Source organism: Zosterops lateralis (genome assembly GCF_965231275.1).
Source record: "Zosterops lateralis genome assembly, chromosome: 19".
Taxonomy (NCBI): Eukaryota; Metazoa; Chordata; class Aves; order Passeriformes; family Zosteropidae; genus Zosterops; species Zosterops lateralis.
In genome coordinates, this window is record NC_139779.1 from 1,884,900 (window position 1) to 2,015,532 (window position 130,633).

Genomic DNA, 130,633 nt, shown 5'->3' on the forward strand with positions numbered 1-130,633 from the left:
GCCCACAGCTCACCGCAGCACCCTGAGCCACCCAGCAAAGCTGTCCCCAGGGCTGGGGACACCCAGGCACTGTCACCCTGTCCCTGTTGGGTGCCACAGCAGCTCAGGGGCAGCAAATCCTGGGGAATGGTTGATCCTGGTGCCATGGGGGACACAGACAAGTCCTGCCTGGTGGAAATGTCCCTAAAATGTCCCTAAAATGTCCCCAGGGCAGGGATGTTCCTCCCCTCCCTGCTCAGGACATCAGTGCAGGCTGGTGGTCAGTGGGAAAAGAGATGAGAGAATTCTTGTCCCAGTTGATCCTGCACCTCCACACCTGCCTGTGAATCCCAGGGTTTAGTTTTCCTCCCCTAAACAGAGTGATCCATGGAGTTCTGGGAAAACAAAGCCCAATCCCTGCCTGGGATGGACACAGGGACACTCCTTGTGGCCAGCAGGGAGAGAAAAAACTGCTTTTACATCTTTATTCCACCTATTTCCTAAGGAGACTTTCCAGCTGGAGAGTCATGGCAGCATTTTTTAGCCCAAATTTTGTGACCAGGCTCAGTGTGTGAGGAAAGAGGATTTAAAGCACCCACGGGAGGATTCACATTGACACACAGAGCTTTGGGTGTCTCATGCACATCTCTATGTACACACATTTATTTATTTATTGCAGTTCTCACTGGTGAGTTTCCAGCCATCTCTCCTCACCCTCCGAAGTTGTTTGGGATTTTTTTGGGTTTGGTTTTTTTTTTTTTTTTTTTTTCCCCTTTAACCTTGAAAATTAACCTAAAACACAGGGTGCTGCACACATGACTTGCTGAAATAAATTGCATCCTTAATTATGAGCACCCTGGGCTGGGCTGTGCTCGGGGCCACGCTGGCCCTGCAGACACCCCCCCTCCTGATGAGTGTTTATTGAACACGGGGAACAACAATCAACACTAATTAAATACTCAGCTGTGGAGAGGAGACAATGTTTATCCAAAAAAAAAAAAAAAAAAAAAAAATACAAGAGGAGTGGGGGGAGAGCATCTTCTGTTTTCTATAATTAGTTAGTGATGTTCCCCAGGCGGTCCAGGGGGATCGAACTTGGGGCTGGTCACATCTGTGTCCTCGTGTGTCCCCCCCAGGGTGACACCCCACACTCCTCATCTCATCCCTTCAGCCCCAGGGATTGGGATATTCCAGGGGAAATGCAGGGAGCCCACGCTGGGATGTGGGACCACGTTTGGTGCCTGTCCCCAAAGCCTCAGGACAAGAGCCTGGCCAGGGCTGCACCCAAGGTGGACCCAAAATGGGCACAAAATGGGCACAAAATGGACCCAAAATGGTCTCAAAATGGACAAACAGTCACAAAGTCTCACATTTTTATAAGTTTTGGTCCATTTGCATATTGGAGTTTAATTGTCCAATTACAGATTCAGATTATGAGGTCCCATCCTTCTTGTTTTCTCCCTCCAGCCACCCTTGTTTGTGCTTTTGGGGCTGAAAACATTTGGGAAAGGATTTGTTTTGTGTCCCTGCTGTGTGCAGAGCTGACTGTGAGCTCAGAGCTGCACCCCTGGGCACCACAGTCTGAAAATACACGAAAATTAAAACTTAAAGGATCAGAGAAGGACTGGAACCCTTCCTCCTGCACTGAGGAGGGGGTGACACCAAGACAGGGCCAGAGCAGGAGCTGCTGCTGTTGTTGTTGATGCACCTCCCAACTCTGGGCTCGTGGCCTCAGCGCTCCAGGTGAAATAACCAGGCTCAGGAATCAGAACATTGCCCTCACCCTCAATACCTACAACATTTCTGGTAGTAAACAATTCTCCAAGACTCATTTCTTGGAACAGCAGCAGATGGTCAAGAGCATTCCCTGAGATTGGATATTGTAATGAATTTTAGGATCGAGAAAATTTACATAATAATCTGGTTTAGATTCGAAACCTACATAGAAACTGCTTCGTTTCAGCTATTTGGAATTAAAGTATAAACCACCAGGTATTTTAATTATAAACAAACTTTTTGCTCTTCTGGATTCGTGGGAGAAATTGAAAAATTAACTGCCCAGGGAGGCTGAAGGCCACACAGCAGGCTCAGCCCAGGTTTGCCTCTGGTGACCCTGCAGGGGCTGCAGGGGATGCTCAGGACATTTCTGTGCCAGAGGTGGCTCAGTTGGGCTGATCCTGTTGATCCCTCACCCACCTGCACCATCCCAGCCTGGGAACCTCTGGAGCTGCTCAGGGAGCCAAGAGCTCCTGGGCTGGGGGGGTGTTTGTTCCAGGCTTTGAGGGGTTTGCTGGAGGAGTTCTGGGTGTGCAGCCACAGCCAGGGGTGGGGTGGGTGCAGAGAGAGGGATGGGATAATGGGATAGTGGGAGAATGAGATATTGGGATGATGGGATATTGGAATAATGGGATGGGATATTGGGATGGGATGATGGGATAGGATGGGATAATGGGGTGGGATATTAGGATGAGACAATGGGATGAGATGAAGGGTGATGGGATGGGATGATGGGATGGGATATTGGGATAACGGGATATTGGGATGATGGGATGGGATATTGGAATATTGGGATGATGGGATAATGGGATATTGGGATGGGATATTGGGATGATGGGATACTGGGATGATGGGATAGGATGGGATAATGGGATATTGGGATGATGGGATATTGGGATAATGGGATGGGATATTGGGGTAATGGGATAATGGGATAGGAGAATGGGATATTGGGATATTGGGGTGGGATATTGGGATAATGGGATGATGGAATGGGATATTGAGATGATGGGATAGGATGGGATAATGGAATAATGGGATATTGGGATGGGATATTGGGATAATGGGATGGGATACTGGGGTGGGATATTGGGATGGGATGATGGGGTGTTGGGATGGGATATTGGGATGAGATATTGGGATGGCAGACTGGGATATTGGGATAATGGGATGGGATATTGGGATATTGGAATAATAGGACAGGATATTGGGATGGGGTATTGGGTGGGATATTGGGATATTGGAATGGGAGACTGGGATATTGGGATGGGATATTGGGACATTGGGATGGGACATTGCCTCCCAGGGAATCAGCCATGCCCAGACCCCAGTGAAGGATCCAGGACCCTCAGGCCATGCTGTGTGCACACATCCCACTGTGCCTCCCCTGTCCCCCCTGCTCAGGGCACTGTCAGCGGCACAAGGCACAGGGTGGGGCTGGGAAATCCCTTCTGGGGTCTCTCCTCATCCTCATCCTGGCACAGCCCTGTGCCAACCCCATTCCCAGGACCCAGCACTCCTCCTCATCCTCCCTCTGCCCACAGGAGAATTCCCTTCCCACCCTCGTGCCAGGAGAGGCTGAGGGGCCCTTTCCTCTCAGAAAAGCAAATATTTAGTCTAGATAAAAAACCCCCCTGAGCGTTTTCCCCAGGTAATACTGGTAACTAAAATAATCACATTCACTTTGCTGGTTTAATTTTATATTTCCATTCCTACCTTATCTTTTTTCTGCAAGCATCATTAAACCGCACCATAACAAAAATACATGAACTGTTATTCTTTCCAGAGAAGCCATAAACCACCTCAAAGCTTTTCAAGTTTATTCTTATCTCGTACATCTTCCTCTGGTTCGGGGTTGGTTTTTTTTTGGTTTTTTTTTTTTCCCCTTCATGCATTTCAGAAAGGTAGTTTTCCCTAATGTTAAGAATAGTTGCATTGAAAATGAGATGCTGCCTCTGAAAAGCCCCTCTGGAGGATTAAATAAGTAAAATATAGCCAGAAAATAAACTGGAACCTCATTAAAATAATTTTGCAAGGAGAAATCCCACTCTACAATAGGTTTTCAATATCACTTAGAAAATTCTCCGAGTCATATATATATATGTTCTTAATTCAGGACCTTCCATTAAAAAAAGACATTACAGAGGGAAGTGAAAGGCCATTTAGTAGCCTTGTTTATATAAAAATGCATATGAGGCAGGGATGCAATCTCCAGCAGGCTTTGGGATGCGCTTGGAATGAGCTGTGCTCGGCTGGGAGGTGCTAATGAGGGCTGGCAAAGCTGTGAGGCAGCACCGACACCTCCTCATCCTGCCAGGGAACTCAGCCACCCCTGTCCTTTAACTCTTCCTGAGCTCCCTGGGCACTCAGCTGCTCACCCCAAGGAGGTTTTGTGGCTCCATCCCAGGCAGGGATGTCTCGGGTTGGTTTTCTCACCCGAGATTCGAGTTGTTTAAAGTCTTGTCCCTCTAAAAGCCCCGAGTCGTGTTGGTACAAAGAAGCGGAGTCTCCAAGGCCTTGTTTTCCTGTTTCTTGAGTTGTTTATTATTTGGTATCACAGAGTTTTCTCCGCTCCCAGCCGAGGTCTGGACAGCGACTGCCCACCGATGGGACACCACCTCACATTTATACAGATAATCATGTGTAGGTTATTAACTATTTTATACCAATGCCCAGGGCTCACACTAAAAGGGTCACTTCTGCATTGACCCAATCCACTCTAACTATCTTATTTCATCACCACCCCAGGGGATGGAGGGTGAGGGAGAAGGAGAGGGACACGAGGCACCACCCAAATCCCACCATCCTGTCCCCCATTTACCTCTATTCTAAAAACCCTAAAACTACTGAATTTTGTATGTTCTACTGTGCTAAACTACTGTTTTCACTTCCTGGTGATTTGCAATTCCTCTCCTTGTGCTGGAAGTTTCTCCCATGGGCTGAGATCAAACTCAGTGTTTTCCTGGGCTGTGCCAAGGTCTCCCCTGGACCGGCTCCACACCCCCTGCCCAGGGCTCAAATTCCCTTTCCTGGGTCCCAGCTCATCCAAAGGGATGTCCTGGACTCCAACAGGATGAGGCTGTGCCAGAGTTTGGAAAAACTGCCCCATCCACCCCAAAGTGCTGCCCTGGGATGGAGCTGCTGTGCCAGGAATGATCCCTGTGGAAAAGGGGGGACTGTCCCTGCTGGGATTCCCTGTCAGGCACAGGGAACATGGGACACCATCCCAAACTTTGCCATAAATGTGGCCCTGGCTGGACCTGAGGGATGTGCAGGATTCGCAGGAACTCATCACTGCCCAGCTCCTGAACCAGGGCACCTAAAAACCTCCAGAATTAGCAGGTTTAACTTTGCATCAGTTCCCAGGTTTAACTTTTCATTAATTTCCAGGTTTAACTTTGAATCAATTCCCAGGTTTAACTTTGCATCAGTTCCCTGTCACAGCCACAGTTTTAAAGTGTCAAACTCCTGATCATGGGCCAGTGCCCAGCAGCCATCACTGACCTGGGAGGGGAAAAAATTCCTGAGGAGGCTCCTCTGAGTGAGAACTGGAGCTCTCCACACCAGAGCTGTGGTTAAATCATGGAAAATGCCAAGCTGGGAATAGTTTTGGATGAGAAGGTAAAATACAGGTGACCCACAGGGGTATCCCCAGTGTAGTGAGAAATATTTAATCTCCAAAGGCTCCAAAAAAACATCATTAGTATAATTACTGCTCATGGAAAACGTGAGAACTTCAAGCCTCCATCGTGTTGAGTTGGGCTTTGAAACAGCTGGAACGAGGAGAGGGTTATTAGATTATTATTATTATTAATAATATATATATTAGATTATTAATAGCTGTTTTTTAGATGGGATATGAGGAATAAATCCTGTTCTGGGAGGGTGGTGAGCCTGGCACAGGGTACCCAGAGCAGCTGGGGCTGCTCCATCCCTGGAATAACCTCCATCCCTCCATCCCAAGGCCAGGCTGGAGCAGCCTGGGATAATGGGAGCTGCCATTCCACAAGGTGGAATGAGAATAATTTATTTTTGGGGTCCCTTCCCAACCCAAACCATCCCTGTGGATAACCCTGAGGATGCTGAAGATCCTCCTTCCTCTGCCCTGACCAGCACATCCCACAGAGTGTTTGGGGCAGGCAGTTCTGCATGGAATAAATGTCACACTTGGATTTCATGGTAACTTAGGGGGGTTTACTGGAAAATACCATGGCTTTTACATGGTTCTGCCAATTACTGAGCAATTACACGTCACCTAGATCTGGAGGACACACAGCAGCCTTGTAATGTATTCCTCTCTCCTGGAAAAAAAAAAAAAAAAGAAGGCAGCAGTTAATAGAAAACACTCTTTCTCTCTCTCTCTCTTTTTTTTTTTTTTTTAATTTATTTTTATTTTATTATTATTTTAAATGACAAACCCCTCCACAACATTCCTGTGTGACATTATTAAAACCCCACGTCGACATCAAACCCAAAGCAAATCCCATTAACGCATCACTTGTGGGATGATCGATAAAAATTTACTTTAAACTGCACCATATGTTTGCTCCCCACAAAGTTTTATTATTCAGATTCATCAGTTTGTACCTCAAACCCCCCCCAAATGCAATTAAATCCCATTTAGCAGCACTGACCTCTTGATTTGAACTCCTCATTCCTGCAGCTGGTTTGGAGGTTTTAAATAAGGAAAAAAATTCAAAATGTGTGTGAATTAATGGTGGGGTGGGGGGAATATTTTGTGGGGTGATCCCTCCTGTGCTGGAGGAGGGAGAGAAGGAAAACAAAGGGAATAAAAAAGGCAAAGCCGAGGAGTGTGGGCACGTCTGAGGGTGTTGTAGCGTGTTTGTAAACATCGTTAATCACGGATTAGCAGATGGGGATGTTAATTGCACCTGTGGAAGTAACAAGACCTCAAGGTTGATTACATTTACAAACCGGGAGCGGGGCTGCGCCTGCTGGAGCTGCCCCTGGGCAACGTTCCCAATTCCAGCGGCATTCCCAGCCCCAGAAAAAAATCCCAATTCCAGCAGCATTCCCAATTCCAGGAGCATTTCCAGTTCCAGCATTCCCAGCTCTAGAAGCATTCCTGGCTCCAGAAAAATTCCCAATCCCAGCAGCATTCCCAACGTCAGCATTCCCAGCTCCAGAAAAAATCCCAGCTCCAGCAGCATTCCCAGCTCCCAGCAACATTCCCAATTCCAGCAACATTCCCAGTTCCAGCAGCACTCCCAGCTCCAGCAAAATTCCCAATTCCAGCAACATTCCCAGTTCCAGTATTCCCAGCTCCAGCAACATTCCTAATTCCAGCAGCATTCCCAGCTCCAGCATTCCCAGCCCCAGCAGCATTCCCAACTCCAGCAGTATTCCCAACTCCAGCATTCCCAGTTCCAGCATTCCGAGTTCTGGCAGCATTCCCAGCTCCAGCAACATTCCCAGCTCCAGAATTCCCAACTCCAGCAACATTCCCAGCTCCAACATTCCCCGTCCCAGCAGCATTCCCAATTCCAGCAACATTCTCAGTTGCAGCAGCATTCCCAACCCCAGCATTCCCAGCCCCAGCAGCATTCCCAGGCTGCTCCTCTCCCCTGCCACCAGCCTGGGCTTTGGAGAGGGAGAGGTGTCTCCTGTCCCAGAATCATTCCAGCCTCCAAAACATCACTGGGAACCAGCAAGGAAATGGGTGGAATGGGATTCTTCCACTCATTGGATTGGGATTTTTTTTCCACTCATTGGATGGGGTGCAATGGGATTTTTTCCCATTTTTTCCAGGTGTCCCAACAGGGAAATGTGGGGCAGGAGCTGAGCTGCTCTCCCAGCTGGAGCTCCCCAGGGTGGATTTTGGGAGGTGGGAAGGTTCGTGTTCCCCCCTGGCTGAAGATAAAGGCAGTGCCAGCACTGAACTCATCTTCTGAATCAAGGAGGACAAATATTTTGCCACTGTGCTTAGAGACACTTTGATTATTGAGAAATCATTCTGGAAGGGCAATTAGTAAATTTTAAAATCAATTTGGTAAATAAGCCTCTGAAAGGAATCCTGACAAGCAGCAGGGAGGGAAGAATTGACTTTCAAATTACACACACACACACTTTATTCATATCTAAATATCAAAGAGACTCTATGTACAAACAGAAGTAATCGGGAAACGCGTTTTGATCTTGCTGATATACACAAAAAATGACAATTAATGTCCCCCTTTATGATATAAAGCTGGGAGTTTTTTTACAGTTAACATTACAGGGACGATTACAGTCGAGCTTAAGGCTAAAAAAAATAATGAAAGACTATAAAAACTACATTTTAACATTTAAAAATATCCAGGAAATTAACTGGAGGAGCGGGCAATGATCCAATTAATGGATTGCATTTATTAGATCAGGGGCAAATGGCACAGCACAGAGGCTCCAGCTCCAAAGGTGGGAGAGTGCAGAGTCCTCAGAGTCTCAGGATGGGGCTGGGGCAGGAGGACAAAAAGCCTCATCTCCATCCACAAGTCACTGCAGGTGGATCCCAGGGGAATAAAATGTGGTTAAAACTTAGGACTGAGGGAAAAGGGGAACAGCAGAGCCACCCAGAGTGGGACCCAGTGCCCTCACAGGCAGCAAAGTCTGAGCTGCAGCATGAATTATGAACTCAAATCCTAAAATTCAAGCTCAGGCAACTCCCCAAAAGCCTTATCTGATACCCCAGTGCCAAATCATGGATACAGGAGTGGGGAATTCACAGGGCAGTGAGTGGTGATGGCCAAGCAGGAATTTCTCCTCCCACTCCCACGGAGCTTCCAAAGCTTTTTTTTTGGGAGCCTTCCAGAAGTCAAGGAGCTGCTGCAGGGCTCCTCCTGCTCACAGGGGCTGAGCAGATGGGCCAGCCCAGGCACACAAAGCCAGGACGTGCCTCCCCACTGCTGGGACCAAAAATAAAAAAAAAAATAATAATAATAATAATAATAATCAGAAATAAAAAAGGAGAAGCAGCAGTTCCTACGAGATGAGAAATAAACACACTTACCTGGAGGTCAAGAATGAAGAAATGGCTTTACCCCGATCCCCGCTGCTCCAGAGGGAGGATTCAGTCAGCCAAGTGCTGAATCCTGGAATCTTTTTCCTCTGGAAAATGAGCAAAGCTGAGCCACGGGCACCCTCTGCTGGGGCACCCAGGGGGCTGCTGGAGGCCTCTGAGCCTGCAGCTTTGAACCAGGAAAAAAAAAAGGGCAAATTCAGCCCCCAAAATGCACCAGCTCAGGGTTTGTTCAGCTGCCCGTGGGTCTGGGTGACACAGCCCTGGTTGTACTGTGCTTTCAGAGGGATTTGGGATTTATCCTGCCCCCTCAGGGGATCCTCTTCTCCATCACAGCCACAAAAGGGAGCCCTGGACACTTTTCAGAGCTCCATGTCCTGTCCCTCATCACACAGACACCTGCAGTGTCCCCAGTGTCACCAGGGAGACCCTCCCGGGGACACACAGGGGACACAGCCACAGCCCAAGCTTTACAGACTTCATTTAGCTCAAAGGAAAAGTCCTAATTAGTCACTCAGAGTGATTTACTTATTCATTTGTAAGAGGGGAGGGGGTGGAAGACTGAGCGGAATTGTTTGAAATTATCCCTAAAGGGCACTGTAAATTAAGTGTTAATGAGGAATCCTATGCAAAGGGCCACGGTAGCTAAATAAAATAATTAAGGTGCTAAGTGATAACATTCTTTTGGCTCTCAGTAATTTAGCCAGCCTGGTTTGCCAAGCAGGAATGTTGCAGATGAACCACCCCAGTGCCATCAGCAGGACAGGGGTGTGGGGCACCTCAGCCTCCTGTAGGATCAGCCCAGCAGAGAAAATAAATTTCCCCAGAAGGAACTGAGCTCTAGATCCCTCTTCCCACCTGAGAGACTAACAACACTCTGGATTTTTATGACACAAAACGGATTGATTTGAGTCTACAACCGATCTTTACAAAATCTTTATTTCCACAGGCTGCATTTTTCCCCAACTCCAGCTGGTTGCCAGCCCTGGGCAGAGGCTGCACACCTGGATTATAACCAAACACAGAAAAAACAAACAGCTCCAGTGGTTCCCTGGCAGGGAACAGGGCACTTCCAGTGGCACTTTCACCCACAGCCCAAATTGTCCCCACAGTTCAAGTGCTGGCAGCCACCCCTGGGTGTTTTCCTGGAGCCAAAACTGCTCCCAGACCTCTCTGCCTTCCCTCAGCTGCTCCTCCCAGGTGTCACTCAGGGATCTGGTGGCTTCTGCAGCAGCCAAAATGCAGCTCAGGGTTCTCCCTGGAGCTCACAGTGATGCTGGAGACCCTGGGAGGGCATTTCCACACCCACAGTGAGCAGTTTCCTCAACTCAAATAAAGAGGATTTCAATCCTCATTCAGTCCGTCTCTGGCTGCAGATGGAGTGCAGGAGGATACCTGTGGGAAAGCAAAGATAAATAAATATTAAGGGTTTTTTTTCCCCTCAAAACACAAGAAAATGACCGTGTTGGGGGCAGAGGTGGGGTTTGGTGCCCAGAACTGTCTCACCTGCAGCCACAGAGACGTTGAGGGAGTCGATGCCGGGGTGCAGAGCCCTGCCAGGGGGGATGGCCAACATCCTGTGGCACTGCAGCTGAGTCTCCAGGGACAGCCCTTCCCCTTCACTGCCTGCAGGACACACAGACACTGCTCAGCTCAGCCCCAGCACGGCCACGGCCTCTCCCCCTCCCCAGGGCAGTGCTTGTTTGTGCTCTGTCTTTCTGATGCTCCCTCCCTGAGCTCAGCCACCTCACACAGCAACTGAGCCACCAGAGGGGAGCCAGACACTTTCCTTTCTTTTCCTTTTCCCTTTCCTTTCCTTTCCTTTCCTTTCCTTTCCTTTCCTTTCCTTTCCTTTCCTTTCCTTTCCTTTCCTTTCCTTTCCTTTCCTTTCCTTTCCTTTCCTTTCCTTTCCTTCCCTTCCCTTCCCTTCCCTTCCCTTCCCTTCCCTTCCCTTCCCTTCCCTTCCCTTCCCTTCCCTTCCCTTCCCTTCCCTTCCCTTCCCTTCCCTTCCCCTCCCTTCCCCTTCCCTTCCCTTCCCTTCCCTTCCCTTCCCTTCCCTTCCCTTCCCTTCCCTTCCCTTCCCTTCCCTTCCCTTCCCTTCCCTTCCCTTCCCTTCCCTTCCCCTTCCCCTTCCCTTCCCCTTCCCTTCCCTTCCCATCTCCCTTTTCCCTTTTCCCTTTTCCTTATTTTCCCTTGCTGTGTTCTCCAGCACCTCAACTGGTATTTGAGGACTCTCTGTACAAACACACCTGCACAGAGCTCCCCGTGGGCTCAGGCTGCTGGCACTGGGACAAGGCAGGCAAGGGGCCACGGGCCAGCCCTGGGCCAGCAAATCCCAAATCCCAGTGCCAGGGCCAGCTCCCAGTGCCAGGGCCAGCTCCAGCCTTTCCCAGAACACACACACACAGCCCCACCAGGGCCTGGGTGCAGCTTGTGCATGCAGACAGTTTAACCAGAGGCTTCAATTGATTAGTTGTTAAACCAGCCAGCAGCCCTGATATGTTTGGGCTGATACACTGGTGAAACAGAGTTGAAATCTATCCCAGGTCATTAGTAGTTGTTTGACTCACGCTGTCACAAAGGGAAATGGAAAGGGAGAGGCTTTAAGCAATGCTGTGTGCAGACAGGTGAAAATGCAGAGGGCCAGGGACCTCCCAGCCCGCCTGGCTCCACGAAGAATTCTTCCACATTGTTCTTTGGAGCAGCACAGGCGGATCCAGGGCTGGCCAGCTCATCCCAAACACCTCTGGCAAACAGGGCCAGCCTGTGGCAGCCAAAGCTCCCCTCCAACAGCCGTGCCCTGAGCCCCACAGGGTCTGGGGTGGCACTGCCAGGGCACCCTGACCCCTCTGACCACGCAGGGATGGCACATATCATCATTCCCAGCTGGTTTTTTTATTCCTCACGTTTCACTGGGCTGATTTAAGATGCATTTTGGGTAAGGAAGAAGGTGCTTTGGGTAATGCAGCCTGCATCACCTTCCCAGATGGAATCAGCCACGGCAAAAGCTCTGTGGTTGGGGTCAGTGAGGCTCCAGAAGCCCCTCACCCCATCCTGGGGGGTCTTTCCCTGCTGCTGACAGCCAGCAGAGCACACAGGGCCTGGGGGAGTTAGCCAAGGTCACAGGGTGACCCCAGGAATCAAAGCCAGCCCTGCCTGTCCCCTCACCACTGCTCCAGGGATGCTCAAAAAGCCCAGAAATAAAATCCTGGGAAAGCTGTATCACCTCACACCTCCTGAGCCTCTCCAAGCAGCTCCCACAGGACTCTCCAACTGGGACAGCAGCAATGGCTCCTGGAGAAATCCTCTCCTGGCCCTGACAAGGCTCTTACAATTCCCAATAAAGGCACCGATTTTGCCTCCAGCTTTTACAAAGCTTTTTATGGCCCTGGCTGCTTAAAATAATTAGGAGCAATAAATTCAGGGCAGGACGACTTGCACAGTGTGACACAAGGGAGGGAGTATTGACTGGATCAGATTAAATCCTGGTTTAGACTGGTGAACAAAACACTCCCCACTTCAGATCTTTAACTTCCACCTCTCAGCTTTGTCCCTCACTGACAGAGCTCAAAGCCCAGAGCTCGGCTGAAATGATGAAACACATTTCCTGCCCCATTTACAATTAACACCACTCACAATTGCAGCTTCCAGAGCAGGAAATTCACATCCAGCAGCAGAAAAATATGCAAAAAAAAAAAAACCAAAAAAAAAAAAAAAAATAGCATCTCCATAAAACCACCAGCTCTACGAAAGAGCCTTAAAACCAGAGCTAAAGACTGAAGGTCTAAGAAGAACAAATTACCCAGAAACTCTTCTTACTCAGCCATCTAAGTGCTCCCAATCTGTTCCTGTGTGCACCAGGCTCACAGTCTGAGCTGTCTGTCGCCTCCAGCAATGACTCCAGTGCAGACAACATTAAGCTGGACTGTCCAAAATCACTCTCTGCCAAAGCCAGCCAGGATGATGCCAGGAGGGGGGAAAAAAAAACTGGAGGCTGCAAATGTTTAACTCACAAGACAATCTGTGTGGTGCCAGGGAGTTCAATCCCAGGCTGAATTATCTCTGCTGCTCCCTGCAGCTGCAGCAATGCTCTCCATATTCAGATCCAGGACGTTTCTCTCCCAACAAGCCCCAGCATCAGATGACCGTAATGTTCAATTTTCTTTTCAGCCAAGAGTTAGTGCTCAGCAGAGAGTTGAAATCATTACTGCTGCAAGGTCCGGGGAGCTCTCCTCATGCATCTACCAATCAGCCTCCAATCTCCCCTGACAAAAGGATATTTGGGGGTTTTTTTTTGGGTTTTTTTTCCTGGAGAAATCTCTCATAACTCAAGGTAATGACGCCGCTGCCGCTCGCAGCCCCTGCCTGTCTGCGGGCGCTGTCACCGTTTGTGGGATGCATTTTCTTTGTGGAAAATCAGCAGAGCTCCTGCCAGCCTTCCCTCCTGCTCCCCCTGGAATAGCAGCTCCACACACATCTCACAGAGAAGATGCCAGATTTTTTTTTTTTCGCCGCGTTGTCTTGTCAAAGTGGTTTTTTTGTTTCTTTTTTTTTTTTTTTTTTTTCGGGAGTTCAATAAACGTTTTAATTAAAGGGAATGTTTCTCCCAGCCAAGGCAGGATTTCAGCCCCTCTCCCTGGCTCCTGGCCAGCAGGATTCCATTTCCAAGTGGGAAAAAAAGCTCCAGGCAGCTCCTGTGCCAGGTGACAGGGAGTGGGGGATGTGGCACAGCCACACACAGGTGCCTGGAGATGCATTTCTGGGGGAATTTCTCTCTCCAGCTGCCACAAAGCTGCTACTCCCCTTCCCTTCACCTTCTGGGAGGGCTGCACGAGCCCAAACTGTGCCTACAGAAGGTGAGAGAGTGGGCAGAATTCCCTGCAGGAATTGTTGAGGTGCTCAGGGAAGTGCTGAGGGTCTCTTCAGGGCCACTGCTCCAACAGGGAGGAGATTCCTCTGCTCCTGCTCCTGCCCTCTGCCAGGTGTGCCCTGACTGCTCTCAGGGGTGGTTACACAGCTCCTCGTGGTTCTTCCCAGAGCAGACATTCCTGGTTTTCAGGGGGAAATGTGGCACAGCTCCCCCTGAGCAGCTCTGTGCAGGAAAGGGCAAACACCTCCAGGGCTCTCCCTCAGCTTGGGGCTCCCCATCAGGGAAAATCCAAACCTGGGGCTGCAGGGCAGGATCCAAACACAGAACACAATGCAAACATCTCATTGTGGCTGCCCTGGCAGCCAAAATTGTCACCAGACCCTCCACAGCTGCTCAACTCTCTGTGCATCCCCAGACTGGGAGCCCTCTCAGCTCCCCCTGCTTCATTCACAGCCAGAATTATTCCATGATTCCCTCTCAGCTTTGCTTTTCCAGACCTGGAACAAGCCCTGGAGTGAAGCCTGCCCCTCACAGCTGCACCCCCAGCTCTGGAAATGGAAATACAAATACCTATCACCACAATGAGGGGTTTGTCCCACTGGAATTCCGAGCAGCTGATGACAGGAACATCCTCCACATCCTCAGGCCTGCAGACTGTTCCCACCACGTCCCAGCCTTCTGCACGTTTAGCCTGGAGAAGGGAAAGAAATCAAGAACTGCCAAATATCCAAGCTTAAAAAGAAAAGAAGTCAGATATACAAACACTCTTTTATTTACATTTTCAGTTAAGCTGACTGGGATTTATTTTTTTTTTTTTTTTGCATCCCTTAAATTTTTACCTGCAAAAATAAAAAATTACCCCTTAAATTTTACCTCTCTCACCTCACTGCATAGGGAAAATGTAAAAAGATTCCCAGCAGCTCCCTCCCAGCCCTGGTTCCTCCTCTATTCCCTGCTCCAAAGGCTGCCCAATGCTGCCACCGTGTGCCTGGGCCCCGGGATGCTGCTCTGCCAAACTTCCCGAGGAGAAAAGAGATAAACCCCGGCAACACTGAGAGCTGCAGGATCCTCCTGGTGCCACCAGCTTCCAGAAAAAACAGCCACCTTCTCTCCCTACCCGATGGAATGGGGCAGTGCCCAGCACAGACACTGCAAATAACCCAGTCCCTCCCCTCTGTGTGGTGGTTGAGTTTTCTTGAAAGAAAGGAATAAAAATAAATATATGAAGTGGTTCATTGTACCTTCAAAAAGCCCTGCAGATCATCTGTGCTGTACACATCAAACACCTCCATGGTTCCAGCGCTGGCTTTGCTCACTACAGGAGTCAAGGGGCAGCTGAAAAGGGGGAAAAGAGTGGAAAAGTGTCACACAAATCCAGGTGAATTTTTGTTTTCCTGCCTCTGGAACCCTCTTCCAGATCCCACTCACTATTAGGGATGTGTTTTCCTATGGAGAATAGGAAGGCTCAGGAATTAACCCGGGAAATGGGTCACAGGTGTGACAATCGAGACACAGAATGGGTTAAAACAATAAGAGTCCAGAGATCCTACATCCCACAGCTTTGCCTGCAGAGCAGCAGCATCCCAAACCCTGCCCTACAGACCCTGAGCCCCCAGAAATCCCTTTAAATAACAGCTGAGCAATGCAGCCTGGAAACCTTCCTGGGAGGAAAAGAGGGGCTGGAGGAGCCTCTACCTGTTCCTGTGGCTTGTACCTTTCCCCCTGGCTCCTACCTTTCTCCGTGGCTTGTACCTGTTTCCTGTGGCTCACACCTTTCCTTGTGGCTCATACCTTTCCCTGTAGCTCATACCTTTCCCCCTGGCTCCTACCTTTCCCATGGCTCGTACCTGTTCCCATGGCTCATACCCATTTTCTGTGGCTCGTACCTTTCCCTATGGCTCATACCTTTTTCCATGGCTCATATTTTTCCCCATGGCTCATACCTGTCCCCGTGGCTCATACCTTTCCCTGTGGCTCATACCTTTCCCCATGGCTTGTACCTGTTCCCATGGCTCGTACCTGTTCCTGCAGCTTGTACATTTTCCCCATGGCTTGTACCTTCTCTCCATGGCTCGTACCTATTTCCATGGTTCATACCTTTCCCTGTGGCTCATACCTTTCCCCGTGGCTCTTTTCCCATGGCTCATACCTTTCCCTGTGGCTCACACCTTTCCCCATGGCTCATATTTCTCCCTGTGGCTCATACCTGTTCCCATAGCTAGTACTTTTTCCTGTAGCTCACACCTTTTCCCGGTGTCTCACACCTTTCCCTGTGGTTCATACCCTTCCCTGTAGCTCACACCTTTCCCCCATGTCTCCTACCTGTTCCTGCAGGTGGCCACCACTCTGTCCACGCCGAGGAAATAGGCAGCTCTCAGCAGAGCCCCCATGTTCATGGGATCCTGGATGTGCTCCAGCACCAGCCACAGCCTCTGCCGCCTCTCCGCCTCCCCCGGCTCCTCCTGGGCGTCCCGCAGGCTCCTGAAGGGCAGCGGGGCGGCCTCCAGACACACTCCCTGGTGGGGCCGTCCCCAGCAGAGCTGGTCCAGGGCCCGGCCCGGGAGGTGCAGCACGGGCAGGCCCCGGGCCGCGGCCTGCAGGGCCAGCTCTGCCCTCAGGGGCCTCCCGGGGCCTCCGCGCTGCTTCTCCTCCTTCAGGAACAGCCTGTACAGGGCCCGCCGTGCCCCGGCCAGCGCCAGCCCGCACGGGGCCAGCCCGAACAGCACCTCCGAGCCTTTAGTCCTCTCCAGAGTCAGCGCTTTTCGTCCTTTCCCCTTCCCTCTGCCGGCCCGAGGTGAGTCCTGCTGTGCCCGCCACAGCTCCCGGCCCGTCCGCGATCCCTGCCCGGCCTCGGGGCGCTGCTGCGGGGGGACTGAGGGGGGAACGCGGCTTTGGGGAGCCCTTTCCTCGGCCCCGAGCGTGGAATGGAACCGGAGACCGGCCCGGCACAGCCGCAGGGCCCGGGACAGCAGCGACCGCTCCATGGAGGGGATGCCTGACCGGGGCGGGATGGGCACGGCCTGAGGGGAACAAACACCGGGCACGGCCTGAGGGGAAATAACCGGGCACGGCCTGAGGGGAAACAAACACCGGGCACGGCCTGAGGGGAAACAAACACCGGGCACGGCCTGAGGGGAAACACCGGGCACGGCCTGAGGGGAAACACCGGGCACGGCCTGAGGGGAAACAAACACCGGGCACGGCCTGAGGGGAACAAACACCGGGCACGGCCTGAGGGGAAACACCGGGCACGGCCTGAGGGGAAACAAACACCGGGCACGGCCTGAGGGGAACAAACACCGGGCCTGCAACCAGGACACGGAGCGGGGACTGCGGAGAGCCCGGGCCGGGGTGAGAGGAGATCCCGGCGGGACACGGAGCGGGGTGAGAGGAGATCCTGGGCCCGGGGTAGAGGAGATCTCGGGGGGACACGGGCCGGGGTGAGCGGAGATCCGGGCCCGGGGTTATAGGAGATCCCGAGACGGGGTTAGCGGAGATCCCGGGCCGGGGATAACGGTGAGATCCCGGCGGGACACGGACCGGGGGTAGAGGAGATTCCGGGCCGGGGTGAGCGGAGATCCCGGCAGGACAGGGACCGGGGTTAGCGGTGAGATCCCAGACCGGGACTGGCGGAGATCCCGGCGAGGCACGGACCGGGAATAGCGAAGAGATCCTGGCGGGGCACGGACCTGGGTGTGCGGAGATCCCAGGCCGGGGTAGCGCTGAGATCCCGGGCCGGGGTTATCGGAGATCCCGGCGGGGCTCGGGCCAGGACCGGACACACGTGGGGGGATCGCGGGAACGCGCACGGAAGCCCCGGACACGCTCACGGGCACGCGCGGGCCCCGCCCCGGAAGAGGCGGGGCGGGAATGGCGGGAACGGAGAGCGCGGGAACGACCCCGGACAGAGCCCGGGAACCCCGCGAAAAACGAGCTCCACTTTCCCGGAAATTTTAATAAACAGATTTAATAAAAAATTAAGACAATTAGGAGATAAAAAGCAAAGTACGGCCGGCCGGATGACTTGGCATTTAGCTATATTAGAGACACTCATTAAATACATTTTTTATTGCATCAGTTTGATGAATATTCATATCCTTCCATAAACTAGTTTTTATATTTTAGGAACTGTTTTTGCATGGGGGTTTCTTTGGGTGTGTTTTTTTAGAGTATGCGTGTTTTGTGGTTGTGTTTTCATTATCACTTTTAGTTTGGGCTTTGGTCTATATTTTCTTTAGATGGTAGATGCTGATAATTGGTGTATGAATAGCAAAGTTTTCTTTACATGTTCACTGGATGTTATTTCGACCAAACAATTTCAGCACACTTATATCAACTACTACCACTATGCCTAATTTTTTTTTTTTTACTAACAGCAGAAATAAAAAAAACATATCTTTACTACAACGTTATTAATCATACAGCACACATTTGGAAAAAAAAAAAAATTATAATATACATTTATAACAGCCTGGACAGACAAGGGGAATGGGAAACCCCAGAGCCCCCAGACAGATCTCCACAGGTTATTCCCAAGAGAACTGGATGTTGTCCAGCTCTAGAAATAAATTCTGTTTTTCCTCATAAAGACCCAAAACTGGAAGGATTCTTTCTATTTGGATTGTCAAAAGGCTGTTCAGTTTTAACAACAAAAATAACAAAACACACCACAGACGAACCACAGTGTGCCTCTCTTTTTATTCTTTATTTTACAGTCCACAATTAGAAAGCTGCTGATAAATTACAGAGTTGACTGATCCTCACCCTCGAGGGGTTCCAGACTCGGAGTCGTGTCCCATCCCACCCCAGGGAGGTGACAGGAGGTGCCACCGAGGCCACCCGAGGTCACAGAACCCACCCAGGAGCCCTCCTTTGTGGGGGAGTTCAACAGGCAGCAGGGATAATTACCTAAAAAATCACATTTCAAATGGAAAAAATACACTGCACATCATCTCCAGGTTATTTTAGAGACTTACAAATGTTCTTGGGGAAAAAAAAACAACCCTAAAATTTCCACGGCTGCAGGGACAGCCAGGTTGTGTTTGCAGGGAGCAACTACCTGGATAAACCTTTTGTCAAGGCTCTGCACCTGAAGCAATTTTCTCCAAATCCTCCTTTTACAACACAGGGAGATGTAAAACTCCTCAGCCACACATTTCAACATCTGCTGAACTGTTGTTGCCATAATTCAATGTTTCACCACTGCTGCCCACATCCCTGCTTGGTTTTTTTTCTGCTCAGAAGTTCCTAATTTCTCAATTTTACTTGTTGTTTTCTTTTTTTTGTAATTCAATTTTTTAGTAATTCAACCACCTTCTGCTAAAAATGGCACACAGTGCCCAGGGAAATCCACACAAAGGCACCACACCTTGGCATCCTGCAGCAGGAGCAGTGCAAAACTTTCCCCAAAGGGCTGGGATTTCACTCCCAAGAAATTAAAAAAAGCCAAATCCAGGTGGCACTTGTCAGTAGAAACTGGTGACAGGTGAGGAATAGACAGAACACATTAATAAAGAGGAAAAAAAAAAGGGGCAAAATTGCCTTTTGGTTTTTTGCCATCATGAAAAGAAAGGAACATTTTTTTGCCAGTTTTCTCCTTGTATCCTCCTACAGCTTGCTCACCTTTGGCACAAGGAATTCTAGGTTTATCACGAGGTTTAAATTCACAATAACACTTCAAAAATCAACACTCAGCACTTACACAGCGCCCGTCGTGGTCAAAGTGCTTTACAAAAGCTTGTGAGTCCTCACAACACCCCTGTGAGGTAGGTGAGTGTCATTATCCCCATTCTCCGTGGGGAAACTGAGGCAGAGAGGTAAAAAAAGTGATTTGCCCAAGGCTGTACAGGGAGCTGAGCTTGTGTTTTGGTGGCCCCAGGGAAGCCAAACAATCCAACCCCAATTTCCCAGGCTCTCTGTCCTCTGTCCCTGATTTTTTGGGGCCCAGCAGGAGCTGCTCAGGGTCTGCAATCTTAAGGCAACGTGTCCCCAAAGCTCCAGGGAGAGCTGGACACACACAGACCTCCCTGCAGAGACAACTCCAGCTCTGCTTTGGGGCCAATTCTCTCCTCCCTCAGCTCAGAGCCAAAACACTGGGGCTGCACCAACACCAGATCTTTCACCTGCTGCTTTTTTTTTATTTTATTTTGTAGCTAAAATATCCCTAAAAATCTCTCCTCGTTCTGGACACCTTCAGCACGGCTCGTTCCACTCTCTCTTCTCTCTCTCTCTCTCTCTCTCTCTCAGAGTTTGTGTCTCTACATAAAAAATAAACTTCCACCACTTCCAGCTCCTCATTTCAACAGCACCAGAGCAATCCACGTTTTCCAGAAAAAAAGAAAAAAAGTGTCAATGCATGCAAATATCACATAGAGAACATCGAGAGTGCTGGGAGATGGTACCAAGGATAGAGGTGATCACAAGACAGCACACGTTTAGTTTTTATTAAAAATACCAAACAACTCACTCTTACTGTAACTATGCCACTTAGATTATCATCCTAACCTGCACAGGGACAGGTGTTTTTTTTCCTCCCAACTATTCACCTACCTAGGTAAAAAAAAAAAAAAAAAAAGAGAGAAATATCAAGCACACACATTTATACTTCCTCAAACTTGGCAGGCATGATTTGATGTGGAAGGGGAAGGGAAGGTTGTACACTGGGGTTAAGGGCAGTGGAATACAAAAGAAATAGAAAATATCTCATGCATCATCACCATCAGTAATCAACCTGATGGAAATGAACTCAAAATGTTAGATGGATCCATGTGTGACACCCACTGAAAAATCTCAAACCCTGAGCACACTGAAGCTGGCCAACACCTCGTGCCACTTCACCCAGGCCCACACACAACATCAGCAACTAAGATCAAACAAACCTCTCAAAGAGAAAGCAAAAGGAAGAATAAACCAGCCTGGAGAGAAACCATCTTCCACAAACCACTTCCCTGCATTATTTTCAAATACATTTTTTTTTTTACTCTTAAGCAGTGGGGGAGAAGGAGACCCACTATGAGTTTGTGGTTCATTTTTTTTTCTTCTTCTTCTTTCAAACTGGCTCAGCACCAGCTCCAGCTCAGAGAGAGGGAGAGAAAAATAATTCTTCAGACATGATCCTTGGTACTTGATTAAAACGTTGCCAGCCAGCTGAGGGAACCCTGGGGGCTGCCAGAGGGTCCCAAGGGTGCTGCTCATGGTCCTCCTCATCCTCCTCCTCCCCTGCTAGGAGATCTGCTCCGTGGGCCTCATCTGTATATCCCCGATCTGCAAGAGACCAACATGCAATTCTGCACTGGAATTTCTCTGCTGCACCAGAAATGAGTCTGATTAGCAGAGCTGTGAGGAAAGCAGAGGTAAAAGGACCTGCTCTGCCTTTAACAGGCTGAAAAAGTTCAAATATGCACAGAAAAGGTGCAGGATGAACCTCAGGGCTCCAGGCTGCAGAGCTGGCTCACAGAGCTGCCACAGGCAGGATTTTTTATCTTTTTAAGCCAAGAAAAAGCCAGTTATCCCCAGGGATGCAGAGCCAGGGGACACGTCTTGCTCCAGAGAGCAGAGTCCACCCTGAGGAACCTCTGGGGATCAAAGTCTGCTCTCCCAACAGCAGCTCTGCTCCTGCTCCTCCTGCCCAAAGATGGCCAAGGATTTGTTGTTCCCAGGAGGAGAGTGCCCCTGGCAGCTCAGGAATCTCACACTGGGGGGAGCAGGTCTAATGTCATTTGGCAAATCCCAAATGGCAGCACCCAAAAGGGCAGAGTGTGCCCCTACCCCTCACAGTCCCCCTGCCCTGCACAGCCCTGTTCTGGGATTATGGAATCACAGAGAATCCCATGTTGGGAAAGGACCCACAGTGACCATCCAGTCCAGCTCCTGGCACTGCACAGACACCCCAAAACCCCACCCTGGGGGCATTGTCCAAACCCTCCTGGAGCTCTGGCAGCCTTGGGAATGTGCCCATTCCTTGGGGAGCCTGGGCAGTGCCCCAGCACCCTTTGGGGGAAGAATCTGAGCCAGCTCAGCGTTTGCTGGATCCACAGGGATGTGAAGAGCCCCAGAGTGCCATCCCAGAGCAATCCCACACCCTGAACAACCCCAGAGCTCCAGCAATGCCATCCTAGAGCAATCCCACACCCTAAGCAACCTCACAGCCCCAGCAGTGCCATCCCAGAGCAATCCCAGAGCTCCAGCAATGCCATCCCAGAGCAATCCCACACCCTAAACAACCCCAGTGCCCCAGCAATGCCATCCCTAGAGCAATCCCACACCCAGAGCAATCCCAAAGCAATCCCAGAGCAATTCCAGAGCCCCAGCAGTGCCATCCCACACCCAGAGCAATCCCAGAACAATCCCAGAGCAATCCCACACCCTGAGCAACCCCAGAGCCCCACCAGAGCACTGTAAACAAACATGATCCCTGCTAATCCCCCTGAGCTCCAGCTGACCCAGTGGTGGATGAGCCAGGCCAGGGCAGCCCTCAGCCCCCCCAGGCTCAGCCCCAGCCTACCTGTACATGAGGAGGGGCACTGAGGACATAGATGACAGCATTGGCCATGTCTTCAGCCTTGAGACACTGCAACGACAGCACAGGGGCTCTGGGTCAAGGGGCAGCACACAAAACTCCCCAGGAGATCCCTCCTCTGCTGCCCAGCCCATAATGGGGTCACACAGTGTCACTGGGGCACGGACAGAAGGTTTAAGCCAGCAGGAAATGCCCAAGCCATTAAAAATTTAACCAAGGATGTGCCTGGTGCTGATAATTCTTTGATTGCTGTGAGTGACCTCAGCTGCTGGCACAGTAATTCTGCCAGGTCAGGCAATGCCATCCTTAGCAGGAATTCCCACAGGAAATCAATTTGCCACATGCAGGACAACACTTCTCCTTGTGGGAAATGGATTTGTAGAGAATTCTCTACAAATTCTCTATGTTTTCTCTATAAATCCATTTCCCACATTTTCTCTACAAATCCATTTCCCACACTCCCTGTGCTTGGCCCATCTCCTGTGACATAAAGAAATCCCAACCTGTAAAATAATGGCAAAGCTGACTGACACTTACATACAGAAATATCAAAATAAAAGGGAAAAAATAGCAGGAGCTGAAAACTGAACTATAGTTTGTGAATACCAGTGGAAAATTTGAGCTTTGAGGGCTGAGATTGGAGAGCACTGGGCTCTCTCTGGAACCATCAGCCAGGAGAACTGTTCAGGTATAATCAGAGCCACTTCCCTCTGTTTCCACCCCTCCAAGCCCTACCCGGATGCTCTCGTAGGTTGCAGCAGCTCTCTCGGGATCGTTATCGTGAAGTTTAAAAGCAAATCCTGTTTCCACCAGTCCTGGAGATATACACTGGAAAAAAGCAGAGCACATCCTAATAGGATTTGTAATTGTCCTTCAGTACAAGAATTTAAAAAAAAAAAAAAAAAAAAAAAAAAACCAGAAAAAAATTTTTTTCTGTTATTTTTTCTTTCCCACCCATTTTTTAAGGGACCAGATGAAGTGAGCAGACCTTGCTTTAATGATTGTTGTGGCAGGTACTTCCCTCCTCACACCCCAGAGGGACAGAGAGGCAAAAAAAACCTGGAATTTTTGGAAAGCTCTGACTGAGCAAAGCCCAACTAAGTGCCTCCCTCTGTTGATGTGACCCCCCCCAAACAAGCAACTGCCCCAAAAAAATCCTTTTCTGTGCTCGAACCTGCCTGAGCAAGAGAGCCACAGCTTCCCACAGGATTTCCTCACCATCCCCAGTGTGCTGAGCACTATTTCTGCAGGGAAAGGAAGGGGAAAAGGGAAGGGGGAAAAGGGAAGGGGGAAAAGGGAAGGGGAAAAGGGAAGGGGGAAAAGAGAAGGGGGAAAAGAGAAGGGGGAAAGGGAAGGGGGAAAAGAGAAGGGGGAAAAGGGAAGGGGAAAAGGGAAGGGAGAAAAGGGAAGGGGAAAAAGGGAAGGGGGAAAAGGGAAGGGGAAAAGGGAAGGGGAAAAGGGAAGGGGAAAAAGGGAAGGGGGAAAAGGGAAGGGGGAAAAGGGAAGGGGAAAAAGGGAAGGGGAAAAAGGGAAGGGGGAAAAGGGAAGGGGGAAAAGGGAAGGGGAAAAAGGGAAGGGGGAAAAGGGAAGGGGGAAAAGGGAAGGGGGAAAAGGGAAGGGGGAAAAGGGAAGGGGAAAAAGGGAAGGGGGAAAAGGGAAGGGGGAAAAGGGAAGGGGGAAAAGGGAAGGGGGAAAAGGGAAGGGGAAAAGGGAAGGGGAAAAAGGGAAGGGGGAAAAGGGAAGGGGGAAAAGGGAAGGGGGAAAAGGGAAGGGGAAAAGGGAAGGGGAAAAAGGGAAGGGGGAAAAGGGAAGGGGGAAAAGGGAAGGGGGAAAAGGGAAGGGAAGGCTCCCCAGCAGTGCAGGGGGCAGCAGGGCACTCACTGTGGCTCGGATGTGTGTCCTGGCCTCCCGCAGCTCCTGCCTCAGCCCCTCGGTCAGCGCTGTCACCGCGTACTTGGTGGCACTATAAAAATGCACCACGGACTGGGGCACCACGCTGTGCCCGTTCATGCTGGGGAGAGAGCACAGGGGACACTGCTGCCACCTGGGAGGGACCTGCAGGGCACTCAGTGTCACCACTGAGGGGCTGGCACCACCACAGGCTCCCCTGGACACAGCCAAAACTCCCTGAGCAGCTCCAGAAATCAATCTGCACCCAGCAGGAGTGGCTGGTATCAGCCTTTTCCCCTTGGTTTGGAGCTTCCTTTTCCCCCCAGTTTAGATCATCTGTTTCCCCATGGTTTAGATTTTCCTTTTCTCCCTGGTTTGGCCCATCCTTTTCCCCCTGGTTTGGACCATCCTTTTCTAACTGGTTTGGACTTTCTTTTTCCTCCTGGTTTGGATCATCCTTTTCTTCCTGATTTGGGATTTTCCTTTTCTCCCTGATCTGGATCTTCCTTTTCCCCTTGATTTGGATCATCCTTTTCTAACTGGTTTATTTCATCCTTTTCTCCCTGATTTGGATTTTCATTCTCTCCCTGGTCTGGATCTTCCTTTTCCCCCTAGTTTGGATTTTCATTCTCTCCCTAATTTGGATTTTCCTTTTCCCCCTGGTCTGGATCATCCTTTCCCCCCTGATTTAGATTCTCCTTTTCTCCCTGGTTTGGATTTTCCTTTTCCCCCTGATTTGGATCATCCTTGCTTTATTTAAACCAGCAAATATTAAATTTGAAGTCTCAAAACCCCATCAGCACCACGCCAAGTTTAAAACTCCAGTGCTTAAACCCTTCCTGCAAGGCAGGAAGGAGGAAAAAGAGGAGAAAACCCCCCTGGCTGCTCCCACCCAGTGTTTAAATCCTCTCTGTGCCCCAGGGAAGAGCAGGGGGACCCCGAGGCTGATCCCACACCCAACTCTGTTCACCTGTTAATGTTAATTATGTGCCCATCGTCGATATTTCTCTCCTTCATGGACTGATAGGCCTCCCTGGTGCAGATGCTCACAGCCATCACATTGACCTGAGAGGAGAGAAAAGAAGTAGAAATTAAAGCCAGCAAGCCCTGCCTGGCGCCTCTTGATTCGCCCAAAATTTGGATTATCAGTTCCCAGGGAATTCCCAGGAAAACCCAAAGAGGGAATTGCTCATCCTCACCTGAACTGGGGGCTGCAGCCACAGGGGCAGGGGCTGCACAGACCCCCAGGGAGAGCAGGAATAAATGGATTTGGTTGTTTTAGGGGCAGGGGCTGCACAGACCCCCAGGGAGAGCAGGAATAACTGGATTTGGTTGTTTTAGGGGCAAATGTAAAGGCCAAATGAAGGGAGAGCAAATCCAGCACCCTGGGCTGGTGTTTCTGTCCAGCACTGAGCACTCCAGGCTTTGGGCAGCCTGCAGGGCACTCCCAGCAGGTTAATTAGATCAGCTCCTTAATGAGGAAATCCCCAGATTGTGCCTGTCAGAGCTCCAGCAGCTCAGAGGAGGCTCCAAAAGAGCTCCCAGGGCACAGAAACCAAAGATCAGCCTGTGCCACAGGGAACACCAGAGTGGGCAATCCACCCTGGGGCTGTGGTGGCATTTTCCTCAGCCCTGACCAGCAATTTCCTCACTCCTGAGCATCCAGAGCATTCCAGGCTCTTGCTCTTTGGACCAGCACTGCCCTGTGTTGGTCAAACTCAGTTAAACTCAGCCCTATCACCTCCACAAGAATTAATGCAGGGCTGTCCCCAGCCTTCCCTGATCATAAAACACAGAGCCAAAGCTGCCTGGGAAGATAAAAGATAAAGGGAATTCTCCCAGCTGGAATACAAAGGGCCCAGAGGTGGCTGATGAACAATCTCAGCAGCACTGCTAATTTCTCAAGTGGCTGAGATTTGTTTTTACCCTCCAGAAAGGGTGTGAGCATCCCCTGGCAGGTCCTGTCTAACCCCAAGTCACTCTGCCCAGTTAAATGAGCAGCACAAAGGGTCTGGACACACTGAAATCTCCAGGACTGAACTGATTTTCTGATCAATCAGAAAGGCAGGTCCCACTGGAACTGGGTGGAGCAGCAGCAAGGAGGGATGGAGGATCCTCAGAGGGAAAATAAAGAACAAGAATAAGGCAGAATAAGTGGCACAAAAGGCCAGGCAGGGGAGGGACACTGGTCTGGAAAGGGATGGAGCTCAGAGATGCCATTACTGAGCAGCAGGGTCAGCTCAAGGATCTGCTTTTGTCTGGTCCCATTCACTGCCAGAGGCCACCCCTGAGGGGTTTTTTATCTTGGCCAGAGATAAACAGGGCGTTTTTCTGCTCCTGGGAGCACCCAGGCAACAGCAGCTGAGCCACCAGCCCCATCCAAGTGCACTTTGCTCACTGCTGGGGACCTGAGCCCTCACACCTGCAACCTGCAGGGATAAATCTTTAACCTGGCAACTCACCTGGGCTGTGCCAGCAGGAAAAGCAGCAGGGAAAGGCTCCTGAGCACTGGAGTGAAGCTCAGAGCAGGCAGGATTTGGGATTTCACAGAGTTACCCATTGCAGGAGTCACCCACTGCAGCCTCACCCTGTCCTTTGGGATTTGGGAAGTGCTGGTGTAAAATCCTTCAGGATAAACAACATTTCTGCCCCAGCCCAGCAGGCAGCAGCTAGATTTTTGGAGCTCTCACTCCCAATTCCCTCTGCAGAGGCCACTAGAGGGTAACCTCATCCCAAAACCTGCCCATGGAGCAGCCAGACCTGGGCAAAGTGACAACATTTTGACAGTTCCTGGCAAGGCAAGGGCCCCATCAGCAGCCACAGGGGGAAATGCAGAGCCCTGTGATAAAACACAACAAAACAAGTGGCTGGAAGGCAGCTGAGCTGGGCTGGCCTTTTCCCACCAGCACAGACTGGATTTTTTTGGGGTGAAATCCCATTTCAAAACGTGGAGAAGGTGCTGAGGAACCTAAAAAAACACTCCTGGAAAATTAGGAAATCTGTATCACCCCCAGGCTGTTGTTACAAACACCCACATCAGACTCTTTTGTGGTTCCTATTTTAAGGAGAAAAAATGTCCCAGCACACCTGGGCCCTGCTCTGTGACACAAACCACATTTCCCAGGGATTAACCACCTCCAACTGCCAGATCACAGAACACAAAAAAATAAAAATCCAGTTCCTAGAAGTGCTCAGCACTTCACTTTCCCAGAATCAGCTTTTTCCAAGGCCCCAGAGCACAGATGGAAAAGCAGCTCACAGCAAACAGATCCCTGCACAGATGGTTCAGGGAAAAAAGGAGAACAGAGCCTGGTTTGTCAGTGAATTAATGCCAAGAATCAAACCCACTCCCTGTCTGGAGCAGCAGGAGGATGTGTGCTGTGTCCCTCTGTGCCCTGAGCAGGGAAAAGGGGAAGTTCAGCTGGAATTCCTGGCTGGAAAGGTCAGTGGGTAAAATGTGAAGGAGCTGCTGCAGCCCCAGAGGCACAGCCCCAGCTCCTCCTGCACAGCAGGGATCTGCTCCAGCCTCACAAATCAGGGAGAAAATGGGGAAAAAAAGCTGTGAGCAAAGGGAGGATGGGCTCAGAACCTGCCTGAGGTGACACCTTCCCTCCTGCACCCACTGCAGGGCTGCTGGAAAGGAACAGAGCCACTATTCCAGACATCCACAATTCCAGACATCCATAACTCCAAACATCCATAATTCCAGACATCCATAACTCCAGATATCCCTAATTCCAAACACCCATAACTCCAAATATCCATAATTCCAAACACCCATAACTCCAAATATCCCTAATTCCAGACACCCATAACTCCAAATATCCATTAATTCCAAACATCCATTAATTCCAAACATCCATAATTCCAAATATCCATAACTCCAAACACCATAATTCCAAATATCCATAATTCCAAACATCCATAATTCCAAATATCCCTAATTCCAGACACCCATAACTTCAAATATCCATAATTCCAAATATCTCTAATTCCAAACACCTGTAACTCCAAATATCCACAATTCCAAACATCCATAATTCCAAACATCCATAATTCCAAACACCCATAATTCCAAATATCCATAATTCCAACCATCCTGCAGCCTGGGGAGAAGCAGCTCCCACCTTGGGAATAAACCCCAGACAATAAAGAACCAGAACATTAGAAAAGGAGAGGGGAATAAGTAAATTATGACATGGTTTAGATATAACAGATAGAAGGAGGATGCTGAGAGGGGAATCTGGAAGGACACAGAGCCTCGAAGCTCATAAAAAATGCATGGAAGCAAAAAATCAATTTACCAAAAAGAAAAAAAAAAAAAAAAAGAAAAGCCTTTAATTTAAGGCCCTGCTGCCTCCTGCATCGATGGATCAATAATTGTTTGGAAACTTTTCCCATCCTGCAGCCCAGAAATGCCCTGGAACACACCTGAGACTGAACTCATCCCTGGAATGGAAAATCTATTTTGGATTTCCTACACTCACTATCTTGGATGTCTATCCTACCTGACATTAATTTTTAGGCCTTGGCTATGACAGGGATTTACATTTCAAACAATATGAAGTCTTAAGAGCAAAAAAAAAAAAAAAAAAAGTACTTTTAAGAGCTGTGTTTCCATCTCACTTCTTTACAACAGACGAGGAATGGAATGAAAAGCTCCTGCAGTGGTTTACACGGTAAAAATGGGAACCTTTTCACTTGGAAATTTGCTTTCTTAAAAAAAAAAAATAAATAAAAGAGAAACAACTTAGCAGCATCTCCCAGCACGCTGCTCCTCTCCAAGGCAGCTTTGGGAAGGAGCTGAAAGGGGCTGGCAGCTCTTCCTGGGAGGGAAAAGAGCCTGGCCAGGGCTGTCCTGGGGCTGGGGGTGCTCTGGCAGAGCCCCCCCAGCCCTGCCACGGCGCCTGGGGACAGAGCCAGGGCCAGGGGACACTGCCAGGGGACACGGCCAGGGGACACTGCCAGGGGACACGGCCAGGGGACAGCTCCATGCAGACACAGAACAAAAGGGAAAACTCCACTGAGCTGTTCCCACCCCTGGGCAGCAGCACAAAAAGCAAAGCTCAGGTTGGTGGGGATGCCCAGGCTGGGCTGGGTGAAACCTGGAGCTCTGGAGGAGCATCCCAGTGCTTTAGAGCAGCATCTCAAGGCTCTGGAGCATCCCAGGGCTCTACAGCATCATCCCAGGGCTTTAGAGCAGCATCCCAGGGCTCTGGAGCATCATCCCAGGGCTCTGGAGCATCATCCCAGGGCTCTGGAGCGTCATCCCAGGGCTCTGGAGCATCATCCCAGGGCTCTGGGCAGCCAGAGAAGGGAATATGGAAGGTGAAATAAAGGGAGCAGCAGTTCCAGCTGAGCAGCCAGGGAAGGGAATATGGAATATGGAATATGGAATACGGAATATGGAAGGTGAAATAAAGGGAGCAGCAATTCCAGCTGGGCAGCCAGGGAAGGGAGTATGGATTGGGGAAGATGGGAAAAGCTACAAGTGCCCCCAGCTGATAAAAACAAAGGAGCACCAGGGACATGAGGGACCCACACAAGACCCATCTCAGGGACCAGGACAAGCACTTCCCAAAGCCCAGGTGACCCCCAGGGCTCAGCTTGTCCTGCTGAACAGCAGCTCAGCCTCAGCTCCACTTCATTTTCTTTAAAGCCTCCATGGCAACAGGGGCCGGGGAGATGAGGCTGTGCAGTGACCCAGCCTGGGCAGCCCCACAAAGCTGAGCTCAGCTTGCTCTGGCTGCAGTCACAGCAGCCAGCAGTTGGGCCAAAAAATCCTAACAAGAACTTAATTAGCCAGGATGTGGCAGCTCTTGGCCTGGCAGCAGGAGGCTGGAGGCTCAATGTGATTTTCTGTCTTGTTTTACACAACCCCCAAGAGCTCTGGGGGGACAGGCAGGGGAGGTGACACGTCCCAAATGTTGGACACTGTGGCCTTGAGACTGCAGCTCCAAACAGCTTTTTAGAGATGTCCTTTATTTCAGCAGGACAAGCTCTCAGAGGTGCCACAAGGATTGGTCACAGCCATGAATTCCATCCCTGTTCTTGTGAGGAAAATGTTTCCATGCAGAAGAGAAGGTGGAATCACTCCATGGAAAGCTCCTGGTTCAGCCTCTCACTGCAAGGACACCCAAACCATCCCAAGGTCCCACAGCTGTGGCTGTGCTCAGAAAAGGGTCCCCCACAGAATGACAAAAGTCACAGGAAGATGCTCCAGCAGCACTTCAGGACAGGGAGAAGCTGTAAATGGGATGAGCCATGTGCACAACTCCCATTTCAGCACGAGAAATGCTCCCATTCACATCCAGCCCGAACCAGATTATGGGCAGAAAATTAAGCTATAAAGACAAAAAAAAAAAACCAAAAACATAACAGCTTTTTTAAACCAAAAAAGAATCTGCCCATTCCTACAAACCCACTGCCACAACTAACAGGATTAGTTAGATAGTTAGATAAATAGACTAGTTAGATAACTAACTAACTGCAAAACCCAGTTTTGCCTGCCATTCCATTTCCTGCTTTATTGAAGGAAAAAAAAATAAAAAGCAGTGAGGCTCTTCACTCTTCAGGAAAAGCCAGGGAGATAAAGGAAAAATAAGGAAAAATGCTACTGTGGGAAGGGAAGGGAAGGGAAGGGAAGGGAAGGGAAGGGAAGGGAAGGGAAGGGAAGGGAAGGGAAGGGAAGGGAAGGGAAGGGAAGGGAAGGGAAGGGAAGGGAAGGGAAGGGAAGGGAAGGGAAGGGAAGGGAAGGGAAGGGAAGGGAAGGGAAGGGAAGGGAAGGGAAGGGAAGGGAAGGGAAGGGAAGGGAAGGGAAGGGAAGGGAAGGGAAGGGAAGGGAAGGGAAGGAAAGGAAAGGAAAGGAAAGGAAAGGAAAGGAAAGGAAAGGAAAGGAAAGGAAAGGAAAGGAAAGGAAAGGAAAGGAAAGGAAAGGAAAGGAAAGGAAAGGGTCAATTAGGGCTTCATTTTGCAAATCCAAGGTGAGGATGAAAAGTAGAGACCCAGCAAAAACTAAGCTTTGTCAGAACAGGATGAGGAACACCTGAAATGAGCAGATGGTGCCCAGAAGAGACAGAGCAGTGTCTCCTGCTGCCTTTGGGGGAATACTCACATCTATCATGGTCCTCCAGCCCTCTGTCCTCCCCGAGAGCAGCGGCTCGGGCCGGGCCAGCCCTGCGTTGTTGATGCACACATCCACACCCTGGTGCAGGGTCCTGATGGCAGAGAACATGGACAGGATCTCCTCCTCGTTGGACAGGTCACACTTGTAGGGGATCAGCGTGCCCGGGAATCCTGCGCTCTGGCACTCGGCCGCCAGCTTCTGGGGAGACACGGGGAATGGTCAGCACGGAGGGGAAACTGGATAAGGGATGGGGGAAAATAGGGGAAAAGATGGGGGGAAATAGGGGAAAGGGTGGGGGGAAGCAGGGGAAAGGATGGGGGAAAACGGGGGAAAGGGTGGGGGGAAATAGGGGAAAAGGATGGGGAAAAAACAGCCCAAAGGATGGGGGAAAATGGGGGGAAGGGTGGGGGAAAATAGGGGAAAGGGTGGGGGGAAAGAGGGGAAAGGGTGGGGGGAAAGAGGGGAAAAGGATGAGGAAAAAACAGCCTAAAGGATGGGGGAAAATGGGGGGAAGGGTGGGGGAAAGCAGGGAAAAGGGTGGGCAAAAAACAGCCTAAAGGGTAGGGGCAAAGAGCTGTGAGAAAGGGGAGAAATGGCCAAAAGGATGGGAAAAATAGCCAAAAGGATGGGGAAACAGCCTAGAAAATGGGGGGAAAACAGGGAAAAGGATGGGGGGAAACAGGCAAAAGGAAGGGGAATAAACAGCCATGAGGAAGGGGAAAAACTGACCAAAAGGATGAGGGGGAAACGGCCAAAAGGAAGGGGGAAACAGGCAAAAGGATGGGGGAAAACAGGTATGAGAAAGGGAAAAAACAGCCAAAAGGAAGATGGAAAAAACAGCCATGAGGAAGGGGAAAAAGCTATCAGGAAGGGGGAAACATAGCTATAAGGAAGGGAAAAAATGGCCTTCAAGAAGGTTGGAAACAGTTATGAGGAACGATGGAAACAGCCATCAGGAAGGGATGGAAAAAACAGCCATTAGGAAGGGATGGAAAAAACAGCCATTAGGAAGGGATGGAAAAAACAGCCATTAGGAAGGGATGGAAAAAACAGCCATTAGGAAGGGAAAAAACAGCCAAAAGGAAGGGAAAACACAGCCACGAGAAAGGGGAAAAACCAGTCATAAGGAAGGGGAAAAGCAGCCATCAGGAAGGATGGAAACAGCCGTAAGGAAGGGAGAAAACAGCCAGAAGGAAGGGAAAAAAACCAGCTATAAGGAAGGATGGGAACAGCATCAGCCCCTCTCTCTGTGGAGCAGCTCACGCAGCCCCTCTGCAAACACACCCATGGGTGCCCACCCCAGGGTGTTTAAAGCAGGCACTGGGGAAGATTCACTGTGATGCTTATCAAGACAAAGGAGATATCAATATCCAGGAGGAGCTGAGAGCTCCAGCCTTTAAATTGTTGAACTTGAGAGCAGGATCAGTGCCTGTCCATCACCTGGGCAATCCTGCTCGAGGTGAGCAGCACTGGCAAAACACAAATCAATCCTGCCCTGGCACAAAGCTGCAAGTCTACCATGCTGGGAAAGGATGTGCCTGACAACTCCTGGTTAGAATTACTCCAAACATCCCCATCTTTGTGGTGATAAAAAAGCTAAAGAGAGTCCAGGAGCTGCTGCTGCTGCCTGAATCCTCCTGAGGATGCCCTTTACCCCTGACACTAATGAGGAGCAGCATCTCCTCCCTGGATGTGTCACAGCAGTGACAGTGACAGTGACAACTCACAGCGCCAGGCAGGAGCCACATGATGTCTGGTTCCTGGGGGGAGATGGATTTTTGCCTACAAACCTCCATCAGATCACTCCAGTGCCATGCCCTAGGGCAGAGTCACCGCCTGTGACATTGCAGTGGGTGCAATAAAGGCTGTTCCTGCCTCTCCCAGCCTCTCCTCCCTGCAATTCCCAGCTTTTCATAAAAGGTCCAGAGCAGGGATAATCCTGGAAGTGATGGCACATGGAGAACTCAAGAGTTCCTGCCCTGCAGAGGGAGAAACGCCAGTCCCATTCCTGCGCCCCAAACACCCTCATCTGGAGCATTCTGTGTTTGGGAAATGATTTTCAGTGTTTCTCAGCAGCTGAGCCCAACCACAGAGCTGGAACAAGACCCTGAGCAGGGGAGCTGCAGCTTTGCTGCTTCACCTTTCCCAGACCACGAGCCAAAAGCATCCCAGGGGTTTATTTCCCTCCTCCAGCTGTGGTGCAGGAGCTCTTCTCCCTGCCTGGTTCCCACTGCAGCACCACAAGAATTATTATTATTATTATTATTATTATTATTATTATTATTATTATTATTGTTATTGCTGTCACAGCACCAGCAGAGGGGAAGGGAAGGGAAGGGAAGGGAAGGGAAGGGAAGGGAAGGGAAGGGAAGGGAAGGGAAGGGAAGGGAAGGGAAGGGAAGGGAAGGGAAGGGAAGGGAAGGGAAGGGAAGGGAAGGGAAGGGAAGGGAAGGGAAGGGAAGGGAAGGAAAGGGACCAGGATCCCTGGAGATCCCTGGAGAGCCCTGCTGGGGCTGAGCTGAGAGCAGCTCTGCCCCTGGGACTGGATCCTGCCCCTCTGTGCCCTCCCGGGGGCTGCCTGCACTTTGCAGCCTCATTGGTGATGTGCTGATAGGAGTGGGAAAATATATATTCATTTTTGCCATCAGAGCCATGATGGTGAAAAAATAGTCAGGGGTGGGGAGAATCTGCAGGAAAAGCATTTGGAAAATTCCCAGCTGCTGGAAGGTTCTGAAGTGCTCCAGGGATGGGGCAAAGATACACTGGGGGAAAAGGGGCACAAACTGGTGTGAGAGTGAGAAGCAGGTGACACCAGAGATGTGCAAAAATGAGAAATACAAGCACAGGGGGTTGGGAGGAAGCTCCTGTGCCAGGAGAGCTGCTGGAGGGAACAGGAGCCCATCAACACAGACAGGAAAGGACAGACAAGCTCAGGGACAGCCCAGGGGGACACAGGGCTGTGTCACTGCTCCTTCTCCACGTCCAGCTGCCACTTCCAGCACTTGGAGGAACCTTCCCCTGCTCAGTGGAGACACAAATAAAGGAGCAGAGGACACAAGGGGTGTGATTTGCTCTGGGATGACTCTGCTGGATCAGTGGATGTGGATGCTCCACTCTGGTCCCTCCAAGCTGCCCTGGCCATCCAGTGCCCATCCTCTGCTCCCATCACCCTCCAGACACACCTTTCTCAAAAACAAGATTATTAAAAAAAAAAAAAAAAAAAAAAAAAAAAAAGAGGAAGGACTTTGTCCCTGGGAAAAAACCCTCTCTGACACAACTCTCTCATCCCTCTCTCAAAACCCTTTCTCTCCCTGCCTGGTGTCTCCAACACTGGGCTCCTTTCATCTCTGAAGCTGCACTTGTGCTCACAAATTCTCTTTGAAAACCAAGTGCTGACACCCAGGCAGGGCTGAGACGTGCTTGAAGCATCTACAGATAAAGAGTCATCACAGGCTCTTCAAAGAAACATCAACTGCGGGCAAGTTTGCAAGAGACTTTTGAAAAGCAACTCTTTGAGATGAGGAGCTCGCAGAGGGTTTTTTTGTATTTTTATTTTTTTTTCAGAGCATCCATTAAGTCACTCAAGTGATGCTCGTTCCACTTTGAGCACAACACATGCAGGAGTAGAGAAGAAAAAAAAATTACACCAAAAGAATTACACCAAAACAAGCACCAGAACTGCACCAGAATTTCACCAGAGCAGCACCAGAACAAGCACCAGAACTGCACCAGAACTGCACCAGAACAAGAACCAGAACAAACACCAGAACAAGAACCAGAATTACACCAGATTACACCAGAACTGCACCAGAACTCAGAACAGCACCAGAACAGCACCAGAGCAGCAGGTCCCCAGTGTCCCCAATGTCCCCAGTGTCCCCAGTGTCCCAGCTGGGGACCAGCCTCTCCCCCTGCCACCCCCTGGCCATGGTGGCTCTGCAGGGCTGGCTGTCCCCTGCTGTCCCTCCCCATCTCCAGCCCTAATCCCCGGGGAATCCTCTTGTGCAGGGACAGATTAATGCACACCAGGAGGGGCCTGGCCTGTCCCCAAAGCACCCCCAGCTCCCAAATTCAGGTGCTGAGCTCTGTCCCAGCCCAGGTTTGTGACCTGTGGAGATGCAGAGGCTTAAAGTGCCAATAAACCCCAAGGAAAAACTCAACCCTGAGCACAGCCACTGCTTTCTGCAGAGCTTAAAGTGCTAATAAACCCCAAAGATAAAACACCATCAGATTTTCTTCACAGCTTTTTTCACACCTCCCTGCCCTGGGCATTCTCTTAAAACCCAAAATCAGCCAGGAAAGTCCAAAGCAGCTCTCCCACTTTGCCAGGACAGCAGCCAGGTTTTACACAGGGAAACTGAGGCACAGGGTCAGCTACCTCACCTTCCTTGCAGCACACACCCCCCATCCCCAAATTCCCAGGAAAAATTCGATTATTATTTATTTTTAGGGCTCTGAGCATGATTATGCTGCTCTATTAGAAAAGCTCCATCCCAGATCCAAAATCCCAAGAAAAATTTGATTATTATTTATTTTTATGGCTCTGAGTGTGATATTGCTGCTCTATTGGAAAGGCTCCATCCCAGGAAAAATTTGATTATTATTTATTTTTAGGGCTTTGAGCATGATTATGCTGCTCTATTGGAAAAGCTCCATCCCAGCTCCAAAAATCCCAGGAAAAATTCCATTATTATTTATTTTTAGGGCTCTGAGCGTGGTATTGCTGCTCTATTGGAAAAGCTCCATCCCAGATCCAAAATCCCAGGAAAAAATCTATTATTATTTATTTTTAGGGCTGTGAGTGTGGTTATGCTGCTCTATTGGAAAAGCTCCACCCCAGCTCCAAAATCCCAGGAAAAATTCAATTATTATTTATTTTTAAGGCTCTGGGCATGATTATGCTGCTCTATTGGAAAAGCTCCATCCCAGGTCCAAAAATCCCAGGAAAAATTCCATTATTATTTACTTTTAGGGCTCTATTGGAAAGGCCAAGGAGAGCAGCAGAGAAGGCTGCAAGGTGACATTCTTAAAGCAAATTTTGGGGAGAAAAAAGGAAGAATCCAACCTGGTTTGAGCCCCAAGGCTGAGGGGACAGAGCAATGTTTGTTCCCCCCAGGCTGGGCAGCAATTCTGGGATTTTTGCTGTTTATCAGGACAGGATCAAGTGGCAATAAAACCCCTCCAGAGACCTTGAGCCCACCAAACCCAAGGCAAAACCTTGGCCAAACACAAAATAATCCCTCCCAGAGGACAAGGAGACTCTGAAGGTCACTAATTCCACCGTGCCTTGGGATCATCCCTGCCCCACCAAAACTGCCCTGAAAATTGGGGAAAACTGTGAGAATAACCCAGAAAAACTGATGAGACAGACAGCCCAAAATGGAACCAGCCTGCAAATAATTAAACCCCACAATTAAATATATTAATTATTATTATTATTATTATTTATTATTATTATTTAATTATAATTAAATAATTAAACCCCTCAACAATTAGCTGGTAATTTCCCCTCTCGCAGCACCCAAGCACCTTGGGGTGTTTGAGAATGACTAAAAAACCCCAAAAATGATGCTCAGATCCCACAAGGAAGACTCAGCTCCTCCCTGCACAGAGATTGAGCTGCTCCAAACCTGCAATCAATGCTCAGCTTATCAAAGGGCTGTTCCCTGAGCCAGATCTAACCTTGAGAAAAGCAGTGTTATAAATGTTACCTTTGATCAATAGCTGTCAGGAATGTGTCGGAATTAATTGGTTAAACCTTGTCTCTTAAGGCAGGTTTATTGCTTCCTGCAGGGCTCTCTGCTCTCAGCACACCAACAGAGGCAAAGAAAAGAAAAATAAATGGATTTTTTTGGGGGACATGCCATCACACCAGAGCAAAGCATCCCAAGGGATGAAGGAGCTGCTGGAAGGTTTTTTTTTTCCAGGTGGAGTGTCCCACCTGAGCATCTCCCAGCAGTGACAGCCCCAGGGTGGGAGGGAAATCACTTCTACCATTCTCTAGAAATACAAAATAAATCAAAATTTAATTATTAAAAAGGGTGTAGTACCATCAAACCCTTTGGAAACAGCTCCCTGTTCTCCTGCCTTGCTGTGCTACAATAGAAAAGCTGCAGAGTCTCTTAAGGCAGGTTTATTGCTTCCTGCAAGGCTCTGCTCTCAGCACAGCAACAGAGGCAAAGAAAAGAAAAATAAATGGATTTTTTTTTTTTTTTTTGGGACATGCCATCCATGGTGTCCCTGGTCACAGCAGAGCAAAGTGTCCCAAGGGATGAAGGAGCTGCTGGAAGATTTTTTTTTCCAGGTGGAGTGTCCCACCTGAGCATCTCCCAGCAGTGACAGCCCCAGGATGGAGGGAGAGCATTTCTACCATTCTCTAGAAATACAAAATAAATCCAATTTTTAATTATTAAAAAAGGTGTAGTACCATCAAACCCTTTGGAAACAGCTCCCTGTTCTCCTGCCTTGCTGTGCGACAATAGAAAAGCTGCAATAGAAAAGTCTCTTAAGGCAGGTTTATTGCTTCCTGCAGGGCTCTCTGCTCTCAGCACAGCAACAGAGGCAAAGAAAAGAAAAATAAATGGATTTTTTTGGGGACACACCATCCATGGTGTCCCTGGTCACAGCAGAGCAAAGTGTCCCAAGGGATGAAGGAGCTGCTGGAAGATTTTTTTTTCCAGGTGGAGTGTCCCACCTGAGCATCTCCCAGCAGTGACAGCCCCAGGGTGGGAGGGAAATCACTTCTACCATTCTCTAGAAATACAAAATAAATCCAATTTTAATTATTAAAAAAAGGGTGTAGTACCATCAAACCCTGTGGAAACAGCTCCCTGTTCTCCTGCCTTGCTGTGCGACAATAGAAAAGCTGCAATAGAAAAGTCTCTTAAGGCAGGTTTATTGCTTCCTGCAGGGCTCTCTGCTCTCAGCACAGCAACAGAGACAAAGAAAAGAAAAATAAATGGATTTTTTTTTTTGGGGGGACATGCCATCACACCAGAGCAAAGCATCCCAAGGGATGAAGGATGAAGATTTTCCAGGTGGAGTGTCCCACCTGAGCATCTCCCAGCAGTGACAACCCCAGGATGAAAGGAGAGCACCTGTCAGCACTTCTACCATTCTCTAGAAATACAAAAATAAATCCAAATTTTAATTATTAAAAAAAGGTGTAGTACCATCAAACCCTTTGTAAACAGCTCCCTGTACAAGAGAAAAGCTGCAGAGTCCCCCCTGAGCCAGAAAAACCCTCCCAATCCTTCCCCACCCTGAGGATGAACCCTGCAAAACACACAACTTACTGAATAAAAGACCAGAGAGGGTTTTGCCAGCTGGGAGTGAGAGGGAGGGGGAACATTTTGTCCCCTGCATGTGCAAATCCTGAAATCCTGCCCTTTTTTGTGCTGCTGCAAAGAGCCAAACACTGAACACAAATTCCTGGAAAACACCAGGGGCAGGGAAGTTGGAGAGCACCATAAATCCCAGTGAGTTTTTGCACCCAGGAGGAGCAAAGAGGGGTTTCTGTGAGGATAATCATCACCTCAAGGAGCATTTTATTGGTCTTGCAAACTGCTAAAAACTTGGCTTTGGGTTAAAGCTCCTGACTTGGAATGAGCTGCAGTGTCTGGAGAGCAGCAAACACCAGCTGAGCTCACGCCAGAAAGTTCTTGACAGCTGTTAGAACCTCCAGGCTCTGCGTTTAAAACAAGCCTTCAACCTGAATTACCTCCTGGCATGCAGAAGGAAAATACAGCCAGTTTAATTATATTTTTTTTTATTATTCCTCGACGTCTGACTGTTAAAAAGTTCCTGTTTGATGACCCACATAAAGAGTCTGCAGTAGCAGAGAGGGAAATGTGAACAGTGCAGCCACTGAAAGAAAAAAAAAAAATAAAAAAATTTTTCTGCAGGTTGGTTTTTTTGGGTTTTTTTTTTGTTTTGTGAGCCATTCACATTTTCATTGCAAAAGCCAAATAAAGAGCACTGCAGTTGTGACAGGGGTTTAATGCCAAACACGCAACTTTGCAAATCCTTCGTTATCTTGCCTCGAGCCTTTATCTGATTTTTCTGAGAGATTAAGAAATCTTGACATAGCATTTATTGCCCCAGCTAAATCCCCAGCAGACAACCTGCTCTTTCAGTGAGCTGGAGGTTACAAAACCACCTCACACACACACACAGGGGCTCCATCCATTTTACCTTAAAACTGGTGGGATTTCATGAACTTTGATGAAATGTGATGGTTTTTGTGTTGCAAAGTGAGCTCTGTATTCCAGGTTTTACACCCTGCTGCTTGTCCTTTGACCATGCCAAGCTGCCTTGGGGTAGTGGAAGGGGGTTTGGAATGGGATGGTTTATAAAGGTCCTTTCCAACCCAAACCAGCTTGGGATTCTGTTAAATAATTCTGTTAAATAATTCTGTTAATTCTCTGCCATCACCAACCCCTCACCTCCTCCTCATTCCTCTTCTCTCCTCCCTCCATCACCTTGTCCCAATCCCTCAGAAAATCCCTCAAACCTCCCACAATCAAACCCCAAGCTCAATAATTCCAACCCTGAATATCTTATGTATATATATATATATATATATATATATTTTTTTTTTTATTTTTTTTTTTTTTTTTAAATTTTATTTTTATTTTTATTTTTAAGGAAAAGCCTCAAGGCAAATTCTCCTGGAGGAAACCTTCACCAACAGCTTGGAAGGATCAAATAGAAGGATTGAGCCCAAAGCTCTGCCACAGCATCCCTGGCTGGCAGGAGGTGACAAAGCTGTCCCCACAGTGACCCTGGATCCCCCCACCTTTCCCTTCCCTTCCCAAGCACCGCTGGGGATTTTTCTTTCCTCGTTAAGGAAAACACTCTGGACAATAAATAAACCCAGAAATAGCAGCGGAGCAAAACACAATCCAGACACCCAGTGGGAACAAATGACAGCGCTGTGAGCACACTTGGGGACCTGGGGAGGAGTCAGGGATGGGGACAAACATCAGCTGCTTGTGGGAACATTGATGTGACAACAAGGACAGGACATTTTGGGAGCTGCCAGCAGCAGCTCAGGCACTTCTGCACCCTGAACAGATCCCACTGATCATTGATACAGCTCAAAATAAAGATGCAGATCCCACTGAGCATCAATACAACTCAAATAAAAATGGAGATCCCATTGATCATCAATACAACTCAAATAAAAATGCAGAGCCCACTGAGCATCAATACAGCTCAAATAAAGATGCAGATCCCATTGATCATCAATACAACTCAAATAAAAATGCAGATCCCATTGATCATCAATACAACTCAAATAAAAATGCAGATCCCATTGAGCATCAATACAGCTCAAATAAAGATGCAGAGCCCATGGACCATCGATACAGCTCAAATAAAAATCCAGATCCCATTGATCATCAATACAACTCAAATAAAAATGCAGAACCAATGGATCATCAATACAGCTCAAATAAAAATGCAGATCTCACTGATCATCAATACAGCTCAAATAAAAATGCAGAACTCCCTGTTTTCAAAGCCTCCACTGGATTTTTTTTTTTTTTTCCCGGCCAGGAGAGGTTCAGAAAAGGAAGGGAACTCACAGGGAGTGCTGGAGGAAAACACGAGCGGCGGCGATTTCTTTCCCAAATGAAAAGATTCCAAAATAAAATCTGAGATAAAGGGGCGTTGCTGGGAACGGTGATATTGGAAGTATTTTTTTGGATATTTTTCTAGAGGGGGGAATGGGAAGTGACAACATCCTTTGCATATCCTCTCCAGGCACCCCGAGGCTCCAGCACATCCAACAGCAGCTGTAGGTGGGAAAGCCTTTGCAGAGCTCAAATCCATTTGTTTTTCCCTGTGAAACTGCAACATCCCAACCCAGGGAAGTCCAAATTTAGCAGCAAAGCCCCAGAGGACAGCTCAGTTCACTAAGGCACGGCTGGTGTTGTCTCCTCTCTGTGCAAACAGCACCTCCAGGACACGCAAAGGAAAAGGGGAAAAGTTGGGCTTTTCCCAAACGTTTCTTTACTCAACTCAGCAATGCCAAGGCTCGGTTTCTGTTAATACATTTATAAGTTTCCATGAATTTTGGAGCCTTTATTCCCAGTGCAGAGCCCTTGTCACCTTGGCCAGGGAAACACAACCCTGGATATTGCACAGGTCTCCTTCAGCTCCATTTGGCAACATTTAAAGTGACTAAAATTTATTTTCTCCTCATTTAAAGGAACTTCCTAAATGGCAAATCAGCACAGCTGAGCAGGCGTCCCGAGAAAATATTTCTTTTAAGGATCTTTATCCTGCAGGCAGCGCCATCAGGTTTTTAGAGATGCCCCTTGCAGGAGCAAAGCCTGTTTTAAACACAAACTCCTGAAAAACCTGCCCTGCCTGGAACAGCCTCATCCTGGAGGGGCTGGAGGGGCCCCACAGCCCCATCCTGCTCCTGGGGAGATGTTATTTTTAACCTTGATAAGAAGGGGCTAAAAATAAAATAAAAATAAAGTAAAAAAATAGAAAAAATTAAATTAAATTAATAAAATAAATAAAAAAAAAATAAAAATAAAATATAGAAAATAAAATAAATAAAATAAAATTGTAAAAATTTAAAATAATTAAAAATAAAATAAAATAAAAATAAAATTAAATTAAAATAAAATAAAATAATAGAGATAAAAATAAAATAAAATAATAAAAATTGAAATAAAATAAAGTAAAATAAAATAAAAATAAAATAAAAATAAAATAATAAAAATTAAAATAAAATAAAATAAAATAAAGTAAAACAAAATAAAATAATAAAAATAAAATAAAATAAAATAAAGTAAAATAAAATAAAATAATAAAAATTAAAATAAAATAAAATAAAATAATAAAAATTAAAATAAAATAAAATAAAAATAAAATAAAATAAAATAAAGTAAAAATAAAATACTAAAAATTAAAATAAAATAAAATAATAGAAATAAAAATAAACCAAAATAAAATAAAGTAAAATAAAATAAAATAATAGGAATAAAAAATAAAAATCAAAATAAAATAAAATAATAAAAATTAAAATAAATAAAAATAAAATAAAGTAAAATAAAATAAAAAATAATAATAAAAAAAAATTCAAAACGGACCCCGCTCCTCGCTCGGGCACCTTCCACCCCCCCAGGGGCTCCATGGCCGGGAGCGGCCCCGCTGCCCCGCGGCCTCAGGGAGAGAACCGGGAACGGGGAATGAAGAACGGAGAGAGGGAGGAAAGAGAGGCAGCCCCACCACCGCCCGTACCTCGATCTTATCCACGCTGCGAGCGCATCCCACCACCTTCATCCCGTGCTGCACCAGCGCCCGCGCCACGGCCGCGCCGATGCCCACGGAGGCGCCGGTGACCAGCGCCACCCGGCCCGACCAGCGCTCCATGGCCCGGCCGGGCCCGCCGCCACCGCCGAGCGCACAGAGCGCCGCCCCGGGGCCCGGGACAGGCCGCGCCCCCGGGACACGCCCATTGGACACCGGGGATAGGCCACGCCCATGGGACACGCCCATTGGACCGCGGAATAAGCCACGCCCATGGGACACGCCCATTGGATACGCGAGCTAAGCCACGCCCACGGGACACGCCCATTGGATACCCGGGATAGGCCACGCCCATGGGACACGCTCATTGGTCACGCGGGATAAGCCACGCCCATAGGGACACACCCTCTGTGAGATGAGTCTGTCAGGGCTCAGCAGCAGCTTCCCAGTTTTGCTTCCCCTCCAAGCTGGAAATGGGATAACAGGGATTTCCTGTTATCCCCACATCATCCCACGGTTTGGATTGCCTGTTGTTCTCTCGTCATCCAATTTTAGAATTCACATCTTTCCTAAAGTAGGTTGTGCTATGTCTTTTCTGTGATCTATGGATGAGCAGAGCAGGGAGCCAGCAAGGATTGGAGGAGGACGAGCAGTGTGGTGATGGGGATGTTATCCCCCCCTTCCCAGCGCCAAGGATGCTCAAATAATTCCCAGGAATTATGTGAAATTATTTCCATGCGAGGAAAGGGATTAATTGGAAGAGAAGAGGTAGAAGTACAGGTATTGAGTTGATAAAGAGGATTGGAAAGGGATGAGCAGTGTGGTGATGGGGTTGTTATCCCTCCCTTCCCAGGGCCAAAGATGCTCAAATAATTCCCAGGAATTATTTGAAATTATTTCCGTGTGAGGAAAGGGATTAATTGGAACAGAAGAGGCAGAAGTACAAATATTGAGTTGATGAAAGAAAAGGGTGGGATTTAACAACACCTCAAGCTGCACCCTCCACATCCAACCCCCTCCCCCTGATTTTCAAGGCTCTGTCCTTTCCCAGACCAGTTTTCCCCAGTACAAACACACCTTCCCCACTCCCAGCACAAACACAGACACCCACCTCTACTCTGCATATTAATAAATATTCTTTATTTAAATTTTTGCACATTGCGCTTTAACATATTACATCCAAAACATTTTGCAAATGGATGTCTACTTTGTAAAATCTTATATTCAGCTCCTTGTCATTCTGTACAGAATTATAGGTACAACATTACTTTGCCACTAGTTTGCTTTTTGTAAGTCTCACAGGAAGAGAAAACATTGAATGAAAAGAGATGGCTTAAATTAGAAGAGAGGCTTGCACAGCTACTCAACTAAAGATACAAGCCTGGAGAGAAAGAACAAAATTAAGGTAATCACCTCCACCAGCCTCCCCCTGGAAACAAAACAAAACAAAACAAAACAAAAAAAAAAAAAAAAAGGAAGGAAAAAAAAAGAAAAAAAAAAAAAGAATCACATTAATTTAAGATAAAATTTTGCCGTAAGTCACTAAATTAAGTTTGGGAAGGAGAAGGCGCAGTAGTCATCTCGAGTTTCAGTGACAGACAAGAGTTGGGTTGGGTTCAGTTGGCTCCAGCTGTGGCCAGCCAGCTGTTGCAGACGGGCCCCTTGTGGTCGTTGAGGCGACAGTACTTGTTGAATTTCTCCTTCAGGTGCTGCCGGTACTGCTCCCGGTTGCTGTAGAAAGACTTGTTGTTTGCCATGAAGGATTGGATTTCGTCCTGGGAGATGAATATTTCCTCGTCAGAAGTGCACTCTGACTCATCCTGCAAGGAGAAATAAATGGGGGGTTCAGAGTTCTGGCATTGCTCCTGCTGTGCAGCACATCTGTCTCCCCCCGGCCTTCCCTGTCACAGCAAACCCCAGCTGGATCATCTGGACACCCCAATCACACGGGGCTCTGCTGGTTTGGGGTGAGAAACAGCCAATTCAGGCATGAAATGGAGCTGAATTTGCTTCAGGCTTAGCACATTCCCATGGGAAGAGGATGGGTTTTATCAGAGGATTTTGGGGAAAAGGTGGGGAAAGAAAAAGGGGAAAAAAAAAGGAGGGGGGTGAGAGAGAAAAATGAGGGGAAGGAAAATGAAAAGAAAAAAGGAAGGAAAGAAAAGGAGAAAGCAGGGCAAGAGAGCAAAGGATCTAAGTAAGTGGAAGGAGAAGAAAAGGAAAGGAAAGGAGAGAGAAGAAAGCTGCCCAAGGAGCCTGCAGTGGGAAGTAACATTTGAGGCCTGAAGGCAGCAATAATGCCCACATCATATTACGGAATAACGCAATCCTTGACAATGAGCACTTACAAGTCCTGTCACTGCATTCCAGTGACTATTTCTCCTCCTCTGCAAACCATTCAATTATAAACTTCTCAGGCAACATGCACAAGGAACTGAACTGAACACCGGGATCCAATTCCTCACTGGGAGTTGAGTTCTCAGCCCCAAAAATTAAAGCGGGGACGCTACAACCCAAAACTCAAAAGCAGCGGTTACTTACAAGGAGTTCCACTAAGCTTTTGGCACCTTTTCCAGTATCAGGGACAAGTGACATTTCTGTAGGTTCTGCAAACTGTGACACGTTTTTCATATGCTCAAACCAAGGCAACTGCTGGCCGCTTTTGTCTGCGCTACAGCAGCTCTCGGCGTGTGTGTCTTTGGTCTTGTCGCGGTGAAACTCTGTGTGCGTGAGATTTCCTGAGGTCTCTCTGCTACCTGCATCTGCCAGACAGCTCCCAAGCTTCTGAATCTGGAATGGAACAGAGCCTGCAGTGAGCTGCCAGCGGTGTTTAATGTGGGATATTCTGGTTGGAGGTGGAAGCAGAGGGAGAAGAGGATGGTTCAGAGGTGGGGAAGGGTAGATGTTTATATTTAAATGTGTGCATTCATCCAGTGAAAGTGAGTAAAAATGCACATGGTTAGAAACATAAGAGACTCCCCCACAATCTACTACTGTAGGAAGGATCTCAATTCCAAAACTTGGGACAACAGCAATGTCCTGTTCCCTTGTCATCCCATTTTCACCGTCTCAATCAGAATTTAAAACCCTTACGCAGCTACTTTCAAACGTAAGCATTTAGAGAAGCATCTGGCAGAGCCATGTTCCTTACGTGGTCATTCTCACACTTCAAAGCTTTACTTTTCTTTTTCTTCTTTTTGTTTTTGCCTTTTGTGTTGCTCTCCTCTGCGTTAGCCCAGCACTCCACACAGCTGTCTCCATCCTCCTCCTTGTCGTCGCAGCGATGGCCGCAGGCATCGTCCCCTGCAAAACACAGCCGGCTTCCCTTTGAGCTGCTGCAGCTCCGGGGGTATTAAAACATCATTTTCTTCTTCCCAAACCTACCATTTTCATCATGGTTGCAGATGCCCTCAGTGCAGGCCACGTCCGAGCCCTCCCGGGACCCCGTTTCGCTGCCCTCCATGCTCGAGGAATAGCCACAGTCGCTGCCAGTACAGTGTGGAGATAAACCTGAGACAGAGGCCAAAATTACTGCCTTCTGTAGGAACTGCTGCACCTGCTTTAGTTATGCCTCTAACAAGAAAGAATTCAGAGAAGCCCAAAGTGGTTTGGGTTGGAAGGGTCCTTAAAAATCACCTGGTTCCACCCCCCTGCCATGGGCAGGGACTCCTTTTTAAAAACAGGTTCATTGTTCACCCCATAAATGGCAAATGCTTTATAAAAATGAAAAATACTAATAATTGAACAACTGAACATACCTTTCTTGATTTTAGGTGAGCCTAATAGGGTACCACTACTAGGACAAGTGCAAGAAGTGCTTTCATTAGTAACAATTACTTCTACACAGTTGTTGGCTTCTTCGGTGCTACCACAGGCTTTGCAGCTGCTTTCCGTGAAGTTTGAGTTCTCCTTCAAACAGAAACAAAAAACACTTGCAGGCACTGAAAGCAGCACAGCATTCTTGTAAAGGATACTCTTTCCATGAGAAAAACCAGCTGACAATGACTGATAACAGCATTGCCTGGAATTCTTCATGAGTACAACGCGACTAAACAAAACCCCAACCAATTCACCTTGACCCGTTAAGGGTCAGCCAAGAGATCTTGAATAATAATTGCACTTCAAGATTCCCCCTCCCCAAAAATTCAGTGGTAATAGTCTACAAGAAGCATTTGAGCCCCCCAGGGTCTGAGTGATCTTTAAGAAATCACAGTTGAAAAATAATTTGGCGTAACCTGAACCTCAGATTTAGGATTTTAAAAAAAATCCACCCAATCAAACCCCAAAAGCTGAGGAGTCCCAGGTAACTCCTTTACAAACGTTTTGCTCATCTGAAATTAAATTCCACCAGGGACCAAAATGCAATAAAATCCCTCAAGAATTCTACCATGGAACAGTGATGGATGGATGGATGGAGGGAAGCCCAAAAACCCCCAGCTATTCATGTTTACCTTTGCCTGATTGATTTCCTTCTCTTCTGCTGCCTGCAGAGGAGCAGGGATCTCACACACACATTTATTTTTCCGTCTGTTCTTCCGCTTTTGGCGCTTCTTCTCCTGTTTAAGCTCTCTCACTCTCTCCTCTTCTGAGAACTCTTCACAGAGCTGCTCCAATCGACTAATGCCCTGCACTTTTTCCACAGCCATCTGTTTACAAGAGGTCAGATCCAGTTACAGAAATCATCACAATTCAAGCTTTTACATTTATTAAAAAAGGAGAAGGGAAACAGCCACTAAAGAAATCCCAGTAAAACTATTGACTGTAGGAGAAAAATGCCCACACACATTCAGTCACTTGGTTTAGATTGCTGGAAACTCATGTGTGGGGGAGCTCTGGGTGGCACCTGTGGCCCAGATTCACATTTTTCAATGAAGAATTGCAGATTTTAATGTATGGTTGGATCTGTGATACTCTGGGGGTAAAAAAAACTCCAATGATTTTTCCCAAACTGATTTTCCTCCCCCTTCTCTGGGGGAAATTTTTAGAGAGAACAGTTTTTATGAATGGAAGATGAACATAAAAAAGATCCATGTCATAAAAACTGGTAATTAATATTACGTATTGGTATACATTAAATGAGTTGTCTGAAGTCCAGGATCCCACAGGATCAGAGTGCATTCAGAACAAGCTGAACACAAGACTTTGCAACCACTTTTTTAATTCAAAAGCACATCCTCCATTTTTACTCCTAAACCAACCAAAACCCATTGTTTAAATGCAATCAGGTAGAAAAACAGAATTAGTAACACGGAAAGCTCAGTGTACTGGAATGGGCAGCTTGAAAGTAAAAAGCAAGCCTCAATCTTTTATATTCCAGTTTATTCCACATGGGAACACACTCCAGTTGTGCTGTCACACAACTGAACAGGGGATTGACTGCAATACCCTTGACACTCCTAACAGCCTAATGTTAACAGTGACAAGGGGCTCAGTTCCTGCAGCAATTCAGACAAAACTCCATGTTTTTACCTCAAAACTCTTGCGTAAAGCATCGACCCCCAGGTAGAAGAGCATCTGCCACGTCTGCTCCTCAGCCCGCAGCTTCTGCCAGATCCGGTGCAACCTCTCGTACAGGTGGATGCCCAGACAGGTGAGAACCTCCTCCTGGGCTATGTCTATTGTCTTGGCGTGCCTCTCTCTCCGTCTGGGGGAAAGGGGAAGCAAAGCACAGCACTGTTAGAGCAGCTGGAAGCCAAGGCAGGGATCAGAGCAGTGTTCTCTGCAGCTGTGTTGGCAGGGCTCTGCTGTGCTGCATGCAGATGCAAAATAGAAAGGAACTGTGCCTTGCCACTCCTGGCTTCAGGTGTCACACCCTGCTCTCTTCCTAGAAGAGGATCAAGAGTTTAAATGCCAGAGATGCATTTCTTTTGTGTCCTAAAATTTGCTGGAGTTCACAGTGATTATTTCGCCATCAGTTAGCTCGAGCTGAATAAACACGCAGGGAATTTTTGTACGTTACTTACCGTGCAGAGTAAAAACATTTCAGCATTAATCTGTTCATTATCCATCTATTATCTATGAATCTGGTCAATCTGTTAAAGAGGAAACTACTATGAAAGAATTTACCCTCCTCAATAAAGTTCTGAGCTTTAAAGGTATTGAGGTTGGAACTAGGTGATCTTTAATGTCATTTCCAACTTATTCTATGATTCTCTAGTACTGAGCTTGCAACTTTCCACTGGGAACTCGGGCCCTTTTCCCACTGGGAACTCGGGGCCCCTTTTCCCACTGGAAGGTTTTAAGACACTTAAAAAAGGTTCAGAAATACACAAACGGCAACAAAACTAACTCGAAAACTTGTCATTTTGGCAAAACTCAACCGAGGCTCTCTTTCTATTTCACACATTTGCACACCTCAGTGGACAACAAGCAGGCAGCTCTAGTGGAGTAATGAACAACAAACTGGGAAAGACACTTGGTGACTCTTTCCTCCCAAAGCACAGCCGAGCACATTTGCTCTCTCCAAGCCTCACACCGCTATACGAACACGAGTCCACAAAGAGGCAAAAAAAAAAAAAAAAAAAAAAAAAAAAAAAGAAGCCATTTTTGGGGCAGACAGAGAACATCAAGGAGGTCAAATAAAAGAAGCAAAGCGCTAGATAGCCCACTCTAGCCAATTACATACTCATACCCTCCTGCGAACTCGGGCTCGGCCCGGCCCAAGAGGTGCGCGATGAAGTCGGTCTCGCAGCACACGTGGATGTGGCGCTCGTGGGGGCAGCAGCGCAGCCCCTCGTACAGGGCAGCACAGTAACCCTTCTCCTTGCTGCAGTCCAGCTCCCCGATCAGGATGTTGTAGGCACGCAGCACTTTGTTCTTGCAGTCGGTGCAAAACCTGTGAAAAATATGAAATAGGGCTCAGCTCACTCCAAAAAACACGTTGGGTGAGCAGGTGATGCGGCTGAACTGGGGTTGTGCTGCTTCAAAAAGTGTAATTATTGTGATGTTTGGGTTATTGGCCACCTAAATTGACTGTGAATTGTCCCACCTATTCCACGTTATTAATCTGGATATCAAACTTGTGTCCTCCAAAGAGAATCCTTGGATTTGAAGGAATTCGACTCGTAGATTAGAAATCTCCACAGAAGGAATTCCCACACAGAATTTGACCCAAAGATCAGAAATATCCACAGAAGGAATTCCCACATGAAATTAGAGTTGAAAATCAGAAATCTCCACACAGAATTTGACCCAAAGATCAGAAATCTCCACAAAAGGAATTCCCACACAGAATTTGACCCAAAGATCAGAAATCTCCGCAGAAGGAATTCAACTCATAGATCAGAATTATCCACAGAAGGAATTCCCATACAGAATTTGACCCAAAGATCAGAAATCTCCACGCAGAATTTGACTCGAAAATCAGAAATCTCCATAGAAGGAATTCAATTCAAAGATCAGAATCTCCACTGAAGGAATTCCCACACAAAATTCAATTCAAAGATCAGAAATCTCCATAGAACGAATTCCCACACAGAATTTGACTCAAAGATCAGCAATTTCCACAGAATGAATTCAATTCAAAGATCAGAATCTCCACAGAAGGAATTCTCACACAAAATTTGACTCAAAGATCAGAATTCTCCATGCAAAATTCAACTTGAAGATCAGAAATCTCCACAAAACAAATTCCCACACAGAATTCAACTCAAAGATCAGCAATTTCCACAGAAGGAATTCAATTCATGGATCAGAAATCTCCACAGAAGCAATTCTAACATAGAATTTGACCCAAAGGTCAGAATTCTCCATGCAAAATTCGACTTGAAGATCAGAAATCTCCACAAAACAAATCTCCACACAGAATTTGACTCAAAAATCAGAAATCTCCACAGAATAAATTCAACTCATAGATCAGAAATCTCAGAAATCTCCACAGAAGGAATTCTCACACAGAATTCAACTCAAAGATCAGAAATCCCCAAGTGAGCAACCAGTGCAAAATCCCTCTCTCAGGTAACACATGCCCCATCACCTTCCAGCAATTCTTTCAAGTGCACTCAAGTGAGTGATAAGAAATGAGGCAAAGTTCCCCCTGGTGCCTGCTGTACCAGAGTGATCCTTGTTGCCACTACAAACATATTTTGAATTATTAGATTGCTGATGGTTATTTATAACACGATATACTCATTTTAAACACGTGACAGGAGTATACTTATAATTAAAATACAAGCAAATTAAGCTCATTCTGTGTCATAAGAGGAATAACCTTCAAGAGGCTACAAGATCTCTTGCTGGATGACTCTAAAAATGCAAGTCAGACAAGCTGCTCACATTTCAGCTCAGAAAGCTGGCTGCCCATGCCAACTCTGGATTTTATTTTTTTTTCCCCCCTTTCTTAGTGTCTCCAGCCACTTGACAGCACTAAGTCAAATATATTTTGCTGTTTGAGCTACGATACCTGTCTGCTTTCTGTGGTGGAAGGAGAGAAAACAGCAGTATTATTGCAGGTTAGCACCAGGAAGGCAGCCAAGGCAGTGTTTAATGTCACAGGAGATTAAAGTTATTTTGTTTCCAAAGTGTTATTTCCACAGCACCGCCACCCCCGCGCCCATCTGTGCCCCCACAGTTCATATCAGAACCTTGAGACTGCTGGAAATTAAAACTTTTCAATCAGCAAAGCAGCTCCTGTGCACATGCAACTGTAATTTAATGGTTTATTTCTGCCCTGCCTGAGAGATTTAACAGCACCAGGTATAAACAAGTGGTTTAAAACAATGTTTTAAAGGCAACACCAAAGCCTAAAATCTGCTTGCACTAGTGCAGTTCACAGGATTTTGGAGTGGCACAAACTCCCTGAAAGCCTAAAAACAGGCACAGCCCAAGAGAAGTGAAAAAGTGAATGAGAACACACGTTTTTTTGAATATTAAACTGTAGATCATAATTTAATCCTAGCCAAAAAAAAAAAAAAAAAAAAAAAAAAAGAAAAAAAAAATTAAGACATGCAGGTATGAATTCATCAGAGGTCTTTATATTTTCCCTTTCATTAAACACAAAGAATATTTCACCATATTATCATTTTTGCCTCTTCAACCATCCCAATGCAGCCTGGCAAAGTCCTCCCATCACCACCAAGCTGAGATCTTCAGTTTCACAAGAAAAAAAATAGAAATCCTCTGTATTTTAACCATTCTGATCTCCTAAAAAGCTGTATTTTCCCAGAGGCAGGCGTGGTTTGCCCCCCTGACATACCTGTGTTTCCTTAGGTAGGTTTCTAACGTTTCTAGGAGACAGCTGGAGTCGATGAGAACCACCTCATCCCTGCACTCCTGGGACATCAGCTCCCACACGTCCATCCAGCAACCCCTGCAAGGAAAACAGACACAAAAATCTGCATTTTCCTGCTGGGGGGCAGCAAAGATGCCCAGCAGAGGCTCATTCTTTACCTGACTGCTCCCTGGGAAGGTCCGTAGCAGAAAATGATGCTACACTTGCTCTCTTTCCTCTTCCTGTCTTCTCTACTTTTCTTAACTGCTCTTAATTTCTTTGAACTGAGTCTGCTACTGCTCCTTTCACTGTCACATAGTATTACCAAACATTTCTCAGACCTATAACATATATATTATCAGCTAGTTATTTTTTCCTAAACAGTTCCTATGGAAAATGCTGCTCTGTTCCTTAATTTAATCTGAACTTTTCATAGGTTAAGGCTTAACATCTATCAAAGTTTGGGTCAGAATTGAGATGTAAATTCTGCTATCCATGTTTATAACTCAGATTCATCAGGATTTTCTAATGCTATAGCATCAGAATTGGGATTTTCAGAATATTACTTTAAGTATAAACACATACAAGTTTTAATACTTGTCAGCTGAAGACAATTTGATAAAAAAAAAAAATCAAAGAACTTTCACCATAAAACATCTGACCTCAAATTTCATAAATTTGTTTGAGTATCTTTACAACTCACTTTTGGATGTGCTAAAATTAAGCCAAAAAATGGACTTTAAATAACAAGTCACTGTTACTTCCAGGCTTGTCTACAGCTGACACTTTATCAGAAAGGTCATTTCTCTCCAACAGAGCAGGAAAATGGGCAGAGGCAGCCCTATTTCCCAATTAGAGGAGCTCCATGAGCCATTACCCACTTTGCCAGGTCATAGGGCTTGCACTTAGTCGAGTTCCAAATGCTCCTGGAGCTCCCAAATGGAGCTGAGGAGCCAAAAGCCAGGCACAGACTGAGGACATCAAGTAACCCTGGAGTGGCATTAGCTGCTTACATAACTCCTCTAATTAAACACACAGCCCCAGCTCAAAGCCTTTTTTGTGTGCGGGAAATGCCCAACAGATGCAACTCGTCTGAAGGAGTTTCTTGGTAAAGATGTGGAGCAGGAGCTCTGTGTTGGTAAATGAAGTTTGTTTTGTGACAGCTGGGGGCTTCCAGAGCCTGTCTGTGCTCACTGCAGGGAGATTTATCTGAATTTTTATCAATACTGATAGAAATTGGTCAGTTCTGTACAGAACTGAGGGGTTTTAGCTCAGGAAGGGAGTGACAGTCCTGCTCCTTTAGCACTGCTTGTCCACAGTCCATGTTCTCTGACAACCCCAAAGTTTTACCTGCAGAGTATAAAATATTGTTCTTCCTCATATCCCCTATTAACCTGCCAGCATCCAAAATACTAAGGGGATTTATTCCACCATGAATTGAGGAATTAAAAGCAGCATTTTCCTCTCTATTCATTCAGCTTCAGAATAGTTCTACCTTGCCAAAGTGCTAACTGCAGGTTCCACAGCATCTGCTCTCACACAGAAAACATTAAGCTTACTAAATATAAAAATAAAAAAAACCCCAAAACCCATTTCCATGATGCTATAAATTTGCTTTATTTAAAAAATAAATGTATATAAACACCTCTATACTCTCAGGATCGTGTGTAACATAAGCTTTAAACTAATTTTGTGAAAGGCCTGTAACCACAATATAATACAAGATAATGATTAGTGCCCAGTATCCTCAAGCAGCACAAGCAAAAATCAAGTGTCAAATTCCACAAGCTTGGTATCCCAGGGGATTGAAGTAAACCCAGAGAGACTCCAATCTGCATAGAAAAATACATGTTCTGTAACTGGAAACCATGAGCAAGCTTTCACAGGTTGGAGGTTTAACCAGCAGCAGAACACAGCTGAGTAAAAAAAGGTTTAAACACTCCAATTAAACCCAAGAGACTAATTTATTGCTCATCACTTGGAAAAAAAATTAAAAAAAAATAAAAGGAGCCACCCCACAAAAAGAAACCTCCCCAAAAATCCACAACAGATTTACAGGGAGTGTTTTTCTGCTTAACCAGCTGGAATAAATCATTTCAACTACAAGACAGAGGCATATATGCATATTGTTCAGTGGTGTATTCAAAACGTGCTGTCACTTTTGAGAAAGTACATTTTATGGAGTTGCAGTTTTAACCCTGCATCCAACCACAATAAAGCCCTTGGTTAACAATTGTGCAAGGCATTTTTAATAATAATCCCAAGCAAAATGATGGATATTTATTTAGCATGTACCCTTTGACCTCAATGTGAGAAAATCTGCTGAGCAACCATTTTGGTCTAGAGCACAAAAAACCAGTTTCTCTTTCTAGAGTTTTGTTTGTATCAGAGTGCAGAAACCATCCATGCCCAAAACTCCTGGTGCTTCTTCTCCTCTCCCCAACAACTATTTAGGTCTGTTACAATCCAACTGCTCCTCTGGCAAACAGAGCATAAAAATTGATCTCAATGCTTAAAAATTAATTAGTCTCAATACTTTGCTTCTTTAAAATATTTAAATTGTGTATGTTAAACATAGACTTACCCCAAAGGTTTTGGTTTGTGTGTGTCCAGGGAGTGTAGTTGACACCTCTTGTTCTTCTTACTTTTGGGAATTGCATCAATCATGTCATTCAGTTTGGACCTATGGGGAAAGAAAAAAAAAAAAAAAAAAAAAGTGAGGAACTTTGTATTCTGAAAACCACTGGATCAGGTTACACTGCCTCACTCTCCCCATTTTAATCTCCTCAACTCTGCACTAACCTCCCCTACTTTTCCTGCTAACTGGAGCAAGAAGAACAAGCTGAAGCCAACTGGAAGGCCAAGGCACACTGTGCTGAGCACTCACTGTTTGCTCTGCTCACAGCTGAGGAACTTAATGGCACCGGGGCATTTATTGTGCTCACCAAACCCAGAAGGTTTCACTTTCTCAGTGTTACCTTTCCACCCAAGAGCAGCAAATTTCAGTGGAAAAAAAATTAACACTTTCACTTTATTTTTTTTACATGGCAAGTAGTGAGGCAAACAATTCTATTTCAGAGATCACAAAAACCTCGCAGAGCCTGATTACGACCAAACATTAAATATTGTGGCCAAAGATTAACCACCAAACATGAAATATTGGCATCTTCCAACTGCAACTAATCAAAGATTAGCTTTGCTTTTTTTTCCCCTCCACTTTAGGCAACAATTAGGTGTAATTATGGATGTTGAAGAGGAGAATGTGCTGTGACAACTCAAAGGTGAGGCGTAGAGAGTGAGGACAACGCCAGCAGCTCACAAACACTGACCCATGCACGTAGAAGAGTGTGTAAAGCTTCTTGGCATCAGTCATGCAGCTCCGGGTGACTGAGAGCACCCCCTTGGGCCCCACGGTGAGGGGCTCCAGGGCAGGGTTCCCTGACTCCACCAGCTGGGAGAAGAGGCGCTCCACGCTGCGCCGGCAGCCCACGCACGGCACCAGCTGCGACAGCGCGCTCAGCACCTCCCGGGATGTCACCATCATGGCAATGTTCAGGTCCTGCTGCTTCAGCATGCTGTGTCTCTGCAAGAAAAATAAATAAAACATAAAAATCGCATCGTTCAGTGCTCGTTCTGTGGTTTGTTTCTGCTTTTTGTGGCTTTCTTTCACAGCAAATGTTGCTTTGGAAGAGCCGTCCCAGTTGTGGAACACTCATTCTCCACCTCGGCACAGATGTAAAGAAAAGGTTCCACACACACACACACACCAAGTGCAAGTTTTCATTTTCTGCTCACACTCCTCTTATCTTTGGCACATGGAAAGGAAATTCACAAAGGCTCATTGGCATTTATGGAAATCTCATTTACAACCAACTTGTTCTGCTCGGACCATGACAATCTAGCAGTATTTTTCCTGGAAGCTAAATGCCATTTCCCATTACAATCCTACTAGCTGGAATTAAAGAAAGCACACATTACTAACTCAGGGTGAAGCTTTGACTTCAACAGTGAACATCCAACATCTGCTATTAAGAGAAGATTAATGAGAACATCTTCCAATATTTCTTACGTCAGTAAACAATTGTGGATTTGTCTCCTGGCCTCTGGGTCAAACACATCCTCACAAAAAGCACACACCCTTCTTGTCCTTCTCACTGCTGAGTTACTGCCTTGGCTTTCAGCAGCACTGGAGTGCCACCAGCAGAGCTGTGCAGAGCAGAGAGTCCCTTCCTCACACCCAACACACAAACCCACACTTGAGCTGTATCTGCACAGGGAATGTCATTCCACCAGAGTATTTTCTGTATTGTTGTCACATCCCATCATTCAAACACTCCTCATGCACAAAGGACTTGCCACAACTTCTGGGGAAAGGAAGAGAAGACCACACAACACAGCAGAACTCACATCCACTGAAAAAAGAAAGTGTTCTCAGCTCCTTCAATGCAATATGGAAAGCAGAGGCACCATCAGGTAACATTTAAGGTTTGTGCTCTTAGAGGAAGGCCCATTAAACCATCTGCCAAAGCACTATCACTCTGCAATAACCCTCTTTCCTGTAATTAATTGCAGGAGCCACAGCAAAGCAGGGACGAGCTATTTCCACAAGGCAGGCACACTTGGCATGCAGCACGTGTCTGCACTGCTGCTGTCAAACCCTGAGTGAGGCCATGCAACTGCAGAGCAGCAAACTCTGCCCCTCTGCACATCCTCTGGCACCATCCTGCAACCTGCTGCAGGTGTTACAGCCCTACAGTTATTTGGTTTTTAGGATTAAACTTTCTGGGGTGTCATAAAACCAATTCTTGCTGCTTATTGCTGTAAAAATCTACAAATTAGCACACAAATTCTACCGTCATCATAAGAGCCCAACCTCAAGCATTTGAAAAGCAGTTCAGAACTGCTCAGACAAATAAAAATCAAGATGTATTTAGAAGCTGTAGCTCCCCCTGTAAGCCCTGAGCTCTCAGACATGCAGCAATTGCCTGCTGACAAGACAAGGTGCAATAAATGCTGTGGAATCCAGAGCACAGCTGAACCCAGTGCACTTTGGTACCAATGTGTGATTGCTCCCAGGTGCTGACGTGTCTGAGGCATTCCAGGAGTCAAAACCTCCTGGGGAAGCAAAAATAAAACCCCACAAACCTGAGGAAAGCAAAAAAAAAAAATCTCACTTTTTATGAAACATCATTTACCTGGATGAACTGTTTCAGTTGTGTACTGTTATTCTGGTGTCCATCGAGGTTCAGCACATTATCAGGAAATTCCATCACCATCTGTACAAGAGAGGAGAAACAACTTAAAGAGGAGCTTTCAGACAAAACAAACACACCAAAAATAAAAAAAAGTCAAACAGAGTATTAGTTGTTTTACTTTCTTGGGGGAAATAGGAGTGAAATTATGTTAAATGCTCATTCTTTTCACATAATTACTGGAGCCTGGGAAAGGATAAAAGTAACTGTTTCAGATAGTGAATGTTTCAGCAAAGTAATAAATGCTTCATTAATATAATGTTCTAGAAGCAGTTTATAAATGGCAACTCTTAAATAGCTGTTAGAAAGCAAGAGTTGCTAAATGGACCATCAGTATTTATATTATCATCCACACAACTTGAGACCCTGCTTCAGTTTAAAAAAAAAAAAAAATAAACCAAAAAAACTTCAACACACTGAGCTCCAAATGGACCCAACAGCTTAACTCAATTTATAAAGCTCTGAGGAAACAGTCACAACAGTTTAATGACAGAGTCGACTCCTCCAAAGGCTAATTTCAAACCGTATTAACCCAACAAGGTACTCCAAGGCATAGTTTGCTTTGTGTGATTGCAGCTGCAACTCTCGAGAGGCTCAAAGCGAAATGTTAAGCCTAGAGAACAATGTGATTACTTGTAAGTAATTAATAACATTTCTTATCAAATTACTGAGGAACAAAGAGGGCGATTTCATGGGAGGAGGCAGAAATTGGGAAAGTAACTTTCAGCTAAAATAATCCAACTGTGCAACCATGGAATAAAACGCAAGAGACTAGAAAAATGTGTAAAGCCTGGCTTAGTTCTCTTCTCAAACACTGAGAACTCCAAACTGAGAAATAGGGAGAAATAGGGAAACTGAGAAATTCCTGAGACACAGGGAATTTGTCAATATGACAAAAACAATATGACACAGGGGATTTGTCAATATGACAAAAACCAAGTGAACACTGAAAGTTCACTTTAAAATCTGAGAGACAAAATAATAACTTTGGTTCATAACCCAAACGCAAACGAACACCAAATAAAAGTGTTTGATTCATCCTTTTTCCTCCTTCCACCTTCCCTCAGCTGCCCAGGGAAGGCAGAATTAATTCCCTGCTGAATTGCCACCACCACTACCTCCAGACAACTCACTTCTCCAGGCCCTCAGCACTATTCCAAAATAAACAGAATTTCTCTGAAAGAACAAGGCACTATTTTGCTGTGCCCCAATCTGAGCTGCCTTATCTTTGTGCAGAGCAGTGCCACAGCCACTGCCAATCCTCAACTCCTCTCACCCCTGAGCAGATATTTGATGTTTCCTACATCACTAATGTGGTGTTTTCTGCGAGCCACGAGCTACAAGCAAAAGTAAAAGCTTTATATCTGCTAATAACAGAGACAAGAGATAAATTTGCCTCCTTCTCCCCTCCCCTCATCTTCATCTCCCACTATCAGACAACACCCCGAGGTATTTTTGTACAACAGAGCAAAAGAATCAAAGGCTAAATTAATTCATGTGTCTGATGAGATTTTATTAAGTGGTTAAAACATCAACCACCATCACACCCCGAACTGGAAGGGGAGAGGAAAAAAAAATAAAAAATCCTGTAATACCACATCAAATGGAATGCCTTCTAGAAACCATAAAAGCTGCTTAAGAAATGAAAAGCGCTCAATATTGAAACCTCCTTTAATTTCTGGCTGAGCCAGAAGGAACAGGGAAGTGTGGTGGGGGAAAAAAATCCACTGAGGGCAGCAGCTCCTCCCTGCACCTGAACTGCTCCCAAATCAACATCCCAAGTGAAGAGCACATGGACTTTTCACTCCTAATTCACCAATTCCACATTAACTCTTCCAGCTTGACATTATTTTTTAAAATTTGAGTTTTCAAAGAGGTAACAGAAGCTGGTTACTATCAATAACCATCATTATTTTTTTCAAGATAGTGCTGCAGATGTAAAATTCCTGTCTCAAAGACAGCTGCATGTCTTGTAATAGCTCTCATTAAGTATTTAAAAAATAAATTATAGATGACAGACGAGGAAGCTCAGAGTTCATTCACTTGCTTCTGCAGGTTTGGTTTGTTTTTTTTTTTTAATAAAAGCCTCCAGAAACCACCTAGAAATCTGAGCACTTTGTAACAACAGTAACACAATAAAATAAAATAAAATAGACACAAGGTAAGATTTCTTCGTGGTGAGGATGACTTGCACTTGCAGAAATGCCTTTCCTGCAGATGGATATAAAGCTGATTTACAGCTGGAGGATTGTGGTGTAAAAAGCAGAAGGACAGCAATGACACAAAGTTTGGGCCTGGTGTTAAATCCTGGGACTAAACCACAGAAATGGAATTTTAGGTTTGCTGAAGTCATCCACCTGGTAGAGCTGAATTTTCACTCCCAATCTATTACGCACAACAAAAATAACAAAAGCGTGGCCAAGTCTACATGACACAAATTAATGGGTCATTTTTACAGAGAGTCCAGGAAGAAAGAAAAATAAAATAAAAAGAGAGAGAAATCCAAGAGCTTAAAACCACATGGAAAATGAATGGGCACAATAACTTTCAAGGTGTGGCCTTGAAAAAATTCAAACTTGCACTGTTCCTGCTCAGTGCTGAGTTTTCCAGGTCATCAGCCCTTCTAGGAGAAGCAAATATTGTTTTGGACAACTTTAGGAGAAACTTTGCCTAATACCTGAACACAATTAACCAGAGAGAAGCCAAAAATTGTGATTATATTTGGTAAATTAATAAAATGCCACCATTCAAATGGATCAAAAATAAAATAAAGCAAATAGGATTTCCTTCAAATACAGCAAAACCAGATGGGGCCTGTCTGAAAATATTCAATAATTTTGTTCTGGAAGGTGAAAGAATGGTTTGGGTTGGAAAAGACCTTGAAGATCATCCCTGCCATATGCAGGGACACCTTTTTTAGCTGATAAAACTCAGGGATTTTTCTACCCTAAACATTAGAATTAAAAATTTAAATCACCCCCATTTTATATCACTTAAAGTCACAATAGTTCCTGTCCCACCGCCAAGAGAAATCAAATATTAATCATTAAAATACCAAATTACACTAAGTAATTAGCAATATTGTTTTCAATGCATTTTCATGCTTTAAGAATTAAAAGAGCAGCTGGCTAGTTAGAGAAATAATTTTTTTCCCATTTGCTTCGTGTTTTCCTACAATAATTTTTTTTAAACCTTCCTCTAAACTCACGAGGAGAAGAGACCAGACAGTTCATTTTTCCACTGAACCTTCTGGAAACAGCCAAACCACCACGTTTTCCCTGAAAATTTTCCCTGAAAAACGGGGGGAAACTCTCAGCTCTGCTCCATTTATCCCTGCAGGCTCCACAACCCCGTTCCAAAAAAAAAAAAAAAAAAAAAAAAAAAGGAAATAAAATGCCTTTTCTCGCCACATTTAAAAACGCAACGATGGGGCGGTTTTAAGGCGGTTTTAAGCCGGGATTTTAACGTTAACATGGCTCCCCCTTGTTCCTTCCCAGCAGAAAAAATGGCTTTGCTCCACCCTTGAGCACCGAGCCACGGCACAACTTGTGCACAGGCCTCGGCAAAGCGATAAAAAAACTCCCTATTACGCGGTTCCCTTGCTCTTAGAGCAGGCCATCAGATAAAAATAATAAAATAAAGTTGCTACGTTGAGGCCTCGCGTTGTAAAGTCTCAAAGATTAAAGGCTGAGGGAGCGTGAGGAGGAGGCCTCGCTGAAAGGAGGGAAAGGCCCCGGCCTGGGAATTGCAACACGCGGGGGGAAAAGAGAGGAAAGGCCCCAAAAGGGGACTCACCGTGAGGGTGTCATCGATGTAGAGGGGGATCTGCCTTTTCTCGAAGGGGAACTCCTCCTCGCCGTCCCGGCACACCGCCACCAGCCGCGCCATCGCTGCTGCTGCTGTTGCCGCTTCCTCCTCCCCGCTCCGGCCTGCGGGCGGCCCCGGGCCCAGGTAAACACCCGCCGCGCTTCCCCGCCACACTTTCACCAGCAGCCGGCAGCCAGCCTGCGCTCCCCATCGCCTGATTCACCACGGCCCACCCAGCACAGCCCGGCCCGGCCCGACGGGGAGGGGGGACACAGCGGGGCCGGCAACGGGCTGGGGAATGCGGCAGCGAGATGGGAGAGCGGAGATTACAGGGGAGATGGAACCCCAGAGTGGGGATGGAGATGGAACCCCAGGGTGGGGATGGAGATGGAGCCCGCGGGGGGAAAATGGAGCCGCCACGGGGAGAGATGGAGGAGCCGCCGCCGCCGCCCCCCGCTCGCCCGCCGCCAGCACCGAGACCCGCCCAGCCCAGCCCGGCTCCTCTGCGGCTCCTCCGCCGCCCCCCAAACGCTGCCCCCGAGGGCTCCCCGCAGAGCACCCCCGGCTCCGCCGCCTCCCCGCGGGGCTGCCCCGGCAGACCCACCCCTTCCTTCCTCTAGTGGCTGCGCGGCCTCACCCGGTTACCCCGCGATGAGCGGGGAACACCCGGCGGGGCTCACCTCAAGCCACCTCTCCCTTCCCCTCCCCTCTCCCAGCAGCGCTGCCCCGAGGCCGGCGGGCCCTTACCGGCTGCTGCTGGCGGCGCTGGGCGGCCCGGGCGCTGTGACAGGCGGGCGGCACCGCGGGGTCCCGGAGCCGCCTCCTCCTCCTCCTCCTCCTCCTCCTGCCCGGGGCCGCCCCGCCTCGTTCTCGCGAGAGCCGCGGGCACCGCCCGGGCCCGCCCCGGGCACCGGCCTGGCCTCGGGGCCTGCGGGAGGGACGCGGGGCTGGGCCCGGAACGGCCCCGGCGGTGTCAGAAACGGCCCCAGAGGTGCCCCCCGAGGTCTCAGGAACGGCCCCCCAGCACCAGCGGTTGGGCCGGGTGCGGAGGCCCCCCTGGAGGCGTTTTTTGGGGTTGTTACAACGAGCCAGGACCGGGCCGGGCGTTACTGCGGGTTGATAAAAAACTCAAGGCTCTGAGGCGTTTTTTAGGGATAGGGCGATGTCCGTGGGGCTCGCTAAATTCTCCGCTTCAGACGGTGCTGATGGCCCTGCCAAGGTAGACGAGGCAGGATTTAACAGCTCTGCTTGGCATCGGTGCAGCCAGCTCGAAATCCTGTGGCTGCATAAATTAAGCAGCCAAAAAAAAAAAAAAAACAAAAAAAACACCAAAGTCTTTCTTGAGCTGTTGAATAATACAGCTGACCTGTTCATTCTTGTTGTGTGTGGATATCTAGGCGCTGAAGTCCTCACAGGAAACTGCAGGGGAGGTGATTAAGGAGCAGGATTCTTTTATTTTTATTTTTTTTATGTCTGCATAAAACCCATGTTTAGTTAATTTAATCAAGCTCCTCGTGCAGCAGCTGTAAGAGGGAACAACACGGGGAGTCAGGGTTTGCAGTCGGTGTTTTCATGATTTTCTGCAGCAGAAAAGCTGGGGGTTTGTAACCAGGGATAGTTTCTCCCACCAGATCACTCTGATGAAGTTAAGTCTTTGCAGGAATGTGCTTTCCCGTGTTCCAAAGCATGGTTGGTTCACACCAACAACAGCGCTGGACCAGGTTTTGTGTTCTTGGAGTGCCAAGCACCATTTAATTTCATTCCATACCGTTTTTATGCAGAGATTTTTAATGTTGTTTTTTTTTTTTTTAAGTCGCTGGAACACGCGGCTTGTTTGTTATCTCCAAGGCGGTGGAAAGGCAGCCAGCCCCTTCCTGCCTTCATTTGCATGGCCCTCTTTGCCTGGGAGAAATACCTGTTCTCTGGGACAGCGCGGCTTTGAAATCGGATCCTGCCTGGAATCTTCGGGGCAACGTCTGACTTCAAAAGACACACACCGCTGCAGCTGGGAGAGGAGGCAGCCTAGAGCTGGTCCTTAAAAATAATAAGATGTGTTAAGAAGTTCGTGATGTTTAGTAAAAAAATCTCTAGCCATATCCCAGCGTTTTTCTGCCCTGCAGAAAGGTCATTTGGTGGAATTATGGCAGCAAAAGCAAAACAATTTCTGTTTTCCTCTGCTATTGTTGAAGTAGGTGACACACTAAGGTTGAGCCATTAGTCTTCCTCCTTGAAGTGCCTTGAACTTTTTACTCGTTACGTAACAACTAAATAAAAGTTCCTGATATTAAAAATTATACCTTTAATCTGTACAAAGGGTTCTTTGTCTAAACACAGCCCAGAGTGAAGCGAAATGGAGAGTTCCTGTTCCTTGCAGCTGTGGAGGTGTGTGGAGAGCAGCAGTGTCCTGGTGTTCACTTTCCACATCTTTTCAAACCCCAGCAGAGCTGTTTTGCTGCTCCTGTGATCAAAGGATGCTGCTTGCATCTCTGGGTTCTTTCAGAGGCCTGGGCAATTATCTTGTGTTCACAGGCTGAACACTCAGCATTCAGAACTGCACCAGCTGCTCCGGGGCAGAGCTGGCTGCATTTGTTATCGACCACGAGCAGTGAGAATTAAGTGTCTCTCATTAACTCACTGGTGAACAGCTCGGAGAATCCCAGGATCATTTAGGCTGGAAAAGACCTCTGAGATCATCAAGGCTTTGTGAAGCAGCACTGAGGGCCACATCCAGTCATTCCTTGGACACCTTCCAGTGCCTGACCACACTTTCCATGGAGGAATTGCTCCTGATGTCCAACCTGGACCTCCCCTGGCACAGCCTGAGGCTGTGTCCTCTCTTTTTGCCACTTGCTGCCTGGGAGGAGAGACCACAACAGCCTGGCTACAACCTCCAAATTACTCCTGAGGGCTTTAGAAGCAGCAGAAGTCTGAGGATGAGGAGCTGGCGTTGGCCAGAGGGTTGTTGTCACTCTGGATTTGCTGCTCTCGTAGCAAGCAGAGCTGCAGCCCTGGACTGGCAGCCCCAGCCCGTGTGGAGCTCACCCAGCAGACCTCCCACGTCCTCCCTCTGCAGTTGGCACCTGGGTGCCCTGTGCTTGTCCAGGCACAGCTCTGCCTGTCACACCCAGCTCGGTCTGAATCACACCAATGGGCTTGTGCTCGCAGGCACAGCTCCCTGCAGGTCTCGGGCTTGCAGTATTTCAAAAATAAATATCCACCAGTAGTTTTGGATAAATGAGTAGTGCCAAGGGAGACCTTTCTTCCCTAGGCAAGTCTAGGAAGTGTTTTAAAATAAACACATCCACCAGTTACCAAAAACTCTGCTATAAACTGACAACTGTTTCTAAGAGGTTGTTGCCAGTTCTTGCATTTGTCGAGATAATAAAGACTGGTTTGCTTTAATTCTCAAGACTACATGGCTTTAAGTTGGAAGCAAACAAGACTGAGCTGAGTGTGGCCACAGCCTGTAATCCTCAGACTTCACCTTTCTGCTGGCCAGTCATAAATTTATGGCTCTTCCACAGAATGTCTGTCTCCAGAATCTGATTTGGAGGCTTATTCTCCAAAGGTTTTATGGTTCATCACTTGTGATAGACAAGGAGAAATATGAAATATGGCCCATGTGTACTGCTGTAACTCCACTGACATTGGAGATCTATCATCAGCTACCATTGGTATTCTGCTCCTAAAGTATTTATATCCCATTATTGAATTCCTCACAATCCTTAAGTTTATTTCTCTTCCCAACGACTTTATGAGGTCAGGGAGAACTGTCACAGTGAGGAAAGGGAACAAAGAGGGTGTTCTGCTCTGGCCTTGCAAGGAAGACTGAGAGAAACTGAGCAGGTCCCTTCTCAAGCCATTGACAGAACCCTCACCCAGTGCCCTGCACTTCTTTCCACCTGCACCCTGTTTGTTTGCTAATAAAAATTAATACCAAATGTTCCCCCCTTAGAGACATCTCAGCTGGCAAAATACAGTATTCAGTGTCTGCAGGTTGGAGCTGAATTCATTTCATATCTTTGTATTTTCTTATGAAATGTTGCTCTTATTATCTGCATCACAACCTCCAACAACTGCTTTATGAATTCATCTGCCGTTGAGTTTATCCTTCAGAGCATCACACTTTATCTCAGGTCTTCATTTATATTCATCAGTGGGGATGGAAGTAAAATTTAGCTTTAATTCAAAGGCTAATTTAGGTTTCAGTGTATGATTAGCATTCCACAATTACTACCATCAAAGTCAAGCATATGCATAAGTCTCTGCAGGACTGGGGCCAAAACATTTTCAAGTATCCACTTATTCAATACATTTTATATAAAGAATTATTCTTATCTGTTATATATGCAAGGGCCTTAACTAGGTAAATCTTGACACTGCAAGGCCTCTCTCTCCATATAATTACTCATCTTCTTACTTTTCATCTGGTTTCTACTCTGCCTGGTTATCTAATTCCTTGGGCATGAGCACAGTTCACTAACTGTAAATACAATTTACTCTCAGGAGCAGCAGGAATATTCAGCAATCTCCAAACCTAAATCTTCATGATAATGTGCAACAACTCCCAACAGGTAAGATCATCGACTGTATAATTTGGTAAAATGAACCATTAAAAAGTAATCAACACTAAATAATAAAAAGCTCTGCTAAATTATAAATTATTGCAACACGTGCAGGAAAAAGACTATTTTTTTGCCTTAATCATTCAAGTACAGCAAACAAAGTCCAGCTTGTCCACTCAGCCAAAGTGCAATCACCAAAACTTTAATACTATATTTCTACCATGCAATATATACATAATCAAACAGTTCAAAAACATGTACAAGTGCAGTATGCACAATGTAAAGGCAGCCCTGCTGTGGATGGTGTCTATCAAGATGTTCACAGTACCAGTCATAACATTGGCCAGCAAGAAAAACAGCAATTGATTTTTGTTAATGGCACTAATCAGGCACGGCTGTGACAGCCTGTGACGGGCCTCCACTCCGTGCTTTTCCCTGCCATCAGGGGGCTGCACGAGCTCCCAGCAGCAGGGCACGCTGGCCCCTTTCTCCAGCAGCTTTGTGAACACCAAGGCGAGGTCGGTGAGCAGGAAGAAGGCCAGCAGCAGCAGGCAGTGTGCCAGCACCCAGGTGCAGAAGGACAGGTTGGCCATGCGGCGGGACACGGGCTCGGTGCACGCCTGGCACAGCTGCAGCAACACCCACAGCGCAACGAGGGCCAGAGCCAGCCCCCTGAGGGCTCCCAGCCAGCTCCTCACCGAGCTCCTGGGCTGCAGCAGCCACAGCCCCACCTGCACGCTGGCCAGGTAGATGGCCAGGTAGCCAAAGAGGGAGAGCAGCCCTTCCCTGTTGGCGTCCAGGAAGCCGAGCCGGGAGTCTCTGCCGTCGCTGCCGTGCAGGATGAATGTCTTCAGGGAGGTGGTGCTGAGGAGGAGCTGGTAAAGCACAGCCAGAGCTGCAGCCACCAGCCAAGCCTTGTGTTTGGGGAATATGGCTAAAAGCAGAGAGGCTGCCAGTCTCACCAGCGCCAGGGTGAAGAAGAAGTTCCAGTGCACGCCGTACTCCGAGGTGTGCTCGTGGTACTTGATGGATTTGACGCTCAGCAGCCGCCCCACGCCGAGGGAGATCAGCGGCCACACGGAGAACACCTGCCTGCCCAGGCTGGAGAATTTGGGCTGTGCTGTGTGAGGCCGCTGCCGAACCTCGGGGCAAACGAGAGCATTCCCAAAGATAAAGGCTCCCACCCCCAAATCCATCACTCCCGTGCCGTAGGTCTCAGCCTTGGCGTATCTCCGCGGGTACTGGGGGAAATCCACGGCCAGGATGCTGATGGATGTCAGCACATTGACATAAACACGGAACACAGTGATTGCTGGAATGCACCCGGGGTCCAAACGTGCCTGCTGGAATTCCTCCACAATCTGCCCAAAGGATGCTCTGGCCTCCCGTTTTCTCTGGCTGTATATTTTGGAAAATATCCCGGCACAGAAGGCAGCGAGGATAAATGGGATGAAAAAGAGGACTGGAGATAAAACGGTGCAGGAGAACAGGAGAGGAGACACCAGCAGCAGGAAGTCTAGCAGCAGGCTGTACTTCCTGGAGCTCAGAGGTTTTCCGTGGTGCAGGTAGTAGAGGATCAGGAGGAGCCCTCTGCAGAGCAGGCACAGCGGAGGCAGGGACAAGCCTGCGGAAATTTCCAGCAAACTCGTCCCGTTCAGGTTGCTGATAAAGGCTTCCTTCAGCTCTTTCTGGGACATTCTTCTTCCTTCCTCTGAAAACACAAAACATGAACTTGAGGCAGCTTTGTAAAACGGGTCTCAGAACTCCTTAAAAAATGAAACAGTCCATTAAAACAACATTGATGTCAGAAGTTACTGAGTTAGTTTTCAATTTAAAGAACACAGAGCAGCCTGGGAAGCCAAGGAGAGGCACAGCCTTGAGGAAGCTCCAGCATTCTACACCCTTCTGTGTCCCAACAAGATGCTTCCTATATTTTTGAGGGAGAATCTCTAACCACTAAATATTCACAGGCTGAATAACCTGTAGAATATTGCCACATCCTCTATGGTGTAAACGGCACAGACACATAAAAACGTGGTCCCCTAAAGAACTTTGTACCACCTGGTCAGTACAACCAGCACCTGCACAGCCCCCGAATGCCTTTTTACAGAACCCTGTGGGATGGAAAAAACGTAAATTAATCACGGATTCTGCTCAACCCCGGGGCGGAGAGGGACCTTACCGGGAACGGGGGTGTCCGGGAATGGCTCTGAGGGGTCCGGGATGACTCTGAAAGGGCCTGAAATGGCTCTGAGGGGCTCGGAAAAGCTCTGAGGGGTCGGGGATGGCTCTGAAGGGTCCGGGATGGCTCTGAGGGGACCCGGGATGGCCCTGAGGGGTCCCGGGATGGCTCTGAGGGGCCCGGGATGGCTCTGAGGGGCTCAGAAAAGCTCTGAGGGGTCCGGGATGGCTCTGAAAGGACCCGGGGATGGCTCTGAAGGGGTCGAAATGGCTCTGAGGGGCTCGGAAAAGCTCTGAGGGGTCCGGGATGGCTCTAAGGGTCCGAAATGGCGTTGAGGGGACCGGGGCCGCCTCTGCTGCCCTCACGGCCCCGGCCCGGCCCTCAGCGCGGCCGGGGGGAAGCCGAGCCCGGTAAAGCCGGACCGGGATAAATCCGAGCTCGGTAAAGCGGGGCCAGGGTAAATCCAGACCCGTAAAGCGGAGCCGGGGCGAAGCCGGGCCGGGGTAAAGCCGTACCCGGGAAATCGGGGCCGGGCTGAAGCCGGGCCGGGGTAAAGCTGTTCCCGGGAAATCCGGGCCGGGCTGAAGCCGAGCCCGGTAAAGCCGGGCTGGAGTTCCCCGCCCGCACTTTCGCCGTTTCCGCAGCGCCCTCAGCCCCGCCCCGGTTCCGCCTTTCCCCGGCCCCGCTCCTCCCGCTCCTCCCGGCCCCGCTCCGGCCCCGCTCCGGCCGCGGTAAGTCCCGAGCGCGCCCTGCCCGCCCCGGCCCGGCACCGCGGCCTGAGGGGACACCGCGGCCTGAGGGGACACTGCGGCTCTGCCGCTGTGGGGACCCGGCCACGGCCCGTGTGTGTCCCCTGTGTGTCCCTCGAGTGTCCCTTGTGTGTCCCCAGAGTGTCCCCAGTGTGTCTCCAGTGTCCTCCGGCACTAAAGGCTTTCTCTGCCGGGAGAACGGGATGAATCAGGCCCGGCTTTTGGGATGGGAGCGCGCCCGAAATGACTCCGAGCGGGTGTTTTCATGCCTTGTTTTCATGGGTTTTCATGCCATGTTTTTATGGGTTTTCATGCCATGTTTTCATTGGTTTTCATGGGTTTTCATGCCTTGTTTTCATGGGTTTTCATGCCTTGTTTTCATTGATTTTCATGCCGCGTTTTTATGGGTTTTCATGCCATGTTTTTATGGGTTTTCATGCCATGTTTTCATGCCGGGGTAAGGACGGAATTAGGGATGGAATGGGAATAACAATGGAAGAGGAAGAGGGAGGAGGAATGGAGTAGAGTGGAATTAGAATAGAATTAAGGCGGAATTAGAATAGAGTATAATAGAGCAAAAATTAGGATAGAATAGAACGAAATTAGAATGGAATAGAACAAAATTAGAATAAAACAGAGCAAAATTAGAATAGAATAGAACGAAATTAGAATAGAACAAAATTAGAATAGAATAGAATAAGAATAGAATAGAATTAGAATAGAATAGAATTGGAATAGAAGAGGGATGGAAGCAATGGCAGCTTCAGAAGCTGCAGGGAGGATGGAATTCTCCCTGACTGGAAGCTCAGCGTTTATCACAGAAATTCAGAGGGCCTGACTCACCTTGGGTTGGCTCCCGGAGATTTTCAGAGGAAACAGGAAGGGGACAGCACAAACTTCTCTCTGAGTCACTCCCCTTCCCAAAGCTCTGCCTGCTCAGACCCTCAGATCTGTCCTGTTTCTCCAAGCAGAAGGAATGGAACAAATATTTGCAGTTTCTCGCTGAGAAAACTTGTATTATTAAAGAGAAGCAAAGCATTTTATTCCTGATGGAAGGGAATTTTCCCTCCAAAAAAAGCTTTGTTTGCAGGGGCAGCAGAAAATTATCATCATTCTGGGTTAGGATTTCCAGCTCCAGAGTTACTTGAGCCACACTGGGATCAGTAATTCTGCCTGAATTCTTTGGAATTTGCTTGTGGAATGCATCCTCTGGGGAATGACATGCCCAGAGTTATTTTTATCTAAATGCCTTTTTATTTTCTTTCTTTAAGCGTTCTCCAGTGTGATTTGGATGAAGCACTCTAAAGTGAAGGCCCTCTCCAGTGTTCCCATCCACAGGCCTGGACAAGATGCCAAAGCAGGTAAAAAGAAAAGCAGGAACTGCGTGTGCTAATTAAATTTTACTGCCAGGAGAGCATTCTTGGCTTATTTCCACACAGTCAAGATTAGGTAACTACTAATGAATATCCACCCCTGCTTCATGAACTGACTGGACCTATTTACTGTGGGTTTGGGCTCTATTAGAAACACCAGGAATTATTTTTGTTGTGCCCTGGGCTCTGACAGGGCAGGTGTGAATGCACAGGCAGCAAGCACATCCTGAGGGTGTTTGTTCAGGAAAAATGAGTGGACATGAGAGTTGGGGTTTATTTTTAAATATTCTGTTACTTTTGGCTGAGCAATCATCATCTCAAACTGCAGTGATGCTGAGCAGGGCAAGCAGAACCAAATCCATGTGGATTTAACTTGCCTGGAGTTAACACAGGACACGGGGAGAAAGGGGAATTGGCAGGAACTCCTCAGGTCCATGGGGTGTTTCCTCATCATGGTGCCTGTTCTCTGACAGCAGCAAAGCAAAGCTGCTTAGGGCTCATTCAGAGGAGAAGAACAGAAATCACTTGGGTGGCAGTGCTTTACTGCCTTGCTAAGCTGGTTTTTTTCCCTTACTGTGTAAAATTCTGTATTGCTGGAAATGAACTACTTCTGCTGTCTGCAAAAGATAAAAATGCTCTTAAATGAGTACACTATTGTGGTTGATTTTTTTTTTTTCTAAATGGGGTTTGCAGTGCATTTCCCCTATATGAATGAGTGGGAATGCTGCTAACTAAATTTAGCATTTTCTGTACAAACAGGGTGATGCTGTTCACTGGGTAACTTGTGGTGCAGCTGAGGAGGGATAGTTTGGAGAACTTTCTGTCAAAGAGAAGGAGATCAGAAGAGGAGTGTGTAGAATGCAAAAAGCAGGGCATCTTTTTCATTCTTCATTTTCTCTTCTATGTTCTCCCTTCCCCAGAAATGGCAAACAGCTCCTGGAATCTCTCTTCTGGCTGGTTTTCCATTACACACAAGTGTATCCTTCCAAATAACGTTGTCAAGGGCAGGGGAGCCCAGAGGCTGAGATTTGAATCTTTCAAGTGATTCAGAGGGGAACAAAACTCCAGCTAAGGCAGGGCAGCTCTTCCCCCAGCCCTGGCTGTGTGGTGTGTGTGCACTCTGCAGCTTTCACCCTGAAAATGAGAGTCTGCTGGGAAAGCTGCCTTTGTTTTGGCCTGCAGGGGCTTCCAGCTGTACCTGCAGCCAGCCCCTCCTGCCTCTCTGAGCCCAGCTGGGGCTGAATCATGACATGCAGAGGCTTAGAAATGAGCAGAGCTGCAGTGTGAACCCAAGGCCACACTCTGAGTGGTTTTGCTCACAGCCAGAGCACTTTTCTACCATCAGAGCAGGAGGAGGAGCAGCTCACACGTGCTGAGGGACTGGACTTGGGTGACATGGGAGCAGCACAAGAGCTGCAACAGGGGATGAGGTGAAAGTCCAAATCTCACTGATCCTGATCTGATATCCCCTCCAGGAAAATGGCCAAAGGGAAGATCCTCTCATCCAGAATGACCTCAGTGAATCATTTGAAGAAGAAGAAGTTGGAGCCTTCCTCGGTGAGGAAGAGAAACTGCATCTCTTTGACGACCTGACCAAAGTGAACCCAGTGACAACCAGGACAGGTGAGCAGGCAGGGAGAGTGTGCTGAGGGATCCCTTTCCCTGCTGGCCACTGACATGTGGCAGCTCCTGCTCTCACTGCATTAACCCCATGAACACAGGAGTTATGTGTATTACACCTACATCCCTCTCTTGGTCACCTCATTCTCTGTTAAACCTGGTAGGGAACACACCTGAGAGTTCTGTTACAAAACACACTTTTTGCAAAAGGTGCTGACAGGAGGTGTTGCTTTTCAGTTCTGAAATGTCTTCAAGCAAGGTACAGAGTCAACCTGTTCTACACAAATGCTGGCTGCAGCCTGGTGGCTTTAAATCCTTTCCAGCCTTTCTCCTGCCTCTACTCACCTGAGCTCATGAGGGAGTACCACGTTGCACTTTGTCCTCAGGTAACCCTTGTGTTTGAATTCACTGTCCTCCTTCAGAGCCCAGCTGTCAAAACTGCTCCAAATTTGTCTGAGAAAATCACACCCACAGGATAAACCCTGTTTCTAGTGAAATATTAGTTCTGTAAAAGAGCAGTGCTGTTTTCAGTAGATGTGAGATGACCCTTGCTATCCATTGCACTCTTAAATGTGAATATTCTCTTTCACTGCCAGGATTTAAAACCTCACATCTTTGCAGTGGCTGAGCAAACCTACAGGAATGTCCAAAAGCAGATGGACCCTGTGAACCAGTCCATCATTGTGAGTGGAGAAAGTGGTGCTGGGAAGGTAAGGAAACGTTTTTCTAGGACATTGCTCTCGAGTTTTGAGCTCTGCCAGTGATTTGTAGTGCAGAGTAGTGCAGTGAATGAGCAAAAAGGAATTAAAAACACCCCTCTGACACAGCACGTAGCCAATCTGCCCAGCACGACTCTCTTGAAATGTGTGTGAAGCATTAAGTGATTGCTGCAGTTAAACACACTCTGCTTAATATAGCAGCTCTTCAGGTGACATCTGTCATTTCTGGAGGGCTGGGTTTGAATCATTCAGCAGGAATTGCACCTGAGGTAAAGCCTCAGCCTGGTCTGGCAGGGGCTCCTGTGAGTCTCAGCAAACCCTCTGTAAGGACAGAGCACTGGATTCAGCTCCTGTGATGGCCCATCCCTGCTCAGGACAATGCTGAGGGTATTTTTAAGCCCAAGAACAAGATGCTTTGCTGAATGCTAATGCCTCAAACTCCATTCACATCCATCCCATCCCAAGGCAGGAACTGTTAGTTCTGGCTGAGCTTCCACATGGTGACACCTTGATGGAAGCGAATTCAGCAGAGCTCTCCCACTGCAGCAGCAGCAGCACTGAAATGTGTGTCTGTGGCGCAGAATTCCCACTGAACCAGAGCTCCAAACCTGACACAGTTCCTGTCTTTAGCCTCCCCTCCACCTGCACACTGAGTTTCCAGAAGGCAGCACTGCTCCACTGACATAACTGATAATTGTTAAACACAACGAGCTACTGTCAGATCTCTCTCCTGCAGACCTGGACCTCTCGCTGCCTTATGAAGTTTTATGCCTCTGTGGCTGCCTCAACTCTCTCCCCAAAAGGCAATGAAACTGTGGAAAGGATAGAGAAGAGAGTGCTGGATTCCAACCCTGTCATGGAAGCGTTTGGTAAACGTGGCTTTTTTAACAACAAACTAAAATAATGGTCACTGTGAGAATTCCTAAGTCTAAGCTGTCTCTTGGTCCTCTCCTTAAAAACAAACTCTTCAAATCCTGGAGCTATTTACAGATCACCCTAAATAACTGTATGTGCTGCCTGGCACAGTGGGACCACTCTGATTTTTCTGTGTCTGCCACTGGCAATTTCACAGGGAACGCCTGCACCCTGCGGAATAACAACAGCAGCAGGTTTGGGAAATACATCCAGCTCCAGCTAGACAGGTGAGGATTACTGTGCAAAACCTTACCTGTTGTCTTAGTCCTTTAAATCTTTTATTATCTTGTTCCTTTAAAGCTTATTTCTGAAAACTGCCATGGAATATTTTGTGTCTTTCAAGCATATTTTTGTTCGCTGGCAGCTTAAACTGTTATTACTTTCCTTTTTTTTTTTTTTTTTTTTCTTTTTTTTTTCTTTTTTTTTCTTTTTTTTTTTTTTTTTTTTTTCTTTTCTGCAAGCTCTCACCCTGATCTCTGAAAGAGAGCAATGGAAAAAAATAGAGGTGTGTTGGAACCTTGGATTTTTAAGAATATTTATAGATATTTATAGATATTTAAGATCTCTGAATAAAATAGGAACAAAACTGAAGGTTTTGAATGCAAAGCATTCACAGTCAATTGGTCTCAGAAGAGCACAACCCCTCTTGGATTCTGTGAAGAGGTTTTGTTGAAATCTTTGCTCTTTTTCCATCTCTAGATTCCATCATCTGACTGGTGCCTCCATCCAGACTTTCCTTCTGGAGAAAACAAGAGTTGCCTATCAGGCCCCCAATGAAAGAAACTTCCATATTTTTTATCAGGTTTGCCTCCAGTTAATTTTGCTGGGTATTTCTGACACACAGCAGGGATGAAATCACCAGATTTAGCACAGTTGCAACTTTTAATAATTACCAGTTTCCCTGTCTCCCAGGCTTCCTAATTAAATCATCCTCCCAGTATGTTATTCTTCACTGTCTGGGAGCTGTAAACACCAAAGGCAGAATTCAATTTTTACCTTGTTTTCTGTCTCCAGATCACAAAAGGTGCCACTGCAGAGGAGAGGCTGGAGTGGAACCTTCCAGAAGGGGCTGAGTACCGCTGGCTGCCAAATTCTGAAAGGAACTTAGATGGTAAAGATTAGTTTCACTAACTAATTAATCAATCCATTAATAATGGCTGGAACTTTAAAGGGAGGGAGGCAGAAATACATCCTGCTCAACCCCCTGGTCAGCCAACAGCAGATGTTTTGCAAAGCCACCTGCATTAATGGGATTCTTTTTAAGTTTTGCTTGGCACTATTAAGTCTTAAAGCTTAAAATCAGTCACTTGGCTTAAAACAGCTGGCAGATTTTGCATCCCTGTGGCTTTGGTTAGAAAACTGTCTTGTCTTTGCATTGTGCTTCACCTGACAGGGGCAGAAAAATCCAGTGGGTTGTTTCTCCAGCTTTTATGTGGGATTTAACCAAAGAGCTCCCCTGCTCTCCCTCCACTGACCATTCCAGCTGGGTTGGATGTGCTGAGATGTTGTGCTTGCCCCCTGTTTTGTTGTGCTTGGCTTTTTAAACAGCACTCTTTGGCTTTTCAGAGGACTGCTTCGAGGTGACCAGAGGGGCAATGTTCCACCTGGGCATCGGCCACGCCACGCAGAGCAATATTTTCAAGGTCAGCCACACAGCAGGTTCAGCACCAGAGGCTGCTCAGGGTGTTGGGAATGTGTTCCCAGGGTGGGATTGCTGCTGGAATAAATCCCTGTCAGTGCTGCTCCTCACTACAGGGCCCTCAGCTCCACATCAGCCAAAGATTAGATTGAATTTCAATCTGAAATTCAGTTTCTGAGTTGAATAATAAATAATCTGAACCTCTGAATTTCAGTTTGCCTTCGGGAATTTGCAGAATTAGGGATCCACACAGAAGTTTGGGATCTGTTTGCTGCCCTTTTGTGCAGGAATGTTGAGCTGGGCTGTTCCTGGGGCTGAAGGAAGGCTCAGGGGACGCTGCCTTGGGGGCAGCTGTCCTGAAAAACATCCCTGATTGTATTCCAGGTGTTGTCAGGCCTTCTGCACCTTGGGAATGTTCAGTTCTCAAATCCAGTGGATGAATCTCAGCCTTGTGGACTGGAAGACAAAACCAAAGGTGAGGTAACAACCACACCTTGCTCCAGAGCCTGGATAGTTCAGGGCAGATGCCCAAGGGAAAGGATTAGAGAAAGGAAAAAATGGAGAGAATTCTTCCCTTTATTTAGTTAATTAATTTAGATTTACTTATTAAATTAGTTTAATTATTAACATTTATTTAATTTATTAAAATTTATTAAATTGACCAAGTTTTCACTTGAGTAATTTTAACTATTATTAATTTTCATTATTCATTTTCATTATTAACTCCTTTTATCCGCTAAGAAGTCTAATTACTTTGATAACTTAATTTTAAAATTTAATAAATTTATTTAAACAGTATTGAATTGATTGCATTTAAAATTATTAAAACGAATTTATTTAATTGAAATTCATTTAATTCAGCAAGAATTCCTCATTAAAGGAAAGAACTTGAACAATAACTCTCCTGCTGACAGTAGATGATCAAGGAGAGCAGAATTTAGGTGTGTTTTTGTGAACAAACAAAAAGCTAATGCTCCCCTGCCCTGGGAGATAATATCCTTCCCTGACAGGTCAGGGCAACTGCAGCATTACCCAGTGATTTCAGGAGGATTATTGGCAGGATTGTAATCTTAGTCTGCCCTCACAGGGCTGGCAGAAACCTGACCCAGAGGGAGAGCAGGGCTTTTCACATGAAACCTTGGAAGTTTTCATGGTAAAAACCAAAAGCCAGTGACAACAAATCTGTTAAACTGCAGCAGAAACAGAGGTTGCTCTGCATCTCTTTAGGAGGTTTGTGGATCTGGATTTCCTTCAGAGCTAAACCTGCCCTGAGTAGTGAAGTTTCCTGCTACAATTTCACGTGCTCTGAACCCAAAACTATTTAATGTTCAAATAATTTTGAATGCAGCACAGCTGAGAAAGATCTTAAATGCTTTGTCAGCAAATACTCATTCTTCTACTCTTCATTTTTATCCTCAAATCCTTCTGCTTTCTTCCTGGTCATGACTGATTTGCCTGTCTGGATTTTGAGGTCCCTGTTCAAAAGTAACAAAGACACACCTAGAGAGAAAAATAACTCTAGTGTGGCAAACTTCAGCTTTTTCTGGTACTTATTTTAAAGAGAGGAGCCAAAAAAAGAGTCTGGTTTTCAAAAATTTGCTCCCAAATCTGGGTAGAAAGATCCAAAATCCACATTTGAGTTGGAGAGCTGATGGAAGTGGCATTTTTCTACACAATCTCAGAGGTATGAACACAGCAGGTAATAACCTTGCACTGTTTGTTTTCCTGAACAAGAGTTTGTGAAGAGCACGGGGGATCTGCTCCAGATTCCTGTGGAGGAGCTCCTGGAATCTTTGAGGATTCGAACAATCACTGCTGGAAAACAGCAGCAGGTGTTCAAGAAGCCCTGCTCCAGAGCTGAGTGTGAGACCAGGAGGGACTGCCTGGCCAAAGTCATCTATGCCAGGTGAGGATGTGCTAATCCAGGGGATTTTTGGGAGGGGATGGGGAGGCCAGAGGGATTTCATCAGAAATTCCTCTTCCTTCCAAGTGATGCTGATGGCAACAGCAGTAAAAAGAAACAATCCTGATTATTGCAAGCAAGCAGCTCCCAGCTAATCCCATTGTTGCTGTCTGCAGGTTGTTTGAGTGGCTGGTTCTGGTCATAAATGAAAATATCTTCACAGATCCCTCAGTGTGGACCAGCTTTATAGGTATGGATATCCCACCCTGGGTTAACTCAGGAGCCTGCAGCCCTCCAAGCAGCTCCTGAACTAAAACTCCCTTTCCTTCCAGGTTTGTTGGATGTTTATGGGTTTGAAGCCTTCCCTGAAAACAACTTGGAGCAGCTCTGTATTAATTATGCCAACGAGAAACTGCAGCAGCACTTTGTGGCTCACTACCTGAAGGCACAGCAGGTAATACCCCAAAGTGAGGATCAAATCTTCCAATATCTGAGTTCAAACAGCATCTTTTGGTCACTTTAATTGCATTGCTGTGCCCGTGGTCAGATGGAAGCTTCAGTCAATAATGCCACAGAAAGCAGTGGGAGGGAACAGTGGGGACAAGAGGGGAGTGTGGGGCAGTGGGATGACACAGTTTTGTCTCTTGGGGACTGGAAATCTTTTCCCAGCTCCACTGCATCTCTGCCTGTCAGACTGTTTGCTTTTCCTCAAAGAGCTCAACACTTGAGACTGAAATTCTTGGGGTAAGTGCAGCCTGGATTGAGATTCTCTTGGAGGATTCTGCTTACAGCCATGAGGCATAAAATTCCAGGAAACTTCCATGCTGAGCTTGGTGTGAAGGCTGAGCCCACCAGAACCCTGAACACCTGAGCATGTAGGACCTCCTGGAGGCCTCCCTGAACCCAGTTTAAAGGCTGATGGCTTTAAAACAAACCTCTAGTGTGCAGCAGCTTTTATCTCAGAGCAAGGAGGGGCACAGATGTTGTTGTTTCACAGCAGAGGAGGGGTTTTGCACTGTGCAGTCCCTCACTGCTCATTCCAGCTCTCATCTGAGTGCCCTGCAAGGTGCAGAGTCCCTGCCAGGGCTGCTGCTCTCCCCCTCCCCACTGCAGATCCATTTCCAAGATGCTCTTTGCCATTAACTGGAATCAGGGAAATGTTTTTTTCTTTTCTTTCTGGCACCTCCTTGCCTCACAGCAGGCTTCTCTCAATTGATTCAGGAGAGAAGTTATTTCTTTTGACTGCAAATTTGTGCTTTTTGCTCTTGCCAGGCTGTTTCCCCTGCCTGCCCTGGTCAGCATGCCAGGGGTTAATGGTCAGGGGAGATGGAAGGCAAGTTCAAGCACACAATTGCTTGGCTTGAAACAGCTCCATGACCTCTGTTTATAGCACCCCTCCCACTCTCTGCCTGCCCTCTTACCTCTGGATCTGGCTGTCCCCCAAACCACTTAAATGCCATTAGTGGCTGTGCTGAGCAAGCTTTTGGCAGGAGGCTTTTCAAATGACTGCCCAGAGCTTGTGCCTTGTTAAACACTGCTGACAGTTTGTCCTGTAATTCAGCATAAATATTGTACCAATTATTCCAACCAGTATCTCTCTGCACTTCCTTTCAGATCAGGCTTTGCTTTAAATGGAGCCCAGTTTGGAAAGCCTGGCACACAAAGGCTGGGCTGGGGCTGTGTCCCAGTGCAAGGAAGGAGTTCTTCTTGTTCCTTGTCCTTCAGGGAAAAATCTCAGCACAGCCAGGAGAGGCTTTGTGTGACTGTGGCCTTTGTTTGCTCTTAAAGCAGCCTTGCAGCACGCTCTGATAAATCCAAATCCTCAGACAAATTGTCCAGCAGGTTCTGATCCACACCCAAAACCTACCTGGGGCAGAATATCCTCATGTGGGTTTTATTTTTCTCAAGCTTGGTGTTGACCTGGAGCTGAGCTGGGATTAATTCCTCAAACAGGACCTGGATCAGCTGCCCAAGGCACAGAGCTCTGAGCTCTGGTGCCCTCTGCTGCAGAATAACCCCTTCCCTCCTCCTTCAGGAAGAATACGTAGCTGAGGGCCTGCAGTGGTCATTCATAAACTACCAGGATAACCAGAACTGCCTCGATCTGATAGAGGGAAATCCTCTCAGCATTTTTTCCTTGCTCAATGAGGTAAGTGTGGTCTAAACCCTTCATTTTTTGGGGCCCAGTTTCCTGCCTTTGTCCCACACCACCAAAGAAATTAATTTACAAACAGTAAATTAATAGAAAACTTGTCAGCTGTAAAATTTCTGCAGGGCTTCAGTCTCAGAAAAATCAAGCCACTGCTTCCTCCTGTTCTGAGTTGTCTTTTTCCCTCTGATCCTGCATGTTCTGATTCAAATATGAAACCTCAATTACTTCTTTCCCCCCTCTCCCTTCCCAATATTTCAGGCCTTGCATACTCAAAAGCAGCTCTAAAGGTAAAACTGCTACGATTTGAATTTTAAACGTTGTAGCTTTTAGAGTCACTTCTTTGGGACAAGTCAGAGATGCTGCAACTGTGTGTCCTTTGCAGGAGTGTCGCCTGAACAGAGCCTCCAACACTGAGCTCTTCCAAACCAGGATTGAGAAAGCCTTGTCCAGTAATCAGTGTCTGAGTCGAGATAAATTTAGCAAGAAGCCCAATTTTATCATTTCACATTATGCTGGCAAAGTCTGCTATCAGCTGGAAGCAATGGTGGAGAAGAATAAGGTAGGTGTTTGCAGAAAAAAAAAAATCTTTAAAAGTATCTTAAGTGATTAAAATCAAAGCACCAGTGACAAATGTGTTCAGTGCTGGGTACTGGACATACCTTGCTGCAAATAAATCCTTCAGGACACATAGAACTGGGTGATGTTCTTGGTGTGATTCTCTGAACCACCACTGGCATGAGGAGATGCTTTATTGCACATTTGAGCTGAGGCTGAAGTGAACCATCACCAAATCAGAGCTTCTTCCATTCCTGGGAGATGCAGAATTGTTAATGGCATCAGGGTATTTTTAAAACTACAAATACAGCACTAAATCCCCCCAAAAATTCAGATAAATTTATGAAAAACAAGAGCATGGTCTTAACTACTGAGAGTATTCAAATTTTGGCCATCAGGGAAGAATGAAACATGAAATAATCTACAGAGAGGAGGGTCCCTTCTCAGCTTTGACATCCCCAGCAATTATGGCAAGTGCTATTATTTATTTAGCAATAAAACACCGTCTCTTAATTCAGAGGAATATTTCTGTCCTTCAGGGATTAAAGCAGTCCTGAGAGCTGGAGCTCACTCAGGCTGTGTAACAAGAACAGTGTTGGGAAAGCAGTTGTACATTTGACTGGATTTGCTGAATGTTCAGCCAAACATTGTTTTCTGTTCCTAAATCTGACTATGAATGAATGAATGCACGTCATCAGATTGGAAACTGCAGCTGTGCTCACATCAAATTTGCCATCAGAGATGCTGTTCTGTCTCTGCATGTGGAATTTTTGGTTATTTTCAGAGGTGCAGGTGCCTGCCAGGTCCAGATACTGATGGGTCATGTCTCTCTGCAGGATGCTGTTCCACCAGAGCTGCTCCACGTTTTGCAGAACTCAAAGGACCCTTTGCTTCAAAAATTATTTCCTGTGACAGAAAAGAATCAAAACAACACCAAAAGCCAGAACAAAGCAGCTGTTGTTACAGTGGTGTCCAAGTTCAAGGTACATCCTATTCGGGTTTCTGCTGTAATTTTGGGAACTTTCTGGATTTACCATCAGCAGTTTGACGAAGGCATCCACAGAGTGGATTTTTTTTGCTCCAGCACTGAGCCTGTAAAGCTTCACGGGGTGGATGAAGATCCCTGAGGAGGAGGAGCCCTGCTGAACCCTGTGTTTGTTTCCTGCAGAGCTCCCTGGAGCATCTGATGGAGATTTTGAGCAGAACCACACCCCATTACATCCGCTGCATCAAGCCCAACGCTGACTGCAAGGCCATGACTTTCAGGAGAGAAGAGGTAACTTTTCACTGGGTTTCTTAGGAGCTTGAGTCACTTGCAAAGCTCTTTCCACAGCTCATTTTGAAGCAGCTCTTTCTCCTTTGAGATAAACATCCTTTCAGAGTCACTGAGGTGCTTGTCTAGAGCAGCTCCTAAGCACAGCAGCTCTTCCAGCTGCCCCTTGCTTGTTGTTGAGGTGATTTGGGGTGCTGGGGTGATTTGGGGGGCTGAGGTGATTTGAGGTGCTGGGGTGATTTGGGGGGCTGCCCTGCCAGCCCTTCAAACAGATGGAGGTGATCTGAGCAGACCTGTGCACACAAATACCTCCAAACCAAACCTCTGCTCTCTCCTGGAGTCCAGGAAGCTGAGAAGCTTTGGGAGCAGCAGATGCTAAAGCTGTAACTAGAGAACCTCATCTGATGGGCAATCAGGATTTAAACACCTGTGGAATCTGCTGAGCATGGAAATACCAACCCTGGCTTTTTTGGGTTTGGGCACTGGGGATGCCCAGGACAGGGCACACAAAGGAGCAGCTTCCACAAAAGTCAGCGTTGCCTAAACCATCTCCATTTGTGCCTCAGGTTCTCAGCCAGCTCCAGGCCTGTGGAATAGTGGAAGCCATCAGCATCAGTGCAGCAGGTTTCCCAGTCAGGTGAGTCCAGCTTCTTCAGCATAATCCATTTCTGTAGCAATTAGTGGCATTTAGTTAATCAGAAGAGCTTATAAGCAGGAAACCCAAATGTCCAAGCACAATTCCTGCCCGGGGTTTGCTAATAGGAAATTAGCAACTGTTACCGGGAAATCTGAATTTCTTCAGAAGTTCTGGACTTTGTGGCCTGTTTGACCATTTAGGCATCAGTCTGTTTGCATCCCATGCTCTGGATCCACAAAGCCATTCTGGCATTTTTCCCCTTTAAAGGATCAGGTATTTATTTGCCATACAGCAAAAAAGGATCAGTTATTTCCAGTGATGATTCCTGCCTGGAATTCACTGTACATTTGTCTCTCAGGATCCCTTTCCAAAGTTTCACTGAGCGCTACGAGCTCCTGAGGAAATCCTGGAGTAAAAAAAGAGTGTGGGATAAAAGCAACTCTCATCCTGCTGAGAAGAAAGGTGAGTTTCTTCAGGTAATCCCTCTGCCATCAAGGGAAATTGTCACTGCAGCCATCTGGTATCACACAGATCAGATAATTACTGTATTTACCACTAGTCTCAAAATACTTCTTTAACCTGTCACCACCCTGAGTTTCTAATTTGCTTAACACTTAAAATCTTTCTCCTCACTGCTGTTTTTCTGTTTTTCTCCTGGGTAGAACAGTTACAGTGGTGTCTGGGGTTCCCTTTACCCAATATAATTTGATTTAGGGTTGATTCTTTAGCAGACTTGAAAACCACTTACCTTTTTGCCTTATCTTCCTTCTCCTTCCTTTCTTTCCCCCCCTCTCCTTGTTTCCTTGCTGAATCACTGACCTTCCAGCTTACCTGGACTCTGCTGCTTCTTCCACCTTTTGCAAAAACTTCTCTTTTTCTAAGGATGGACTCTAACAGACACAACCCAGCCTACAGGTAATGAACTCCTGCAAGGAGGGGCCCCTCAGTTGGTTACATTTAATATTAAAGGTTATTTCTGTAGCCCCTTTCTGTGCCCCAAATGAATCCCCTCTTCACCCAGTGGGTCTGTTCAACGAGGAGCAGCTGTGGGAATGAGTAAAATTGGTGGAAATCTGCTCACCCTGTGGAAATGGGGTGAAGTAAGGAAGTGCAGACTGGAGAATTACTCACACATTGGATCTTTCCCCCTCGATTACAAACCCATTAACTGCAAAGCCTCTTTTGTGATCGGTTTTTAGTCCTTTTTATCTTGAGGGGGTAATAAGCTGCAAACAAAGCAAAACAATTGCCCAGACTCGGGGATAAGCTTTTGGCTCCCTTATCAACCATCAGAGCCACCAGATGTCTTCCTGTAAGCAAGAATTGCTTCTATTTGCTTTCAGGGCCTTCAAATGCTCTCATCTCCTTAGAAATATTTACAGCACAAAAGCAAACAGTATCCAGGATGGAATGATGCAAAACCCATCCAGCCCTGTGCATGCAGGAACTCCTGCAACAATCTCTTGTTCCAGGTCTGAATTAAGTCTATCTCTATTTCCAAAGAGACTCATCTGGCTGACCTGTTTGTAATGTAAAAAATCTGTGCACTGTGTCCCAGAAATGGCTTTAATAACCTGTAATTGCTGCCATAAATTCGTGCTCAGTACAGGACCCCATAGCTGCTCCCAGTGCCCTGTGACAGCTGTACAATTGTGCAGAATTGGTTTCCCCTTCCTGCACTTCTCAGTCCATTAAGGCTCCAGTTTCCTTGCCTTTTGTTCTTTGCTCCCACAGCTTTTGAGTTTGGAGTGTTTAATGTGATTTTTCTTAGGACTGAGCAGCTCAGTCTGTTCTTAATTGCACTGCTGCTGCTTTTTTGTGGATGTTTGGAATGGGAAAACACCTGAGCCCTCTGTGTCTCAGTCTGGATCTACCCCAAATGACAATTTTACCTGTGGAGAACAGAGGTGACCACAGATGAGGAGGCAGCACCCAACCACAGCCCAGTTAAAACACCCCACTGTGGTTTTTTAGCTGCTGGCACCCAGTGGAATCTGTGCTGTCCCATTTTAGCCTTAAAAACAGCCAGATGAAGCCATCTCCTCTTCTCCTCTTGCTGCAGGTGTTTCCCCTCTAAACAGCCAAGAAATCTCAATGCAAAGACAATTCCCTGGCTCTGATCTCCAGATTTTGTGACACCTCCTCAATGCTTCATTTCCAGGTGAGGCTCCAGAGATGGATGATGACCAAGCACCCCGTGCTGCTGTCCTGGAGATCCTGCAGGGTGCTGTGAGGGGACAAAGCCCTGCTCAGGAAACAGGGAATGGGGCACAAATCCCCTCAGTCTACTGTGGCAAAACCAAAGTCTTCCTGGCCAATTCCATGGTAAGTGCTGCTGCCCCAGGGACCATTCTGCCACAAATGGTGGAAGCAAAACTCCTGCCCAGCCAGTGTGACCAGAATTGAGCAATTATTTAACTCAATCCAATTATTTAACTCAATCGAGCATCTATCAGAATTCAGCTCTGCAAAGCGCTCTGTGTAATGCCCTCTGTGTTGTCAGTGGACAAGGAGCTGCACTAGAACTGTCAGAGTTCCAGTAAAGATGACAGATTTGGCTGCTCCAACAGCTCCACAGCTTTCTTAGGAAAGAGAGGAAGGGGACAAAGGCCAGGCTTGCAGGTTGCAGCCCCTTCAGTGGAGCTGGGTTTGAACCTGCTGCTGCTGGAGCTTTGGGAGGCTCCACTTTCCTCTCCAAGAACTTCCATTCTCATTCCCATGTTGCCTAAAAAGCACTGATGAATTGCTGTCACTTCCCAAACCTAATCCAGCAGTCCCAGGATGCTGGAGTGAGACTGAGGTCCCCTGACAAACACCAAGGGGCTGTAAAAGAGGGAAGAATTGTGAGCACAGTTCCACCTTTAACTCCAGACTCCTGTTCCCCACTGCAGCTGGAGCTCCTGGAAGCCAGGAGAGCAGAGGTGTTAAATGAGAAGGCATTTTGCATCCAGTGCTGTTGGAGAAGATTTAAAGAGAAGAAAACAGCAAAGGAGAAACGCTCTGCAACTCTGATCCAAGCAGGTGACTTGCTGAGGGTGGGGCTGAAATAACAGGGCAAGGGACATTTCCAGTCACACTGGGGGATTACAGTGGCACCAGGGGCTAAGTGCCATCTGTCACAGTGTGTGCAAGAGCTGCTGAGATCCTCTGCACTCAGCTCTGTCTTCTTTCCATCCCCAGCTGTTCGTTCCTGGCTGGCCAAGAGTCGCTTCCAGAGGATGCGCAGGGCTGCTGCTGTCATCCAGCGTGGCTGGAGGAGATGGACAGTGAGTATGGGGGGCAGGACAGCACTGAAAGGGACCCTGAGAGAGAGTAATAACTCTGGGAGGTACAAACCCAGTGCTCCAGAAAACCCTCCTCCAGCTGGAGAGAAAATGTCACTTCCCAAACCTAATCCAGCAGTTGTAGGACACTGGAATGAGGCTGTATTCTGCTTCTGCTTCATTCTGCAGAAAAAATTCATTCCTTACCTGCATGGGAATCAGGGTGTGCTGTCCTTCCAGATCTCTTTTTTAGACTCTGTTTTGCAGTCCTGAGCTGTGTCTGGGACACTGGAGGATATTGATGTTGTGTGTGTTTTGCAGGTGAAAGCTGCGCTGGCAGCAGCGGAGCTGGACGAGGGGGAAGGACTGGAATTGCCAGCCCCTGGAGCTGCCTTGGCCAAAGCTCCCTGTTCCCTGGACACAGCGTGGCCTGTGGGGGCAGCTGTGCAGCTCTGGCCCCTGGGGCTGGTGCTGGCTGCTGCCCCTGTCAGTGCCAGGGGGCCCCGGCGGGTGTCAGTGCTGCTCAGCTGCCTCAGGGGGCTGCAGGGGGGCTCCAGGGGGGCCCTGGGCTGTGGCATCACCTCCATCAGAGCCCTCCCACAGGTACACACTCCCCTCCCTGCTGCCTGCACCACCTGGAGCTTGGGAACAGCCTGGGAGAGCATTTCCCACCTGCCACAGGCTCCCCTGAGAAAATCACCTTTGGCTCTGGGGGGGAACATTCTTGTGTTGAGATCAAATCGTGTGTGCAGGAACTGCCAGAGCCACTGCAAACTGTGCCAGGCTCAGTGCTGAGCTGGTTTCTTTTTGGCATCTTTTGTAGCCACCATCTCTCTTAAACCCATTTGTGGTGAACTCCCTCTGGAGGAATCCCCCTGTCCTCACCCACCAGTGGTTTATATACTCCAGAACTAAATGTGAGTAACAAAACCAGCTGAAAACTCTCCCTCTCTTTGTCCTTGCAGGGCTCTGTCAGGTTCCACTGCAGGAGGTCCCCCCTGCACTTTGCCAACGTCAGCCCCCACAGAGAAGCCTTTTCCATCACAGGCTTCAACCAGATCCTGCTGGACAGAAAGGAGCTGCTGCCCACATAGCTGTGCCCCCCTGGCCTTGGCCTCCTCCAGGGAGGGCTCCCTGCAAAGCTGCTGCTTCCCAATCACTCAGTGTCCACTTCTGCTGCTACCTCAGGGCTCCCACAGCGCTGCCTTGTCCGTCCAAGGGGGTGGAACGAGCACAGGTTATCACACACATCATAATGTACATTGTAATATACATTAAATTCCATTTAGGGTGGGTGGGGGCAGCTCCTCCTCCCCCAGATGTTACAGGAAATATCAAACACTATGGGAACAAATCAATTCAACCAGATCAGGTGCTTGAAGCAATGAATACTTGAACTGGAATGCTGCTGGCACTGCCTGCACCGAGCCAGAGGCAAATAATGCAAATAAATCTCCCTGATTCCTGCTGCCTTCTCAGAGGGCACTCTGAGAGTGTCCCCAGGGGAGGGAGGAGCAGCCAGCTGCAGCACTAAGGGCAGATGTCTCAGGGAAAAGCAAGGCTGGGCTCTTGCTTTTATCTACAGGACCAAAATCTGTGAGCTGTCACAGCTGCCAGGTGTCTGCAGAGCTCCCCAGGGCTGCTCTGGACCCTCCCTTGACTGCTCATGGACCTTGAAAATGTTCAGCTGCTCTGTATGTCATTTAAAATAAACTGCTCAATGCCTTGTCAAAGTGTCTGACCCTTCCCAACAGCCCTCAGTGAACAAAACCATTCCAGAGGACTCGTGGAGTAAAATAAATGTGAATATATTTAATATTGTCACCCTGAGGAGACATTTCCAAGAGCTGCCAGCACTTCTGTGCCAACAGAATCCCACAGAGTTATCAGCTTCAACCCCCAGGATGTAAAAATGTTTTCCAACACAATTTTTACAGCCCTGCCCCTGTAAAAATGTGTCCCAGCAGAACCCTGCCCTTGTTTGCCTGAAATCAGCACTGACATCCACGGGCAGAGTGGCAAAAACACACACTGGAGCAGCTCTGGCTGCTGGAAAACCTCAAAAAAAGTAAAAATCTCAAGGCCAAAATTAAAAAGAGCCCCTCACTGCCAGAGCAGCTCACTCGGGGAGGACGTTCTCCTTCTCAGGAGGCTCCACGATGCCCAGACAACAATCTGCAAACTCCACAAACAGCGGCTCCTGCATCAGTTTCTTCAGGAGGGAGCTTTTGTCCTGGGCTTGGTCCAGAGTGAGCAGCAGTTGCCGCAGGTGCGGGTTCAGCAGCAAATCCCGCAGCTCCTGGGATTCCCCTGCCCCGAGGGAAAAACAGAGTAACAGAGTTATTTTATAACAACCCTTCAAAGGGACAAACCCGGCTGTTAACGCTTTTACTCAGCTCCGAGCTGAGTTTATTTATCCCAGCCCCAAATTCTCCCCGAATTACCCAGCAGTTTGAGTTTCTGCAGCGGGACTCGATCCTGCTCGTCCTCCTCGCCCAGGATGTCCTCCAGGCTCCAGGGGCCGGCTTGGGGGGCTGCAGGGGGCTCCTGCCCGGCCGGGGTGTCCCGCTCCTGCCGGGGCTGGCAGCGCTCTGCGGACACACCGGGTCAGTCCCGGGCCGGTCCCGGCATCTCCCGAACCCTCCCGGGCCCGAACTCACCGCGGTGGGTCCGGCAGCACGGCACGGAGCAGCTGCGAGTACAGCGGAGTGTGAGACCGAGGAGTGTGAGAGAGAGAACAGGGGAGTGCGGGAGAGAGAACCGGGCACGGCGGGAGAGAGAACCGGGGATTGCGGGAGAGAGAACCGGCCCCGCACCGCCCGCCGCTCCCGCAGCGCGGCCTCGGCCCCGGGCTCCCCTCAGCCCCCCGCTCCCCCTCCCCGGTCAGCCCCTCGTTCAGTGGTCCCGGCCCGCTCTCCCAGCCCGTTCCCGGCTCACTAGGCGGTGCCGCAGCGGGGACAGCGGTACCGCGCCGCTGCCCCGGTCCCGCACTCCGCGCACGGCCCCGGGACCCGCATGACCGCCTCCACTTCCGCCTCCGCTTCCGCTTCCGCTCTGCCCACCAGGGCGGCTAATCGACCGCCGCCGGCCAGGCGCGATTAATCCAGCGCCGAGTGTTTTAGATATATTTAGAGCTATTTCTATAAATAAATACTCAACTCAATAAATACTCAATTCTGTAAATAAATGCCCCTACTCAGGGCGTTCTATCGAGATATTTAGAGATATTTTTATAAATAAATGAGTGTAGAGAGATGTGGAGATGGATATATGGAGAGATAACTGTATATGGGGAAAGGAGGAGGGAGTGGAGAAAAAAGTGTATATATCGAGATAAGGATAGAGATATAAATAAAATATATATTTATAATTAAAATATTCTTAAATATATATTTTATTATATTATTTTATATTTATATAAATTTTAGCCATTTTATTATTAATTATATTATGATTTAAAATATAACATATTTTAATATATTTATTTATAATTTATATTATTAATTTAATATCTTATAATATATAGTATTAATAATTATATTACTAATATAAATACGTTATCATATATCATATCAATCTATAGTATTAGCATATTAATATATTATTATATATTTTATATGAAATACTATATTGATATATCTTAATATATTATAATATAAAATATTATAATCTATATTTATATTATTAAAATATTATTAAAATATTATTTAAATACTTATATATAGTTTTTATATGTTATAAAATATAAAAATAGATGTAGATATGAATCTATGGATATATAATCTATGGATATAATAGAGAAATATAGAGAGTTAGAGGGAGAGAAAGATAAAGATGAGGAAACAACAACCCATCATCACTGGGTGGATTTTCATGGAATTTTATTTGCTGTGCATTGATGAAACACCACGGAGCAGCAGCCGAGCAGTGCAGAACCAGAAACACGAGCTGATGTCACTAAATCCATCCAGTCCAGGCTTTTAAAAAAGTTTAAACATTGAGATTCTTCTAGGAAATATCCCAGTGTAATATCCCTAAGAATAAGCACCATCTCCACTGGGATCTGCCAGAATAATATCTATTAAATAAATACTCAATAACCAACTTTTTTTTTTTTCTTTTGAGAGAGAGGAATTAAGACCTTTTTTTAAAAAAAAATCTGGTCTTGACATCTTTATTTATTTCTTGACTGCAGCTCTGATCCTGAGAGAGCCCAGCCAAGGTTTTTCACCTGGAGCAGCACAGATTTCACAATCAGAAATATGAAAGTGCAGCCAAAATATCTCACAAAAACACCTCGCCCAGCAATTAAAAATTACAGCAGGGAAACAGTGCTGTTAATAAAGGTTCACCCAGCAGACAAAAGTCATGATCTGACCAACTCAATGAGAAATAAAATGCTGATTTTCCCCAAAATTCCTGGGGATTTTCCAGCTGTTTCACCCTCTCCAGAGCCAGAGGGAGGAGAGGGCACAAAGCAAACACCGTTAATGGAGTTATTTTTAATTGCAGGGAGAGCAGGGGACAGAGCAGGGAGCTCAGAGCGACAGGGGGAATCTGCTGGGAGGATCCAGCAGGCTCCATCCCAAACCCTGAGCTGCTTTCTGCACCCCAGTGAGGGAACCACGGCTGGAAAACACCTCTGAGACCACCCACCACCAGCACGCATCCACCACCACACCACCTCCTCCAGGGCCACATCCACAAGGATTTTTTGGGCACATCTGAGCAGTTTTCTGTGCCCCAGTGAGGGAACTACAGGCACTGTCCAGGCTGGAAAACACTTTTGAGATCACCAGCTCCCCACCACCCACCACCACACCATGTCCACCTCCTCCAGGGCCACATCCACAGGGATTTTTGGGGCACATCTGAGTAGTTTTAGGTGCTGGACTCCATCCCAAACCCCTGAGCTGCTTTCTGCACCCCAGTGAGGGAACCACGGGCGCTGTCCAGGCTGGAAAACACCTCTGAGATCACCCACCACCAGCACACATCCACCTCCTTGAGAGCCACATCCACAGGGATTTTTGGGGCACATTTGAGCAGTTTTAGATGCTGGAGTCTACAGGGATTTTGGGGGCACATCTGAGCAGTTTTGAGTCTAGTCCAGGGTGCTGGAGTCCATCCCAAACCCCCTGAGCTGCTTTCTGCACCCCAGTGAGGGAACCACGGCTGGAAAACACCTCTGGGACCACCACCCACCACCAACCCACATCCATCACCACATCACCTCCTCCAGGGTCACATCCACAGGGATTTTTGGAGCACATCTGAGCAGTTTTAGATGCTGGAGTCCATCCCAAACCCCTGAGCTGCTTTCTACACCCTGTTCTCTGCTGGAGAACACCTCTGAGACCACCAGCTCCCCACCACCCACCACATGTCCACCTCCTCCAGGGCCACATCCACAGGGATTTTTGGAGCACATCTGAGCAGTTTCGGGTGCTGGAGTCTACAGGGATTTTTGGAGCACATCTGAGCAGTTTCAGGTGCTGGAGTCCACAGGGATTTTTGGGGCACATCTGACCAGTTTTGGGTGCCAGGGCTGCTGGGCTCAGATGCTCTCGATGGCGCAGGCGCGGACACGGTTGGCCGAGAGGCAGCGCAGAGTCTTCAGCTTTGCCCCCAGCTCCTTCAGCCTCAGGGTGTAGAGCAGGGGGTTGCCCAGGCAGGTGATGGTGACCAGCATGGCCGTGCAGTTCCTGAAGATGTACACCCCGGGGTAGAGGTCGATGTGGCACCGCTGGTTGGTGGCATCGAAGATGACGCCGGCGAGGAAAGGAGAGTAGGACACCAGGGCCAGCAGCCAGATGGAGATGCTGGTCCTGGCCACCTGAGTCTCTGCCGACTTGTAGGTGCTGGTGGCTTGGCCACACGCCTGCATCCTCAGCTTCCTCTTCCTCAGGACGATGATGATCCTCAGGTAGGTGAAGAGGGGCACCAGGAAGGCCAGCACCACGTTGGGCAGGGTGATGAAGACGAGGTAGTCGATGCAGAAGGGGCTGTAGAGCACCGAGATGCTCCTCTCTGCCTGCAGGCAGTTCCAGCCCATCAAGGGCAGGCAGCCCAGGAAAAAAGCCAGGACCCAGCTGATGAAGACCACGACCATGGAGTGGCTCCTGCCCACCCTGAACCTGGTCCTCATGCTCTTGGCCACGGCCAGGTACCGCTCCACGCCGATGCTCATCAGGTTGTAGATGGTGGACAGGATGGAGGTGATGTACAGGGAGTAAGGGGCCAGCATGACCTGGGAGCCAAAGATGGTGATGTCGGGGTTGGTGATGAACAGCATGGAGATCCAGAAGCCAGAGAAGCTGGTGAAGAGGTCAGAGACAGCCAGGTTGCAGAAGAGGATGGAGATGGGCTTGTGCAGGTCCCGGGTGGCCAGGCGGGTGAAGATGACGGTGCAGTTGAAGATGATGGAGGCCACGTTGATGGTCAGCTGGGGGATGCCCAGGGCCAGCACCAAATAGTGATTCCAGATCTTGGTGTAGTTGGCAGAGCAGTTTAGGAATCCATTCATGGTGGGAAATCCTCCTTGCAGCCCCCAGTGAGGCCGGCTGTGCTCATCCCATACTCATCCCCCGGAGCTCCCACCTGGATCCCCGACACCGCAGCTCCTGCTGCCACATCATCGTCCTGACAGGGGTTAAACTTTAACCAGGCGTGTTTTTAAATATTTGGGTTGCCAGCTGGGGGCTGTGCCAATCAGCTCAGAGTTGCCAGGGCAGCTCCAACTCATTTCCCACATGGATGAGCTGCTGGAAACAACCTTTGACAAGAACAAAACCCAACCAGGGCTTGGGGAGATGAGTGGTCATAGAAGGAGTTCAAAGTTCTGCATTCTGAAATGGAGTGAATTAAGTTTTAACTCATGAATTAATTAGATCACAAAGGATTGGAGAGATGGGAAAGGGAGAGCAGAGTTTGGTAGGTTTGGAGTGGGGAGTGTGTGGCTGAAATAAAACATCCTGGAGCCCAAGAGCCCAAAAAATGCCCTTTTCCCATTTAATCCTTCCACGATAACTCAGCTAAACCCAACCAACATCACTGCCCCTGCCTTTACTACAGAATATTTTGTGTTTATTTCATGTGGTTTGTTCATTAACAAACCAATATCAGCACCACTGCAGCTTTTCTTTTAAAATTAAAATGATTTTTGAGAACTGAGATTGAAAAATATCTGAGATTTGGTTGGTGGAGGGGGAAAAAAATCTCTGGGGACACACATTCTGTGAGTTAATTAGATCACAAAGGATTGGAGAGATGGGAAAGGGAGAGCAGAGTTTGGTGGGTTTGGAGTGGGGAGTGTGTGGCTGAAATAAAACATCCTGGAGCCCAAGAGCCCAAAAAATGCCCTTTTCCCATTTAATCCTTCCATGATACAGAATATTTTGTGTTTATTTCATGTGGTTTATTCATTAACAAACCAATATCAGCACCACTGTAGCTTTTCTTTTAAAATTAAAATGATTTTTGAGAACTGAGATTGAAAAATATCTGAGACTTGGTTGGTGGAGGGGGAAAAAAAATCTCTGGGGACACACATTCTGTGCTCTCAGCAGAGGGCACTGCTGGAATAAAATCTAGGCTGCAGAGGGAGCTTTTAAACAGGACAATTACCCAGGTAAAGCCACATTATTTATTCTGATTTAATTCACAGTTTATTGTTGCCTTGGCAAAGGATTCACCTGAACTGGTCACGATTTTCTACCAGAGCAGCTCAGCTGAATTTATTCACACTGATCACTGCAGCAGCAATTCCAGCCCTGGGGATGGGGAGCTGGGAGAGCTCTGCCAAATTTAAAATATAAGAAATTTAAGGTGTAATTTTGAGTTTAAAAAGGAGAATTCTAGGGATTTTATTTTTCTATTGAAGTCTATGAAATTATATGTGCAGTCAGCATATACAGTTTTTGTGTACTAGGAACACTTTATAATTAATATAATTAATTATGATTAATTAATATATTATTAGGCTGTAATTTTGAAATTAAATTTGAAATTAAAAATAAAATTATATTCTCATTATATGACAATATAATTCCTATACTATTAAAGTATATTAAATCATATGTGCAGTCACCACACACTATTTTTGGGTACTGTGAATATTTTGTAATTAATTAATACGCTTTAAAAATATTATTATATAATATTTTAAACATTATTATTATTATTACACTTTACAAGTGTAATATTTATTAATATAAATATTAATATATATTAAAATATATTAATATATTAATATATAATATATAAAATAGATATTTATTTATATTTATTTCTATATAATATATAATATATAATAATTATATATATTATAATTATTATATTATTTTATATATATAATATATATATTTATATATTTTTATATATGAAAATATTTATATATTAATATATCATATATAATTATTATATATATAGTATAATATATTAATTATATTATATTATATATATTGTATATATTATTATATTATATAAATATAATAATATTTATTAATATTAATATATTTTTACAAGTCAAACTGAGCAATAAGTATTTCAGACACCAGGGAATGATGATATAGAAAATAAAAAGCTGAAAATTCACCAGCCAAACCTGGGGGTGATTAAACACCCTATAAAATATTCCCCCCCCCAGGTGCCCCAGATAAAACCCCTTTGTCACCCTCTGGTGTGAAATTCCTGCTGAACAAAGACTTCACTATTTCTGTCACCTCTATTTGTGCCAAAACAGAAAATCCTTTTTTTCCCAGCAGAAAGTGGCACCAGGGCCCAGGTGGGACTTGTGATAAACAAAAAATCCACAAAACAAAATTTAAAAAAAATTAAAAATACTTCTGTATGAATTTGAGCTCCACATATTCCTGCAAATGCTGTTTAGAGTTGCTCTAATTTGAAAAATTTAAGGAAAATCATGGTGTGAGATGAGAATGTGATTAAAGCAATATCGAGTGGTATAAATAACTCTCCATGAAATATTTGTAATCTGATTTTTCCTAATGGAGTTGCACCCAAATTCCCACCGTGTGTATGGATTAAGGGAGACAACAATGAATAAACTGCTTTTTTTAATGGTTTTAATATCCAGATTTCCATATCCCAACCCCTTTGTGATGCAGCCAAAGCTCTCAAAAACCAAATTAAAAATATTTTTAATTTAAAACCTGAACTCTTCATGGGAGAAACTCAATCCAAGGGCATTTTCCTACTCCCATATTCCAGGAACTTTTGCAGCATTCCCTGCACTCACCTCAGATAAACTCACAAGGAAATTGTTCTCTAGAAATGGGGGAAAGAACAATCCCATTGTTGGCTGGAGGTGACACAGGATAATTCCAGGGAACACAATCTCATCTCCAGGATCTGGGGCTGACACCTCCAACACCGACCGTGCACAATTGGGTTTGCATTTATTGAGATTTTGCCTTCTGCAACTTTTTTTTGGGTTGTTTTTGGTGGTTTTGGGGTGGTGTGTTTTTGTGGGTTTTTTTTCTTTTTCTTTTTATTTTTCCTTTTTTTTTTTTTTTTTTTTTTTTTTTGTGTGTGTGTGTGTGTGGTTTTTTTGGGTTTTTTTTGGAGGGGGGGAAGTTGTTTTGTTTTGGTTTTTTCTTGGGTTTTGGTTTGAGTTTGTTTGTTTGTTTTGTGGCTTTTTGGGGGGGGCTTTTTGTGGGTTTTGGGGTTTTTTTGTTTTTTGGGGTTTTTTGGTGGGTTTTGGGGGTTTTTGGTGGGGTTATTTTTTGGTTTTTTGGGGTTTTTGTTGGGTTTATTTGTTGTTGTTTGGGGTTTTTTTGTTGGGTTTCGTTTGTTTGTTTTGTGGGAGTTTTGGGGGGTTTTTGTGGGTTTTGGAGGTTTTTTGTTTTGGTGGTTTTTTGGTTGTTTTTTGGGGGGGGTTGGGGGTTTTTTTTGTTTGTTTTCTGGGGTTTTTTGTTGGGTTTGGTTTGGTTTGTTTGTTTGTTTTGTGGGTTTTGGGGGTTTCTTGTGGATTTTTTTGGTTTTTTGTTTTGTTTTGTTTTGTTGGGGTTTTTTTGTTCTTTGGGGTTTTTTCTTGGGTTTGTTTGTTTGTTTGTTGGGTTTTTTGGTTTGGTTTTCGTTGGTGTTTTTTTTATTATTTTGCTTTTTAAGCTCTGTGATTGTTTCTCCTTTTAGCCCCCTATTTATATTCACACGCCTTTATCCAAACACCCAATTTGTGTTGATGTGTGTGCAAGAAATGCCTCATTTGGTGGAATTATCTCCTGATTGCGCCTGTGGGGGAGACAATAACCACTGACTGCACTGAAAACACTGAGAAAAAAGGCACCAGAGGCTTCAGGATAAATTTTTACTGATGTTTCAGTGTGGAAATTCCAAGTGCACCCACCTGAGCAGCCTCAGGATTGTCCCAACTCCAGTGGGACCCATAAGGAGGAAAAAACTCTTTTTTTTTTCTGACTGAGACACGCCAAAATCGATCCCAAACATGGAATTTATCCAAGAGCTGAGCCCAGCCCTGCCCAGCGACCCTTGGACAGTTCCCAGGCTCACTTTGGGGTGAGGCACAGCAACCTCTGTGCTGGAATTGTGCCTGAAATTCCAGGGAAAAACGGCATCCCTGTGATGGGGATGGAATTCCAGAGAGCAGGGAGGTGCAGCAGGAGCTGCAGGAGGTTTGGTGAAGTCACAGGAAAAGCCAAAAAGGGTGAGGGGTTTCACTGCCTTGTCACACTCTCAGTTCCTGACACCAAACTTTGGGAAATGGGGTTGGTCCTGCTCTGTCCCCCTTGTCCCTGCACTCAGCTCTGCCCTGCCACACACCTGGGCCAAAAAATGTCATTTAATGTGAGCAGATCAGCAGGATCACTCCATGAATCCCAATTCCACTGCTGTGACCATGAGATTATCCCTGTGCCCAGCTCAGCAGAATCACTCCATAAATCCCAAATTTCACTGCCACGAACTATCAGAGTATCCCTGTGCTCAATTCAGCAGGATCATTCCATAAATCCCAAATTTCACTGCTGTGACCATGAGATTATCCCTAAGCCCAGCTCATCAGAATCATTCCATAAATCCCAAATTTCACTGCCACAGCCATCGGACCACCCTGTGCCCAGCTCAGCAGGATCACTCCATGAATCCCAAATTTCCCTGTCATGACCCTCAGCATTATCCCTGTGCCCAACTCAGCAGAATAATTCCCTGAATCCCAAATTCCACTGCTGTGACCATCAGAGTGTCCCTGTGCCCAACTCAGCAGAATAATTCCATGAATCCCAATTCCACTGCCACGACAATCAGAGTCTCCCTGTGCTCAATTCAGCAGGATCATTCCATAAATCCCAAATTTCACTGCCACGACAATCAGAGTATCCCTGTGCTCAATTCAGCAGAATCATTCCCTGAATCCCAAATTTCACTGCTGTGACCATGAGATTATCCCTAAGCCCAGCTCATCAGAATCACTCCACAAATCCCAAATTTCACTGCCACGAACTATCAGAGTATCCCTGTGCCCAACTCAGTAGGATCATTCCACAAATCCCAAATTTTGCTGCCATGACCATCAGACCACCCTGTGCCCAGCTCAGCAGAATAATTCCATAAATCCCAAATTCCACTGCTGTGACCATCAGAGTCCCCCTGTCCCCAGCCTCTCCACGGGCACCGTGAGACCTGCGAGGAAGAACCAGCCAGGAAAGGGAGTCATACAAATAAGGAGCCTATTTATCCAATTTATGTTTCAATTTATGCAGATTAAAGCCTTCCTTTCTGGAGAGGAAGGCACAAACTGGGCTCTGTGTGTGTGATCTCCTTCCAAGGTTTGGAAAAACACAGAGCTCTGCTCCTCCCTCCCTCCCTCTCTTGGGGGAATTTTTTTGCCTCTCAGGTTTGGAAAGATCCTTTTGGAAAATCCGTGCTGTGTGAAGGGAGACAAACACCTGGAATTCAGGTGTGTGGCATTGATGAGCTGAGTGTGAAAAAGGCAAAATATCATTTTACTGGGTGTGAGGAAGGCAAAATATAATTTAGTGGGGCAAAATATAATTTAGTGGGTCTGGAAAAAAAGCAGAACACACCTGCTCCCAGGTGTCCATGACCTTGTCCTGGGCCAGCATTCCCAGCCCAGCAGGCTCAGGGAGGATCAGAGCCAGCCCATGTTTGCACATGGAAGGTGAAGATTTAATGTTTCTGCCTCACCAAGAGCTCTGAAATTCCAGATTTCCTATTCAGTGTCGTGGGGACTCTGAGGAATGAAATGACAGCTCAAAACTCTGTGTTTCCTCCCTGTGCAGGGTGGGATTCTCAATCACCCACTCCCTAATCCTAAAATCCCTCTGGTTTAATTCCCTGGGAGTGTTTTCCCTGTCCCAGGGCAGGGACAGTCCCAGCTCATCCCTGACCCAAACCAGCCTCTCCCTCCCAGCCCTGGTTGTTCCCAAGGCCACAAAATCAGTGCAGGTTTTTCCTGGATTTGACATTCCCTGCCAGGAAAAATCCAGCCTGGAATGCAGAGATCTGATTAATTTGTGTCACCTCCCCTGACCCAGATCCTCCCACACCTTCAGGTTCAATATCCAAAAGGATTTAAATTCAAATGCTCCCAGTTTTTGGTGGTATTTTTTGGCATTTCAGGGCAGTTTTGGGTTTTGGAAGGGATCAGAACTTTCCTGAAGTGCAACTTTGCCATTGAGCACCTGTCAGGGAGTTTTCTTAAGAAGAAAAAGTAAAAATAAAAATAAAAATAAAAATAAAAATAAAAATAAAAATAAATAAAAATAAAGAGATCAAATCATGCAATCTTATTGAGATGACAGGCTTTGGGAAGGAAAGGGAATGTCTGAGTTTTTCTTCAGTTCTGAGCTCAGCTAAAAGCTGAATTAATGTGACTGCAAGTGCAGCTTATTAACCACTTTGATAGTGACAGACTGGAAGGTTTAGGAACAAAAAGAAGAAGAAAATAAAAATAATAATAATTTAAAAATAATAATTAAAAAAATAATTTTAAAAAATCAAGAAGCCTGATTTTCAAGACCAGAAATTCTAACCCAGGCTGGATCAAAAAGAAGAAGAAGAAGAAGAAGAAGAAGAAGAAGAAGAAGAAGAAGAAGAAGAAGATAATAATAATAATAATAATAATAATAATAATAATAATCACGAATCCTGATTTTCAAGACCAAAATTTCTAACCCAGGCTGGAAGGTTTAGGAACAAGAAGAAGAAAATAACAATAATAATAATTAAAAAATCAAGAATCTTGATTTTCAACACCAAAATTTCCAAGCCTCACTTTTTCAGCCCTGAGCAGACAACTTTGAGGAACTAGAGCAATAAAAATAAAAATAAAAATAAAAATAAAATATAAATAAAATAAAAATAAAAATAAAAGTTAAAAATAAAATAAAATAAAAATAAAAATAAATATAAAATAAAAATAAAAAATAAAAATAAAAATAAAAAATAAAAATAAAAATAAAAATGAAAATAAAAATAAAAATAAAAATAAAAATAAAAGATAAAAATAAAAGATAAAAATAAAAATAAAAATAAAAATAAAAATAAAAATAATTGCAGAGGTGTTTGTTGTTTGAGCATCCCGGGGCAGGAGGGAATTATCCCCTGGATGCCCTTGGGGCTGCAGAGGCACCGCCCTGTTCTCTGTGTGCACACTCAGCACTCACCTGGCCCCAGGAGACCTCACCAGGGACAAAATTCACTGATTCCCTCATTGTTCTCTCCCTCCTCCCCTGCAGGAATTACTGACCTCACCACCAGAGCCTGTGCAGGCTGGAAAAACACTCCCCAGCAGATCTTTATTGTTATTTATTTTTATTTTTTTATGAATAAAGGGTCGGTCTGGGGTGTCACTGCAGCTCCTGAGTGGGGGCAAAGAGTGATTTCTTGGCTCATTTTTTTTTATTGGATTCAGGCTCTGCTGGATGACTCTGCACAGTTGGAATAAAATCATAAAATAAAATAAAATAAAATAAAATAAAATAAAATAAAATAAAATCACTCTGTCCATCCTGCCCAGCTCTGGGGTTGAACCCCCAAGGATATTTGGGGAATAAATTTGTTTTATTTGTTTTTCTCAGCTGGATCAAAACCCACCCCCCAAAAAATCCATGAGATGATGTGTCTGTAATAAATAAATAAATCTGTGTCTGTAATAAATAAATAAATAAATCTATGTCTGTAATAAATAAATAAATAAATAAATCTATGTCTGTAACAAATAAATAATTTTTTGTCTGTATTAAATAAATAAATAAATAAATAAATAAATTTGTGTAGTTTTTCTTAGTTCAATGTAAAGTCCGAGCTGCCCCTAAATCATGTTTAATCCCAACAATAAAATGTAAAAAATTTAGATTAGGAAAAACAAAGGGGATCAAAATCAAAAAAAAAAAAATCTGTGTATTTCTGTGGCCAGAAAGTTGAGGAAAAAGATTATTTATAAAAAAATGTCTCGTTGCTTAATTACGTACGTAAGGTGTTGTATGTCACCTAATTAACATTTCCTGTCCCTGCACATGGAATTCCCATTTTCCAGCGCCACAAATCAACTCCAATCCTGTTTGGAGGATTGTGGGGTAGAAATGAGGGGGAGTTGGGGTTTAATTTGTCTCCCTGGACTTTTAATTTATTTTTTTTTTAAAAAAGGAAACATTAACTTTGACAACATTGAATATCCTGAGGCTGCCAGGAGAGAAAAAAAAAAACTCCCAGTAAATAAAAATGTAAAAATTTCCCTTTTGTGCTGTTAAACCTGTGCAGGTTACAAATCTCAGTTAATTCACTGAAAGCTCCTTGCCTAGAAATCTTCTTTTTTTTTTTTTTTTTTTTTTTTTTGCCACTCACTTTTAGAGAATGAAATCAATTCAGGCAAATCAGGGAGCAGGGGCAAATCATGGGAGTAAAATCACAAAGGGGAGGAGTTCACCTTCCTGCTGTGGCTTTTCAGGTCTGTCCTGGACTTCTCCACTCCGGTATAAAAGTGAGAGCAGAAATATGAGCACGTCCTGAGGAGCCTCATCAATTCTGGTGTCAGCACTGAGCCTGTGTGGAGCAGAGGATGGGATTGCTGCTCCCTGCTCTGCTCTGCCTGCACCTTCTCCACACAGAGGCACTGGGTGAGTCCTTCCCTGCTTTTTATTGAGGTTTCTTTTTATTTCTGATTTTTTTCTGACATGCAGTGCAGCCCCTCTGATTCTTTTCTATGGAAAATTAAGGATGATTTATTTATTTATCTTCCTTTTTTGTATTAAAATAGCAAGGATGGGATTTTCTCGTGAATGAACGAATTTCCAGCCCCTTTGATTCTTCTCTATGGAAAATTAAGGGTGGTTTATTTATTTATTTCTCTGCTTTTTTTTTTTTTTTTGTGTTAAAATAGCAAGGATGGGATTTTCTCGTGAATGAACAAATTTCCAGCCCCTTTGATTCTTCTCTATGGAAAATTAAGGATGATTTATTTATTTATCTTCCTTTTTGTGTTAAAATAGCAAGGATGGGATTGTCTCATGAATGAATAAATTTCACCTTTAGAGATTCTACCTGCCTCCTTCCTCCTCCAAGAAAAATCAATGAGCTTTGCCTTGATCTCTGTATTTTATTATCTCCGTGCATTTAAAAATACCAAAAACTTAATTCCTTTATCTCTAAAACTCCTTTAAACTTGAAAAGAAATCTCTTGTTTGAAATTTCTGCTCCCTTTGCTTTGCTGTGTGTGATCCAAAAGATGAAATTCTGCTGAGGGAGAGAAAGAACAACATGTCTCTGCTGCATCAGCCCCATCTATTTTTTGCTCCCTATAAGTGCACTGTGCACTTAGGATGGCTCACTTAAAAAACAATCTATAATTAGGATTTTAAAAATGCAGCAGGTATTTTTATTTATTTATTTATTTCCCCTTTTGTTTTTATTCCATCAGCAAAGCTGAATAAATCCCCTTTTTTTTTTTTTTTTTTTTTTTTTTTCCCCCCCATGCAAATAACAGGCTGGAAATGAAACACTGCAGCTCTTCAAAGTGACCAGGGGTCCATTGTTTGCACTAAAATAGAGCAGAGTGCAGCCAGGGGAAAAGGGATCCAGCATTGGCAGGGGGAAGTGCTGCAGGGAGCAGATCAAGGTTCAGAGGTGCTCACAGAGCCTTTCCCTGGATTTATTTCCCCTTTTTTTATTAATTATCCATCCCTCAGCAGTGTGGCTTTTCCAGTTCTCTGACAGATCCTCTCCCTCAGCCCCTGCTCCAGGTGAACAGAAACACAAAAAAAAGATTTTGGCTTTTCCCACCTCTGCCCCTGCTGTTTGCTTTGCTGTTGACTCTCCTGGCTATCAACACTCTGCTGAATTTGTGCCCCATCAGGGGGTTTATTAGGGAAAAAGACTATCTGGAAAACCTTTGTGACCTGATTAGATGGGGGTCAATAATTAGGGTTTTATCAGAGGGAAGTAACTCGGGGAATGCAGATGTGATAATTTGCAGGCATTTTTTTTTTTTTTTGCCCACCCCTCCCCAGTAATTTCCACATTTTTTCCCTTCAGTGTGGACTGAATGACACAGTCATTAACACACAAGAAATTTGTTCTCTCCAAACTTTCCTGGGGCAGAAGCTCCACAAGACACACATTTTATTAAGTTCTTCAAGAAACTCTTCTGAGAATCAGCCGAAATTCCTTCTCACTGTATTTCTTCTTGTTATCTGTATTTTTTTTTTATTAAGAATAAATAATTTCCTGCCTGTCTTGCCAGCTTCTCAGCCTGGGTGATCTGCCCTGATCAGCTCATTGAGCCCCAGCTCCACCTGGGCACTTCAGAACTCAGCACAGTGAAACAGCCAAGTGCCTGATTGCTGATCTTTGGAACTGCTGCCAGCCCTGCTGGAATAGCACATTTAGAGCACCTGGGCTTTAAAATGAGTATTTTACCAGTCCTTTCTAAGGAAGGAAGGAAGGAAGGGTTGTTATCTCTGTTGTAGGAGAGGGAAACTGAGGCACGCTCAGGGATCAAATCATAACCCCAACCTCTGCCCAGATCTCAGTTTATTCCATTTACAGCTGCACTGATCCACCTCAGCTTTCCTGTCTGGTTCCTTGGAGAGCCCAGGGAACCTCCAGGGCTGGTTTGGGGGGAGAGAGAGACAAAGTGTCTGCAAGTTCTAACAGGAATTCTCCAAACTTGGTGAGAGTGAGGCTTTATTAGTGTGTTAGTCAGAGAGAGGGATATCCATCCATCCATCCATCCCTTTATCCATCCATGGATCCATCCATCCATCCATCCATTTATCCATTCCTTTATCCCTTTATCCATCCCCTTATCCATCCATGGATCCATCCACCCCTCCCACCATCCATCTCTTTATCCATTCCTTTATCCATCCATGGGTTCATCCATCCATCCCTTTATCCATCCCTTTATCCATCTCTTTATCCATCCCTTTATCCATCCCTTTATCCATCCCTCCATCCTTTCATCCATCCATCCCTCCATCCCTTTATTTATCCCTTTACCCATCCATGGATCCATCCATCCCTTTATTCCCCCCTTTACCCATCCCTGTCTCCCTCCCTCCCTCCAGCAGCTCTGGGATGGGGTTACAGCAAAAGTCACTGAGAATTAATTTTCTGCAGGGGGAACGGAATGAACCCCAGCACGTTTTAACCTTTGGCTTTATCACAGAGCAGGGCTCAGCCATGAGGAGACAAATCTCCCACAGTCCACGCTCTGCTGCTCCAGCAGATTGATGCCTGATAGGACATTCCTCTAATTTAGATGAGATTAGATGCCTCTAATTCCCTATATCTGTGCTCACAGGCTTTTACCCCTCACAAACATTACATTTCCATAACCACGCGGAGATTGACGTCAGCGTCAATTCTCACTCTGGGCTTTCCTCAGGGCCATTCAGGTACAAAATACCCCCACATCAGCAGCTTTAGAAAAAAATAAAAATAAAAAATAAAAATGCTGTGACTTCTTCCCTTTCCAGTCCTAGTGGTGTTGGACTGTGCACAGATTTATGGTTGGGCTCCAAATCCATTTTAGGGCTGACAAAATTGGGATGTTGGTGCCCTTGGACTCTCTGGGGTGGAAAGTTGCATTTTCAGCTGATTTTAAAAAAAGGATAATTAATGCAATGGAAGAGCTGGAACACAGAGAAAAGGCAGTGAGCCACAGCAATTATGGAATTATCCCTGTGAAAGGTTTAAGTCACCTCTGGTGTCTCCATCAGCTCTGACTCCAAGCTGCCCCTTCCCCAGGCACAAGGATGGATGTTGTTCTGTTTTATCCATAATTTCCCCAAGCCATGGACCCTCCTGGAGGAGGAAAAACTCCCACTGGGATCCTGGAAACAGAAAAAACCCTTTGACACTTTCAAAAAACCATCACAAACCTTGAGATCTCCTAGAAAAGCTGCAAATTCCAGGGTCTGTCTCCATGCAGGGCTTTTTTTCCTGCTCGTGGCATTGCAGGAGATGCTTTTTTGTGTTCCAGGAGATGCTTTTTTTGTGTTCCAGGAGATGCTTTGTTGTGTTCCAGGCCGTATCCAGTGGCCTGTTATTAGATTTTTAGTCGTATTTTTAGCCACAGGATCAGCCATGGTGAAAGGCTGCAAAAGGCCAGCGAAGCCACCCAGCGATTGGTCTGAATTAAATTTTTAAACACGCTTTAAAATAAATCACTCTGAATTGCATTTTTAATAAAGAAAGCAAAGCGAGGAGGAAATCACCTTAGCTCTGGATATTCTTTTTTTTTTTTTTTTTTTTTTTTTTTTTTTTGTCACAGCTTCTGCCTTTGATACAGGACATTTTTGAGGGCACATTATCTACAGCTGAGTATCAAAGGTCACAACTCAAAAAAACCTTCCCCTTTCTCCCTGACACAGTGGAAGTGGTTTGCAGATGTTTAATAAGGCACATCCAGATTTCTGGATTTTTTTTTTCCTGTATTTTTTTAAGTGTTCCAAAGGCCTCGTGGAGTGGTGATTTATGTGTGCAAATCCTGCTCTCACCTATTTTAAATTTCATAAAAAAGCTGATTTTTTCAAGGCTCAAATTCCTCGGCACATCCTGCAATAAACCCAAATAAAGATGTGTATCCCTAGGGAAAAAAATAAAAATAAAAAATCAAATTGCAGGTTAAAAGTGAAGAGCAGTGGATGACCAGGAGACACAGAAATCTCGAGGTGAACTTTTGGAGGTTTGACTTTGTTCAAGAGCCTGCCTGGGGCTTCCTGAGGATGTGTAATCCTTCAGAAATTCTAAATATTCTCATGTCTATACGCTCAGTAATCCCATTAATTAGAAAGACAGGCTTAAATAACGATTGTTTTTAAAGTTGTTTTGTCTTTTTTGAGATAAGAATAGAAAGTTTCACAAAGCCAGCTAAAAATAGAGTGAGGCCAACACAAGCCAAGCCTAAAAATAAATCCCAGGTTTTCCCATTTTTTTGTGGAAAAGGATGCAGAGGTGAGAGAAGATTTTTGGGGATGGATTTGGGGATGGAGCAGGGAGAATTCTGATATCAAAAGTGGGAATGGCCAGACAGGACCTGCCTGAAAAGGGTGACAAGAAGAGACAAAAAAAAAGGACTCAAGTGAAAAGAAAAAAGAGATTTGAATTAAAAATCAACGCAGGACATTCTTGCTGTCCCAAGAAAAAATAAAATAAATAAAATAAAATAAAATAAAATTAACACTCCCAAAGGCTCGATATTAATAAAAGCAGCTGGCAGAATAGAAAATTAATAATTTTATTAATATGGACGGTGAGATATTTTATACGGATGGTGAAATATTTTATATGGACGGTGAGATATTTTATATGGACAGTGAAATATTTTATATGGACGGTGAGATATTCTATATGGACAGTGAGATATTTTATATGAATGGTGAGACATTCTATATGGATGGTGAAATATTTTATATGAATGCTGAATTTATCAACCAAAGTGAGGCTGCTCAGCCCCTGCCTCAGTGGCTTTAGTTAAATGGCATTTTACAGGTGAAATGGCATTTTGTGCCCAGCACTTGGAGCAGCTCCAGGAGTTGGGACGGAGCAGATTTGGGGATTTGATGGAATTCAGACAATCTGAGCTTGATCCAAAGAGCTGAAGGGTCTTTTCCCAGCTCACACAATGGTCCCTTGGCAGCTGCTCCAGCCTGGCCCCCAGCCCAGCACAGGAGAAAAAAACAGCAAGAATATTTTAAATTTTTAATTTTTTTTTTTCCTTCGAGCTTCCAAATGAGGCTCAAGAGCTGAAACAATTGAAAAGGTTTACAATGAAATGAAAACAATACGTAATTGTATTGTTTTTTTGGGGGGCTGCCAAGAGGCAGCTGAGGGCAGGAAAAGCAGTTGTAAATTCCAGGAGGAAGAGGCAGAGATAAAGTGGGGCTGTTCTTGTGCCAAGAGAGACTCCCTAAATTTAAATTGTGGAGGAAAAGCCAGGCCTGGCCAGCCCGACCTGAAATTAAATCAAATAAAGTCAGTGTGACACCTGTGGGATGGTACAGAACCACTTCAATCAAGGATAAATCCCTAATAAAATGTAAGAGAAAAGATATAATTGATAATGCAACAAGTCCAGGTGTGCATATCTATATCTATATCTTTATCTATAAATCCATATTTATATATATATATTTATATGTGTATATTTTATATATATTTATGTGTGCATATCTATATCTATATCTATATCTGTGTCTGTATTTATAAATCCATATTTATTTATCTATATATTCATATAGATATATTTGTGTGCATATCTATATCTATATTTCTATATCTGTGTCTGTATCTATAATTCCATATTTATATATCTATATTTATATCTATATATTTATATAGATATATATTTTTTATCTCTATATATTTATATAGATATATTTATGTGTGCATATCTATATCTATGTCTGTATCTATAAATCCATATATATAATATTTATGTGTATATATCTATATCTATATCTATATCTATATAATCACCTATCTGTATCTATAAATCCATATTTATATATCTATGTATTTATATAGATATATTTATGTGTGTATATCCATATCTATATCTGTGTCTGTATCTATAAATCCATATTTATATATCTATATTTATATACATATTTTAATATTTTATATATATTTATGCGTAAATTCTATATCTATCTATGTCTATATCTATCTGTATCTATAAATCCATATTTATATTTATATCACAGCAATGACTTCCACACCTCAACCACAAAAATCAAACCCTCCCTAAAACATTGAAAACCCATTTTTCTGCTATGTTTTTCCAGCAATAAAATAATCTCAAAAAAGAGAAGGAGGGAGAGCTGAGGTTTGATGGAAAGAGCAGCTCAGGGAGGGATCTGAGGGCTCCCCATCTATATCTATATCTATATCTATATCATCTATATCTATATCTATATCTATATCCATATCTATATCTATATCCATATCTATATCCATATCTATATCCATATCCATATCTATATCTATATCTATATCTTTATTATCTATAGCTGTATCTATATATATTATCTATATCTATATATCTATGTATTTATATCTATCTATATCTATATCACAGCAATGACTTCAGCACCTCAACCACAAAAACAAACCCTCCCTAAAACTTTGAAAACCCATTTTTCTGCTGTGTGTTTTTTTCCCAGCAATAAAATAATTCACAGGAAAGTGAAGGAGGGAGCTGAGGTTTGATAGGAGGGATATGAAACCCTGTAAAAAAAAAAAAGGGGGTTGAAAAGGAGATTTTGGGTTGGGGATGGTGGGAAGGAGTCCAGGAGATGGGACAGGAGAGAGGGATGGAGCCCAGGACAGGAATTTTGGGGAAGGAGTCCAGGAGATGATGGGACAGGAGAGGGACGGAGCCCAGGACGGGAATTTTGGGGATGGTGAGAAGGAATCCAAGAGATGGGACAGGAATTTTGGGGAAGGAGTCCAGGAGATGGGACAGGAGATGGAAGGAGCCCAGGACAGGAATTTTGGGGATGGTGGGAAGGAGTCCAGGGGATGGGACAGGAGATGGATGGAGCCCAGGGCAGGAATTTTGGGGAAGGAGTCCAAGAGATGAGATAGGAGAGGGACAAAGCCCAGGACAGGAATTTTGGGGATGGTGGGAAGGAGTCCAGGAGAGGGATGGAGCCCAGGACAGGAATTTTGGGGAAGGAGTCCAGGAGATGGGATAGAAGATGGATGAGCCCAGGACAGGAATTACAGAGGCAGAGGGAAGGGTTTGGATGCTGTAAACACCAGGGAGGGAAAAGGATTGTTTAGGGCGGTTCGGTGATGTTTCTAGGAGTGATGGGATGCAGATAAGGAAGTGGAAAATGTAAACTATTAAATAGGAAACGTTTCCTGCCCGGCGTGGGTTTAATGGACTGTGCAAAAGTCTTTCCAAGGGAAGTGGCAGGAGCCGCTCAGACAATTAAAAGTGGCCCAGACAAGGTGCCCTGGGGGTATAATCCCGACTAAAATCCGGGAAAAACTCCTGGATGTGACAAGGATTTTCCTTTCTTGTGTAGGAAAAAAACCCCAAAGCTCAGGGGAAGAAAGAACTATTGTAATGTAAAGTTCCTATAGGGAGGGAGGTGTCACATCCCTCTCAGATAAAATCCAAATGTAAATTTTCCTCCTTGGGGAATGACTGTGATGTTCCTCACACACACAGAGGATTTTGTTCCATCATGTTCTAGTGCTGCCAATCAAAAAAAACCAAAAAAACAAACAAATAAAAAACCCCAAACAAATAATAAAAAAAAAAGAAGAAAAACCACCACCCTAATTGGCAATAAACAGGAATCCACTGTTTGCTCAGGGCATTCTGTAATGTTTAATTAGCCTGTTCTTTAGGGTTTGACAGCTTCAAGGGCATCTTTTTCTTATGAAATGCTGGATTTGTGTGCTGTTCTAGTTCACTGATACAATCCAAGCACAAATGTGGTAAAAACACAACCCTCACTTGCTCAGAGGCATCAGGAATTTGGTGGGAAGATGCAAAAATCAGATTTTAATTATTGAACACTCCTGAGTGTGGGATGTGAGACAGCTGGAGCCACCAAGGGCTGGATTTTCACTACAAAATTTCCTTTCCTTTCCTTTCCTTTCCTTTCCTTTCCTTTCCTTTCCTTTCCTTTCCTTTCCTTTCCTTTCCTTTCCTTTCCTTTCCTTTCCTTTCCTTTCCTTTCCTTTCCTTTCCTTTCCTTTCCTTTCCTTTCCTTTCCTTTCCTTTCCTTTCCTTTCCTTTCCTTTCCTTTCCTTTCCTTTCCTTTCCTTTCCTTTCCTTTCCTTTCCTTTCCTTTCCTTTCCTTTCCTTTCCTTTCCTTTCCTTTCCTTTCCTTTCCTTTCCTTTCCTTTCCTTTCCTTTCCTTTCCTTTCCTTTCCTTTCCTTTCCTTTCCTTTCCTTTCCCCCTCTGGAATGGTTCAGCACCACCACCAGCACAACCTGGGCATAATTCTCCTTCCTTCTGTGGCTCAGTTTGATTTAAATCAATTTTTTAAATTTTTTTTGGTAGTGATTTAAAAACTCCACAGCCTTGGACCTGCTGCCCTGAGTCCCATTTGTGGAATAATCAGATTTTCACTGCAGAAAGGCTTTGATGTCTCAGTCCATTGTGCAAAAACTCCTGGATTTGCCCAGCCTGGAGCTGTCCCTGCCACCTTCCCCCTCTGCCTTCCATCCCAAAAATTCGGGAGAAAAATCCTTCCAGTTTATTCCTGCTGAGCACAAAGTTTTTTTGGGTTTTTTTTTCCCCCTCCTGTTGGTTCCTTGGTGTGTAAATTACCAATAAACTCTCCAATCCCACCTTCAGGGATTGTTCAAAGTTCACACTGACCCCTGAGCAGGTGCCAAAAACACACCTGGAGCTTTTCATCCATGCAAAAATAAATTTAATAATAATAATAATAATAATAATAAAAAAGCACACCTGGATCTGGCCAGGGCAGTGTGATCAGTTCAGCTGACACATTCTGCAGGTATTTATTGATTAAAATAATTTATTGATTAAGGCACTCGGTGACATTCTGTGCTTGGAATTTGTGCTGTTTTTTTCCAAGTGGGGATGAGGAAAAATTCGGTGCCACTGGCCTGGAATGAAAAAAAAAAAAAAAAAAAAAAAAGGAAAAAAAAGAAAAAAAGAAAAAATAAGGAAAAAAAATCATTGCTGAAAAATGAAGTTTGTGTGTGTTTAAAAATCTGTTTAGAAAAAAAAAAATCTATTTAGAAAAAGGATAAAACCTCATCAAACCCAGGGTTTGGACAATTCCTGAGGTTTTTACCACCAAAAAAACCCCAAAATTTGTTTTTCATCCCAGTCTTGCCAAACTACAAATTTTTTCTGCAGCTTTCAGCAGAAATTTTGGGGTTTTTTATGAAAGAAAAACCAAAAATGTTTAGTCAAAAGTTGTATTAATTGCCCCAAGGTTTCCCTCGGTGTCACAGCCCAAGTTTTATAACAATTCCCTATTTATAACTCCTAAATCCTTAATGGATGGATGTATTGTTGTGCCACTGATATCAAGATAAAAGTGTTAAAAGACTTTCCAGCAGGTGAGTCATAAATTACAAATTAAGGTGAGTTATAAATTACAAATTAAGGTAATTACCAGCCAAGTGACAGGGCTCCTTCAGAATTATCCTTAAAATTGATTAGATATTTATTAAAATGTCTGTAATTTACCAGCAAACAGGAGGTTTGTGGTGTTAAATCATCATTAAAAGAGGGTTTGAATTGTTATGGGTTGAAGTCAAATCCCTGTCAAATTAAAGTTTAAAATAAATAAAAAACCACTGAAGCAACTTGGGATAAAAAACAACTCTTAATTTCCTGACTAGAGAAATTAATAAATAAATTAAATAAATTAATAAAATTAATTCACCTCTTGTCCCCTGAATTTTATATTTATTTTACCAATAAAAAAAGTGCAAATTCAGATTTTCTGCTGGAGAATTTTGGTCCCAGCTGGGTTAGAGCAAAGATCCTGCAGGTCCTTGCAGGAAGTGAGAACCTTCTCACTTCTCAGAATTCCTCAGCAAATAAACCTTCCCAGGAGTTCCTGGAACAGGCTGAGATAAATCCTCTTGCATAAGTGAATTTACAAGTCTGTGAAACCTGGCAAGGGCAGAGCTGATAAAAGGAAATTTACTTTAACACCGCATATGTATATTCAAATGTGGAAACTTTTGCATTAAGAACTTGAGGAAATCAAGGTTTAAAAATCCAAATTTTTTAGGGTTGCAACCCCATCCAGAATTCTGATTATTCAGAGTCCTGAAAACTCCTCTCAGAATTGATTTTGGGGGGATTTAATGGCTGTAAAGTGATTTATGAGAGAGAGGACAGAGCTGCCAATCCATTTCCCTGCTGCTTTTTGGGGCCCATAATTTGTACAGATTTTAATTCACCTGCTTTATTTATTTTATTATTTTATTTTATTTTAGTGGCCCACTGGTGCTATCGGACCCAGAAGTGTGAGCAGCCTCAATGTGAAGGTAACTGGCCAAAAAAATTCATTTTTGTAATTAAAAAATAGCGATTCTTCTGCTTTGCAAAGAGATTCTTCTCTTTGCTGAGAGAAATAATGCAAAAAATTCCCAGGGCCACATAATTTGTGACCATGTCAGTGCTGAAAAGGGAATTTTGAAGTCCTTGGTGTTGGTGGTAATTTCTCATCTTGTGTTGAGTAAGGAGAACGTAGAAATGTAAAAATAAATGTAAAAATGTAAATATAGAAATGTCAAAATGTAAATATAGAAATGTCAAAATGTGAATACAGAAATGTAAAAATGTAGATACAGAAATGTCAAAATGTGAACATATAGAAATGTAAAAATGTAAATACAGAAATGTAAAAATATAAATACAGAAATGTCAAAATGTAAATACAGAAATGTAAAAATGTAGATACAGAAATGTCAAAATGTAAATACAGAAATGTAAAAAATGTAAATACAGAAATATAAAAATGTGTAAATACAGAAATGTAAAAATTATCCCAGAATTTGGAGTGATGTCTCCAATGCCTCGATTTGGTTGGGTGGTTTGGTTTTCTTGAGGATTTGCTATTTACAGGGAGGAAAAATAAATATAACTAACCCCATTTTGTCCATCCTGGGCAGACCCCCCTCGGTGGCACCAGGTGAGCGCGGCGTGCAAAGGGGACAAACAGTCCCCTGTCAACATTGTCACCAAAAATGTGATTTATGACAAGAGCCTCAAACCCCTGAGTTTTGAAGGGTACGATGTGAAGGACTCTGCCCGGTGGACCCTGGAAAATAATGGTCACACAGGTAAGGAATGGCCAAGAAATTGGGATTTTCTGTGCTGACAGGCACTGAGCCCCAAGTAAATATTGTATTGGCTGAGGCTGTGGGAAAGGGATCCAAAATTGAATAATAGCACTGGGATTGTGGGTGTGGGGTTGAATAGAAGAGTGTGATATCATAGGGTGGAAAATTTAGAGTTTAAGGGTTTAGAATACAAATATATATATATATATATACAGTAATATATATAAAAATATATTATTTTTATATATTATATATATTATATATTATATGCTGTATATTATAGATACAGTAATATATAAAATATATTATTTATATATTGGTATGTATTTATATACAGTAATATATTAAAATATTATTTCTATATTTATTTTTATATTTTTATATTATATACTGTATATTATATATACAGTAATATATAAAAATATATTATTTATATATTGTATGTATCTATATATAAATATATACAAATATATAGATACAGTAATATATAAAAATATATTATTTATATATTGTATGTATCTATATATAAATATATACAAATACATAGATACAGTAATATATATATAAATATATTCTTTATATATTATATATATTATATATATTATATACTATATATTATAGATAGAGTAATATATATAAAATATATTATTTACATATTTGTATGTATTTTTATATATAAATATATACAAAAATATATACAGTTATATATATAAAAATATATTCTTTTTATATTATATACATAATATATTATATATTATATACTGTATATTATAGATACAGTAATATATAAAATATATTATTTTTATATTTGTATGTATTTATATATAAATATATACAAATATATAGATACAGTAATATATAAAAATATATTATTTATATATTATATATATTATATATTATAAAAATGTTATACACTGTATATTATATATACAGTAATATAAAAAAATATATTATTTATATATTTGTATATAATTATATATAAATATATACAAATATATACAGTAATATATAAAATATATTATATACTATATATATTATATAAATATTATATACTGTCTATTATATATACAATATATTATTTATATATTTGTATATATATACACAGTAATATATATATATAAAAAGCAAGATGGAGGTTTTAGGGTGGAAGATGAGTCCTTTTTCACATTCTTCTTCTTCATGGCTTTGGGTGGTATTTTGTAACTGAATAGAATAATCCACATTGCAGGCCACGGGGGGTTGGTAATTGGGTTAAAAATAAAAATAATTCAGGTGTCATTTCATAATTGGGCAGTTTATCCTTAAAATGCCTTGTAGAGAGTTAGAGACTGAGCCATTTTTCACTTTGTTAGCCAGAATTCACAAGTTGTGAGAGTGTGATACAGACCAGAATTAATAAATACCTGAGTCCAAACACAAAATCCATCTCTGGAGCATTTTCAATCCTGGCGCTGGCAGGAAAAAAGGATAAAAAGCTGCTCCTGTGGGATGGATTTGGGATTTCCCTGTCAGGGAAGCACACAGGAGATCCCACTACTTTGTTTCAAAAATAAAACTCCCAGAATGTTTTTGGCATCAAAATTTTCTCAGGAAGTTTTCGGGAATTACAAAGTTTTGGGGACATTGTGGTCATTGAACACCTCAGCAGGAATTTCTGTGCAGGAAACAGAAAACTCTGAACCAAAACCCCCCAACCCAAAGAGAGTCCAGGACAACAATTTGGGCAGAATTTTATTAATTTCTGCTGAAACCCCTTCATTCCTCAGCTCCTCCTTTCCAGCTCTTATCTCTGCACAAAGAAAATCCTCTGGTGGGAAAAGTCCTCTCCAGTTCTTTAAATAATGAACTATTTTCTTCCCAGCCCCAGACCTGTTCTCTCTGCACACACGAGTTATCTGATGTTGATCAGCTACTTAGTGAATCAGTAAACCATGAATCAATTAACAGTCATTTAGAGCTGTTCCACTTCCTCCACCTCCCTGCACGACACTGAGGATGCTGCTCCAAAAAAATAAAATTCAAAAAAAAAGAGTTATGTTCAATTATTATGACTTTAAAAATAAACCTGTGGCCTAATTTTTTTTTTTTTAAAGAAAAATTTATTTATTTTTTTTAGAAGTTATTTGTAGATGTTCTTAAAATTCTGGATGGGGTTTTTTTAACTGCCAAATCCTCAATGCAGAAAGTCTTGAGTGACAAATATTTCCTGGTTTAAGAGGGAAAGGTGGGGAGATTTTACCAGCCAGAAATTCTAATTTCAAACATTGCTGTCGTGGCAGACCACAAGAAAAAGGAATAATTTGACTTTTCACTTTATATTCTGATTAATTGCTTTCCCATCACTCCGGGATGTCCAATCACAACCCCTTTTACATTAAAAAAAAAAAAAAAAATTAATATTTATAAAGATCTCTCCCCATAACTCTCATCTTCCCCAGCCACCCATAAAGATTAGAGATTTAATCTGGAAGCTTTAAAAAAAATCTCTTCCTTCTGAGGACAACCAATTCCTGCATTAAATGAGGAGGTTATTGCCTAAATTACAGCTGCAATTAAAGGCTGCAGGTGAGATTAGACTTGTTCTGTTCCACGATGGGCACATAGCAAAGGTCGCTGTCTCAACGGTCTCAAGGTGGATAAACAAAGCCCACAAAGACATCTGACTCATCCATTTACAGATTAAAAAGGAACTAAAAATGACTCATGCACTCTGCAGAGTTCATTTGGAATTCAGAGCAGGAATGAGGCTGCAGATCCAGAATTTTCCTGGAATTCATAACAGGAATGAGGCTGAAATTCAGAATTTTCCTCTGGGGCTGCAACCCGGAATTTTCCTGTGCAAAAGAAAAAAAAAAAAAAAAAAAAAATGCTGTGCTTTTAAGGTGAAAAGTAAAATTTTTTAAAGTGTGTCTGAAATATGTATGATTTAGGTTTAAATTGCAGCGCTGCTCTAAATTAGAATATCTTTAAACCCTTGTCCAAAGGAGATGTTACAGTGCAGACAACAGGAGATTAAAATGATGGTTAAAAGCCAAATAAACTGGGATCAAATTGACTTTGATGGAGGTTTTTTTAATAGAAAAAAAAAGGAATATAGACTCTTCTGAGAGGTATAAGAAGCTCTGACTCCAGAGGTCATGGTGGTTATAATGAACCTCAAATTAAACTCAGCTATGGTTTTGTAAGAGTTCAGTTCCTGCAGAGCAGCATTTCTGGAACACTCAGTCAGAAAAGCCAAAGTGAGAACTTGAGGATAAATTTGAATCTCAGGAACATCTCTGCTCTCATGTAGTGTTAATGCAGGATCTGTTATTCTCCTTTAAAACAATTTATGGGGTTTTTTGGGGTTTTTTGTGGGTTTTTGTGTTTTGTTTTGGGGTTTTTTGTGTGTTTTTTGTTGTTGTTGTTGTTGTTATTTTTGTTTTGTTTTGTTTTGTTTTTGTTTTTTGTTGTTGTTGGTGGTGGTGGTGGTGGTGGTGGAGGTGGTGGGGGTTTTTTTTAATTTTTTTTTTTTTTATTTGTTTTTTTTTTCCCAGTTAAAGTGGCACTGAGTGCATCCCCCAAAATCGGAGGAGGAGGCCTGAGCAGAAAGTACAAGGCAGTAGAATTCCATTTGCACTGGGGAGTCCCAGGTGAGCCACAAAACATCCCTGGCTCAGAGCACAGCATAGATGGAGAGAAATACCCCATGGAGGTAGGTGGGACCGTGGATTTCACTCCAGAAACTCTGGAATTTTTGAGATCCTGCTCATAAAAGCTCTTGGCTAGTTCCCCATGGGGAAAAAAAAAAATAAATAAAAAATAATTGTTCTTGGCTTGTTGTTGTGTTCCAGCTTCACATCGTCCACATAAGAGAAGATGCTTCGGATGTGACAGACGCCAAGAAAAGTCCAGGTGGTGTGGCTGTTCTGGCCTTCTTTATCAAGGTAGGCAGTGGAATTTTCAGTTGCCCCTCTCCAATCTCGGCCAGCAGTCTGGCTGAGGGATTGTCTGTGTCAATATTTAAGTTTTTATCAGTATTACAGTAGTCCAAGACTTTACCCTCCCTATCTCCAGCAGGCATTCTGCCAGCACCGAGTTCCTCTGCCCCTTTTCCGCATCCTGCTTGCTGTTATTTTTTTTCTGTTTTATTCACCTCTGATTAAAAGCAACCCCTTCTAGAGAAAAACACAAATGAAAACATTTCCCTTTCAGGCTGACGAAGAGAATAAAGACTATGCAACTCTACTGAGCAAACTAGAGAATATTCCATACAGCGGTAAGACACTTACCAGGGATTTCACAACCTGCTTGGGGTGAGGATAAATGTGGTCAAAACAAGCATTCCAAGGGATTTTTTTCCCCCCCCCCCACTGTGGTTTTTGCAGGGCTTACAGCACAGGTGGGTGCTTTGCCACTGAGTTCTCTTATCCCACCTGAGGATGACCTGGGCAGGTATTATCGCTATGAGGGGTCCCTGACCAGCCCTGACTGCTATGAGGGTGTCATCTGGACAGTGTTTGAGAAGCCAGTGGAGCTCAGCCTGGCCCAGGTGAGTGGCACAGGGACACCTTGGGGACTCTGTGCCAGTGGGGCTCAGCCTGGCCCAGGTGAGTGTTAGAGGAACAGTCTGGGGACTCTGTGCCAGTGGGGCTCAGCCTGGCCCAGGTGAGTGTTAGAGGAACAGTCTGGGGACTCTGTGCCAGTGGGGCTCAGCCTGGCCCAGGTGAGTGGCACAGGGACACCTTGGGGATTCTGTGCTAATGGAGCTCAGCCTGGCCCAGGTGAGTGGCACAGGGACACCTTGGGGATTCTGTGCTAATGGAGCTCAGCCTGGCCCAGGTGAGTGGCACAGGGACACCCTGGGGACTCTGTGCCAGTGGAGCTCAGCCTGGCCCAGGTGAGTGTTAGAGGAACAGTCTGGGGACTCTGTGCCAGTGGAGCTCAGCCTGGCCCAGGTGAGTGGCACAGGGACACCCTGGGGACTCTGTGCTAGAGGAGCTCAGCCTGGCCCAGTGAGTGGCACAGGGACACCCTGGGGACTCTGTGCCAGTGGGGCTCAGCCTGGCCCAGGTGAGTGGCACAGGGACACCCTGGAGGCTCCGTGCTCTGTCCCCTGGGCCCCCAGGGTGACACACACTCACTTGGCAGCAGCCTGAACCTGCTCCCCAGTGATGCCAACTGATTGCCCCTGTTAAGTCATCCCCTAGAACATGGCAGGAAAGGGGCAGGAAGGGGAAATGATGGTGTGAGGAGAGAGCCAAGAAACTTCCCCCCAAGCTCAGCTCTTTGTCAGCAGCATTTCCACTGCTGCCACCTGCTCCCTCCCCAATTCCAGGGCTTTGCTCCCTTTGCCAGGACAGCAGAATGCAGTAATTCTAAACCTTGGGTCTGTCAGCATCACTGTTAACCGGCCCATTTTTGACCTGCAGGCAGGAGGAGGAGATGGGAGTTAGGAGGGCTTGGAAAACATGGCTTGTGCAGAGATGGCTCAGCCTGGCTCAGACTCAGTGCCTGCATTTCAGCTGCTCACTCCCAGAGTTCTCCCAGAGTTCTCCCAGAGTTCTCCCAGTTGTTCCCGATGTTCTCCCAGTGTTCTCCCAGAGTTCTCCCAGTGTTCTCCCAGTTGTTCCCGGTGTTCTCCCAGTGTGCTCCCAGTGTTCTCCAGTGTTTTCCCAGTGTTTCCCCCGTGTGTTCCCAGTGTGCTCCCAGTGTACTCCCAGTGCCCCAGCCCAGCCCAGGCCCAGGCAGAGCAGCCAGGAATCCAGACAAGGACAGAATTCCTGCTGCTCCAGCCTCGTGCTCACCGTGACGTGTTGGCCGCGTGCGTCAGGAGCTCTGGGGGGAACCAGCACAAAACATTTGGCTCCCACTCAAAGGAAATGCCCGTGATTTCCAAGGCTTGGAAATCACCAATCCCTCGGTGACCTCTCTGGTGGCCTCTGCCCACGGCCTTTCCTGCCGGGTTTAACTCACTTGTCCAACCCTCAGTGAGGCAGCACAACACCTCCCATAGTCCTACACCTCCCCGAGCCCCTCTGGCAGAAGGACTGACTGACTGTTGTGTTTTGCAGCTCTCCCAGTTCTCAGCACTGCACTTTGGAGAGGACAACAAATCCACTCCGATGACGGAGAATTTCCGGCCGGTGCAGCCCCTGAATGGGCGCACGGTGCTCTGGTCTGGGGCTGCCACCGCCCTGCCCAGGGCAAAGCTGCTGCTGCTGGCCCTGGCTCTGACCTGCATCCTCATCTCTCTGTCCCACTGAGCCTTCCCCACCTCATCCAACACCCTTTGGGCCTTTATTTGTTGGTATTTTTTAGCTGATCTTTGTCTCAGCCTCTCCCGAATACAGAATCGCCTTGTCCTCCTCCAGATATTTGACCAAGGATTTTCTGTGCTGCTCTGGTGGAACCCAAACTCCATAACTCAAAGGAACTGGGAGAAAAAAAAAAATCAATTTTCAAAGGCAATACACTTAGAGAAAGCGTTATTTGGATTGTCCTGTGGTTTGAAGGAGCTGCACAGAGAACCTTGGAGAGGAATCTGTCCCTAAGTGCCTGTGGAGGGGTTGCTTTGGAGCACGTTTACACCCAACACTGCAAACCTGGCAGTGAAATGTGGAATAAATCCTGCAATCCCTCATTGTCCTACCTGAAGGTACAACATAAAACACCCACACACATTTTATCAGCACCTGGCTCATCCCTTCTAGAGAAGGGCACTCACCCAACACACAAATCCCCCACTCCTTCCTACAGAATATCTCAGTTAATTCCAGATAAGGACACTGGATTCCTCCCCTGCTGGGGGTTATCAGGTTTTTCTGTTATTTATTATCCCTCCTGGGGGATGCCATGGCCAATGGGATGTGCTGGGGAGCAGCAGGGAGGGCTCATCCTCACGGAGCAGAGGCACATCTGTGGAAATTCCCTCTCTTTGGAGGGTTCCTTTTGAAGCAGGAGACTCTGATGTAGTTGTTATTTGCCTGATGAAATTAGGACAGCTCAAGAAATGGCTCTTTCTTATATATAAATAAATAAATATATATATTTCTTTTATATATATATAAAATTTTTCTATAGTAGCATACCTGCAATACTCACATATGGTCAAGATTCATAGATTTTTGGGTTTTTTTTTCCAAGAAGATTTTGGTTTGAACCAATTCCTTCAGTTCTTACCCAATCACTTAGAGAAAATATATTGAGAAATGGGCTCTCCTTACATTATTCCAGTTCTCTCTCTGAAGAGGGACATAACATTTCTCTTTGGTTAGTGCCACATAACATGTTGCAGCTTCTTTTAGGATTTTAGATTTTGGCCACAACAAAATAAGATTTCATATTAGCAGATTTGTATTTTTTTCCCTTTAAGGGTAATGTTTGCAGAGATGACTTTATATATTTTCAGGGAAATCCTGGCAGTGAGAGTAACCACAGCTCACCAAAAGGGGGGGAAATTATTTTCATATTAATCAGTAAAGCTTTAAAAAAAAACCCAAATGGGAAAGCAAATGAACCTATTTAAGTGTAAAAGAAAGATTAATACTTTAACTGTATTTTTATGTGACTGAAAAATCTTTGGAAGAACAAACAGAAATGAAATATTAAAGGTGAACAACAAACCTACATTTGAATTGTTCTGAGTTTTTATTTCTTTTGCCCTCGCTGGAGGGGAATCCACAAACTGCCAGAAGAGGAATGTGACTTTTTTTCCTCCCCCTGTTTTGTATACAAATACAAATATTATAAATAACCAATATTTAGGGTTGGGTTTAGGGCTGGGTTTGGATTTTTGGGGCAGGGATTTGCAGTGCACTGGGATGTTTCTACTGTCAGCAGAAAAAAATCCATTTCACACCCTCAGGGTGTTCTCTGCACTCAGCAAATTCCTGGAGTCTGGCACCTTGTCCAGGTGTGTCCCCAGCCAGGACAGGGAACTCCTGTTTTAAAAATGGGAACAGCCCTTGGGACACCTGAGATATGGTGAGAAATCCCATTCCTTGAGATAGAGACCAAGGCCTTCCCTCTCCTCCAGATTATTTCCTCAATTCCCATTTCATGGGCAGCTCTCTAAAGGATGATTGGAATAAACCCCAGCCAGGATCTGGCTCAGCTGTCATTTATTACTAATAATAAATAATAAATCACAGGGCAAAAGCCACTAATTACAATGTGGGAACATTTTATTTATTGCTGAACAGATTAGAACAGAACTAAAAAGGAATAAAAAAAAAAAAAATCTGCTGGGAAAGAGGGTGAGTCTTCTCTTCAGCACCAAGGGTGGTGGTAACCTAAAGGTGATTCCAACAATATATTCTTCAATAAAAAGGAGAGGCAGAGAAAAGTTTAGATTGTTTGGGAGTGGATTATGGGGAAACAAAACCTCATTAAAATAGTGTGAATCAAATCCCTGGACAAGGATCAGTGTGAATCAAATCCCTGGACAAGGATCAGTGTTTTTACTGAGTGTCTCAGTGCTGGGGCAATAAGAAAAATGGAATTTCTGCATCTGCTCCTGTCACAGGGATTGAGACCAGCCTGTCCTCTGCCCCAAACCCCTCTTTGCACCCAAATTCTGCTCTGGGGCAGGAGGTGACAAGGACAGGACCAGCATTAACGCAAGGAATAAACAACAACAAAAAAACAGCAAATGCTATTTCCAGGAAAAAAAGCAGGAAAAGACAAAGGAGGCTTGGAGAGTGGGAGATCTGATTTGCTTTGTGAGGATGGATATGGAAAAGCAATTTGCTGCTCCACAGGTAACTGGAGGTGCTGGTCTTGAGGAATTTGGTCTCGGCGACGTTTGGCATGAAATTCTTTTATTGTGAAGACACCAGGAAATGACAGTCAGTCCTGAAGGACAAATAGCCGAGGCTTGGTACAGGAAAGGGTGGGGGGAGGAACAGCAGCCTTTGGAAGGATCCTGCAGGAACATTATTTTCCCATGTCCAGGAGGGTGAGCACAGAGCTGCACTGATACATTTCACACGTGTGGGAGGCCAGAGATGATGGCTGAGAGCTGCAGACCCAGGGAAAAAAAAAATGAAACAACACTGGTAATTAAAATCGGGGTTAAAACAAATCAAAAAAATCAAGGAGGTTTATACAACCCATCCAAAAGCAATTTTTTTCCCATCTTTGGGCTGCACCAACCTCATCTCCTGAGAGGTGAGGGCACTGCTCCTTCCCAGCCATCAGGGACAGGCACAAAAAAGTCCCCAACACAATTTGTTTTCAGCAAAACATTTTGCTCAGGAAGCACCAAGAGACAAGGAAACCAAGCAATTACTCACCAGAAATGTATTTACATTACTCACAAAGAATTCTTTGACAGATTTGGCAACTCCACTTACAGTCCAGCTCTCCTCAAAATGCACTTGTCTGGATAAAATTAGTTTTTTCTGTGAGTGCTAGGAGAGAAGGATAAAGGATTTTTTTTCCTTTGTCTTTTCCTTCCTCACCCATCCAGAGGTGGATTCCATAGGGAAAACAGCACTTGCCAGCATCCTCCTCCCTGTTAAAAAGATGTCACACAGCAAATCCATGGGAAAAAAAATCCATTCATCCACCTCTAGTAAAAATAATAATTAAAAAAAAAAAGGGATACAGAGGAGCCTATCAAACTTCTCAGGCTGGTTTTAGAGTTTAATAAATGTGGAGTTTAATAAATATCAGGTGTAACAACCCCAGGGACAAGGATTTCATTGCCCAGGAGCAACACCCCAAAAATCCCAGCTGGACTTGATGATATTAAAAGTCTCTTCCAACCTAAATGGTTTTATTAGTTTATAAATGATTATATAAAAAAATATTACTCTTGGAGATGGGAGGCTCTTTTTGATGGAGTTAAAAGTGGACTTTTCCATGAAGCATTAAAATGTAATGGGATTAAAAAAAAAAAAACAACTCTGCAATGACAGAAAAAAAACAAATGACCTGGGAACTGAAATGGCTGTGGAAAAGGCTTTGTGTGGGAGCAAATCATATGTAAATTGGATTTTTTAAAAGAAAGGAAGTGTAGGATTTGCTGGTGAATTATGTGTACCTGTGGAAAAGGCAATGAAGCCCCAGTGACCTGAGCCAGGACACTTTTCCTCCCTGATTTCCCCCAAACTCCTCCAGAACAGACACAGCTCCTGCAAGACAACTGCTGAGAATGGGAACATGCAGTTTTCATTACGAGCTTTAAATGCATTTCCTAAAAATAACCCGCTGTTTGGGGCTTTTAGTATCAGAAATAAATCCATATACACCACCAAAACCTGATTATAATTAGTCACACAAGTAAAATTATGGGTGTAATTAACTGCAGCAATTAATTAAAATGCCTTTGGCGCTTTATTTCCCTTCTTGCAGTCGAGTGCGATTTGCATTTGAAGTTATATCATAAAGGCTATAAGATAGGAATAAATTTGGATTATTTTATTACCTTTTACCTGGAAATATCTTCTGGAGTGACTTAGATAGCCAGTCCTCAAAATAGGTTGATTTAAAAGAAACCCAATCAGCTGTCACTGTTTTAATGGGATTTTTGTTTCCCCATAATCCACTCCAGACAATCTAAACTTTTTTCCCTGCCCCTCCTTTTTTTTTATTGAAGAACATTTTGGTTTCCCTGGAGTGTGGAATCACCTTTAGAAAGGTGATTCCCACCCTTTCCCCTCCCCAGGGCTGCTCCTTGTTCCCAGCACAGAGAGATTTGATGGATGAGTTTGCACATCAAGGGTGGTTATAAAGAATTTATGAAAGAAAGAAAAGAAAGGCAGAGAAGTTTTGCATTTTGCTGATTGTGCTGATGTCGAGATTAAACTCTAAATAAATCACAGACAATCCCTATCAGGGGTGCAGTATCTCTGTGAGCCCACAATCACTGGAGTTTGTGGTGCACAAAGCTCTCCCAGCTTTACACAAAATGCTTTTCTTAGAGGCAGTAAAAGATAATGGGTCATGTCCTGGAGCTCAGGAGCCACTGGGAAATAGAAAAATAATCCTGGTAGAGCAGCAGTGAGGGAAACAAAAGGAGTTTAACACTTAAAAGATAAAAAAAATCAACTGTGGAGGTGCTGAAGTTTCTCCAGCCTTTCATGAACCATGAACTGCAGCCTTTCCTGCCAAACACATCTGAGAAAAGGAGGATTCACCACTCATTTCCATCTCCTCAGGGAATTTCAGGGCTCCAAATCCTTGGTACAGCTCGAACATCTCAAACATTCTGGGGACTGGGAGCTGGGACAGCTCCAGGAAGGTGGAGAGAGCTCAGTCCGTAGAGCAAGCTGGGAACAGAAAAATTGCTGAGTGTTGGAGTCCAGGGCATCACTCTGGGCACCCTGGAAGGTCACAGAGACCTGGGACCCCCAAAAGAGGGTCTGGGGTCTGTGCAGGGGGGTCTGGGGTCAGTCCAGGAGGGTCTGGGGTCTGCCCAGGGGGGTTTGGGGTCAGTCCAGGGGGGTCTGGGGTCTGCCCAGGGGGGTTTGCCTGGCACAGAGCCCAGGAGGACACAGGCTTTGATTTTGGTCCATGAGAAAAACATCCAACACAGAGAGGAATTGCAAGTCACAAATGTGTGACAGACAGTGGTGTGGTTTATCATCGGGTGGAAAGTTTTGTAGTTTTGGGATTTTTAGAATGGAGGCGCAAAGGGGACAAGGTGGAGGATTTAGGGTGTTACCCCAAGCCCTTTTCCTTCTCCCTTGGCCTCCATCTCCTGCAGTGATGTGGGCACAAGGTGGTTTGATAGGATTGGGTCAGAGTAGAGATGACCCTTCTTGTATAGACACCAGGCATTGGCACAGAATTGTAAATAATAACCATGTAATTATCTGTATAAAGGCACAGTGACCTCCCATCACGGGGGGGAGTCACATCGGCTGGACACAGAGAATTGTAAGATCAGAATTAATAAACAAGGTGAGAAATCAAGAAAACCAAGGCCTTGAGACTCCACATCATCTTTACACCGAGCACAGAGTCAGATTTAAAGCCTTCAGAGGTGTGAGAGGACAGAGGGCAAAAAAGACCCACTGGAACCACCAGCCTGGATCTCGGGTCAGAAAGAAACCTAAACCCGAGAGCTAAGGCTCTGTTTACTCTGGGGGTTTTATAACTCCTTTTTTTAAAAAAAACAATTATTTTGGGGATCAGCAGGAACGGGATGTCTTATGAATCAGAGCAAAAAGGGCTCTGGTGTCACCCAGAGCTGGTCCCTGTTTGTCCCCTGGTTAATGCAGCAGGGCCTGGCCATAAATGAGAAATCTGAGATTTATGGTCCCACATGGGATGGAACTGGACCAGTTTATTCCAAACAAAAAGGGCCATTAAAGCTCCCAAAGCACAAACACCCAAATGACACTTTAAAAAACACATCACAGGGCCCTGTGGGGAGTTACAAATGCCTTGGGTTAAGGTTATTAAAAAAAAGTAAAAATCCTGTGTGTTTGCTCCTTAAGGAGCATTAAATGACCTCAGGGAGGATTTGCCTTAAGGAAAGAGGCAGAATTTTGGTGAAAACACACAAAGAGTTCCCAGCAGGGCTGTGGGACACACAGAAGAACCTCACAGAGTTAAATTAATTTATAGAAGAGAACAAACATGCACAACAAGATATATAAATGGAATTTATTTCCTCACTTCCCATCCCTTGCTCCTCCTTTTTTCCCCTTTTTTTTTTTTAAAAAAAGAATCCTCAGCAAAATTCAGCTTTAGAACCTTGTAGAACCAAACCAAATTCCACCACAGGTTGGAATTCACAGCCAGGGAAAAAACAAGTAAACTTTGAGGAAACTCCAAAAATTAGATAAAAACAGCAATATTCTGAATTAAAAAATCAATTAGGGCCCTACCAAAAGTGATAAAATCCCAAATAGGGCACAGCAGAGCTGCAGAAATTAAAGATAATAAAAGCAACCTGCCCACAACACGCTCAGCTTTTGGTGTTCCAGACATTTGGGGAATCCTAAGGTGTAAAAATTGCTTGCAAGGGATTCTGCAGGGAAATTATTGTGGAAAAGGCACAAAAAAAAAAAGAAATTTGAGAGGGGTGGAAGGATTAGAAATGGTGCAGGTTGTTGTCCAGCTGACAGGACAGCACAGCAGAGCCAAAATAAATCCGTCCCCTCTCTGCAAGCAGCCCTTCCTCAAATGCCTTCCCTTGGAGTAAGATTTTATTTTAAGCAAAACACACAAACAAAAGGAAAATAGTGTCAGTTTTACTATTGTATGCATGAATCAAAAATATCCACTCTAATCATCACCAAAATAAATTATTGTCCCGGTTTGAAATGGTGGGAAACTGCAGTTTTTTCCTTCCATTCAAGTGGAGGAGGTTTTGTGGAAAGATATTCCTCAGGGATAACGTACATTTTGATGGATTTGAGTAAGAGTTATCAGACATTTATTTATATTCTGGCAGTGAATATTAAATTTAGTATGTGGGAGACAGAACAAGAGCCTGGTGAGGATCTTAAATGGTCATTTTTATGGAAGAGAAATTAAGGATGACACTTCCAAAGGGGCAAAAGCCCCTTAAAAAAAGCAAATTTTCCATGCAAATGAAAGAGCAGACAGAAGATATTTTGATGTTTTTTAGGCAGGTAACTCCATACAGAATTGCCCCAGTAAATCACTTTACAGCTGCATTTTTAAGACAGAAAACCCAGCTAAAAAAACCCTTCCCTGTCCCCATTTTCCCTCTTTTTTTTGCTTTTTTTTTTTTTTTTTTTTTTTTTTAGGCACAAAGCAAAAGAAGTTTTGTTTAACGGGCTGGAGCAATCAGAGGGATCAGAGCTCAGGTTGCGGACGTGTCAGCTTTTCCACCCCTGATCCTGTTCCCCAAAGCCATCCTGCATTTATTTTTGAAAGGTCATTAAGTGAGACACAAAAGGTGGAGTGCAACGTTACAGATTTATAACCTGCCTGGAACACAGAGCTCAGGTACAGGAGGAGTCTCTGTGCTCTGCCACATCAAAGCCAAACGCAGGTAAAGATATGCAGAAGGGAAATTCACATCTGTGTTCTGTCCCTTGGTGTATTTTATTTATTTTAATTATTTTAATTCTGCCCTTCCTCACACTCAGCTTGGCTTTTGCTGTGTTGCAGCACCTGCCACTCTCATGGAAGTAAATTTTAAATTATTAGCCAGAGTTTGGGCCCAGTTAAATCAGTTAAACAAGAGATTTTTGCTTCAGGTCACTCTTAATTCTTCCTACTTAAACTGCACTTAGTTAGAGCAGCCAGATCTCTGCATTACGTTAAAATCCAAATTTAATGTCTTTTTTTTTTTTAAACTGAGCCACTATTTTAACTCACACACGCTGAAAACAATCACCTTCCCTCTTAAAATTCATTCATAATCATTTAACGGAAAAAAAAAAAAAAAATAAATAAAAAAGAACTGGGAGGAAAGGTAAGAAGTTTAAAACACCCAGTGTGACATCCTCGCTCGCATCTCGTGGCCAAGCTGCTCCTCTGATTTGCTGCCAACTCTTTATCAAAAAGCTTCCACTCCAAACTCTCTTTGTTACCAGTTAAATGCTGGGGCTGCAAGACTCTGTGGGCCCAGAGATTTATTCCCTGGCGTGTGTCTTTTAAACAGGAACATTTATATAATCAAAGCTGGGGATAAAAAGGCATGGCCACATGGCGGGTAAAGATTTTTAATGCTCTAAGCGAGGCCAAGAGCAGGAGAGTGTGTCCAGGGCCAGTGTGCAGCTCCACAGCCTTCCTGTGTGGAATCCTTTCCTGCCCCTTCAAGGAGTGTTTGGGTACAACAGGAATGGCTTTGATTTAAAGGGGGTTTTTAGTCCATATCAAAGGGAAAGCACGCAAGGAAAATTAATCTTTGTGTCCCGCTCGTTGGAGGCTCTTGAGACAAACCTCCAGCACTGAGCTGTGGCTGGAATCATCCCTGAGTGAACTGCTGAGCCCCAGAGCTCCAGCTCCAGCCAGGTCAGCCCCGATCTCTGCAATTGCCCTGGGGTTGTGTCCCTGCTGTGTCCTGACAGCGCTGAGCTGAGCAGGATCATCACTGCCTGGATTTAAAGGCTCTGCTCCTCCCAAATATGCCTAAATATTCCAGACTGCCAAGGATGCCTAAATATTTGAGTCTGCATCACACTGGGGTATGTTTGTCCTGCCCCAGTGCTGAGCTCTGCCTCCCTCTTTTGGATTCCCAGGATGGTTTGGGCTGGAAAGGACATTGAACATTCTCATCCCACCCCTGCCATGGCAGGGACACCTTCCACCATCCCAGGATGGTTTGGGCTGGAAAGGACATTAAACATCCTCATCCCACCCCTGCCATGGCAGGGACACCTTCCACCATCCCAGGATGGTTTGGGGTGGAAGGGACATTAAACATTCTCATCCCACCCCTGCCATGGCAGGGACACCTCCCACCATCCCAGGCTGCTCCAATGGTTCATCACCAGCACTGCTGAAACATTTGCTTCCTATTCCCATTGCAGGGGATTGTTTCAGTTCCAGATACTCATTCTTTTTATGCCTCTTCTTCTAGACTATAAAGACTTTTATAAGAGTTATATTTTCATGAAACAAATCCCAGACTGGGTTGGGTTGGAAGGGACATTAAAGCCCATCCAGTGCCACCCCTGTCATGGCAGGGACACCTCCCACTGTCCCAACCTGGCCTTGGACACTTCCACGGATCCAGGGGCAGCCACAGCTCCTCTGGACAAGCCCCTGTGTCCTCCCCAGGCACCAGGGGACAGTTGTCACCCTGTCACCCCTGGAGGAGGCTCAGCCTCACAATGTCCGGGCTGAGCTCTGTAATCACCCTGTTCCTTGCATTGTCTCCCCACTCCAAACATCTCAGTACAAACACCATTTGTAAAGGGTTTTTGATTTGTCAGTGCTGGTGTTGGATCCTTTTTTCTTTTCTGGCCCTGCAGCAGCAGCAGCTTCCCTTTGTTGTTCTCCAGCTCCCAACCAACACCCACGCTCCAGCTTTCCTGCAGCTTCTCCTCGGGAGGCCAAGGTTTATTTATAAGACACATAAATATCTTCCCCAACAAAATGCTGCCTTAGGTGAAGGCACAATGTCATTGCATGCTAAAAAAACCAGGAGATTTAACCCAAAACTCTGCTTTCTGTATCACATTTCAGCAAACTTTACACCAGATTTCCCAGGGATGCAGCAATTCCTGGACAAACTTGTGTGTGATGTGAAGACTGAACCAAACCTGTTGCCTCAAACCTTTTCACTGACTCCAAACACAACATATAATCCACCACTTTTCCATTTTTTTTGTTGTTGTTGTTGCTTTAGTTCCATTCTTCAACCTCAGTTTGACCAAACCCTCTCAAATTCATGGTGTAAAGACAATGTCATTTGCAAGGCACTTTGAGAAGAGTCAGAAAGAACCTGGGATTCAGTATTTCTATGCAAAATAAACCTTGGAAAGAACCCCAGGAGTTCCCTGTGCTTCCCATGTTCAGTATTAGGGAAAAAACCCAGGATTTTAACCTCGCACAGAGCTGAGGAACAACACTGAGAATGTTTGAGAAGAGTCAGAAAGAACTTGGGATTCAATAGTTCTATGGAAAATAAACCTTGGAAAAAAACCCTGTGCTCCCCATGTTCAGGATCAGGGAAAAAACCACAGGATTTTAACCTCACACAGAGCTGAGGAACAACACTGAGAACATCCACAGCAGTTTAGCATTTCCAAAACCCAAAAGAAATCATCACACACAGCTCAGCTCTCTCTCAGTCACTCCACTTGGACTTTGCACCCAATAAAAATCAAATGCTGAAAAAAAAATTTCAGCAGCACTGAGATAAAAACTGTGAGAGTACAGGGAGTGCTGCATTGCCAGCTCACACAAACACTGACAAAGCCTCTGAAGCATCTGCTGCTGTTTATTTTTATTTTTTTTTTTTTTTTTTGGAAAGGGGAGGGAAGTGCATGAACTCTGACCACTCAAAGCATCTTGTGACCTACCTGGGGACCTCTCTGTGCTCTCATCACGAGTTTGAAATGCTAAAAGCTGGGTGAGGTTCAGTCATCAGCTCTGTCTGCAATGACCCTAAATATAAATAAAAAGCTCTATTTTGCCCTAAGGTTTTTTTTTTTCCTCATTGGTTTTTTTCTATGCTCAACAACTCCCAGCGAAATTTAATTTCTACCAAATCTAGAAGCATCTTTAATCTATTTTCTCCTTTGTGACTCATTTTGCTGAAGGGACCTTATCAAACATTGCTTTTCATTTTCACAAACAGGAAATCTTTTACACACGATGGAGGAAGCCGGAGGCTTGTCCCAAAACAAAAGGCACAATCTCTCCCAGCTCCTGACAGGTTTTTATTTTCCTGAAACGATAAATCAGCAAGCAATGGATGACTGCATTTTACTCACTTCTTGCTTCAATTTACTGGACCTGAGGGAAAAAGGGTAACAAAAGGCATAATTAATATAATTAATATCTACGTGGATGCTCTGGGCCCTGGGCCAGGGGCTGTGCCTGGAGCTCGGCACGTTCTCAGGACATGATCACAGCTCACAGATAAATCTGGGATATTTTTGATATTTGGATGCAGGGAAAAGCAGGGGGAAAGCAGGGGGAAAGAAAGCAGGGGAAAAAAGCAGGGGAAAAAAAGCAGGGGAAAAAAAGCAGGGGAAAAAAAGCAGGGGAAAAAAAGCAGGGGGAAAAAAGCAGGGGGAAAAAAGCAGGGGGAAAAAAGCAGGGGGAAAAAAGCAGGGGGAAAAAAGCTGGGGGAAAAAAGCTGGGGGAAAAAAGCTGGGGAAAAAAAGCTGGGGAAAAAAAAGCAGGGGAAAAAAAGCAGAGGAAAAAAAGCAGGGGAATAAAAGCTGGGGAAAAAAAGCTGGGGAAAAAAAGCTGGGGAAAAAAAGCAGGGGGGAAAAGCAGGGGGGAAAAGCAGGGGGGAAAAGCAGGGGGGAAAAGCAGGGGGGAAAAGCAGGGGGGAAAAGCAGGGGGGAAAAGCAGGGGGGAAAAGCAGGGGGGAAAAGCAGGGGGGAAAAGCAGGGGGGAAAAGCTGGGGAAAGCAGGGATGGAGCCTCCTGTGTCAGCCCAGGGGAGGACAGGGAGCAGGGGGATGCAGAATGGATTCAACACTTGTATCAGGATGGAATTCACCTTTGGATTTTAGGAAAGGGACAGTGGTCACTCCTGTGGGCAGCAGGGAATTATTATTCCCAGGAGGGAGTAAGAGGGTTTGGCACAAGAGGGGCTGTCCCTGCTGTGACCTTCCCCTCCCTCCCTGGAGAAGCACCAAAAGCCACCCCAGGTTTGCAGAAGTGACTGACCCACCCCAAAAACAGGGCAGGTTATTCAGAACTCCACACACACACAAAGGAACCAGGGAAAATCCCAGCACAGCTCCTTCCCCACTGCTCCCACCTCACAAAACTCATTTCTGAGCCCTCCTGTGAGACCTGCCCAGTTCTGATCTGGGAAGTCAGAGGGATTCAGCTTGGGCAGGATGTGATGCCTTCATCTCTTCAACATCCCCTGCTGCACTCCTGAACCAATAAAAGCTTTACCACTGACAGCAGCACAGATGAACATCCTTGGTAATTAGAGTTTTTCATCCTTTTAAATTCCACTTTCAATACCTCAAAGCCTTGACAGAGGAAAATTCATGACGGGAACTACCAGAGCCCATATTCTTTATATCGAAATTAAATTTTCCACACTGAAAATGCCCAATGTCACTGTGGGGTGACCACACCTGATAAGAATGACCAATACTCTGAGAGTTCATCACCAGCAAAGTGTCACCACACTCAAATCCCAGCCAGAGATGGTTTAACTTCCAGAGACACTCTGGGGATGCTGCTTTGTGCTAATCCTTGGGTAAATACCCACTGGGCATCTTCAAGGGCCATAAAAGAAGAACAACGGTTCATTTCCAGCTAAACATCACCATGGTGCTTTTGGAAACACACAAGAACTGAGGTGATGCTGCTCCTGACATCAGCTCTGTGCAGACTTTGGTCTGGTTGCCAGCTCAACCAGATCCACTTCCTGCTGGGGGAAAAAAAGGGTTGTGAGTGCAGCAAAGCAGAGCTGTGAGGGCAGAAAAGCAGAGTTCTGAGTGCAGAAAAGCAGAGCTGTGAGTGCAGAAAAGCAGAGCTGGGAGGGCAGCAAAGCAGAGTTCTGAGTGCAGAAAAGCAGGGCTGTGAGTGCAGAAAAGCAGAGCTGGGAGGGCAGAAATGCAGAGCTGGGAGGGCAGAAAAGCAGAGATGTGAGTGCAGAAAAGCAGAGCTGGGAGGGCAGAAAAGCAGAGATGTGAGTGCAGAAAAGCAGAGCTGGGAGGGCAGAAAAGCAGAGCTGGGAGGGCAGAAAAGCAGAGCTGGGAGGGCAGAAAAGCAGAGCTGTGAGTGCAGAAAAGCAGAGATGTGAGTGCAGAAAAGCAGAGCTGGGAGGGCAGAAAAGCAGGGCTGGGAGGGCAGAAAAGCAGGGCTGTGAGGGCAGAAAAGCAGAGCTGGGAGGGCAGAAAAGCAGAGTTCTGAGTGCAGAAAAGCAGAGCTGTGAGGGCAGAAAAGCAGAGTTCTGAGCGCAGAAAAGCAGAGTTCTGAGTGCAGAAAAGCAGAGCTGTGAGGGCAGAAAAGCAGAGTTCTGAGTGCAGAAAAGCAGGGCTGTGAGGGCAGAAAAGCAGAGTTCTGAGTGCAGAAAAGCAGAGCTGTGAGGGCAGAAAAGCAGAGCTGTGAGGGCAGAAAAGCAGAGCTGGGAGGGCAGAAATGCAGAGCTGGGAGTGCAGAAAAGCAGAGATGTGAGGGCAGAAAAGCAGAGCTGGGAGGGCAGAAAAGCAGAGATGTGAGGGCAGAAAAGCAGAGCTGTGAGGGCAGAAAAGCAGAGCTGGGAGGGCAGAAATGCAGAGCTGGGAGGGCAGAAAAGCAGAGCTGGGAGGGCAGAAAAGCAGAGCTGTGAGGGCAGAAAAGCAGAGTTCTGAGTGCAGAAAAGCAGAGCTGTGAGTGCAGAAAAGCAGGGCTGTGAGGGCAGAAAAGCAGAGCTGGGAGGGCAGAAAAGCAGAGCTGGGAGGGCAGAAAAGCAGAGCTGGGAGGGCAGAAAAGCAGAGCTGGGAGGGCAGAAAAGCAGAGCTGGGAGGGCAGAA

At 45.4% G+C, this 130,633-nt stretch overlaps 8 protein-coding genes across 11 annotated transcripts; 2 read left to right on the plus strand and 6 right to left on the minus strand.

Annotated features, from left to right (window-relative positions):
* Positions 1-9,711: 9,711 nt before the first annotated feature.
* MRM1 (mitochondrial rRNA methyltransferase 1) lies at positions 9,712-16,624 on the minus strand (the record flags this gene model as incomplete). Its single annotated transcript, XM_083875299.1, has 5 exons — positions 9,712-10,165; positions 10,277-10,396; positions 14,211-14,331; positions 14,882-14,975; positions 15,963-16,624. The coding sequence occupies 5 exons, from the start codon at positions 16,622-16,624 to the stop codon at positions 10,122-10,124; spliced, it is 1,041 nt and encodes a 346-aa protein (XP_083731425.1). The 3' UTR covers positions 9,712-10,121.
* A 3,444-nt stretch (positions 16,625-20,068) lies between these two features.
* DHRS11 (dehydrogenase/reductase 11) lies at positions 20,069-42,710 on the minus strand. 2 transcript variants are annotated; one of them, XM_083875287.1, is made up of 7 exons: positions 42,434-42,710; positions 31,163-31,369; positions 25,019-25,113; positions 24,040-24,169; positions 22,894-22,986; positions 22,144-22,209; positions 20,069-20,903 (listed from the first exon to the last, which is right to left on the minus strand). In XM_083875287.1, exons 1-7 carry the CDS (start codon positions 42,689-42,691, stop codon positions 20,862-20,864), a joined length of 891 nt encoding a protein of 296 aa, XP_083731413.1. In that variant the 5' UTR covers positions 42,692-42,710; the 3' UTR covers positions 20,069-20,861. The 2 variants fall into 2 exon arrangements, with proteins under 2 accessions (XP_083731413.1, XP_083731414.1); XM_083875288.1 differs by having other exon boundaries at positions 31,163-31,372; positions 42,434-42,572.
* An 846-nt stretch (positions 42,711-43,556) lies between these two features.
* Positions 43,557-60,816, minus strand: GGNBP2 (gametogenetin binding protein 2). Of its 2 annotated transcripts, none has more exons than XM_083875022.1 (13): positions 60,698-60,816; positions 56,846-56,926; positions 54,980-55,233; positions 54,235-54,333; positions 51,636-51,749; positions 49,074-49,277; positions 47,912-48,086; positions 46,894-47,088; positions 46,201-46,351; positions 45,827-45,952; positions 45,594-45,745; positions 44,984-45,232; positions 43,557-44,262 (listed from the first exon to the last, which is right to left on the minus strand). In XM_083875022.1, the coding sequence occupies exons 1-13, from the start codon at positions 60,788-60,790 to the stop codon at positions 44,059-44,061; spliced, it is 2,097 nt and encodes a 698-aa protein (XP_083731148.1). In that variant the 5' UTR covers positions 60,791-60,816; the 3' UTR covers positions 43,557-44,058. The 2 variants fall into 2 exon arrangements, with proteins under 2 accessions (XP_083731148.1, XP_083731147.1); XM_083875021.1 differs by having other exon boundaries at positions 49,068-49,277.
* A 4,621-nt stretch (positions 60,817-65,437) lies between these two features.
* On the minus strand, positions 65,438-67,169 carry PIGW (phosphatidylinositol glycan anchor biosynthesis class W). Of its 2 annotated transcripts, none has more exons than XM_083875441.1 (2): positions 66,598-67,169; positions 65,438-66,416 (listed from the first exon to the last, which is right to left on the minus strand). In XM_083875441.1, the coding sequence occupies exons 1-2, from the start codon at positions 67,000-67,002 to the stop codon at positions 65,466-65,468; spliced, it is 1,356 nt and encodes a 451-aa protein (XP_083731567.1). In that variant the 5' UTR covers positions 67,003-67,169; the 3' UTR covers positions 65,438-65,465. The 2 variants fall into 2 exon arrangements, with proteins under 2 accessions (XP_083731567.1, XP_083731566.1); XM_083875440.1 differs by having other exon boundaries at positions 65,438-66,149; positions 66,237-67,169.
* A 938-nt stretch (positions 67,170-68,107) lies between these two features.
* Positions 68,108-85,980, plus strand: MYO19 (myosin XIX). The gene is made up of 25 exons (XM_083875226.1): positions 68,108-68,187; positions 69,477-69,566; positions 71,054-71,201; positions 71,436-71,584; positions 71,795-71,908; positions 72,654-72,786; positions 72,990-73,059; positions 73,532-73,634; positions 73,847-73,943; positions 74,399-74,475; positions 74,856-74,946; positions 76,206-76,377; positions 76,551-76,624; positions 76,707-76,828; positions 78,410-78,523; positions 78,909-79,085; positions 79,918-80,064; positions 80,250-80,357; positions 80,921-80,991; positions 81,350-81,453; positions 83,153-83,316; positions 83,883-84,012; positions 84,172-84,257; positions 84,576-84,857; positions 85,220-85,980. The coding sequence occupies exons 2-25, from the start codon at positions 69,555-69,557 to the stop codon at positions 85,346-85,348; spliced, it is 2,874 nt and encodes a 957-aa protein (XP_083731352.1). The 5' UTR covers positions 68,108-68,187; positions 69,477-69,554; the 3' UTR covers positions 85,349-85,980.
* Positions 85,981-86,046: 66 nt separating this feature from the next.
* On the minus strand, positions 86,047-87,283 carry ZNHIT3 (zinc finger HIT-type containing 3). The gene is made up of 4 exons (XM_083875227.1): positions 87,192-87,283; positions 86,915-86,946; positions 86,699-86,845; positions 86,047-86,564 (listed from the first exon to the last, which is right to left on the minus strand). Exons 1-4 carry the CDS (start codon positions 87,269-87,271, stop codon positions 86,374-86,376), a joined length of 450 nt encoding a protein of 149 aa, XP_083731353.1. The 5' UTR covers positions 87,272-87,283; the 3' UTR covers positions 86,047-86,373.
* A 2,528-nt stretch (positions 87,284-89,811) lies between these two features.
* LOC310917201 (lysophosphatidic acid receptor 1-B-like) lies at positions 89,812-90,959 on the minus strand (the record flags this gene model as incomplete). The annotated part of the gene is made up of 1 exon (XM_083875274.1): positions 89,812-90,959. Exon 1 carries the CDS (start codon positions 90,778-90,780, stop codon positions 89,812-89,814), a length of 969 nt encoding a protein of 322 aa, XP_083731400.1. The 5' UTR covers positions 90,781-90,959.
* A 5,822-nt stretch (positions 90,960-96,781) lies between these two features.
* Positions 96,782-117,566, plus strand: CA4 (carbonic anhydrase 4). The gene is made up of 8 exons (XM_083875023.1): positions 96,782-99,373; positions 109,711-109,761; positions 110,389-110,559; positions 114,096-114,253; positions 114,393-114,485; positions 114,754-114,817; positions 114,927-115,090; positions 116,613-117,566. Exons 1-8 carry the CDS (start codon positions 99,316-99,318, stop codon positions 116,802-116,804), a joined length of 951 nt encoding a protein of 316 aa, XP_083731149.1. The 5' UTR covers positions 96,782-99,315; the 3' UTR covers positions 116,805-117,566.
* The last annotated feature ends 13,067 nt before the right edge of the window (positions 117,567-130,633 follow it).

Bases quoted from the DNA above. Each gene is read 5' to 3' on its own strand.
- DHRS11 (XM_083875287.1), bottom strand. From the start codon at position 42,691: ATGGGCGTGTCCCATGGGCGTGGCCTATCCCCGGTGTCCAATGGGCGT. The intron at 22,987-24,039 runs GTGAGTGCCCTG...GCTTTTTTCCAG, and splicing joins GGACACACATCCGAGCCACA to TGTATATCTCCAGGACTGGT. The intron at 20,904-22,143 runs GTAGGCTGGGGC...GGTCTCTTGCAG, and splicing joins GTGCCCCTCCTCATGTACAG to ATCGGGGATATACAGATGAG.
- GGNBP2 (XM_083875021.1), bottom strand. From the start codon at position 60,790: ATGGCGCGGCTGGTGGCGGTGTGCCGGGACGGCGAGGAGGAGTTCCCC. The intron at 55,234-56,845 runs GTAAATGATGTT...TTTTTCTTGCAG, and splicing joins AACTGAAACAGTTCATCCAG to AGACACAGCATGCTGAAGCA. The intron at 47,089-47,911 runs GTAAAAACATGG...TCTTGTAAACAG, and splicing joins CTTTACGCAAGAGTTTTGAG to ATGGCTGTGGAAAAAGTGCA.
- PIGW (XM_083875440.1), bottom strand. From the start codon at position 66,971: ATGTCCCAGAAAGAGCTGAAGGAAGCCTTTATCAGCAACCTGAACGGG. The intron at 66,150-66,236 runs GTGAGACTGGCA...GTGCTTTACCAG, and splicing joins TCTTCTTCACCCTGGCGCTG to CTCCTCCTCAGCACCACCTC.
- MYO19 (XM_083875226.1), top strand. The intron at 73,944-74,398 runs GTAAAGATTAGT...TTGGCTTTTCAG, and splicing joins TTCTGAAAGGAACTTAGATG to AGGACTGCTTCGAGGTGACC. The intron at 76,378-76,550 runs GTGAGGATGTGC...TGCTGTCTGCAG, and splicing joins GCCAAAGTCATCTATGCCAG to GTTGTTTGAGTGGCTGGTTC.
- ZNHIT3 (XM_083875227.1), bottom strand. From the start codon at position 87,271: ATGCGGGTCCCGGGGCCGTGCGCGGAGTGCGGGACCGGGGCAGCGGCG. The intron at 86,846-86,914 runs GTGAGTTCGGGC...GTGTGTCCGCAG, and splicing joins GTGCTGCCGGACCCACCGCG to AGCGCTGCCAGCCCCGGCAG. The intron at 86,565-86,698 runs GTAATTCGGGGA...CCCTCGGGGCAG, and splicing joins GCAGAAACTCAAACTGCTGG to GGGAATCCCAGGAGCTGCGG.
- CA4 (XM_083875023.1), top strand. From the start codon at position 99,316: ATGGGATTGCTGCTCCCTGCTCTGCTCTGCCTGCACCTTCTCCACACA. The intron at 110,560-114,095 runs GTAAGGAATGGC...TTTTTTTCCCAG, and splicing joins GGAAAATAATGGTCACACAG to TTAAAGTGGCACTGAGTGCA. The intron at 115,091-116,612 runs GTGAGTGGCACA...TGTGTTTTGCAG, and splicing joins TGGAGCTCAGCCTGGCCCAG to CTCTCCCAGTTCTCAGCACT.